At 41.9% G+C, this 144,179-nt stretch overlaps 2 protein-coding genes and 1 long non-coding RNA gene across 8 annotated transcripts in view; 2 read left to right on the top strand and 1 right to left on the bottom strand.

The window, feature by feature from the left end:
• LOC149466125 (uncharacterized) overlaps window positions 1-2,914 on the top strand; it is a 21,000-nt gene extending 18,086 nt beyond the window's left edge. For both annotated transcript variants that reach the window (XM_089672844.1, XM_089672843.1), the window contains exon 5: window positions 202-2,914. In XM_089672844.1, the coding sequence (XP_089528970.1) occupies window positions 202-1,220 (1,019 nt within the window). In that variant the 3' untranslated portion in view covers window positions 1,221-2,914. The remainder of the gene's footprint in view (window positions 1-201) is intronic.
• A 44,486-nt stretch (window positions 2,915-47,400) lies between these two features.
• On the top strand, window positions 47,401-141,254 carry LOC149466123 (pendrin-like). The gene is made up of 20 exons (XM_089672890.1): window positions 47,401-47,552; window positions 60,234-60,373; window positions 83,382-83,492; window positions 86,418-86,620; window positions 96,589-96,753; window positions 102,506-102,658; window positions 103,299-103,381; window positions 106,933-107,080; window positions 109,609-109,722; window positions 112,122-112,199; window positions 113,439-113,534; window positions 117,201-117,307; window positions 123,753-123,822; window positions 124,469-124,561; window positions 128,126-128,221; window positions 129,856-130,095; window positions 133,626-133,680; window positions 133,855-134,000; window positions 138,753-138,818; window positions 140,925-141,254. Exons 1-20 carry the CDS (start codon window positions 47,401-47,403, stop codon window positions 140,946-140,948), a joined length of 2,340 nt encoding a protein of 779 aa, XP_089529016.1. The 3' UTR covers window positions 140,949-141,254.
• LOC149466124 (uncharacterized) lies at window positions 109,474-114,915 on the bottom strand. Of its 5 annotated transcripts, none has more exons than XR_016312150.1 (4): window positions 114,852-114,915; window positions 113,281-113,507; window positions 110,021-110,254; window positions 109,474-109,930 (listed from the first exon to the last, which is right to left on the bottom strand). It is a non-coding gene; the product is annotated as an uncharacterized LOC149466124 (long non-coding RNA). The 5 variants fall into 5 exon arrangements; XR_016312149.1 differs by having other exon boundaries at window positions 110,021-110,656; window positions 113,433-113,507; window positions 114,852-114,900; XR_016312148.1 differs by lacking the exon at window positions 114,852-114,915 and adding an exon at window positions 114,411-114,482 and having other exon boundaries at window positions 110,021-110,656; window positions 113,433-113,507.
• Window positions 141,255-144,179: the final 2,925 nt, after the last annotated feature.

Genomic DNA, 144,179 nt, shown 5'->3' with positions numbered 1-144,179 from the left:
CATGCCCAGGGTGCAAGCCCAGAAAAAATCACCTGAAGGTAGCCACCTATAACCCAGTGTCTATGGATATTCAGCCTGTGCCCTGCTCTGTACTCCAAGTTATGGAAATTACAGGCAGGCCAAAATTCCTCCTTGTGCGAAGTATTATATTGATTGTGTTTTTACAATTTATATTTCATTTTCAGTCTGTGCTTTTAACAGGTCGAACAGTTATCCGAGAAACAGCCAATCAGCAGCCAAAACGCAGAAGAACTCAAAAAGTGAAAGGGCCGCGAAAAAAAAGGTACATCCGGAAGAAGGACAGGAAGCCTGCCACCCAGCAGGATGGCCATCCCTCAGAAAACGGTATGGAGTACAGAGCCGATGACAACGACGAACGCTTCGACCCCCGATTGATGGTGAAGTGCAAAGAGTGTGACAGAAAATTCCAGAACAAGGCAGCCTATTTATCTCATCTAAGGGCGCACACCCGGGTGTTTAAATGCAACCTTTGCGACCTTTTTTTGTCAAACAAGCAGCTCCTTATCCAGCATAAGAAGCAGCACGCTGAATCCAAGCCGTACGCTTGTCCCACCTGCGGCAAACATTTTCCCCGCCTCGTCAACCTTGAAATACACCAACGACTACACAGCGGCGAGCGTCCCTTCTCCTGCACCGAATGCAGCAAAGGTTTCTCCTGCCTGGCGAACCTGATTAAACACAGTCGGATTCACACCGGAGAGAAACCATTTACATGTACAGAGTGCGGCAAATCCTTTGTTAAGAGCTCGCACCTGTCACGGCACAAACGCATTCACACGGGCGAGAAGCCATATACCTGCGAGCATTGCGGCAAGCGGTTTACGAACAAAGAAAATTTGGTGACCCATCGGCGCTATCACACAGGGGAGAAGCCTTTCTCGTGCGGCGAGTGTGGCAAAAAGTTCTCGTTTAAATCGCACATGATCATCCACCAGCGCATGCACACGGGTGAGAAGCCGTTCAAGTGCACTGACTGTGGCCGGGGTTTTGCAGATCGTTCACACTTGCTGAAGCACATGCGTAGTCACACGGGTGAAAAGCCATTCCCTTGTAAACACTGTGGGAGATGCTTTGCCCGGCGCTCGCACTGCAGCAACCACGAAAAGACGCACATGCGTGAAAAAAAGTTCCAGTGTCCCGATTGTGGAAAGGGGTTTGGGCTGAAGAGCCAGCTGAAGAGGCATTGGAAGACCCACTAAGTAATGGAAATAAGACTCTTTTCTTCTCTTTGGATGAGTGGACATGAAGGACCGTGATATGCTGATCAGAGACCAGTGCTGTTCTGTAAACACTTCCACCCCAAAGAGTTCAGGGTCAAGTAGATGATCATTATAACCATGAAGACCACTTTCCTCAGTATCGGACGTTTTGTGGAAGAGTTTACTTGGGTGCAAAGGACAACACAAAAGCATGCCTTCAAAGTGTATCGAAAGCCCAAACTTAGTTTTGTATGGAGTGGGAAATGGTTGTCAACCTTGTTAGGTTTTTAAAGGATAAGTTCACCTTTTGGACAAAAATAATAAATGCACATTTTTTTGCAGGTAAAAATGTGCATTTATTATTTTTGTCCAAAGGAGCCTGGAAAGCATTGCACCATCGATCAGTAGATTGCTAATGCCCTGCAGATCTCCTGCAGACCTGTCAGAATATCTGCTTGCCGTATGGGATGTGCGGTCAAGCGGATATTCTTGACATTCTTGATGTATGGGATATATGGACAAGCAGATATTCTTGACATTCTTGATGTATGGGATGTACGGTCAAGCAGATATTCTTGATAGGGAGCTTCAATGATAGTTCAGAATATCTGCTTGACCGTACATCCCATACATCAAGAATATCTGCTTGACTGCACATCCCATACATCAAGAATATCTACTTGACCGTACATCCCATACATCAAGAATATCTGCTTGACCGTACATCCTATACATCAAGAATATCTGCTTGACTGTACATCCCATACATCAAGAATATCTACTTGACCGTACATCCCATACATCAAGAATATCTGCTTGACCGTACATCCCATACATCAAGAATATCTGCTTGACCGTACATCCCATACATCAAGAATATCTGCTTGACCGTACATCCCATACATCAAGAATATCTACTTGACCGTACATCCCATACATCAAGAATATCTGCTTGACCGTACATCCCATACATCCCATACGGCAAGCAGATATTCTGACAGGCCTGCAGGAGTCCATCATCATTGAAAACTACAAGCCGACAGCCGCTAAGGCTGTTGGGACTTGCAGTTCATTCATGGAAGTGAACCATTTAGGAGATATTCTCTCTTCTTTAGAGCTGGTGCATGCGCTCTGAAGGAACGGCATATCCGTGCCTTTCCTTCAGAGTACTGTGCCGTGGCCCGGCGTGATGTGACGTCATCTCTAAGGTAAGTCCTTCATAATGTGCTAGTATGTAATGCATACTAGCAAATTATGACATTACCTTGCAGGGGACTTTTTTTTTTGTCCTTCGGTTTACTACCTCTTTAAGCATTATTTTGGAGCAGAATTGCACATTTTTTCAGGTGTTTCCACTAGGCATTTTTATGTGGCCAATGGAAAGCTGAAAAAGGGGCGGAAAGCTGTCATTTGAGCTGAAAACGTGCAACAAAATGCACATGTCACGCTTTTCAGGTATTTCCATTGAAGTCCTGGGACAAAAAGGCTCAGTTCTGCCCAAAAAGTAGCTTGTGTACTTTTTTGAGCGACAGGCGTTTTGCTACAAGCGAAAGAACGCTCAGATGTGGACAAGGGCTATCGAAAATGATACATTTTTGCTTGTTGTGCGTTTTTGAGCTGCAAGCTACAAAATTATCAAGTGTGAACAATGTTAATGGTACAATGGTCAGTCAAAAATGAAGTCTTTAAAAGCATGTAACTTGCATGACTTACTTGCTAGGTACTCCTGTCCTTCATATGGCTTTACTGGATTGCCCCAGTCCATCTCATACTTTTGTCAGTAATTTGGTGATCTAGGAAACCTGGCTTGTGAAAACCTGCAGAAAGCTTGATGTAGTGGAGTGTAAACTGACAGCTGGGTAAAGCAACAGGATTACATAAAAAATATAATATAAAAATATTATAGATGTAATTTCTTTTCATTAATGTCCATCCAGTTCAGAGACTTCCACATCCTTACCTAGCAGGGCCGATACCAAGTCAATTCAGGTACATACACTGCTTGCATTAAAAATGCATTTAAATATGTTTTAATGATTACAGAGCTGCATTAACTCCTTCGCGCTGAGCGTACGCAAATATGTGGCCTCTCATGGTGGCTGTTGGGGGACTGTAGGCCTCCAAATGGCTGACGTGTTTTGAGGCAGAACCTCTTCCTCTGAAGAAGAGGTTCTGCCTCGAAACACGTCAGGAAGAACCTCTTCCTCTGAGGAAGAGGTTCTGCCTCGAAACACGTCAGCCATTTGTAGGCCTACAGTCCCCCAACAGCCACCATCTAGGGAGACTGGACCATGCTGTCTTTTTTTGTGATGTGCCTTTTGATTTTATTCTTTTGTGAGTGTACTACTTTTTATTCAATATTCCCATTTTAGGAGGTAATGCGCTAGGCCCGTGCGCCCTCTGTTTGTTTGTTTCTTTGCACACAGCTTCTTTGGATTTCCCTGGTTCGTTGAGGGCAGCAAGGCTTGCATTCCCAAAAAGTACTCCATGTGGGGTTACTGACATTGTGGAGCATTCATTTGCTCATGCCTTTTTTAGCTTTATTCATTACGACTGGGCTATAAGCAGCTACTTTCAAGTGATTGGACACTGGCAAAAAAGGCTGAAGGAACATTCCCCTATGTAACCCCTCCCACTCCCAGCTACCCTGCTTTGTTTGCTAGTGTCTTTAGGTGATGGACCTTTTCTCTTTGATAGAGGTGATGGACCTTTTCTCTTTGATAGAGGTGATGGACCTGTTCTCTTTGATACAGGTGATGGACCTGTTCTCTTTGATAGAGGTGATGGACCTGTTCTCTTTGATAGAGGTGATGGACCTGTTCTCTTTGATAGAGGTGATGGACCTGTTCTCTTTGATAGAGGTGATGGACCTGTTCTCTTTGATAGAGGTGATGGACCTGTTCTCTTTGATACAGGTGATGGACCTGTTCTCTTTGATACAGGTGATGGACCTGTTCTCTTTGATACAGGTGATGGACCTGTTCTCTTTGATACAGGTGATGGACCTGTTCTCTTTGATACAGGTGATGGACCTGTTCTCTTTGATAGAAGCATACCTTCCTACTATGTTGTTTTCCTTATCTCTCTTTTTAAATGATGATGTTCCACCAAGCTGATTCTTCTACCAAGATTCTTCCTACAACATAGCCACTGTGACTCCTAATGTATCTTCTGAATCTGTTGACTGCTCAGCAGAGCCTTGGGATGACCATACCTAGACCTTGCCACATGGAAGAAACAGGGCCACCCTGTAATGTTCAAATACATGAAAGTAGGTGCTACTACCTCCCAGTATTATAACGTGGCTTTATCATCGGTGCTCTGGCAGAGGAAGCTGACTCCTCATCCACATGATCCGAATAAGCAAAATAAAGCTCTGGTGTATACTCTGTAATCTTGAGTTTATTGGCAGGTAACAGATGACAGCCACAAATGTGAACGCATTTCAACTAGACTGGTCTTATTCATCTGTTGCCCACCAATAAACACAAGATTGCAGATTATACACCGGAGTGCCGGTTTTGCTTATACCAGCCTGTAATGCATTAAATGTTGCTGCAGGCGCTCCCCTTGGCATATAGGGTAACACGAACTTAGCTGCATGTCCAGGGACGTGGTAGGGGCAGTGCCCTAACCCTATAGACTCCTGCTGAGGTAGGCCCATTATGTAGGACAAAGTCAGGATGGGGTATTTCCCTTGTTAATCCCACCTACAGAAGTCTTAAGTGGTAAGTACAGGGCAGAAGACCTTTAAATATTCATGCCCCTTTTTGTTGCTCTGTATCCCCTCTGGGGTTGTGTGGTAGCCAATGACCACCCTTTCAGTGGTCACATCAGAGAGTCAGGAGCACTGCATAGCCTTTTAATTTGACACCATTTCTAATTGTTAATTTGCATTTGGAATGGCGATAGTGCACCTACATGCCTTCTTCTTATGGCCCGGGTGTCTTTTTTTTTTTTTTCTCTTGAACAACCCCACTTTTGATTGAGCTATTGCAGCTGCACACTCTGCCTCTTCTTTCATTGTGTGACTTTGGACCAGCATCATCTTTCAGTTCTCTTCTGTTGACACAATATAATTGTTACCACATTACTTGGGTTTACTTTGGATTACAAATGCTTGGCAATGAGGCATTCTCCCCTCTCTCCAGAGCTGTGGAGATCACAAGATTTCAGGGAAAAGGGTCATATGGAGTTGCTAGCTTAAGCTCAGCTCTTGGCTCTAATGGTAGCCTGTCCATTGAGGGCTCTAGTACTCTTTACTCAGATGGTCACCATCGATTTTACACCCAGCCTCCCCCTGGCTGTTCTGTGGACCCATCTGGCACACTATTATTATACAGGATTTATATAGCTTACAATCTAGGAGGAAGGGTTGAGTGATACAAAAGGTAATTGCTGTGGGGGGGGATAAGCTGATGGAGGAAATAAATGGCGGTTTACTAGGTAGAAGCAAGATAGGCTTCTTTAAAGAGAGAGGTTTTAAGGGATGGTCTAAAGGTGGATAGATTAGGAGACAGCCGGACAGATTGGGGTAGGGAGTTCCATAGGATGGGAGAAGCTCAGGAGAAGTCCTGGAGGCGAGCATGGCAGGAGTGAACAGGTGTACCTAATAAAGTGACCGGTATGTGTGTGTGTGTATATATATATATATATATATATATATATATATATATATATATATATATATATATAATTATTATTATACAGGATTTATATAGCGCCAACAGTTTGCGCAGCACTTTACAAAATGAAGGTAGACATTACAGTTACAATACGATTTGGTACAAGAGGAAACAGAGGGCCCGGCTCGTTAGAGCTTACACTAGCTTCCTCTTTTCCTTTCAGAGAGGGATTTTCTGCCACAGAATTGTTGGCTTTATCCAGGCCAGAGCTAGCATGGTTCACAGCCATGCCCCTTTTACCCCCCCTCCTAAATCGGTCTTTGATTTCGCCGTTTAGCCAGAGACATTGAAGGTGGCAATTGAGGATAATCCATCTCCTTCATAGGAATCTAATCAGGAGCAAAATTTCAGCCAGACGTAAGGATACCATAACTGGCCTTATTGACATGCTATGCAACTGCTTAGAATTAGAGCAGCCTGAGTCTGCTCACCTTAAAATATCCAGCATGGTGTCCCTTAAATTACTGTAAACCAGCTAGGAATTTCTGGTCCACTCTATGGTAGAACTGGTTCTGTATAGGGACTGGCCTCATCCAGAAAATACTTTTTTCCTCCAAATAGCTTTGCTAGTTTCCTAGGAAAGTGAGCTGTCCCAGTGGTAGATCCAGCCATTTCTTGTTTTATCAAGACCCTCACAACACCTTTAGAAAACCATTCCATATCTAAAGGCCCAGCGGACAAGAGGTTAGAGGCCTATCTAAAGCTCTTTTTCTCTTGGCTGGCTCCACCATGCAACCTGTAGTTGCTTGTTCTATGGCAGTCTGCCAGACTATTACTGTCTTGACTAAGCACATGGCCCAAAAGCCTAGATCCATCCTAAGAGATACCTCTGTCCATAGTCGAACTACAGCCTTACGCTATTGTGCAAATGACCTGGCTGCCAAACTTCATCAAATTTCGGGATTAGTCCTCTCTCTATCCAAATGCATAAGATCTACTTCTGAGGTTAGGAAAACTTCCTTTTTGTCCCTCTCAGTCTTTCTTGCCAACTCTAAAACAGAAATGATTTTGTAGGAAGCTATGGTCCTTTAAACCAGCAAAGATTGATTCTAAGGCCTCTTCTGAGTGATGGGCTGCTTCACTTACTGCTTTGGTGTCCCATCAGAAAGCAATACCTAGTGGAGTTTTTTTTTTTTTTTTTGATAGATTGGTAGAACACACCTAACTCTGGGTCCAATCAAACCTGCTAAAGAAATGGAGGACTTCATCCTCTTCCGTTTGGATGGACTGGATCAGAAGAAGCCAGGTGTAAATGGACAGTGGAGTCCATTTACTCCCGGCTGCCCATAGAGCACAGCAGGGTCCGTCCATGTCTGCTTTGCATAAATTGAGCAGACACGGACCTGTCATCAGCAAACGGATCCCATGCTGATCAGAACAGAACCCACCTGGTGTGAAAGGGCACCTGTGTAAGTTTTTGTACTAAGAAATAGGAGTTACACCATACAGCCAAAAGTTTGTCTACAACTGGCCATGTGGAGATCCCATTCTAAAACTCTAGTGGAGCTATACCTGTATATCCCTCTTCTGTGGCTTTAACTTTAACACTTTCTGAGATGATCCACAAAATGTGGACTGTTTGAGGGAATTGGTGGCTGTTGACCAAAGCACATTTGTGAGGTCAGGTACTGATGTTGGAGTTGGACTCAGTCGGTGTTCCAGTTCTTCCACAGATGTTGAGTAGGGTTAAGGCTGGGGAATGTTTTTGCAGGCCAGTTAAGTTCCTCCATGCAAAATTAATCAAACCATGTCTTTATGTAGCTGGCTTGATACACTGGTGCACAGTCATGCTGGAACAGAAAAGAGGTCTTCCCCAAATTGTTGCCACAAGCTTGGAAATTCACAAGTGTCTACATTATTGAAACTGTTCTCAACCCATCATTTGCTTGTTCTAGCACCTCCTGTTACATTCTCCTTTAAAAAAAAAAAGGAAAAATCACTATAGGCTGGAGTTCCACTTTAACCTTTTATGCAGAAAGGCCCGTGCAGCATTTACATTCAAACGTCCTCTTAGATACCAAAAATTAAATTTTCTTTATCGTGGGAAACTCCATTGCTTTTTATATTTCCCCGTCTTGTGTACAGGTTTTCTGCCAATTTAAAGGTCCTATTTGGATAGACACAACAATTGTGAATATGAATAATGCCGTTTAATTCTCTTTTGTATATATAATTGCTTTGTAGTATAGTATTTTTATGGACTGTTGTATGTAAATACATATTTCTATCTGTACTTTTGAAAAGCTAGAACCTAAAAAAAAAGATAAATTGACATTAGAGAAATTTAATTTTGTGACGTTCTTCATAATTATGTAAGTGAAAGCACCCGTATCTGTGAACCAACTGAAATATCTGACAATTAGGAATCTTTGTTGTACAGCATAGTACCAAGTTAGCTGTATATTAGGTGATGAGGAGGACCTGGAATAAAGGATGTATTATTTTGTTGAATTAAAGGACAGAAAATCTATTGTGTATTGGAAAATATCTTTTTTATTGTGCCCTTCTTCATTATAAATGTCTTTTTTCATTAAGCAGTAGTGATGGTCTGAACACCCCCCCTTGTTCGGTTCGTGGTCGAGCATCCGAACCTACAGAATGTTCGATCCGTGAACTTTGAACACAAACCGAACCACTGAGCGGTATCTAACTGCATCTGAGTATGAGGCAAGAAACTGCTCAGTTACTAAAATGGGGTTCCCCTCTGACAGCTGCATGTAAAAGGAATTATCAGCATTGCCCAACAATTACATTTTTTTTTTTTGGCAAGCGTCAGGTTTGTTTGTTTCTGCCCAAACGCTGCTGCCTAGAGGAGGAGCATTTTTAAAACTTCCTGTGTGCATGAAGCCCAACTGTGAGCTCTGTTGGGGAGCATCAGACATGTAGTCCTATACCTCTATACAGCTTGTACTTGAAGGGGAATTTGACAAGGGAGCTGCATGACTTTGAAAGCCTAAAAAATGATGTTTCAAAAATATTTTTTTGGGGGAAAAAAAGCAACAGATCCTTCTTCTCCTGTAGCACAGTTCGGATTTTTTTTTCTTTTTTCAGGGGGCTTAGTGGAGGATCCTGATTGGTTGTTCTGGATACTGCAGATAGTCCTCTTTTTTTTATTTTGCATTGTTTTATTAACCACTTCCAGTCCGGACACTTTCACCTCCTTCCAGTCCAGGCCAATTTTCAGCTTTCAGTGCTATCACACTTTGAATGACAATTGCGTGGTCATGCAACACTGTATCCATATGAATTTTTTAGCATTTGTTTGAGACAGATAAAACTTTATTTTGGTGGTATTTATTCACCACTAGGATTTTTTTTTTTTGCTATATAAATTAAAAAGTCCAAAAATTTGAAAAGTGTTTTTCTTATCAAATTTTGCAAATAAATAATCTTTCTTCATAAATCTTGGCCAAAATGCATTGTTATCTTTTTAGTAAAAAAAAAAAAATAACCCAAATTAGTTTATAACCAAAAATTATAATTTTTTTAATAATTTTATTTCAATGCTTTATATTATTATTATTTTTTAACATACTGTCACCCTAGCAATACAGTGTCACCATAGTGACACTGTACTACTTGTGGAGGGTGATGAAGATCTTTTTTTTTTTTTTTTTTTTACACTGATTGCTTTTACACCCATAAAGGCTGTAAAAGCAATCATTTCTCCTTCTCTCTGGCTGCATTCTTGCAGCCATTGAGAAATACTGAGAGCTGTGATTGGTCACAGCTTGTCACATGGTACAGGGCTGTTGTGAATAGCCTTGTACCATGTGATCTCTGTGATCATTCATAGATTTCACAAGTAGTAAGCAACAATGTCAGGAAGTGACCTCTTGCTTACACCTATTCATGTGATCACTGATTGGCCAATCAGTGATCACATGATCCGGACCTCACACAGAGGTCCCGTACAGCGATCGGTGTTCCGCTGTGTCCCTAGGAGTGACTGATCCCGCTAAGGTAGTTCTGGGAGCATCCCACTCTTGGCTATACCCCACCGAACTGCTGATAGAGAAATACAGAAGCTTTGCCATCAAACCCTGGACAGGCAAAGGAAACAAAACCTTTTTTACATATGAATTGTGCTATAAAAACTCATATACTTGTGTAAATATATTCAGTTCTGTAATTATGTTATAAGGACGTAATTTCATAATTAACGCATAATTCCAGCCAAAACTAACAAGGAAAAAATGAATAGCCCAGTAAAAGATAAAATAACAAAACAAGTGCTGCAATATTCACTTTCAGTACTTTTTTTTTCTGCCACTAGATGTCCTCAGTCGGATGACCTGAATCATTCAACCCACTTTTTCTGAGCCCAGATCTTCCTTGATCTACCGCCACCCAGTGACTGGACAGAGATAGGAGAAGCAGCATCTCTCTATCAGTCTTCTTTCTTGTCCTATCTGCTTCTTGTCAGCACATGAACTGATTGGCTCCTTGTGCTGCTTCTTCCTTTCACATCTGAGCAGTATAATTCAGGGACTTACACTGCTTGCATTCACAAAATAAATGTCATGATGTATTACAGAGTTGCATTAAATTGTGTCTATTATATCTGCCTGGAGTTCAGCTGCACTTCCCGACCGTAGGCTGTCATGTGATGTCCTCTGTTGCAGCGGTATTACAATTTTCAGCCCCCAATTCCCGTCTATGCAGAAGTCATTCAAGTGGCTGAACAGCCACTCAATCCTCCCTCTGTGACCCTGGAAAGCGATGAGTTTTTGTAATTTTCTGCTTCTCCGTTCCCACATGGAAGAAAAATATATTTTAAATATTTTTTAAAATACACATATATTGAATACGCACAAATTTGTGTGTGTATGTATACAGTGGGGATCGAAAGTTTGGGCACCCCAGCTAAAAATTTGTATTAATGTGCAAAAAGAAGCCAAGGAAAGATGGAAAAATCTCCAAAAGGCATCAAATTACAGATTAGACATTCTTATAATATGTCAACAAAAGTTAGATTTTATTTCCATCATTTACACTTTCAAAATAACAGAAAACAAAAAAATGGCGTCTGCAAAAGTTTGGGCACCCTGCAGAGTTAATATCTTGTACTGCCCCCTTTGGCAAGTATCACAGCTTGTAAACGTTTTTTGTAGCCAGCCAAGAGTCTTTCAAGTCTTGTTTGAGGTATCTTTGCCCATTCTTCCTTACAAAAGTCTTCCAGTTCTTTGAGATTTCTGGGCTGTCTGTCACGCACTGCTCTTTTAAGGTCTATCCATAGATTTTCAATTATGTTGAGGTCAGGAGATTGTGAAGGCCATGGCAAAACCTTCAGTTTACGCCTCTTGATGTAATCCCCCATGGATTTCGAGGTGTGTTTAGGATCATTATCCATTTGTAGAAGCCATCCTCTCTTTAACTTCAGCTTTTTCACAGATGGCATCAAGTTACCATCCAAAATTTGCTGAAATTTTATTGAATCCATTTTTCCTTCTACTCGTGAGATGTTCCCTGTGCCACTGGCTGCAACACAACCCCAAAGCATGATTGATCCAACCCCATGCTTAACAGTTGGACAGAGGTTCTTTTCATTAAATTCTGTGCCTCTTCTTCTCCAAACGTACCTTTGCTCATTCCGGCCAAAAAGTTCAATTTTAACCTCATCGGTCCACAGAACTTGTTTCCAAAATGCATCAGGCTTGTCTATATGTTCATTTGCAAAGTTCAAACGATGATTTTTGTGGGGAGGACGTAGAAGAGGTTTTCTTCTGATGACTCTTCCATGAAGACCATATTTGTACAAGTATCTCTTTATAGTGGAATAGTGTACCACAACTCCAGTGTCTGCCAGATCTTTCTGGAGGGATCGTGCAGTCAAACGTGGGTTTTGAATTGTTTTTCTCACAATCCTGCGAGCTGTTCTGTCTGATATTTTTCTTGGTCTTCCAGATGTTGCTTTAACTTCCACTGTTCCTGATGACTGCCATTTCTTAATTACATTCCGAACAGAGGATATTGACATCTGAAAACGCTTTGCTATCTTCTTATAGCCTTCTGCAGCTTTGTGAGCGTCAACTATTTTCAGTTTCAGTTTTCTAGACAACTGCTTAGAAGAACCCATGGTGCTGATTGTTGGGGCAAGGTCAGATGAGTCTGGGCATTTTAAACCCTTTGAGATTGACATCACCTGGTCTTCCCAGACGATGATTGAGAACAATCCATGACACTGGCAGGTCTCAGCTTGGCAAAGGGGGCAGTGCATGCTATAAATTCTGCAGGGTGCCCAAACTTTTGCAGATGCCATTTTTTTGTTTTCTGTTATTTTGAAAGTGTAAATGATGGAAATAAAATCTAACTTTTGTTGACATATTATAAGAATGTCTAATCTGTAATTTGATGCCTTTTGGAGATTTTTCCATCTTTCCTTGGCTTCTTTATGCACATTAATACAAATTTTTAGCTGGGGTGCCCAAACTTTTGATCTCCACTGTATATATATATATATATATATATATATATAAAAAATCATGGAATGTATTTTACAAATATATGTAAAAATATATTTTTTAAATATATTCTTCAGATTTTTTTTTTAACACAGTCATTTTACCATATATTTTTACATATTTATGTAAAATGCATTCCAAAAATGTAGATTAAATGTATTTATAAAAATAGTTTTCATATATTTTGTATTATATAAAAAAAAAGCATTTCAACATACAGTGTGTATGTGTATATATACATATATATATATATATATATATGTGTGTGTGTGTGTGTACAGTTGTGCTCAAAAGTTTGCATCTCCTGGCAGAAATTGTGATATTTTGGCATTGTTATTGAAAATTTGACTCATCATGCCAAAAAATGCTCTTTTATTGAAGGATGATGATCATATGAAGCCATTTATTATCAAATAATTATGTTTGGCTCCTTTTTAAATCATAACGATAACAGAAATCACCCGAGTGGTCCGGATCAAAAGTCTCCACCCCCTGGATCAGAAGTCTCCGCCCCCTGGAATGTTTGGCCTTGGTACAGACACACAAGGTGACACACACGGGTTAACATGCCAATTAGAGGTTAATGTCGCACATCTGTGGCTTTTTAAATTACAATTAGTGTCAGTGTATAAATAGTCAATGAGTTTGTCAGCTCTTACGTGGAAGCACTGACTAGGCTAGATACTGAGCCATGGAAATCCGAAAAGAACTGCGTAACAAGGTAATGGAACTTTATAAAGATGAAAAAGTACATAAAAAGATGTCCAAAGCCTTGAATATGCCAATCAGTACTGTTAAATCACTTATTAAGAAGTGGAAAGTTCAGGAATCTCTTGATACCAAGCCAAGGTCAGGTAGACCAAGAAAGATTGCAGCCATAACTGACAGAAGAATTGTCCGGGATTCAAAGAAAAACCCACAGACAACCTCAAAAGAAATACAGGCTGCTCTGGAAAAAGACGGTGTGGTTGTTTTGAAGGAGCACAATATGATGACACTTGAACAAAAATGAGCTGCATGGTGGAGGTGCCAGAAAGAAGCCTTTACTGAATCAATGACACAAGAAGGCCCGGTTAGGCTGTCAAGGTGTTGTCAGGCATATTGTAACCGGGCTTTTTTGTGGCATTGGTGCAGTAAAAAGCCACAGATGTGGGACATAAACCTCTAATTGGCATTGTAACCCGTGTGTCACCTTGTGTGTCTGTACCAAGGCCAAACATTCCAGGGGACCATTTTGGTGATTTCTGTTTTCATTATGATTTAAAAAGGAGCCAAACAATTATTTGATAATAAATGGCTTCATTTGATCATCATCCTTCAATAAAAGAGCATTTTTTGGCATGATCAGTCATATTTTCAATGTCAATGCCAAAATGTCACAATTTCTGCCAGGGTATGTAAACTTTTGAGCACAACTGTGTATATGTATATGTGTGTGTGTGTATATTTACAGTGGGGCAAAAAAGTATTTAGTCAGCCACCAATTGTGCAAGTTCTCCCACTTAAAAAGATGAGAGAGGCCTGTAATTGGCATCATAGGTAGACCTCAACTATGAGAGACAAAATGAGAAACAAAATCCAGACAATCACATTGGCTGATTTGGAAAGAATTTATTTGCAAATTATGGTGGAAAATAAGTATTTGGTCACCTACAAACAAGCAAGATTTCTGGCTCTCACAGACCTGTACCTTCTTCTTTAAGAAGCTCCTCTGTCCTGCATTCATTACCTGTATCAATGGCACCTGTTTGAACTTGTTATCAGTATAAAAGACACCTATCCACAACCTCAAACAGTCACACTCCAAACTCCACTATGGTGAAGACCAAAGAGCTGTCGAAGGACACCAGAAACAAAATTGTAGACCTGCACCAGGCTGGGAAGACTGAATCTGCAATAGGCAAGCAGCTTGGTGTGAGCAAATCAACTGTGAGAGCAATAATTAGAAAATGGAAGACATACAAGACCACTGATAATCTCCCTTGATCTGGGGCTCCACACAAGATCTCACCCCATGGGGTCAAAATGATCACAAGAACGGTGAGCAAAAATCCCAGGACCACACGGGGGGACCTAGTGAATGACCTGCAGAGAGCTGGGACCAACGTAACAAAGGCTACCATCAGTAACACACTACGCCACCAGGGACTCAGATCCTGCAGTGCCAGATGTGTCCCCCTGCTTAATCCAGTACATGTCTGAAGTTTGCTAGAGAGCATTTGGATGATCCAGAAGAGGATTGGGAGAATGTCATATGGTCAGATGAAACCAAAATAGAACTGTTTGGTAGAAACACAACTCATCGTGTTTGGAGGAGAGAGAATGTGTGTGTGTGTGTATAAATATATATATATATATATATATATATATATATATGTGTATATGTGTATGTATATACAGTCATGGCCGAAATTGTTGGCACCCTTGATATTTTTCCTGAAAATCAAGTATTTCACACAAAAAAGGTATTGCATTAACACATGTTTTGCTATACACATGTTTATTCCCTTTGTATGTATTGGAACAAATATAAAACAGAGGCAGAAAAGCAAATATGACATAATGTCACACAAAACCCCAAAAATGGGCTGGACAAAAGTATTGGCACCCTTAACTTAATATTTGGTTGCACACCCTTTGGAAAACATAACTGAAATCAGTCGCTTCCTATAACCATCAATAAGCTTCTGACACCTCTCACCCGGAATTTTGGACCACTCTTCCTTTGCAAACAGCTCCAGGTCTCTCTTATTGGAAGGACACCTTTTCCCAACAGCAATTTTAAGATCTCTCCACAGGTGTTCAATGGGATTTAGATCTGGGCCACTTCAGAACTCTCCAGCGCTTCTTTGCCATCCATTTCTGAGTGCTTTTTGACGTATGTTTGGGGTCATTGTCCTGCTGGAAGACCCAGGATCTTGGACGCAAACCCAGCTTTCTGACACTGGGCCCTACAGTGCGACCCAAAATCCTTTGGTAATCCTCAGATTTCATGATGCCTTGCACACAGTCAAGGCACCCAGTGCCAGAGGCAGCAAAACAACCCCAAAACATCATTGAACCTCCACCATATTTTACCGTAGGTACTGTGTTTTGTTCTTTGTAGGCCTCATTCCGTTTTCGGTAAACAGTAGAATGATGTGCTTTACCGAAAAGCTCTATCTTGGTCTCATCTGTCCACAAGACGTTTTCCCAGAAGGCTTTTGGCTTACTCAAGTACATTTTGGCAAACTGTAGTCTTGCTTTTTTATGTCTCTGTGTCAGCAGTGGGGTCCTCCTGGGTCTCCTGCCATAGCGTTTCATTTCATTTAAATGTCGACGGATAGTTCGCGCTGACACTGATGCTCCCTGAGCCTGCAGGACAGCTTGAATGTCTTTGGAACATGTTTGGGGCTGCTTATCCACCATCCGGACTATTCTGCGTTGCAATCTTTCATCAATTTTCCTCATCCGTCCACGACCAGGGAGATTAGCTACAGTGCCATGGGTTGCAAACTTCTTGATAATGTTGCGCACTGTGGACAAAGGCAAATCTAGTTCTCTGGAGATGGACTTGTAACCTTGAGATTGTTGATATTTTGCCACAATTTTGGTTCTCAGGTCCTCAGACAGTTCTCGTCTCCTCTTTCTGTTGTCCATGCTTAGTGTGGCACAGACAGACACACAATGCAAAGGTTAAGTGAACGTCTCTCCTTTTTATCTGCTTTCAGGTGTGATTTCTATATTGCCCACACCTGTTACTTGCCCCAGGTGAGTTTACAGGAGCATCACATGCTTGTAACATTCTTATTTATCCGCAGTTGTGAAAGGGTGCCAATACTTTTGTCCAGCCCATTTTTGGAGGTTTGTGTGACATTATGTCGAATTTGCTTTCTTTCCTCCCTTTTTTTGTTTTGTCCCAATACACACAAAGGGAATAAACATGTGTATAGCAAAACATGTGTTAATGCAATACGTTTCGTGAGAAATACATGATTTCCTGGAGAAATATCAAGGGTGCCAACAATTTCGGCCATGACTGTATATATATATATATATATATATATATATATGTGTATGTATGTATGTATGTATATATATATATATATATATATATATATATGTGTATATATATTTATATATATGTGTATATATATATATATATATATGTGTGTATATATACATATATATATGTGTATATATATATATATATATTTGTGTATATATATATGTGTATGTATATATATGTATATATATATGTGTGTGTGTGTATATATGTATATATATATATGTGTGTGTATATATATATGTGTGTGTGTGTGTGTATATATATATATATATGTGTGTGTATGTGTATATATTCCACGGGGGAAGAATGGGCAAAGAAGACTTTTGTAAGGAAGAATGGGCAAAGATACCTCAAACAAGAATTGAAAGACTGGCTACAAAAAGCGTTTACAAGCTGTGATACTTGACAAAGGGGGCAGTGCATGCTATAAATTCTGCAGGGTGCCCAAACTTTTGTAGACGCCATTTTTTTGTTTTCTGTTATTTTGAAAGTGTAAATGATGGAAATAAAATCTAACTTTTGTTGACATATTATAAGAATGTCTAATCTGTAATTTGATGCCTTTTGGAGATTTTTCCATCTTTCCTTGGCTTCTTTATGCACATTAATACAAATTTTTAGCTGGGGTGCCCAAACTTTTGATCCCCACTGTATACATACATATATATATATATATATATATATATATATATATATATATATATATAGGTATATGTGTGTGTGTGTATGTATATATATATATATATATTTATATATATATATATATAGTGTGTGTGTGTGTGTATATATGTATATATATGTGTATATGTAATGTATATACACTATACACTATATATATATGTGTGTGTGTGTATATATATATATATATATATATTTAAATATATTGAATACGGCCAAAATTGTAGTATTTCAAATATGTGTCAATATATTTGGGAAGAATATTTTTAACATATATGTAAAATATATTTTTCTTCCATGTGGGCTGTATTATAACTACAGTAAAGTGAAAACTGTTTGGCTGCTAGGAATCACTGTGTATTGTATATTATCTATTCTGTTGAATAATCCAAAGGTATTTTTATCTTAGGTTAGTTTCACAATTTGCCAGTTTGACCCTAGAACCTTAACTGAGCAGATTGCTTTCTTGTAAAATACGATCAACAAGGGTTTACGACATGAACTAGACTGAATAATGAGAACTCAAGATAAATAAAAGTGTCAAAGTGAAATGAAATGATTAAACAAATGTCATATTTTACCTCTCTTCTTATCTGGTGACTGTTCAATTTACTGTTAAATATCTGTGCCATGGGTTAGTATAAATCCTCTTCATATTCTCAGATTATAAACCTCGGTTTTGCCCAATTGGTGACTGTTGACCTGCAGGCAGATAACCAAGGCAAAGATGCAAAATACAGACAAAAATGTTGAGATCTGCGGGTAGGGTTCAGACAGAGTTGTAAGGCAGATTGAGACAGGTAATTGCGTAGGAAGGTGCAGTTAGCTAGCCTGCAACTAGGTGGCTCAGTTCCAGAATAATGTCTGGTTACAGTAGGTAGTGTCATGGGGTGCTAGGCCCCTTTTAGCTAGAGCACTTCTGAGTCAGGACCCAGATATAAGCCAGGTTAGGCGGAGCCCTTGTGCAGTTGGGGTATGGAAGACAGTTACCCCACACCAGTACAGATGTAGCCAGCACATAAAGATCCTGGACAGGGCTGGAGGCCAAGGAGAAGTAGACCTGCACCCAGGAGACCTCGCTGTAGAATTCCTGACCCTTATGTAAGTGGGGGATAGGGTGAGTTGCAAAAGGCCTTTTAGGCTAGGCCAAGAGTTCCCTGAGTGAGGCTTTTCCTCTGGCCTTTTGGGATCTGTGGCATGCCCAGAAGGCTGCAGGCAAAGGGGGGCATACTTCTTCTCTGATCCAAGTGGAAATGGGAGCAGGTACCTATCAAAACTAGGTAGACACTCCCCCCCCCAAAAAAAATATAACGTGCCTGTTGAAAGGGATTTGTGCTTCTAATGACCACTGGTAGGTTTCGGTTTCCCCGTTGAGCTCAAGAGACTGTGTTCTGGAAGGAAGAAATTAGCATGCACACACAGGTTTCCAGACGACAATCTGAATCTTTATTCGTAGGTTCTTCTTCTTATATTGTAACAAAGAAAACCATACAATAGGATTTCGCTGGATACTTGTCAAGGCTGTGAACGTGAGATTTCTCAGACCTTGAAATCAGTTACAAGTATCCAACAGTTATTTTCCGATGGGACAGAAGTATTTGACTTTTAACTATATCATAGCAGAAACAAATGCTGTTAATACAAAGAAATAATTGGATACTATCCCTGCCTCTACCAAGGCTAAGCTAAGGTAAGAAATAAAAGAATATTGTGAGTACAGTTCTATAATACATACACAGATTTTACATGCATGTCTTCATATTTTCATTAACTCATTCTGGGCATAATACAAAACAATTAATCAAAATGGAATACAAGAAACAAAATGTATGGGAACAAGGAACACACATTTCCCTTCACCTCATGTCTACTGACCATAGATCCTGGCATCTGAGGGAGCTCCATTCTTTGGGAGTTGTGTGCCTGAAGGGACTTTTGGAGTAGTTTTACTTCAGATTCAAGTCCATGTGGACTTTGGTCCCTGAAACACACAGACTCTGGGAACTGGAGGACCAGGATACAGATTTGGGGTCTCTGTTCCCAAAACAGCATTGGCTGCTTCAACCCTCTTCCTAGACTCAGAGACTCAGAGCAGAGGTTAATATAAGCAGCTCAAAACAACGTGATACTGAGGTCTCTTGCTGTAATCTGTTTATTAACCCCCTCACACCGGCGCCTCCTGGCCCTTTAAGAGTTTCAGAAGCCAGGAGGCGGGGTTTAGGGGGTCATGTGACCGCCGTGACACTCCGTCACGGCGGTCACATTATCGGGAAAGGTCCCGATCGAAAGAGGAGATCGGGACCTTTCCATGAGTACCGGACATGTGTGCTGGTAGCACGCAGGGCGCGCGCTCTCGAAACGTATGTCCTTTTTTAATAGTACGGAAATGTGCGGCCGCTCGGCATCTAGGCCCAGACACAGGGAGGCTGCACATTTGTGTTTGGCCAGCATGAAGAGGTTAAGATACTATGTGTTTACAGTGTATTTGTCGCATTGTTAATTGAGTTAATCATCTATGGTTTCTGTCTGTTGGCTAGTCCTCCTGGAGGTTCCTACATGATGGGATTAATCTTGTGTCAACTTCATCTCATTACCTAATCAGTGTGGAATGTTTATCCCAATATGTAATATTTGTGTGTATTGTTCACATGGGGACTGCCCCTGTTTATGAAGTGTATATAAACCTGTATTTCTGTTCAATAAGGAGCTCTAGTTGCACCAAAGCTAGTGTCATCTAGTTCTTAAGTGCAATGTCCAGCTATAATACCTTGATCCTGTGTCCCAGCGGTGAGAAAGCAGTTCTTTGACGGAAGCAACCAGGCAGGGTGCCAGGCGGTCTGTCACAGTGCCACATGTGGTAGAGGAGAGGGAAGGAGGACATAAAGCGGAACTTCCCCTTTACGGGAAGTTCCACTTTATAGAGAGTAGCAGCTGAGGACCACAGAAGAACAGACAGATTTGGTTCCAAAGATGAGAAGTTGCGAGCCACAGTGCCTTGAAAAAGTATTCATATGCCTGAAATTTTCCACATTTTGTCATGTTACAACCAAAAACGTAAATGTATTTTATTGGTATTTTATGTGATAGACCAGTTGGTCAGATCGAGTTGGTCAGACCGAGGGACAGATGTGGCCCTTTGCTTGCTTTTATCCAGCCCTTGGAGCACTATTTCATCCTCTGATAACAACAATGGGGCATAATTCTCCCTACTGACACCAATGATGGGGCACAATTCTTTCAAATGACACCAATGATGGGGCACAATTTCTCCCAATGACACCAACAATGGGTCACAATTCCTCCCACTGACATCAACAATGGGGCACAATTCCTCCCACTGACACCAAAGATTGGGGCATTGTTTTTTTCCCCCTTGACATCGGGACCTTTTCTACCGCCAATGGCCACAGTCCGGCTCACCCTACAGTCTGAAGGATAGGAAACTGGCCCTTTGTCCAGAGAGTTTGGAGACCCCTGTGATAGAGCAACACAAAGTGGCACCTAATTGTGAATTGGAAGGAAAATGATAAATGGTTTTCAACATTTTTTACGAATAAATATTTGAAAAGTGTGGCAGCATTTGAATTCAGCCCCCTTGAGTCAGTACTTTGTAGAACCACCTTTCACTACAATTCCAGCTGCAAGTCTTTTTGGGGATGTCTCTTTGCACATCTAGAAAGGGACATTTCTGCCCATTCTTTTTTGCAGAATCGCTCAAGCTCTGTCAGATTGGATGGAGAGTGTCTGGGAACAGCAATTTTCAAGTTTTGCCACAGATTCTCCACTGGATTTGGGTCTGGACTGTGACTGTGCCATTCTAACACATGAAGATGCTTTGATCTGAACCATTCCATTGTAGCTCTGGCTGGATGTTTCAGGTCGTTGTCCTGCTGGAAGGTGAACCTCCGCCCCGGTCTCAAGTCTTTTGCAGATTCTAACATGTTTTTTTCTACCATTGCCCTGTATTTGGCTCCATCCATCTTCCCATCAACTCTGACCAGCTTCCCTGTCCCTGCTGAAGAAAAGCATCTCCACATCATGATGCTGCCATCACCATGTTTCACGGTGGGGATGGTGTGTTCAGGGTGATGTGCGGTGTTAGTTTTCCCCCACACATAGCATTTTGCTTTTAGGCCAAAAAGTCTCATTTTGGTCTCCTCTGACCAGAGCCCCTTCTTCCACATGTTTGCTGTGTCCCCCACATGGCTTCTTACAAACTGCAAAAGGGACTTCTTATGGCTTTCCTCCAACAATGGCTTTCTTCTTGCCACTCTAACATAAAGGTCAGATTTGTGGAGTGCACGACTAATAGTTGTCCTGTGGACAGATTCTCCCCCCTGAGCTGTGGATCTCTGCAGCTCCTCCAGAGTTCCCATGGGCCTCTTGGCTGCTTCTCTGATGAATGCTCTCCTTACCCGGCCTGTCAGTTTAGGTGGATGGCCATGTGTTGGTAGGTTTGCAGTTGTGCCATACTCTTTCCATTTTTGGATGATGGATTGAACAGTGCTCCGTGAGATGGTCAAATGGGATTTTTTTAATAACCCAACCCTGCTTTAAACTTCTCCACAACTTTATCCCTGACCTGTTTGGTGTGTTCCTTGGCCTTCATGATGCTGTTTGTTCACTAATGTTCTCTAACAAACCTCTGGGGGCTTCACAGGACAGCTGTATTTACAGTATACTGAGATTAAATTACACACAGTTGGACTAATCAGGTGACTTCTGAAGGCAATTGGTTCCACTAGATTTTAGTTAGGAGTATCAGAGTAAAGGGGGCTGAATACAAATTCCCGCCACACTTTTCAAATATTTATTTGTAAAAAATTTTGAAGCCATGTATCATTTTCCTTCCACTTCACAATTATGTGCCACTTTGTGTTGGACTATCACATAAAATCCCAATAAAATACATTTACGTTTTTGGTTGTAACATGACAACATGTGGAAAATTTTAAGGGGTGTGAACACTTTTTCAAGGCACTGTATATAGGTTCTATTGTATACTGTATGTAAATGCCTAGAGAGGTCATAAACACCACTAAATGTACCTACGTTGCAATTTGCATTTTAAGCACAAGATGGTGTAGATATGTTCATAGTAATTAAAAAATGTCATTATGTAACTACTGTGAGAATATAATGATACAACTATGTGAAAACTCTACCACAATAAACACAAGTATGCAAGTTTTACTGCAAGATAACAAACCCTTCAAATGCTCACACATCCCAACACCCACTCAATTAAAAAAGGTTTAAAAAGAACTGTGTATCATAAATGATCATGTATAAAACATAATATACACAGCCACTCATTAAGTGGATCTCTGCTCCCTTCAAGTAAAAGATCTTTGGATTTTACACCCTAGATTACTTGAAAAATATAGGATACAGTATGTGCAGTAAATGAAATACAATATTAAAATCTGTCCCTGACATGATAAGTAAATCTTAGCACCTATCTGGTAATGTTTTTGTTCTCGGCTGTGTTTTTATATGTTATCAACCCCCATGTGACAAGCTTCAAAGTTACAGTGATGGACCGCCTGGCACCCTACCTGGGTGCCTCCGCCAAACAGTGGCTCCTGCCATCCAATCCCTTCCAACAGACTGATAGCTCATACCAGCCCTTTACCCCAAGCATCATACACAGACAAGATGTTGAGGTAAAATCCAAAGGAAGAACTTTATTGACGAGAAATACCGATTTTTATACACTTGAAAAATAGGGACAGTCCCTATGAACAATAAAAACAAATATTACACATTGGGCTAAACATCCCACAATGGTTGGGTAACAAGGTAAAGTTGACATCAGACAAATCACATCCTGTAGGAATCTCCAGGAGGATTAGCAAAAAGACAGAAACAAAAAGTTACTCAATTAACAATGGGAATTCACATCTAGGAGGTACACAATGGGGAAATTACACAATAGGAAAAAGACACTTCACACCTAGACAGGATAGGCAAACATGGGTACACGTAACACCTTAACCACTTCCATACCAGGCACTTTTACCCCCTTCCTGCCCAGGCCAATTTTCAGGTTTCAGCGCTCTCACACTTTGAATGACAATTACGCGGTCATGCAACACTGTACCCAAACTAAAATTGAATCATTTTGTTCACACAACTTCTTCATAAATTTAGGCCGAGATGTATTCTGCTACATTTCCTTGGTGAAAATAATCCAAATTAGTGTTTAATATTTAGTCTGTAGGAAAGTTATAGAGTTCACAAACTATGGGATATATCTGAAAATTGATCAATCCTGAAGTACTGACGGCCACTCATTTCTAATTTCTTGAGGTCCAAGAATGTCAGGGCGGTACAGATATCCCCCAAATGTCAGGACAGTACAGATATCCCCCAAATGTCAGAATGGTACAGATATCCCCCAAATGTCAGAACAGTACAGATATCCCTCAAATGTCAGAACAGGACAGATATCCCCCAAATGTCAGAACGGTACAGATATCCCCCAAATGTCAGGACAGTACAGATATCCCCCAAATGACCCTTTTTGCAAAGTAGACAGTCTGACGTATTTCATAAGAGGCATGGTGAGTTTTTTGAAGTTGTAATTTTTTTGTCATAATTTTTTGGAAAATGAAGAAATTAACAAAAATATTTTCACAATACTGTATTTTCTGGCGTATAAGATGACCCCCTACTTTTCCTGTTAAAATATAGGGTTTGGGCTATACTCGCCGTATAAGACTACCCCTCTTCCAACGCACACCAAATAAAAATTAAAAAACATCAGATTTGATTTCAATATGGTACGGTATTTCAGTATGGTATTCCAATGATGGGGTGCTATTCCTCCCACTGACACCAATGATGGGGCACAATTCCTTGCTCTGACACCAATGATGGGGCACAATTCCTTGCTCTGACACCAATGATGGGGCACTATTCCTCCCACTGATACCAATGATGGGTGCTATTCCTCCCACTGACACCAATGATGGGGCACGATTCCTTGCTCTGACACCAATAATGGGGCACTATTCCTCCCACTGACACCAATAATGGGACACTATTCCTCCCACTGACACCAATGATGGTGCCCCATCATTAGTGTCAGTGTGTGAGGAATAGTGTCCCATCATTAGTGTCAGTGGGAGGAATAGTACTCCATCAGTGTCAGGGGGAGAAATAGTGCCTCATCATTGGTGTCAGTGGGAAGAATCCTGCCCCATCATTGGTGTCAGTGGGAGGAATAGTGCCCCATCATTGGTATCAGTGGGAGGAATAGTGTCCCATCATTGGTGTCAGTGGAAGGAATGGTGTCCCATCATTGGTGTCAGTGGGAGGAATAGTGCCCCATCATTGGTGTCAGAGCGAGGAATCATGCCCCATCATTGGTGTCAGTGGGAGGAATAGCACCCCATCATTGGTGTCAGTGGGAGGAATCCTGCCCCATCATTGGTATCAGTGGCAGGAATAGCGCCCCATCATTGGTATCAGTTGGAGGAATAGTGCCCCATCATTGGTATCAGTGGGAGGAATAGTGCCCCATCTTTGGTGTCAGTGGGAGGAATAGTGCCCCATCATTGGTGTCAGAGTGAGGAATCGTGCCCCATCATTGATATCAGTGGGAGGAATAGTGCCCCATCTTTGGTGTCAGTGGGAGGAATCGTGCCCCGTCTTTGGTGTCAGTGGGAGGAATAGTGTCCCAACATTGTTGTCAGTGGGAGGAATAGTACCCCATCATTGGTGTCAGTGGGGGAGGGAATAGTGTTCCATCATTGGTGTCAATGGGGGGGTGGAATAGTGCCCCATCATTGGTGTCAGTGGGGGGGAGGAATAGTGCCCCATTGTTGGTGTCAGTGGGGGGGAGGAATAGTGCCCCATCGTTGGTTTCAGTGGGGGGAGGAATAGTGCCCCATCGTTGGTGTCAGTGGGAGGAATAATTCCCCATCATTAGTATCAGTGACACCAATGATGGGGCACTATTCCTCCCACTGACACCAATGTCACTTTCTGACCCCTGTTCCAGCATGGTGCTGCTGCAGCCAGCATACGTGGTTGCAGCAGTACCATCTGCACGGCACAGTTACCAGCTGCTCCCTCACTCGATGTTCGCGGGGCCGCTCGGCTCCGCTTCCTCGCAGGTGATTGGCCGCCTGTGTGCCTTTCCTGAGCTACAGTTCTGGCGCCCAATCACCGGTGAGGAGGCGGAGCCGAGCGGCCGTGCGAACATTGAGTGAGGGAGCGGCCGAACTGAATGAAGGAGCAGCCGCGCTTCCTGGACTGGATCGTCGTGGGACTGGGACCGGAGCCAGGTAAGAAACAGCAGCCCCCTTCCCGCCCCTGTACTTAGTGTCCCTTCCATTGAAGGGGCCTCCGCCTCCCTAAAAAGTGCCGCCCGACACCGTACACCGGCGTATAAGACGACCGCTGACTTTTGAGAAGATTTTCATGGGATAAAAAGTCGTCTTATACGCTGGAAAATACGGAACTTTTTTACGTACTGTCACCAGTACAGTACAGTGTCATCATATAAGTGGCGGTGATCAGGGACACTGACTGGTGACAGTACGAAAAAAAAAAATTGATCTTTTTTTTTTTAATTTTTTAAAATATTTTATTTTGTTTATTTTTTATTAATTTTTTTTCTCTTTTTTAAGATTTTTTTTTCATATTACACTATGACCAAAGTACCATAGTAACATTGTACTACTTTGGGGAAGTGATCATTATTTATTTAATTTTTTTTACATAATTTGATTGCATATAGCAAATAATTTCACTGAATGAAATCGATTCATTCAGGTTTTTTTGTAGTGATTAGCTGTGATTGGCCACGGCTAATTACATGACACAGATGGGCTGTGATTGGCCCAGCCTGTGCATGTGATCAATGTGACCATTCACAGCTAGACATATTTGGATACAATGGATGGCATGAAAGGAAGCCATCCATTGCATACAACTGTCATGTGACCTGCTGTGATTGGTCACAGCAGGTCACATGCTACTGGCAATGGAGCCGGTACACAGATCTGTCATTGGCCGTGTCTGAGGTACACAGCCAGTGACAGATATTGCCACAGAGCGGCCGGCCCTGCAGGCACGCACAAAGCAATCCGGGAAGAATGTCATATGACGTCCTCCCGAAGGGAAAGGGTGTTCGCCCGACCATCATTTGACAGTAGGCCAGGCAGCAACTGGTTAATAGAGATTACACATAACAGCGGGAGACCCCAGCATCAGGGGCAGTCCCCATGTGAACAATACACACAAATATTACACATTGGGATAAACATCCCATGCTGATTAGGTAATGAGATAAAGTTGAAACAAGATTAATCGCATCATGTAGGAACCTCCAGGAGGACTAGCCAACAGACAGAAACTATAAATGATTATTTAACTCAATTAATAATGGGACAAATACACCGTAAACACATAATATCTTAATAAACAGATTACAGCAAGAGACCCCGACATCAGGTTGTTTTGAGCTGATTATAATCTTCTGCTTTGAGTCTCTGAGTCTAGGAGGGGGTTGAAGCAGTCAATGCTGGTTTGGGCACAGAGGCCCCAAATTTGTATCCGGGTCTTCAAGTTCTCAGAGTCTGTGTGGACTTGAATCCAAAAGTAAACCTACTCCAAACTTCCTCAGGCACACAACTCCCAAAGAATAGAGCCCCCTCAAACGCCAGGGCCCATAGTCAGTAGGCAAGAGGCTAGTCTGCAGTCCCCTCCAAAAGCCCCTGTCCCGGTTGGGTCACAGTTACAGCATAATCATGGAGTGAGAAGAAACTGAGGAATTGCAGCAGTCTGATCACATCACTCTTCCAGACTAAGCTTGCCTGCCAAGGTCATCACTTGACTGGAGCTCAGTGACTGATTTTATGGGTGAAAGGTGCATTATTATTATTGTTACTAGCAACAGTTGGTGTGGGTCAGTAGTACTTTCCTGGTGTGGAGGGTTCCAAGGGGCCCAGTGCCTCCTGATTTGAGCAGTGCTGCCTTTTCTGGCCAGGGGCTGGGAAGACAGATAGCTTGTGGTGTTAAGCACCCCCTGGGAGTGGCGCCCTAGGGGTACCGTTAGTATCACTCTGGGTTTGGGATCCCATTGTAAGACTGAACATTAGACCACTGCACTACGCCTCATGGGCTAGGCCTTTTGGCTGAGATTGGGGCAATTTTTGTCACCAGACTGGCAAGGCCTTGCCAATGCATCTGCACTGATACTTTTCTTTGTTTTTTGTTTGCGTGTTTATTTGCTCTCCATGCCTGTGTCAATTTACACTTACAGTTGCAAGAAAAAGTATGTGAACCCCTTGGGATTACGTGGAGTTTTGCATGAATTGGGCATAAAATGTGCTCTGTACGTCATCTAAGTCACAACAATAGAAGAACACAGTCTGCTGAACATAATACTACACAAACATTAGATGTTGCCATGGTTTAATTGCACATAACATGTAAACATTCACAGTGCAGGGAGGAAAAAGTATGTGAGGCCCTAGCTTAATGACTTCTCCCAGAGCTAATTGGAGCCAGGAGTGAGCCAACCTTGACTCCAATCAGTGTGATGATATTGGATGTGTTGCTGACAGCTGTCCTGCCCTTAAAAAACACACACCTGTTTTGGGTTTACTGGTTTCAAGAAGCACTGTCTGATGTGAATCATGCCTCGTGGAAAAGAGCTCTCAGAAGACCTACGATCATGAATTGTTGACTTGCATGAAGCTGGAAAGGGTTACAAAAGTATCTCCAAAAGCCTTGATGTTCATGTGTCCACGGTAAGACAGACTGTCTACAAATGGAGAAAGTTTAGCACTGTTGCTACTCTCCCTAGGCGTGGTCGTCCTGTAAAAATGACTGCAAGAGCACAGCGCAGAATGCTGCATGAGGTAAAGAAGAATCCCCGAGTGTCAGCTAAAGACCTACAGAAATCTCTGGCACATGCTAACATTTATGTTGACACATCTACAATAAGGAAAACATTAAACAAGAATGGAGTACATGGGAGGACACCACGGAGGAAGCCATTGCTGTCCAGAAAGAATATTTCAGCACGTTTGAAGTTTGCAATAGAGCACCTGGATGTTCCACAGCACTACTGGCAAAATATACTGTGGACAGATGAAACCAAGATTGAGTTGCCTGGGAAGAACACACAACACTATGTGTGGAGAAAAAAAGGCACAGCACACCAACATCAAAACCTCATCCCCACTGTAAAACATGGCGGAGGGAGCATCATGGTTTGGGGCTGCTTTGCTGCCTCAGGGCCTGGACGGATTGTTGTCATTGACAAGAAAATGAATTCCAGAGTTTATCAAGACATTTTGCAGGAAAACGTACGACCATCTGTCCGGCAACTGAAGCTCCGCAGAGGATGGGTGATGCAAGAAGACAATGACCCAAAGCATACAAGTAATTCAACAAAACAATGGCTGCAACAGCACAGAATACACCTTCTGGAGTGGCCCAGTCAGAGTCCTGACCTCAACCCAATTGAAATGCTGTGGCATGACCTTAAGAGAGCGATTCACACCAGACATCCCAAGAATATTGCTACACTGAAACAGTTTTGTGAAGAGGAGTGGTCCAAAATTACTCCAGATCGTTGTGCAGGTCTGATCTGCAACTACAGGAAACGTTTGGTTGAGGTTATTGCTGCCAAAGGAGGGTCAACCAGTTATTAAGTCCAAAGGTTCACATACTTTTTCCTCCCTGCACTGTGAATGTTTACATGTTATGTGCAATTAAACCATGGCAACATCTAATGTTTGTGTAGTATTATGTTCAGCAAACTGTGTTCTTCTATTGTTGTGACTTAGACGACGTTCAGAGCACATTTTATGCCCAATTCATGCAAAACCCCACGTAATCCCAAGGGGTTCACATACTTTTTCTTGCAACTGTATATGTGTTCCCTTTTCACTCAGGATGGAGGGTGTGGATCCTCAGGCCTCTCCTGAGGTCTAGGGGGAGGATCTGTGGCCAGGTTCCTTCAGGGGGGGTCTCTGTTCAGGAGAGTTTCCCAACTAGTATTCAGTGTTTGGCTTTGGCTGATCATGAGGAGAGGGGTCAACCAGGCCTTTTGACTAGGTGGACCTGACTGTGCCTTAGCCCCGTCAGCAGCCTTGTGCCACAGGGGGTCAGGGAAGTGTCCTACTTCTTCGGGAGGTGGACCAGAGACATGCCCTGAGTGCATATTTTTGTGTGTTCACATGCACTTTTTTGTTCACTTACAGGTGCTTATTTTTTTGCGCACCCAAGACAGGCTTTAAAGAAGGAAAAGAAGAGTGTGGAGAGTATTAAAGGAGGGAGGGAGGTATGATATAAGACAGTATGTATATGAGAAGAGTGCAGAGGGTTTGGGAGCAGGTAACAGAGAGGATTGGGGAGGGTATTACAGCAGGTTGTAAATAAAGAAAAGGACTGTGGAGTGTAAGTACAGAAGAGGAACATGAAGAGTTTGGCATGAGACAGTGCAGGAGAGGAGTGTAGAAGGTCTGACATGGGGCAGTATATAGAGTGCAGAGGGTGTGACTGTTGCACACAGTATGTACAGAAGAGGAGTAATATGTATTTATCTATTATTGCTGAGAGATACTCTCTATGAAGATATTGAAGGTCTATTAGACCCCTGATGCCTCCACTATAACACCTGGACCCTGTGGACATTTCTTAGACTGACACCCTGCAATGGTAGAAGCCGTTGTCACAGTAAAGAGCTTTCTTTACTCCCATTGCTGAGCACAAAGCACTGTGCCGTGGAGCTCCTTGAGCCATCTTAGGGATACCAGGGAGCTCAGCAGCAGTCTGTGAGAGTGAAGCTTGCCAGTTTTTTTGGTGTAGGCTGCTTGAGGGATGGATTTCCAAAGACACAGCAGCAGCTCCTCTAGGCAGGTATAGGAAGCCACCAAGAGATTTCAGCACTTGCAGGACAGTGCTAGACAGGAATGTCAACTTGTGAATGTGTCAGGGTAGTAGACGGAAAGTGGGACACTTGAGAAAATGTCACAAGGGCTGGAGTGTGGGAATGTCAGGGCAGGATTGTGGTGTAAGACACTTACAGGACGGTAATGAAGGAAAGATTCATAGGGTTGGAGTGTGGAAGTGACAAATCCAGTGCTTGATTGGAGTCCAATTAAAATGATTGGACTTGATTTAGAAAGGCACACACTTCTCTGTAAAAGGCCTCACAACTGAGAATGCATACTGTATCAGAGCAAAATCCATGAGGTCAAAGAAACTGTCTGCAGAAGGCTACAGAAACATTTTGATGCACTGAAGGTTCCCAAAAGCACAGTGGCCTCCATAATTCTTGAATGGAAGAACCAGCACAACCAGGACTCTTCCAAGAGCTGGTCACGCAGCCAAACTGAGAAATCAGGGGAGAAGGGCCACAGTAAGAGAGGTGCCCAAGAGCCCAATGGTCACTGTGATTGAGCTCCAGAGATCTTGTGTGGTGATGGGACAAAGTTCCAGAAGAATAAACCATCACTGCAGCCCTCCACGGATCTTGGCTTTATGGCAGAGCAGCTAAACAGAAGCCTCTCCTCAGTACAAAACACATGAAAGCTTGCTTGGAGTTTGCAAAAAAGCACCTGAAAGACTCTCAGACTGAGGAAAAAAATTCTCTGGTCTGACCAAGATTGAACTGTTTGGCCACAATTTGAAATGTTGCGTCTGGAGGAAACCAGGCACCACTCATCACCTGCCCAATACCATCCCAACAGTGAAGCATGGTGGTGACAGCATCATGTTGGGGGGGGGGGGGTGTTTTTCAGAAGCAGGGACTAGGAATCTGGTCAGGGTGGAGGGAAAGCTGAATGGAGCAAATACAGAGATATCCTCAATAAAAACCTGTTCCACAGCATTCAGGACCTCAGACTAGGCCAAAGGTCCACCTTTCAACATGACAACAATCCTAAGCACACAGCCAAGACAACACAGGAGTGACTTAGGGACAACTCTGTGAATGTCCTAGAGTGGCCAAGCCAGAGTCCTGACTTGAACCCTAATGAACATCTCTGGAGAGACTTGAAAATGGCCATCAACCAAACGGTCCCCATCCAACCTGATTGAGCTTGAGAGGATTTTCAAAGAAGAATGGCAGAAAATCCCCCAATCCATGTGTGCAAAGCTTGTTGTGTCATACCCAAAAAAGAGCCAGGGCTATGATTGCTGCCAAAGGTTTAACAAAGTACTGAGTAAAGGCTCTGAATACTTAAGTACATGTGATATTTCAGGTTTTTATTTTTAATAAATTCCCAGACATTTCTAAAATTCTGTTTCCACTTGGCATTAAGGAGTACTGAGTGTAGATTAATGAGAAAAAAAATTAATTTAAACAGCTGTAGTATCAGGATACAACATAACAACACTGAAAAAAGCGAAGGGGGGTCTCAATACCTAATGAATGCAATGCACCAAGGTTTTACCTTTCATTTTCATTTATTTTTCACTGTATGGGTTGTTTTACAAGGTGAGGGTTTACATATACGTAAAGAGAAACATTCTAACAGGTCATATATGCAGAAAGAAGTTTGGAACGTTTGACTTGGTGCACTACATGGAGATGCGCACAGAAAGTATGATGATGGATGGTATGTACAGGAGAAGTGTGGAGGCTTCTCAATCTTTTGGCTAAGACCAGGAGTAGTATCTGTTCCTATCAGTGGCCAGAAGAGGCACTCCACAGTTCATCCAGTCCTTTTAGATAGGATTGCTGTTGGGTAGTGCTCCTGCTGGTATCAAGGGGGTCCTAAGTGTCCCTCCCTATAGACAAGGAATTCAAATTGAGCATGCACTTCCCTGGTGTGGAAGGTTTCGAACGGCCAGGGCCTGCTGATTTAAGCAGTGCTGCCTTTTCTGGCCAGGGGCTGGGAAGGTAAAGAGCCCATGGTGTCAAGCTCCCCTCTGGAGAGGTGCTCTTAACATCACTATGGGTTTGGGACCCCACTGTAAGAATGAGCACTAGGCCACTACATCCTTGATTTTTTCTGCATTACACCTAATAACATTGCACAGGGTATGAAACTCCTCAAAAGCTTTTGTGCTGCCTTAAATACTAGTGAGAAAAACCAAAGGGGTCACTACAGTATATTATTGAATATATATATATATATATATATACACAGTGCTCAGCATAAATGAGTACACCTCTTTTGAAAAGTAAGATTTGAATCCATATCTCAATGAACACAAGACGAATTTTCAACATTTTTACAAAACTGAGTTTTGTAGAACATTTGTTTAGCTCATTACATGAAAGTAAGCTAATAATATAACTTAGATTACAAAATCTTCAGTTATATTCAAATTAGTTGATGCAAAAATGAAAATATTCAAAATAAAAAATATCAAACAGCGCACATAAATTATACGATAAATAATAAAAGAAAGAAATAGTACAAAATACTTATAATAAATAAAATGAAAAAAATGAAAAATATATATATATAGAATAGTCCCACTCCAAATAATTATTAGGATGAGTATGGTGAGTAAAATAAAGTTGAAAAGTCCTTATTCAAAACACCCTTGACCCATGTTCACACCTGTTAGTGCTCAGATCACATACCACACTCACTAGATATTGGTGAAAAAAACACCTTATTTTTGGGTTTTAAGGAATCCTAGACCCGATCAGTACAGCCTCCAATCACCAGGTTTAAATGGAACTCCCCCAATGCAGGTAAGATATATGCCTCAGACCTCCAAACCGTAGTATAAACCAGCCTCCAACCTCCAGGATCAACAGAGATCACTCGCCATAAAGAGCTCTGAGGAAGACTCGGGGTGCTCACAGCTCAGCCACTACTGACACCAACAACTTCACTAATACCCCACAACAAAAACTACTCCATCTAGTATTTTTTATGATCTCCATGATTGGTAAGGACAGCACAAAGTCTTCTAGGCATGGAATGAACAAGCTGGTGATATATTCCAACATCGATCTTTTTCCATTCTTCAAGAACAACCTCGTTTAGAGCCTGGATGCTGAATGGAGCGTGATGCCCAACTTGTCTCTTCAGCCCAAGACCAAGGACCCTTTCCATTCTTCAAGAATGACCTCTTTTAGGGCCTGGATGCTGGATGGAGAGTGTTGCCCCGCTTGTCTCTTCAGCCCCAAGACCGGGGACCCTTTCCATTCTTCAAGAACGACCTCTTTTAGAGCCTGGATGCTGGATGGAGAGTGATGCCCAACTTGTCTCTTCAGCCCCAAGACCGGGGACCCTTTCAATTCTTCAAGAATGACCTCTTTTAGAGCCTGGAAGCTGGATGGAGAGTGATGCCCCGCTTGTCTCTTCAGCCCCAAGACTGGGTACCCTTTCCATTCTTCAAGAACGACCACTTTTAGAGCCAGGATGCTGGATGGAGAGTGATGCTCAACTTGCCTCTTCAGCCCCAAGACCGGGGACCCTTTCCATTCTTCAAGAATTACCTCTTTTAGAGCCTGGATGCTGGATGGAGAGTGATGCCCAACTTGTCTCTTTAGCCCCAAGACTGGGGACCCTTTCCTTGGAACGCCAGGGCTCGGTAGTTCCGCCACTAGTGTCAGCGACCATTGTGACCCCGGTAGTCACTGGTGTCAGTAGGTTTTCATTTTTATTTTATTTTTTACAATTTTTTTTTTTTTTTGTAGGAGCCCCATTGGGGGGATTTGGTGAGAGGGAAAGGAAGGAAGCAAGGAGAAAAAGAGAAAATAAGGAAGAAAAAAGGAGAGAACAAAAAAGAGAGCGAGAGGGAGATAGAGAAAGAAAAGGAAAGAAGGAAAGGGGGAGAGAAGACATAAGACTGCCGGGGAGTGTGGGCGGGGCCAGCTCAGTGGATTACTGTAGGAAAGTCCTGGATCGTTTCTTGGATACACAGAATATAACTGGATATAACATTTATAGGGAAAGTTGATCCAGGGAATATCCAATTGCCTCTCGGGGGATCAGGAAGGAATTTTTTTCCCCTGCAGGAGCAAATTGGATCATGCTTTGCTGTTTTTTTTTGCCTTCCTCTGGATCAACTGTGGATGCAGAATTATGTCCTCTTTTTTTTTTAATAGTTGAACTGGATGGATTTTTGTCTTTTTTCAGCCAGACTAACTATGTAACTCATCCAACAGCCCCCTCCTATGTAGATAAATGGACATCTGATCTCAGTGTTGCATTGGAACCTAAAGAATGATTTGAAATGTGGCCTGCAACTATCTATTTACTATCCCAATGGATTAATAAATGTTTAATAACTTAGAAATGGCAGCGAGACAGGGCAATGTTATTATCATGGGGGACTGCAAATATTTTGACATGGACTAGCCAAAAAGAAACTACCCACTCATCTAAGACTGGTCATCTCCTGAGGACTGTTTCATGTGCCAACTGGTAGTTGCCCCAACTAGAAATATCGCTCTGATGGACCTAATTACAAATAACCAAGAGCTTTTTGCAGATATGGAAGTAAGAGATAACATAGCAAACAGCAATCAGAGAGTGATTACATTCACCATAAATCATAGGAAAAGGAGATACAAGGCTAGGACAAGAACAGTACATTTCAAAAGAGACAACTTTAATAAACTGTGGTACATAAATAGAATAAAATTCTAGAAACAAAGATCACCGAGGAAAAATGGGAGTGCTTTAACCCCTTCACGTCCAAGGGTAAAACAAATCTTAAAGCCTAAGTAAAATTTTACAACTTTGACATGTGTTAGTAAAACCGTACATATCATCACAACTACCTTGTACATCCAGGTGGATTATACCTTGGTTTTTTTCAGGACAAATTGGGCTTTCATTTGGTGGTAAATGGTAATGGATATCTCTGGATTTTTTTTTTCTATTATCAAACGAAAACTGGCTCAAGATATTAAAAAACCTGATTTTTTTTTATTATCAAAGGAAAACTGGCCCAAAATAGTAAAAAAAAAATTTTTTTTTATTTAGCTGTGTGTTTCTTGTTACTACCATAACCTACCACCAAAGAACAACCCAAAATACATTTTCCAGCTCTTGATGATCTCAGCAATACCATATGTGTGTATGTTAGTTGTTGTTTGTACCCGTAGTACAGCCCAGAAACAATAGTGCGCATTTTGTTTTTTTTTACCTAAAACACACTGACACTGATACCAATTAAAAAATAAAAAATCCGGACCTTTGACCCTGACCTTGACTTTTGACCCTGACCTTAACCAAAACACTAACCCTGGCACTGAACTAGATCAAACTTTAATCTAGGTATTTTTTATTTTAATTTTTAATATATATATTTATTTGTTTTTTTGTTGTTTTTCCTCTACGCAAGGAGAAAGGGAGATACATTCAGAGAGAAAACAAAAACAAGGGGGGTGGACTTCACAGTGACTGATCGCTGTGACAGCCAATCAGGGGCTATTGCAGCGATCATGTGACCCGGAATCAGGAGTCGTTAGAGCAGGAGCCGGAGCTCTCAGTGACACTGCAGTCTTTGTGCTGGGAGCATGCTGTGCGGCGAGCTCCCAGCAGAAAGACAGGTACGCAAATGTGCTCCTTATCAGTGGCCATCAGTTATGCCTATCCTTGCCACCTTATCAGTGCCCATCAGTGCTGCCTATAAGTGCCCATCATCAGTGCTGCCTATCAGTGCCCATCAGTGCTACCTATCAGTGCCCATCATCAGTGCTGCCTATAAGTGTTGCCAGTGCTGCCTATCAGTGCCCATCAGTGATGCCTATAAGTGCCCATCATCAGTGCTGCCTATCAGTGCTGCCTATCAGTGCCCATCATCAGTGCTGCCTATCAGTGCTGCCAGTGCTGCCTATCAGTGCCCATCAGTGCTGCCTATCAGTACCCATCATCAGTGCTGCCTATAAGTGTTGCCTATCAGTGCTTCCTATAAGTGGCCATCATCAGTGCTGCCTATCAGTGCTGTCTATCTGTGCCCATCATCAGTGCTGTATATCAGTGCTGCCTATCCGTGCCCATCATCAGTGCTGCCTATCAGTGCCCATCATCAGCGCTGCCTATCAGGGCCCATCATCTGTGCTGCCTATCAGTGCCCATCAGTGCCACCTATCAGTGCCCATCAGTGCTGCCTATCAGTGCCGCCTCATCAACACACATCAATGAAGGAGAAAAATTACCTGTTTGCAAAATTTTATAACAGAAACAAAGAGAAACTTTAAAAAAAAAATGTTTTGCTCTTTTTTTGTTTATAGCACAAAAAATAAAACACCCAGCGGTGCATAAATACCACCAAAAGAAAGAAAATGATAACAATTTCATATGGGTACAGTGTTGCATGACCGCACAATTGTCATTCAATGTGCGACAGCGCTGAAAGCTGAAAATTGGCCTGGGCAGGAAGGTTGTAGAAGTGCCCGGTAAGCGAAGGGTTAATATATTTAAAAAAAAGTCGGGGGATTTTATACTCTTCTTTTACTCTCCTTTGCTATATATCTCTTGTGGTGTTAAAAACATTTTTATATTTTCTTTGTAATGTTGGACTTTTGTGACCCTCTGGACTTGTTTTACGTGTCTTTAACCCCTTGGCACCTCTGAAACGTAGGATGTTCCATGAAGGACCTGGAACAAACAAAGGTTGGCAGGAACACCTAAAACTGCCAGGTAGACAGGAGCAGATTTCAGAATCATGGAAGGGAGATCACTCTGTTGAAGTATCCAAGAACCAGGGGCTGACTGAGCCCAGTATATCCATTATCCATCCATAACTAAAATATCACCTTTGGATGGCCTGACCTTTAAAACATGGAGGAAAGCAGAGAAGTGAATTGTCCATCTCCAATGCCTTCCTTGCTTGCAGCACTAGGGTCTAAGCTCAATGACAGGTACACTTTAACATAGTATAGCTTACACAGATGATAAAACACCAGCCAAGAGATTCGGTAGCAAAAGTCAAAAGCCGCTATTTCATTTGGCAACATGCTGTAGGAGCCGTGACTTTACAGTGTGTGGTGTACCAATAATTACACAGAGGACTGAAATGTCTGTAAAATGCCGAGAATAGAATCGACCTGGCAGAGATCGGAGCAGACAAGGCCAGGTATAAAGTCATCACCTTTACATGCTGAGTAATCAGGTGACAGAGGCCCATGGAAATTCTTACAATGTCTGTATTAACATGCCTACCCACATTGTTTTGGTGGTTTTCTGCTCTCCAATATGGAAGAAAAATATATTTGAGATATACAGTTGTGTTCAAAATAATAGCAGTGTGTTGAAAAAAGTGAATAAAGCTCAAAATCCTTCTAATAGCTTTTATTTCCATACACACAAATGCATTGGGAACACTACACATTCTATTCCAAATCAAAACATGAAGAAAAATAGATCAAATTTGTGTTGTTCCTCTAAAAAAATTGAAGAAAAGTGAATATTAGACTGTTCAAAAAAATAGCAGTGTTTGTATTCTTCTTTACAAACTCAAACATTCACTATATAAACTGAAAAATGTTTGAAGATTTTGCTTTCCTTTGAATGACTTAATTAATATTTAGTTGTATAAGCACTGTTTCTGAGAACTGCTGTACATCTGTGTTGCATGGAGTCAACCAACGTCTGGCACCTGTGAACAGGTATTCCAGCCCAGGATGATTGGACTACATTCCACAGTTCTTCTCTATTTCTTGGTTTTGCCTCAGAAACTGCATTTTTGATGTCACCCCACAAGTTTTCTATTGGATTAAGATCCGGGGATTGGGCTGGCCACTCCATAACGTCAATCTTGTTGGTCTGGAACCAAGATGTTGCACGTTTACTGGTGTGTTTGGGGTCGTTGTCTTGTTGGCACACCTATTTCAAGGGCATTTTCTCTTCAGCCAAAGGCAGCATGACCTCTGCTAGTAAATTATTTGCCATGTAGAAATATCATTTCTACCAAAAACAGTGATTGATCAGGTTAGTGATGTCTGACTGTTATTATTTAGTAGAGTAATAGAAATCCAACAGACCCAACTACGGTGTTGGGCCTATTTATCGCATACCAGGGATCATGGATCAGTTTGAATACATCAGAATACTTGAAGAGGTCATGCTGCCTTATGCTGAAGAGGAAATGCTCTTGAAATGGGTCTTCCAACAAGACAACGACCCCAAACACACCAGTAAATGTGCAACATCTTGGTTCCAGACCAACAAGATTGACATTATGGAGTGGCCAGTCCAATTCTCGGATCTTAATCCAATAGAAAACTTGTGAGGTGACATCAAAAATACAGTTTCTGAGGCAAAACCAAGAAATAGAGAAGAACTGTGGAATGTAGTCCAATCATCCTGGGCTGGAATACCTGTTCATAGGTGCCAGACGTTGGTTGACTCCATGCAACACAGATGTACAGCAGTTCTCAGAAACAGTGCTTATACATCGAAATATTCATTAAGTGATTCAAAGGAAAGCAAAATCTTCAAACATTTTTCAGTTTATATAGTGAATGTTTGAGTTTGTAAAGAAGAATACAAACACTGCTATTTTTTTGAACAGTCTAATATTCACTTTTCTTAAATTTTTTTAGAGGAACAACACAAATTTGATATATTTTTCTTCATGTTTTGATTTGGAATAGAATGTGTAGTGTTTCCAATGCATTTGTGTGTATGGAAATAAAAGCTATTAGAAGGATTTTGAGCTTTTTTTACTTTTTTCAACACACTGCTATTATTTTGAACAACTGTATATATATATATATATATACAGTGGGGCAAAAAAAGTATTTAGTCAGCCACCAATTGTGCAAGTTCTCCCACTTAAAAAGATGAGAGAGGCCTGTAATTGGCATCATAGGTAGACCTCAACTATGGGAGACAAAATGAGAAAAATAATCCAGACAATCACATTGGCTGATTTGGAAAGAATTTATTTGCAAATTATGGTGGAAAATAAGTATTTGGTCACCTACAAACAAGCAAGATTTCTGGCTCTCACAGACCTGTACCTTCTTCTTTAAGAGACTCCTCTGTCCTGCACTCATTACCTGTATCAATGGCACCTGTTTGAACTTGTTATCAGTATAAAAGACACCTGTCCACAACCTCAAATAGTCACACTCCAAACTCCACTATGGTGAAGACCAAAGAGCTTTTTGAAGGACACCAGAAACAAAATTGTAGACCTGCACCAGGCTGGGAAGACTGAATCTGCAATAGGCAAGCAGCTTGGTGTGAACAAATCAACTGTGAGAGCAATAATTAGAAAATGGAAGACACACAAGACCACTGATAATCTCCCTCGATCTGGGGCTCCACGCAAGATCTCACCCCGTGGGGTCAAAATGATCACAAGAACGGTGAGCAAAAATCCCAGGACCACACAGGGGGACCTAGAGAATGACCTGCAGAGAGCTGGGACCAACGTAACAAAGGCTACCATCAGTAACACACTACGCCACCAGGGACTCAGATCCTGCAGTGCCAGACGTGTCCCCCTGCTTAAGCCAGTACATGTCCGGGCCCATCTGAAGTTTGCTAGAGAGCATTTGGATGCTCCAGAAGAGGATTGGGGAGAATGTCATATGGTCAGATGAAACCAAAATAGAACTGTTTGGTAGAAACACAGCTCATCATGTTTGGAGGAGAGAGAATGCTGAGTTGCATCCAAAGAACACCATACCTACTGTGAAGCATGGGGGTGGCAACATCATGCTTTGGGGCTGTTTCTCCGCAAAGGAACCAGGACGACTGATCCATGTACAGGACAGAATGAATGGGGCCATGTATTGTGAGATTTTGAGTGCAAACCTCCTTCCATCAGCAAGGGCATTGAAGGTGAAACGTGGCTGGGTCTTCCAACATGACAATGATCCCAAACATACCGCCTGGGCAATGAAGGAGTGGCTTCGTAAGAAGCATTTCAAGGTCCTGGAGTGGCCTAGCCAGTCTCCAGATCTCAACCCCATAGAAAACCTTTGGAGGGAGTTGAAAGTCTGTATTGCCCAGCGACAGCCCCAAAACATCACTGCTCTAGAGGAGATCTGCATGGAGGAATGGGCCAACATACCAGCAACAGTGTGTGCCAACCTTGTGAAGACTTACAGGAAACGTTTGACCTCTGTCATTGCCAACAAAGGATATATAACAAAGTATTGAGATGAAATTTTGATATTGACCAAATACTTATTTTCCACCATAATTTGCAAATAAATTCTTTCCAAATCAGCCAATGTGATTGTCTGGATTTTTTTTCTCATTTCTTCTCTCATAGTTGAGGTCTTCCTATGATGCCAATTACAGGCCTCTCTCATCTTTTTAAGTGGGAGAACTTGCACAATTGGTGGCTGACTAAATACTTTTTTGCCCCACTGCATATATATATGTGTATGTGTGTGTGTGTGTGTATATATATATATATACGGTACACTCACCTCAAACACTGTCGGAGTGCCGCAAAGTATGTTGCATGGCAAACTTAAAGTATATACCCAACCAGCATGCCCAAAAGATCTAACTTTGCCAATCATGCCTGTAATGTTATATATTATACTGATCAGTTCCTTCCTTGTCATGAGTTGTATAAATGTATAACTACAGCTATATAAAATCAGCCACTTACATGGGGTAACAGGAAATCTTTATAACGTACTCTTCTCAAATTTTATACGTAACTGGTTGTCATATTTTTTCTTGTTAAAATTGCAAACCTTGTAAAAGATCTTCCCTTGACTTAGTGGCACTATATAATGTGCCAAGTAAACATCTCATCATCTTCCAAGGTTTTCTGGGGCTGAAGAAGCTCAGGTAAGGATTAGAGATTGATAAGAGATGATCTGCGTTGCTTCATTTTTATCTTTATAATATATATGTATACTTAAAGAGACTTCCTATGCATGATTTTGAAAGATATTCTGATATTTTCTCTAACTTAAAAGACCGCTATCCCTCAAAATGATAATAACTGTAAGATATACTATAATTATTTATATAATTTTAATCACATAGTTATCAGGATACATTTTTTGTGATAGTGGTCTTTATAAATGCAGATCAATATTACCTCTTTCCAACATTGTATTTATTTATTTTTTAATAGCTCAAGGTTGTATTTTTGGGCACGTCGCATAGTAATCCTCAGTAAATGTCCACTTACTATTAACAATGGTATTGTTTTAAATGGTGATTTTTTTTGCTACTTGTTGCTTTTTTAGCCTACTTTAGAAGGCTGTCTTCTACTTCCATGGACAATTTCTATTGTATTTGATATTTTAGCCTCTTATTGATGAACGAATCTCAATGCCTGAATCAGGTTTTCAACTTAGACATGTGTTAGCAAAAGGGTGCATATCTTTGCAACTACTTCATGCATCTAGGTGAAATATACCTTGTTTTATTTTCCATGACAATTTTGGTCCGTCATTTGCTGGAGTCATTTTTTAATATCAAAGGAGTTTGATTTGAATTTTAGTTGTATTTTTCTTTCCATGACCCACCACCAAAGAACAACTCGAAATCAATTCTCCATTTCCTGCTATTCACAATGATACAATATATAGTATGTGTGTACCCATAGAAGGGTCCAGAAATAATAGTGAATATTTAGTGCTGACCCAAACGCTAACCTAGATCAAATATTGATCTAGCTCTTTTATTATTATTTTATTTTTATTTTTTTTATACAGACTTTTTTTGTTCACATTCTTCTCCTCTAGCACGTAGATAAGGATACACTGTATCTTCTTTTCTATTTATCAGGAGGTTGCAGGTTATACAGTTAGTGATCACTATGATAGCTAATCACAACTTATCATAGGGTTCATATGATCAGGAACCCACCCCAACTGTACTATGGAGCATGCTCCCAGCACAAACACAGATACACACATATGTGGCACCATGAAAGAAGGTCCACCTCCATGAGCCCTATATGTACATACAGTCAGGTCCATAAATATTGGGACATCGACACAAATCTAACATTTTTGGCTCTATACACCACCACAATGGATTTGAAATGAAACGAACAAGATGTGCTTTAACTGCAGACTGTCAGCTTTAATTTGAGGGTATTTACATCCAAATCAGGTGAACGGTGTAGGAATTACAACAGTTTGCATATGTGCCTCCCACTTGTTAAGGGGCCAAAAGTAATGGGACAGAATAATAATCATAAATCAAACTTTCACTTTTTAATACTTGGTTGCAAATCCTTTGCAGTCAATTACAGCCTGAAGTCTGGAACGCATAGACATCACCAGACGCTGGGTTTCATCCCTGGTGATGCTCTGCCAGGCCTCTACTGCAACTGTCTTCAGTTCCTGCTTGTTCTTGGGGCATTTTCCCTTCAGTTTTGTCTTCAGCAAGTGAAATGCATGCTCAATCAGATTCAGGTCAGGTGATTGACTTGGCCATTGCATAACATTCCACTTCTTTCCCTTAAAAAACTCTTTGGTTGCTTTTGCAGTATGCTTTGGGTCATTGTCCATCTGCACTGTGAAGCGGCATCCAATGAGTTCTGAAGCATTTGGCTGAATATGAGCAGATAATATTGCCCGAAACACTTCAGAATTCATCCTGCTGCTTTTGTCAGCAGTCACATCATCAATAAATACAAGAGAACCAGTTCCATTGGCAGCCATACATGCCCACGCCATGACACTACCACCACCATGCTTCACTGATGAGGTGGTATGCTTAGGATCATGAGCAGTTCCTTTCCTTCTCCATACTCTTCTCTTCCCATCACTCTGGTACAAGTTGATCTTGGTCTCATCTGTCCATAGGATGTTGTTCCAGAACTGTGAAGGCTTTTTTAGATGTCGTTTGGCAAACTCTAATCTGGCCTTCCTGTTTTTGAGGCTCACCAATGGTTTACATCTTGTGGTGAACCCTCTGTATTCACTCTGGTGAAGTCTTCTCTTGATTGTTGACTTTGACACACATACACCTACCTCCTGGAGAGTGTTTTTGATCTGGCCAACTGTTGTAGAGGGTGTTTTCTTCACCAGGGAAAGAATTCTTCGGTCATCCACCACAGTTGTTTTCTGTGGTCTTCTGGGTCTTTTGGTGTTGCTGAGCTCACCGGTGCGTTCCTTCTTTTTAAGAATGTTCCAAACAGCTGTTTTGGCCACGCCTAATGTTTTTGCTATCTCTCTGATGGGTTTGTTTTGTTTTTTCAGCCTAATGATGGCTTGCTTCACTGATAGTGACAGCTCTTTGGATCTCATCTTGAGAGTTGACAGAAACAGATTCCAAATGCAAATAGCACACTTGAAATGAACTCTGGACCTTTTATCTGCTCATTGTAATTGGGATAATGAGGGAATAACACACACCTGGCTATGGAACAGCTGAGAAGCTAATTGTCCCATTACTTTTGGTCCCTTAACAAGTGGGAGGCACATATGCAAACTGTTGTAATTGCCCCAAGAACAAGCAGGAACTGAAGACAGTTGCAGTAGAGGCCTGGCAGAGCATCACCAGGGATGAAACCCAGCGTCTGGTGATGTCTATGCGTTCCAGACTTCAGGCTGTAATTGACTGCAAAGGATTTGCAACCAAGTATTAAAAAGTGAAAGTTTGATTTATGATTATTATTCTGTCCCATTTCTTTTGGCCCCTTAACAAGTGGGAGGCACATATGCAAACTGTTGTAATTCCTACACCGTTCACCTGATTTAGATGTAAATACCCTCAAATTAAAGCTGACAGTCTGCCGTTTAAGCACATCTTGTTTGTTTCATTTCACATCTATTGTGGTGGTGTATAGAGCCAAAAATGTTAGAATTGTGTCAATGTCCCAATATTTATGGACCTGACTGTATGTTCATTGCCAAAAGGTTACCGTGTACGTAAAGTCTTTTTCAATTTTTTCACTGCCTGCCGCAAAGACACTGCAAAAAATAAAATGAGATCTCTTCAAAGGGAAACAATAACCTCAAAACAGGTTTACCCATTAACTCTTTTTCCTGCAACAACTGAAAAAAAGGATTTTATGATCCATTTTAGTAAAAAAATTCCATAAATGTAACTCTCATTGAGTGACAGGTTTAGAAACCTTAGCGGAAAAGTTCCCTCTGCAAAAGGTTACTTATTTAGCCTTTGAGGAACTTACCACGGTGCCATCAAGAATGATCTAATTATCATTTAATGTTTTGGCTTGGTGGATCCTACAAGTTTATATTTTTATATACATGCTCTACATGTTGCCAAAGCAGTATGAGAACACTTACACAATGCTTGAGTAAGTGCGTTGCTACGTGTTGTACCCTAAAGAACTGTCTACTTTATGAAGGGTGACCACCATATATATATATATATTCATCTACCTTATTCAGATTAGCAAAAGAAAGCAGAACAGAATGAAGCGTGAAGGAATATCAATGCATTTTTACACACATAGATTTATAAATGAACCTTAGGAAAATATGGACGGGTTAATTCACCCAAGTATAATTTTAGCTATAAGTAGATTTTATCAGCGTTTCAAATGCCAAACGCTTGTTACTTAGTTAGTCTGTCTGAAAAAAGACAAAAGCTCATCCAGTTCAACCATAGAAAAAAAAAAGTTATAATCCTACACCCACAGTTGATCCAGAGGAAGGCAAAAAAAACCCAGCAAAGCATGATCCAATTTGTTCCTGCAGGGAAAAAAATTCCTTCCTGATCCCCCGAAAGGCAATCAGATATTCCCTGGATCAACTTTACCTATAAATGTTAGTATCCAATTATATTCTGTGTATCCAAGAAAGAATCCAGGACTTTCCTACAGCAATCCACTGAGCTGGCCAGAACCAAATCTTGAGGGAGTCTATTTCACATTTTCACAGCTCTTACTGTGAAGAAACCTTTCCGTGTTTGGAGATTACATTTCTTTTCCTCCAGACGTAAAGAGTGCCCCCTATAGTAGAGTATAGTGAAGAGTCAGCCCCTGGCCACTTATATGTCTTGGATACTCCAGGAGTGAGAGCTCCCTGCCACAATTCCTTCCTATCTCTGGTCCTGTCAACATAGAAGTTTTGGGTGTCCCTGTCCACAGTTCCTCCTGTTACACTTTCCATATTTTAAAATAAATACAAATAGAAAAATAGATAGAAATAGATAGAAAAAAATGTTAAATGTTTCTATCTTTGCCTAAAAAAACACCTAAACCAGGATGTCCAACCTTTTGACTTTTCTGGGTCACATTGGAAGAAGAGGAATTTTCTTGGGCCACACATAAAATACACTAATAAAAAGGATAGCTGATGAGAAGAAAAGTCAAGCAGATCATAAGTTATGTACAACTATGAATAGAATATGTAGTCATGGACTTTGTGTGGACATATAGAAGAGAGATTGAGTACTATAAAAACAACTTTATTATGTACCATTAAAATTCTATTACACAACATTGATAATTACTCAACATGCAAATATTCCGATTACAGTTCACATGTGGACTTGTGTTTCGGAAATCCTTCTTCAGGAGCACATATGACGGAATCAGTACACTGGAACTCACTGGAAATCTTGAATAGGATAATATCAGACAGTAGAGTAGTCTAGCATTCATAGCATGTGTATATTGCCCATTGAGGTGCAAATAAGTAAGCCAAGGTAAAGCCATTGCCTCTTGGGTGGGAAATTTAGGTGCATTCAGTGAACAGCTAATGGTCTTATACACATGCCTTCCTCTGGACCAACTGTGGGTGTAGGATTATAACTTTGTTTTTCTTTATGGTAGAACTGGATGGATTTTTGTCTTTTTGCAGCCAGACTAACTATGTAACACATGATCCTAAAATAGAAGGACCAACTTTCTAATGGGGGATTATCCAGACCCCACGTAAGTAAGGCACCATAAAAACTGCAAAGTCAAAGTAGTCCAGGTACATATATTCCAAAAAGGGGTCTCTTAACCTCACTGATATAAATAATGTACCTACAGTATCTGAGCAATAAAACTTAATTTTTTTGGTAATATATTTTATTATAAAAGTAAAGGAGGTCAACATAAAACTAGTGCGATATTGGATAAACAAATGCATCAATATTGGGTTCGATGGATGGCGTAGCAATTCTGAATTCATTCTCAAGCTGCTCATCAGATATATGGGTTCTAATTTTCCCTTTCGTGTTCTTGATCCTTGAAAATAGTTGCTCACAAATATAGGTGCTGCCGAAACCTAATGACATGAATAAGGTACAATTGTGAAGAGTTGGTGCAACGGAACTGGACCCCGACTACACTTGGGTATTTCCGTTATACTCCGGCTTCCCTGTCCGAACACCGACCACGGACCCCACCGCTGACCATACGAGACTAGACAAGACCAGTCTTGAAGGAAACCAGGAAACAGACTGCTTTATTTTAACACAGACACAAGATATAAACATTCAAGGGAACAATTCTCCCCTCCCTGCATAAGGACACAGGGCGTGGCAAACCAAATCTAGCAACCAGAGACACATCAGCAGACACCCCCCACCAAGCCAATACACAAACACATACATCCCCTAATAGTTTTCTGCCAAGCAAGACCCACAATAGAACAATGGGATGCAATCACATAACACCCAGCAATCCACAACCCCCACCTATCTCCTAGACACGTCTACACAATATCAGCACATTTCACCCTGCACCCCTAACCGGCACAGGGTGACTTACACATAAGAGGGATATGGAGACCTGAGACAGGGGTCTCCCCACCCCTCCAAAGTGAGCTGTGTTCCATGAGCCCCCCCACCCAAAGTCACTCCCGTCACAATTGGATATTTTTCTTTTGTTCAAAAGTCCAGTAAAGAGATACTGTCATTTTTCTTCAGCCGCATGTGTTCACAAAGTGTAAACACATCCTTACAAAAAATTCCCCCCCCCCTCCAAAAAAAAAAAATCAACATTTTTAAGTAAGGTTACGATTTGGTGTTGGGCCCCATTCCTAGCTGTCATGGGCCACAGGCTAGATGCCCCTGACCTAAACTTCTCCATCCTTGGACTTAGAATTGTGTGTAGAGTGTGGCACTTATGCTCCATTGTGAATTTATTGTCTCCAGTAGGAAACAGAGGCATGTTTCACTATCAATATTGGTAAATGACAGATGCAGACAAAACCCCTTGCATTATAATATATTTTCCCCTGATAGTTAAAACTAACATTGTATACAGGGGCGGACTGACAACTCATGGGGCCCCCGGGCAATAGGGGATCATGGGGCCCCTGTGTCCTTGCCCAAACTCAAAAAAGCCTATGAAAAAGGTACCAAGGGCATCTCATGGGGCCCCCTACTGACCCTGGGCCCTCGGGCAGTGCCCGAGTTTCCAAATGGTCAGTCCGCCCCTGATTGTATATAAATGGACTGCATATAAGAACAAATCACGCTTGTGTTTAATTGCTGTTATTCACTCTTTTCCAGATGGTGTCAGCTAATATGGATATATCCAAAACTGGGTACAAGCAGTATTTGGTGAAAAGGGCGGTCTATACTGAGAAGAACTTTCAGGAGGAACATGAAAAGAAAGAAATTATCCAGAAAACATATCGTGAAAGACTGAAAAACAGCTGCAGGTATGCTTTTCTTTCTATGATTTAGTATGTAGATTAAACAGTAAGTGCGCTTAAAACTGAAATTTTTTTGAAAGCTGGAGAGCAAAAAAGGAGTTTCCAGTCCAAGCTCTAGCTCCACCACCGCCATCACCCTTTCCATGAAGCCTTTTTTTCTTTATCTAAACCTGATACATAATTGTTTTCTTTTTTTATACTTTAACCCCCCAACAGTCTCTTCTGTCTCTCAAGTACTCTATTGGTTAGATATCTACATTGAGTTCTTTGGCTATGTATACTATCTTTCCTATAAATTATAAGGGCTCCTGCCATTTTTGTTGGATATTTTATTTATTTTGTATTGTGGAGAATGTAAAAGGAGGCACTAGCATACAGAAAGGTAGGTGGCAGGGGCGGACTGACCATTTGGAAACGGGTCAGTAGGGGGCCCCATGAGATGCCCCTGGTACCTTTTTTATAGGCTTTTTTGTGTTTGGGCAAGGACACAGGGGCCCCATGATCCCCTATTGCCCGGGGGCCCCATGAGTTGTCAGTCCACCCCTGGTAGGTGGGAACATTCAAAACTACCATGAGAGAACATGAACACAGGGCCATGGATAAGGGGGCACCACCAGTCCTCCTGTGTGGGGCCCAGGCACCTGGGTGAATTGGATGTGGGCAGGGAGGGTGATTAGCAAAGTTGGGGGGAAATTACTGGATTCAATTCCCTGTATGGCTCTCTGAAAGCTGGCTTCTTCTCTTCTCCCACCCTCTGGCTTTCAGCTGCTGTAGAGAAAGTAGAGAAAGCCACACAGAGGATCGGTTCCAGTAATTTCCCCCCCCACCACACCAGGGTTGGACTGACCATTTGGGAACTCGGGCACTGCCCGAGGGCCCGGGGTCAGTAGGGGGCCCCATGAGATGCCCCTGGTACCTTTTCATAGGCTTTTTTGAGTTTGGGCAAGGACACAGGGGCCCCATGATCCCTTATTGCCCGGGGGCCCCATGAGTTGTCAGTCTGCCACTGCGCAGCACCCATCACCCTCCCTGTGCACCATACGTTTCCCCCTGCTGCCCAGTCCCCCTGTGTGCCACCACCTCCCTCCAGGCCTCCCTCCTCTTTTTTCCACCAGCAGCTACAAGCACACAATAGGATCCTTCAGGATGGAGAAGGGAGAAAAGGGTCCCGTAAATATGTCCCATTTACCAGCCCCTTTCTTTCCTGAATGAACACAATCAGCTATTGGTACTGATCGCTCAATGTGTTAATTCATAACTGAATCATAGTAAACTGTGTGTTTAGTCCTGCATGAACATATTTACTAAAATAGGTTGTGTAGGCAAAAAAAGCCAAAAAAAAAAATCTCATTTGTACCTAGCTAACCTCTTGGCGCCGGCTGAACGCAAATCTGGGCCTAAACACCGTGCGGCCGCACATTTGCATTCTATTTAAAAAAAACATATGTGCTGAGAGCGTGCACCCTGTGCGCTCCCAGCACACACGTTCAGTACTCACGGAAAAGTCCCGATCTCCTTTTTTGATCGGGACCTTTCCCAATCATGTGACCGCCGTGACAGCGAATCACAGCAGTTACATGATTCTAAAACCCGCCCGCCTTCTGGAACCCTTAAAGGGCCAGGAGGCGCCGGCGCCAAGGGGTTAACCTCCCTGGTGGTATTCCTGAGTGTAGCTCGGGGTAAAGTTTCTGTACCAAAAGCAGTAACCCCAAGCTACACTACATAGGGAGTCCCTGCAGAGCTTACCTTGTCCTTCGCTCCCGCGATGTGTCCCCTGCAGCGTCCCCAGCCATCTCCTCCGGCTGATGCCGGCATCCGGCTTCTGTGTTCCGGTCCCTGTGACGTAGGGACGTACGGGCGCTGGCGGCGGCGGGAAATTTGAAAATTTTAAAAAAATGTCACTTTTTTCAAAACGAATTTTACATAGTAAAACATTGCTGTTTCAAACCATTTCACGCACATTTTGTCCCTACTGCTTTGTCCTGTCCCCTGTCTGCATTTTGACTGTTCTTTCTGCCTGGAAACTTAGAAAAGTCCATGGCGTCCAAATAGCGTCCGTTTACGTCAAAAGCGGGTTTAGACCAGCTAGAGAACAGCATTAGTAAATCAGAACCACTTGCAGAATTGAGTGATAATGATTCGTGGAGAAATTCGTCATCAGACACTGAAAACAATTTTGCGACTTTGCTCAGTGATGTGCGAATTTGGTGCTATATTTCAAATTTCAGTGTTTTTGGTTTGATTATATTATTGAATTAAATGTATTATTATTATATTATTATTTTTTATGATTATTTATTAAATTATAATTTATGATTTTGTGTTTCAAATTTTATCATACCCGGGATGTTTAATAGACTCTTGTTCGGACAGATTTCAGTGAGTTATTCCTAAAAATTACAGCCTACAATAAAAAAACTACATATTTCCATGCAAAATAATGTACCGCTTTCAGCACCAAAAATCTGAAATAATCATACCTCCAGGGAGGTTAAAGTACAGTTCTCAGGGTAACAAAAGTAAAGCAAACACTTGTGTGGACACCAAAAGGTGCATCCATGCATTATCTTACTTATTGTAGTCTATTCCTTGCTGACTCGCTCCTCCAAAACTCTAGGCACCTTCCAAATGGAAGATTTAACACATTAGTAATAATGAAAACTGTCTCTTTGTGTTCTACATCCTACTGTCCAGTGGGGCCAACCATCATAGTCCCGAGGTGGTATGGTGCCAAATGGACTCAGCGCTGCTGGGAAATGTAGAAGCTTTACAAAGAAAGTGTATTTAGGGTTCCCAAGCACACCCATAAAGAGCTAAAGGTTCTAGGTTCATGTTAGTTTTTGACAAGTGTCATTCTAGGTTTTATTATCCTGAATATGTATATTACAAAATGCAGAATATGAAAGTGAGCAAAACATATTTTCTATTTATGTCATGCCCCTATATAAATAATATATTCACCCCGGCATTTCAGAGACACTTGTGAGATGTCTGTTAAAGCTGAAAGCTGGGCGAAATGCTAAATGGACAGATAAAGTACATACAGGATACAGTATTTCAGCTGTTTAGCTGCCGAAGGATTTGTACACATTTCTGCCACATAGCCCAGCCAAGCTGATGATGCCACTGTCTTAGAGTTACAGAATGTGGAAAGAATACAGTGGTGTCATATCTCCACCCCCTGCCTGCTGACTGGACAGTGAAGGAAAAGCAGAAATCTGATTAGGTCGAGTCACTATTCACTCTGCTCTCTCTCTTCCTATCAAGTCAAAATAAAAATGAATAAATTGATATATATATATATTACACTATATTGCCAAAAGTATTGGTCGGCCGGCCTTTCCACGCACATGAACTTTAATGGCATCCCGGTCTTAGTCCGTAGGGATAAATATTGAGTTGGCCCCGCCCTTTGCAGCTATAAAGCTTCAACTCTTCTGGGAAGGCCGTCCACAAGGTTTAGGAGGGTGTCTATGGGAAGGTTGGACCATTCTTCCAGAAGCACATTTGCGAGGTCAGGTACTGATGTCGGGGGAGGAGGCCTGGCTCGCAGTCTTCTCTCTAATTCATCCCAAAGGTGTTCTATGGGGTTGAGGTCAGGAGTCTGTGCAGGACAGTCAACTTCCTCCACCCCAAACTGTCTCCTCCATGTCTTTATGTACCTTGCTTTTTGCACTGGTGCGCACTCATGCTGGAACAGGAAGGGGCCATCCCCAAACTGTTCCCCAAAGTTTGGAGCATGAAATTGTCCAAAATGTCTTGGCATGCTGACGCTTTAAGAGTTCCCTTCACTGGAACTTGGGGGCCAAGCCCAACCCCTGAAAAACAACCCCACACCATAATCCCCCCTCCACCAAATTTAACACTTGGCACAATGCAGTCAGGCAAGTACTATTCTCCTGGCAACCGCCAAACCCAGACACGTCCATCAGATTGCCAGACAGAGAAGCGTGATTGGTCACTCCAAAGAACACGTCTCCATGTTCTAGAGTCCAGTGGACTGCATTGCACTTGGTGATGTAAGGCTTGGATGCAGCTGCTCGGCAATGGAAACCCATTCCATGAAGCTCTCTACGCACTGTTGTTGGGCTCATCTGAAGGCCACACCAAGTTTGGAGGTATTTAGCTATTGACTCTGCAGACAGTTGGTGACTTCTGCGCACTGTGCGCTTCAGCATGCGCTGACCCCGCTCTGTCATGTGACGTGGCCTACCACTTGGTGGCTGCGTTGCTGTTGTTCCCAGTTGCTTCCACTTTGTTATAATCCCACTAACAGTTGAGCGTGGAATATTTAGTAGCTAGGAAATGTCCTGGATGGACTTATTGCACAGGTCGCAACCTATCATGGGACCATGCTTGGAGTCACTGAGCTCCTGAGAGCGACCCATTCTTTCACAAATGTTTGTAGAAGCAGTCTGCATGCCTAGGGGCTTGAATTTCTACACCTGTGGCCATGGAAGTGATTGAAACACTGGAATCCAATGATTTGCAGGGGTGTCATGATACTTTTGGCTTGGAAATATAGTGTGTGTATATGTATATATATGAAAAAAATAAATATATATATAAATATATATTATATATATATATTATTTATATATATATATATATATACTGTATATATACACCATTGTGCAACAGTTACAGGCAGTTGTGAAAAAATGCTTTAAATTAAGAATGCTTTCAGAAATAGAAGTATTAATAGTTTATTTTTAAAAATGAACAAAATGGAAAGTGAAATGAACAAAAGTGAAATCCAAATCAAATCAGCATTTGGTGTGACTAGCCTTCAAACCAGCATCAATTCCTGTAGGTACACACAATGCCTGTAAACACAGTTTTTGAAGTAACTCAGCAGGTAGGCTATTCCAAATCCTACAATATAATACCCAATTTTTTGTAAAATATAAAAGATGATGTTACACCTGAGTAAACAGCTACCAAACATGTCACGCTTTAAATTGCGCATGCTTGTGGAATGGCGCCAAACTACAGTATTTAAAATTCTCCATAGGTGCCGATTTAGAAATCTTTGCAGCTTACCAATTTAGAGATAGAGAGGAGATCGGGTGCTAGAATTATTGCTCTCACTCCGACGCTCATGGCAATACCTCACATGTGTCGTGCGATAGCCGTTTACATATGCGCACGAGACCAACGAGAGTTCGCCTTTGCACGTGAGCACGGAGGGATGGGAGAACTTTTTCTTCTAATTTTATTATTTTTATTTATTAATTTTTTCTTTCTTTCTTTCTTTCTTTCTTTCTTTCTTTCTTTCTTTCTTTCTTTCTTTCTTTCTCTTTCTCTCTTTTTTTTCTTTCTTTCTTTCTTTCTTCCTTTCTTCATTTCTTCCTTTCTTTCTTTCTTTCTCTTTCTTTCTTTCTTTCTTTCTTCCTTTCTTTCTTCTTTTATTGCTGTCACAAGGAATATAAACATTTATTATTATTTTTTTTTTCTTTCTTTCTTTCTTTCTTTCTTTCTTTCTTTCTTTCTTTCTTTCTTTCTTTCTTTCTTTCTTTCTTTCCTTCTTTCTTTCTCTGGGGTCTATTAGACCTTAGACCTTTCCTCTGCCCTAAAAGCAGGTGACCATACCAAGACAGTTGTGGTCAGACACATTTTACAAATGGCCTTGTTAACATTTGAGAAACCGAAAGTGACAATAGTCAGATAAAATATTTGTGCAGCGCTAAAATATAGTCCTGATGCGTATAAATCATATATCTCATAAATATAATTCCAGTCCGTAATCAATGTATAAATGAATATAAAAGCTCAAAGTGACTCCAATATTCCCAGTTGCATAAATCGACAAAATTCGGTGAGAGGCAGGAAACAGATAAAATGCGCACTCACCTGATGCGCAAATGTATTGCGCAGTGTATAAATAAATGGAGGTCTGCCGGGAATCCCTCTTAGGATGGTATTAGAAGCAGCCCAGGATAGATGGATATCATCAGGGTTTGTAGGGTAGTAATTCAACTGGAGGTCCACTTTAAGGGCACGGGTGCAGCCTCTTCAGTGTACTGGGAAGGTCACCAGGGGGAGCTCAGCTGGTGTCTAGTAATGGCCGCCGGACCTCCTTGATCCGGCAGCGTGACGTCATGGGTTGCAGGCTCCTCCAATAAGTGGCAATAGTACTCACCTTTTCCTGAGTCATAGAGGTCATCGGAGACCTTTCCGGTTCTCAGATGGCCCTATGTTAAGCCGGCGAAAGTGACAGCTTCAGCAACAGGCTCTCCATTGGGACGGAGATCCTGGAGAGGCACCAGCAGGCATCTGTAAAAGACATCCAGCAGCTAATCAGCCGCTCAGATGGCTTTTTAAAAGTTGCAGGCATCATCCCGCTACAACCACTTGAAGCCCGTAACATATATATATATATATACAATACGTTAGCAGGTCTTCTAGTGGCTGTTTAGTATATCTAAGTATAGATCAATGTTTGTCCCAATCATGTATAAATTCCCATAGGGCACATTTATGCTTACACTGGTATCTCCATCTAAAGAGCGATTTGTGGTGGACCACTTTACAGAGGGCATTTTACAGGCGATGAGGAAGCTGTATGTTGCTTCCTTAAAAGGCTGAAATACTGCAAACACATACATTTCAGCTGACTGGTTCACTATTGGTAGGCGGTACTGCCCTAAAAGTGCGATGGGGGGATAATTTATGCAATGCATTGCAGTCATGTGTACACCTCTGTCTACTGCCTTTGCTGTCTAATGGGGATTGGTTTGGGCTCAACCATGTGTTTTTACTGCCCCCAACCTCTATTATAAATGAGCTTAGGCTTCACGTATACCGGGAGTTTAGCACCATTGCATGAGATCCTGGTGTTCTGGTGCAAGTCATTAGTCTATAAAACTCAATGAGAGACTGAAAGCTGATACAGTTGAACAGGGTGGTACTAATGTTTAGAACAGTATGCGCCCACAGACAAATGCACAGTTGACCCTAAGAGTTGACCCTTAGCAGTTGACCCCCAGAGGCCCTTTGTCTACGGAGCCATTGTGCGGCAGTGTATCCCTCCTGCTGTTTTAAACCTGTACTTCTGGACTGATGTCCCAGTTCCTCTCAGTACAGCGTTCAGCCCCTTCCAGCTACAAAAGAACACATGGAGGGTGCAAACACCTAGCACATTACCCAAGATTTATTGAGAAAAATATATCAAAAGCCAATTTCCTAGTCAAAAATGGTAGAAATGATAGTGCATGTATAAAAACAACCAATGGTCAACCAACGTGGGGGCAGTTCCCCAACTTTTGGTTGGTTTTGGTTTATTGTATTTTCTTTGAATTTGAGGGTATTACATCTGCTGTAGCATCTTTTTCACTGTAAGGGGCTTGTCATCATTTTACCTCTCTTCCTTTTTGTAATTTTTTTTTTGCTTATGTTTTATTGACTTCTGAGTGGGGGGAGGAGTCATGTGGTACCCACTACACACATATATTAGGACATGAGTGTTTGTTGGCTTCAGCTCTGAGGAAACGCGCCAGAATGCCGACATCACCAAAAGTTGGGGACCTGCCACCATGCTGGTTGTCCATTGGTTGTTTTCATTCATGCACAATAATTTCTTCCGTTTGTGAGTATGAAATTGGCTTTTGATATATTTTTCTAGATAAATCTTGGGTAATGCACTAGGTGTGTGCGCCCCCCTGTGTGTTCTTTTTCAGTCTATGGTTGGATTTCCCTGTCTGAGGAGGGTTGCACCGCCAAGAGGTACATTCATCTTACAACACACTTCCAGTTATTGACCATTCCACTTGAGCCCTAGAGAGGTGGCGTCTTTACTTCCTCTCCAGCCGCAGCCTGCCTTAGGCCTTGACAGGCTGCCAGCAGCAAGGCTGGACACTGCACCTGTGTCATCCGTTCCGTCCTGAAAAAACTGCTAAATATCAATTTAGGTTACATCACTTTACATTAGGTCAGTTAAGTTCAGTTTACATCAATTTGCAGACAGTTTGCAGAAGTTTCCAGACATCCTAAAGGTTATTTGGAGTCAGCAGTAGGTGTTATGCCAATGTTTCTATTGAAAAAGACAAGTATAGGAAGAATAATGATGGAAAATGTCTGTTTCTCGAATTAGGCGGTTTACATGCATTTGCTTGTTTTTTTACAATAAAGATGATATAGCAAACTCATTGAAGAGAAGAATGTTGGAAAGAAAGGAGAATATACAATAATCAGGTTAATGGATAACTGAAGTACTTATAACACTCTTTATTGGTGATCATATACCCATTGAAGAGTAACAAACAAGTATGGAAAATTATAGTTTGTTTTAAACCACCTGACCACATACCTATCTATGCATAGGGGTTAGATCATCACATAAAAAGACACTAAAGTTATTTATGACATAGAAACTTAGAATAACACCAGGGCCAGATTTTCTGGGCAATGTCTATAGACTAGACCAAACATTTTGGATTATTCCTTGTAACTCTAGGGTTCCTTCAGTGGTTGCTAGGGGTTCCTTGAGCAGTGGCTGGTTGACCTTACATTTGATGGTGCTTGCATAATCCGAAGACCAACAACACTTGTAAAAGCTGCAGAATGATACCAAATATCTTTTTTAGCTGTCTGTAAGGGTTTCACTATTCTTACTGACCATCAATGTAAGAGGTCACTGACTTCTGATTAATCGGTCTTAGTAAGGGTTTCTTCCAGACCTGAACATTGATTTAGGGGTTCCTCTGGGCTGAAAAGGTTGAGACTATTAGGGCCTGGCCCAGCAATTTTCAAAGCCATGACACTTTTTGGTGTAATTTAGTGCACTTTAGCCTACTTTGATCATTTGGGCCTCCAGGGATCCCAGATTCATACATGGGAGCTACCTTTATACATTATTGTCGTTTACTTTTGCAGCATGTTGTTGCGGTATGCTGCCCATGTATGAATCTAGATGGGTCTGGGCGTGGTCATTTTAGTCTGTTTGTCTGCCTAGTCTGTTTGATCTATTCATGTCTTTCATGTGTTGAACTTACAATGTAAACTGTTTGAACCCACGCTGGATTTTCCCTCAAAATTGAGTAATAAAAATTTGTGTTTTATGATACCTGTTATTTAGGTATATTTCTCATTGAGTCCAGCTTAGAAAATATCTGTCACCAATAGCTGGTTGGGTTGGTGGCTGCCTTCAGGCCTTCTGATGGGCTGGCTCCTTCTCTGGCTCCACAGGTGGTCCTCCCGCTGAGGACTGATAAGGCTGAGTGATCCTTCTTTCCAAGTCCTGGCCTGTATGTAGGCCCCTTCCCACTGTGCCCCCCCTCCCTGGCTCCTGCATCTCAGCCTCCCTCATGTCTTCCACCCAAACTCTCCTGCTGCTGAGCATGCTGAATCATACTTAAGGGCTGTCCTGACCCCATGCCATGTCTCTTTCCCAAGAATTGGTCAGAATCCCTTAAGTATGCAGATCAGCCCCTCCTCACCCCCACCCACTGCTTCTAGAATCTTCTCCAAGTTTCTAGAGCAGGGGGAGGTATCAAAGGAACTGATCTACAGAGCCTCTCAGCACTAACCTGAAATTGACCCGCTGACTCAGGCTGCTACTCAGCCTTTCTAGCTAAAACAAATGTAACTAGCTCCCCCAAGTTATCTAGAGGGGTGCTACATAGCAAACAGATGTGAACCTCAAAAGCAAGAATAGGGTAGAATGGTGGGGATGGGTCAGATAAGGTAGGGGTGGCAAAAGCTGGCAAACAGTGGAGATGGGGTAGAGAGTAGGCACAGAGGTGAAGAGGGGGGATCATGTGGTTAGAGAGGGGGCATAGCAGAGAAAAGGGTGTGTGAAAGGGGCAAAAACTTGGCACATCATTGAAGAGGAAACAGAGATATAGAGAGAGGGCACACTAATGGAGAGCGAACAAACGAAGAGAAGACACAGCAGTGTGGTTGGGATAGAAGAAGACAGTGGGCACAGCAGTGGAATAGGGACACAGAGATATAGAGAAGGTACAGCAGTGCAAAAGGGACAGTAAGGTATAAAGTGGGCAAGGGATTAAAGATGGGACAGAGTAGAGCATACAAGAGGGGACAGAGAGGTAGAGAGTGGTAGAGCAGTGGAGAGAAGAAAAAGAGGTAGAGGCATGGCACATCAGTAAAGATGGCATGAAAGGTAGAGAAGGGTCACGAATGGGGAGAGGGGGGTTCTGTCTGATGCATGGGGTAAATTTGCTATCTACAGACTTAACCTAATATACTGGTCCTGTCTGGTAATTAGGGAGGTTTGGGCTGAATTTGCTATATTCTGGTTCCAGAGTGGAGGAAGCTGTAGTTTGGCAGATATACCCAGTTGGGGTGGGTGGGGGTTGGGGGGTGGGGTTGGGGGGGTTTGGCTTTCCGTCACAATGCACTACATATGAAATGGAAACATATAGCAATTAATAAAGTAAGGTATAGAAGTGAAATATAAGATGATGTTTCCTATTTCCTAATTATTGTGTTTCGGTTGAATAGAGCTGGATCCATCAGAATATCTAAACCATAACATAACAAATAAATCCAAAATTTATTTTCTTTCATTCTTTCTCTCCGATATCGTCCAATTAGCTCATTCCATTTCTCTTTGTAATGAATGAACATACCAAACGAATCCAAAAATAATTTTGTTCCATTCGTTTTTGGATATTTTCCAATCATCTCATTCCATTTCTCTTTGTGGGTTGGACTAGCGAATCTGAATATAACAAACTAATCTGAATATATGAAACAACTATGATCTTTTAAACTGCAAGATGTTTTTTTCATGACTAAAGTACAAATGATTTTACGAATATGTGTTTGAAATTTCTGTGCCTCTAAAGTCCATTTGCAAGCATTCCGCCGGTTCCTTTCCTCCAATTTTTGACTATTAAAATTAGGACGTGGCACTAAAATACTATCATTTTTTTTGGAAGTGATCTGACACCCGGATACTCTCCATAATTCTTCTCTTCTGAATATATTAAACTAATTCCAAATATACAAAACAAACTCCGAAAAATAAGAAAAATCCAAAAATGAATCATTATATCAGAACGAATATGACGAAACAAAATTATTAACTTAAACAATCCAAAACTGAACTAATTTTTTCATTGTGCACATGTCTACCATTCTCTGTTGTATATTGTACTGTATTATATGCATATTTTTTCGCTACTCTGGCCCTGTTGACATTGTTAGTTTCTACGTTGCATCTATGCAGCAAACCTCAAGTTTAGGCCACCCCTGTGTCTGATCATTTGGCAGATCAGGAATTCTGCTACATTGAATTACCACCCACCACACCGCCATTGGTGCATTTAGGTTTTGTGGTGCCCTAGGCAACACAAAAATTGCACGTTCCCCCCCACCCCCAAGGAGAGAGCCTGACATTGACCAACAAGACCTCTGCCCACTTCCCACCTGAGAGAGCCTTCTCCCCCGGATCACCTTCACAACTCCAAACATCCCTTGGAACAAGACTTGGGCTCTCCATACATCATCAAGCAGCCCACAACCTCTCTCAGATCCCACCTGGTCCCAATGCCGCATGTGTCCCTTCCTCCGTCCCTTTTTCCGGGGGTGGTGCTACCCCCCTGAAAAATGCCGCCCTAGGCAATTGCCTTGTTTGCCTTGTGGTAAATAAGCCCCGCACACCGCTATGTTCCCTGCAATTAGGGCTCAACTTCTCCATAGGTTAAAATACCTTCATCTCTGATGCCAAAAAAGACATTTTTGCCAAAAAGGACACAAGCTTGGTCAGATGCAATGTTAGTGGATACTATCTAAGTTTGCAAGTGCTAATACGACTACTGTCCTTCAATAATAAATACATAATTAATAATGATTGTGATGGGGGATCAGTTGGTTCTTTTTTTGTTTTTCTTAAAGCCTAAGTGCACCAAAATCAGCACAATGGACATCATTTACAGTCAGTAGAATTTTTCCCCTGTGCTGATTCCTCTTCTGTTAGTGAAAATGTTCCTCTGTCATCAAGAAAGCCTGACTATGCCCTTAGAGGGCTTTAATAAAGAGGGTGCCCTCCATAAAGCTCTGTGTCAAATGGTGGGACCATTTCATATACACTCACCAGCCACTTTATTAGGTACATCTTGTTAGTACCGGGTTGGACCCCTTCTGCCTTCAGTACTGCCTTAATTCTTCGTGGCATAGATGCAAAAAGGTGTTGGAAACATTCCTCAGAATTTTTGGTCCATATTGTCATGCGTTCTTGTTGTCTTTTAATCATCTTGAACCAATCTGTCAATTCTCCTCTGACTTCTGACATCAACAAGGCATTTTCGTCCCCACAACTGCCACTCACTGAATATTTTCTTATTTTCGGACCATTCTCTGTAAACCCTAGAGATAGTTGTGTGTGAAAATCCCAGTAGATCAGCAGTTTGTGAAACACTCAGACCAGCCCGTCTGCCACCAACAACCATGCCACTTTTAAAGTCACTTAAATCCCCTTTCTTCCCCATTCTGATGCTCGGTTTGAACTTTAGCAAGTCATCTTCACCACGTCTAGATGCCTAAATGCTTTGAGTTTCTGCCATGTGATTGGCTGATTAGCAATTTGTGTTACCAAGCAATTGAACAGGTGTACCTAATAAAGTGCCTGATGAGTGTGTATAATAAATGTAACTGTAACTGTAGATATTTTCTCACTATTCTAAATTAAATGACTACTTTGTTCATATGTGTCTCTGGCAGCTGTTCAGCTAGAAGAGTGTTCCTGATCATCAAATCCATTTTCCCAATTCTGGATTGGCTGCCCAAATACCGATGGAAGGAATGGATCATTAATGACATCATCTCCGGGGTCAGCACAGGACTGGTGTCCACCTTGCAAGGTGAGTTATACTGCAACTGTTGACCCCAAAAGACTGACTCCACTCAGAATTGAACCTGAATCTTTATTAACTTTGTTAAAGTCCTGTACTGAGATAACCTTTGCTCAGCCATAGGCAGGCTTAAAGGCTATTCAGAGACAAAGTGAACACATTTATGGAGGAGAATATAGAACAAGTGGTGGCTGTTTAGTGAAAGTCACGACGTATTTCTTTTGATCAGAGGATATGTATTAGAGGTCTGAATTTAAGAAAGGGCAGGGACACTCCAAAGCCATTGTGCATTATATACTCATATGTAAAAAAAATATATTTGAAATATATTTAAAAGATATTCTTCCCAAATATATTGACATATATTTGAAATGCTACAAACACAGCTGGGACCTTGATGAACACTAGAACAGACCCCCCAGCTCTGGCTGAGCTGAGACCTAGATGAGCATTTGTGAAACTTCGGCTGTACTGCTCAAAAAGGGCACAAGCCCTTCAGGCTGGAAATTTCTCCTCCTAGACAAGAACTCTGCTGCTACAGGCCTCTGACTATTTATGCACTCCCCCAGCCATCTACTGGGCATCCTCCCCCCAGGGATTGGTCAAGACCACATATATATTCAGGCCGTGGGCCTGCCTCTTCCAGCCCACTAAATTATAGAATCCACTAGAAGGCAGGGGGAAGTAGTTGAGCCTGCAGCCAGTGAAACCTATAACAGCCCAAAGTAATCACCAACTGCTCCACTGACTGCTGAAGAGCCAAAAAACCTAACATTACTTGACCTTTCTAGCAACCTATCTAGGAGGGTGCTAAAACAAAATTCTGTGGACAGTTGAAGCTTCATAGGGGCAAATTTGTTATAAGTCCAAGAGAGACAAGCCTTTACCACTTCCCTTCTGGCCCATGTATATAAAATGGCCAGACGGGAGCAGTGTAGGAGCACACCGAAGGACACAGTGGAACATGGATCGCTGCATGGGACCTCTGTGTGAGGTCCTGATCATGTGATCACTGATTGGCCAATCAGTGTTCACATGAATAGTAGTAAGCAAGATGTCACTTCTGACATCATTGCTTACTATGTGTGAAATCTGTGAATGTTCACAGAGATCACATGGTACAGGGGCAATCACAACAGCCTTGTACCATGTGACAAGCTGTGACCAATCACAGCTCTCACAATATTTCTCAATGGCTGCAAAAATTCAGCCAGAGAGAAGGAGAAATTATTGCTTTTACAGCCTTTATGGGTGTAAAAGCAATCAGTGTAAGAAAAAAAAAAATTTCATCACTCCCCACAAGTAGTACAGCATCACTATGGTGACACTGTACTGCTACTAGGGAGACGGTATGTAAATCCCCCCCCCCAAAAAAAAAAATAATAATATAAAAAAATAAAATAAAAATGTAAACATTTTTTGAAAAACTATAATTTTTGGTGTCAAACTAATTTGGGTTATTATTTTTTTACTAAAAAGATAGATGAATACATTTTGGCCAAGATTTATGAAGAAAGATTATTTATTTGCAAAATTTGATAAGAAAAACACTTTTTTTCAAAATGTTTGGACTTTTTTATTTATATAGAAAAAAAATAAAAATCCCAGTGGTAAATAAATACCACCAAAATAAAGTTTTATCTGTCTCAAAAAAATGCTAAAAAATTCATATAGATACAGTTTTGCGTGACCGCGCAATTGTCATTCAAAGTGTGATAGCGCTGAAAGCTGAAATTTGGCCTGGACAGGACAGGGGTGAAAGTGTCCAGACTTGAAGTGGTTAAAGTGTGTGATGAAGTAGGTTGTACATTTTAGGGATAAAATACATTACATCCCAGCAATGTTGGCAAGTAAGCTATCTAATATTCAAGAGCGTTGTTTGGTTCTTCAGACAGAGAGATGCTATTGCTGCTAAATTCACAATTTATTCCCAGCCCATTTGAAACTTTCTTTTTACTAATGTAATACAGTCCAGGAGCATAAAAGATATATGAGTTTTTATATACTATTTTGCTGCAGTTTGGGTTAAAATGTCCTGTGCTGGGGGCATACTGGAGATCTGAATGGCCGGTGATCCATGCTTCCTCAGCTTTGTTGACTAGAGCACTGTTCAGGGTGATTGTTGGGCATCTGGAGATCTGGATGGCCGGTGATCCATGCTTCCTCAGCTTTGTTGACTAGAGCACTGATCAGGGTGATTGTTGGGCATCTGGAGATCTGGATGGCCGGTGATCCATGCTTCCTCAGCTTTGTTGACTAGAGCACTGTTCAGGGTGATTGTTGGGCATGTGGAGATCTGGATGGCCGGTGATCCATGCTTCCTCAGCTTTGTTGACTAGAGCACTGTTCAGGGTGATTGTTGGGCATCTGGAGATCTGGATGGCCGGTGATCCATGCTTCCTCAGCTTTGTTGACTAGAGCACTGATCAGGGTGATTGTTGGGCATCTGGAGATCTGGATGGCCGGTGATCCATGCTTCCTCAGCTTTGTTGACTAGAGCACTGTTCAGGGTGATTGTTGGGCATCTGGAGATCTGGACAACTGCATTTTGTAATAATTCAGCCAAGTCATAAATGACATTTGGTTACATTGACTTGGCAATGTTCTTGTTGAAGGCCAGGCACTTGGCGGCCAGCAATATCCTGAAAGAACTAGTTTCAACACCTTATACCAGCGTCAAATGTTTTGATAAGCCAATAAACAGACAACACAACCAGCTCAATCCAAGCTTGCAGGAGGTCACAATAATTTTATATCTTATAATTTGTACTATCCTATTAAAATATCTTACATTTTTGTCTTATCTTATGTTATCTTGATTGTACGGCCCATCTAAGCCAACAAGTGTCCCAGCATGTGAGTTTAAGCTTTCCATCCTAATGTTATAGGTGAAAAGTTCCTTGTCTGGATGTGTACACGTTCGATAGTTGTAGAACAGTGATTTTCCAGAGCTCAGCAGAACCTTCCAGTGATAGAGTAAGATATTCTAGTTTGGGGATTGAGTTGGCACAGGTTATATTACCCCCCTTCATGCTATTACTGTCTGTGTCCTTCTTGTGGAGATCTAACCTTAGGCAGGCCATACATGGGTCGAATTCTGAATGAAAATTGCTGTAGAAAATTGGAAATTTTGTGCATTTTGTAATCCAATGATGCCACCTTTGATTTAGAAATTTGACCAATTAAGCCTTCAATTTCACCTCATGTTACTACAAAAAAGAATTTTCGTGGTTGGAAATCTTTTTTTCTTTTCAGGTCACAGCTCATGCTCATTTCTTTTTTGAATATATTTCTCACACGATTCTCCTATCATTGATTAGCAATTTGTTTGTTTTTCAAAATTTCCAACACGCTTGATTACTTAGATTCGATGCCCACACGAAAATCACCAATTGTTGCGGCGCACTAATGGTGTGAAATTCGAACAAAAATTAATAATTACGATTTCGAAAGAAAATTCATTCAGAATCTGACCCATGTATGGCCTGCATTACAATCAATATATCTGTTCTGGTACCAGCCCTCATTTGGGGGATGAGGATTGGTATAGCTGGCACTCGTCTTCCCGAATAATAAACTTTATTGAGCAAGTAAAACGGCTTACGTGTTTCGGCAATAAGCCTTAGTCGTAGCCATAAAGTATGAGTCAGGACATTACGTTTATATATATACCAAATACATTTGCTCTAAGTCAGCGGTCACTAAATGGCAGACCGCGGTCTGAAAACGGCCCCAGCAGTGCTTCCGGGCACTCTGACAGGCACATTTTATGTTAAGGGGCACTCTGATGGGCACATTTTAAGTTAAGGGGCACTCTGATGGGCACATTTTATGTTAAGGGGCACTCTGATGAGCCCATTTTATGTTCCCTTTAGACGTATGCAATTTTATTAAGGGACAGGGTGTTAGAAAGGAGAGAAGCTGTTAACATTTAATGTTAAGGGGCACTCTGATGCCCCTTAACATTAAATGTGCCCATCCATCAGAGTGCCCCTTAATATAAATGTGCCCATCAGAGTGCTCCTTAATATAAATGTACCCATCAGAGTATCCTTTAGCATAACATGTGCCCATCAGAGTGCACCTTAATATAAATGTACCCATCAGAGTGGCCTTTAGCATAAAATGTGCCCATCAGAGTGCCCCTTAACATAAAATGTGCTCATCAGAGTGCCCCTTAACATTAAATGTGCCCATTAGAGTGCCCCTTAATATAAATGTGCCCATCAGAGTGCTGCTTATTTTTTGTTAAGGGGCACTCTGATGGGCACGTTATGTTAAGGGGGCACATATGGGCACATACTGTGGAAAGGGGCACTCTGATGGGGAATATGATGTAAAGGGCCACTCTGATGGGGAAATATGGTGGAAAGGGGTACTTTGAGTGTAAGGGGGAACTCTGATGTGAATACCCGATGTAAGGTGGCACTGTGATGGGGATACCTGATGTAAAGGGGCACTCTGATGGGGACAACTTATGGAAAGGGGCACTTTGATGGGGAATATGATGTAAAGGGTCACTCTGATGGGGAAATATGATGTCAAGGGGTACTTTGAGTGTAAGCGGGCACTCTGACGGCAATACCTGATGTAAAGTGGCACTGTGATGGGGTTACCTGTCATAAAGGAGCACTCTGGTGGGGACAACTGATGTAAAGGAGCACTCTGATGGGCACACCTGATGTGCTGGGAATACATGATGTAAAGTTGCACTCTGATGGTGACACCTAATACAAGGGGGCACGCTGATGGCACACCCTATTTGGACCTGGGCAAGAAGAAAATTTTAGTGACTGGACCTCTTTGAATTTGAATTCAATACCCCTGCTCTGAGTGGTTAGGATTATCCATGCGGGAGGAGGGCACAGCCATAATTCTATCTTTTAATTGGATCATTTCCTTCTCTATCACACTTTGAAATGCCTCCAATGCACTACTTCTTGACTGCACCGGGTAAAAGTACTTCTCCCCTGTATGTGTTCTATCCCAGCTATTTCAATCCTCATCATTCAGTTGTATCTGTGTTGGGAAGACACACAGAGCCAGAGCACTGACATTCCACCTTTGTGGGGATTATCTCTGGGCATAGCACCTGCTTCTTCATGTCTCATTTGGGGGAGTTTGTAATGTCCTATTGTGTCCTGGTGTGCATGAAGTGCATGAAAATTCCTGTGATGTGGATACAAACAGAAATTAGATCCCCAAAGAGGTTATACCCTACTGTATCCACAACTAAAAATTCCTACTGAGAGTAAGAAGTGATTTACCAGTCTAGAAGACATAGATACGTGTATGTAGAAGGTATTTTAGGAAATCTTTAAGGGTAACTGACATTAGGAGCTAAAAACGCCCATGTCTGAGGACAGTTGACCATCACGCCCATACAAGCTTGTTAGATGTCTGCTTCCAAAACCTATGATTTGGACCATCTTTCCATTTGAGTCTACAACAGCCTCTACATTTCACAAAAATGTGCAACGTGTTTGTAAGAATTTTTGCTCAGGTCCTGATGTTGGATGAGAAGGCCTTGCTCGCAATCAGCATTCCAATTCATCCATAAGGTGTTCAGTAGGGTTGCTTCATACCAAACTAATCAAACCATGTCTTTATGGAGCTGGCTTTGTGAACAGGGGCACAGTCACACTGGAACAGAAAAGGGTCTTCCTCAAACAGTTGGGACAAACTTGATAACCTACACAATTGTCTAAAATGTATTTTCATGTTGTACCATTAACAGAATCCTTTACCAGAAACACCCAAAAAAAAAGAGAGGAAGGCGCCTCTAAGTGCAGTATTGACAATTTATTTAGCAAACAAAGGATAAATTGCACTTACAAGATAAATGGTTAAAAAGACTCATCGTGTGGTATTTAGATCCAAGTGGGACATCCAGCCGTCCAGCAGAAAACTCTGTCTATAGGATCAGGAAGTAGAGTCCAGGATGTGCCTGTGCATCAAAATGAAGCTAGGAGAGCAGAGTCGGTCTGAAGAAGGTCTGAAGAAGAAGCCTATTGAGCATGCTCCGAAATGCATTACCGCCCCCTTCACCTCCTACATCCGACTCTGCTGTCCTTTTTTTTATAATTTAAAACAGAGTTCCACCCAAAAGGGGAAGTTCCGCTTTAAAGACTGGTACCCTGCTCCCCTGTAAGGATTGGCACCTTTGGGGAGTGGGGAGGGAGTGGGTACCCAAATCTGCCTAGGCGATCGGAAGAGGAAGTTGTCCCCCTCTATGCCCAGGGGTGCCCATGCATTAAGACAGCCCTGATAGCAGTAATTAATTTGTGGAATGCCTAATTTCATGTGGCAGCAATGGCTCAAGAATTAATGGGTCATTTCCTTACAATTAAAGTGGTTGTAAACCCTCACATATCCCCAGTGAAGTGACTGGCCTCAGGTGATACACAGAGATGAAACAAATCTTCCTACCTAAGTTGTATCTGTCTATCTGCAGTCTTCTCTGCTTTACATCTGTTCAAAGTCCAGAATGTATAAAGCTTGTCTGAGAGTTCAGAAAAAAGGGAATTTACAAACTGCAGAGATCAGTAAGGAGAGCTCCGAGAGCTGATTGGAGGGAAGAGACACACCCCCTTCACACAGAAACAGAGCTGAGGCTGTCAATCTGCTGGCTCTCCCTCCCCTGTCACCATTTTTCTCTTGTTGTCAGGAAAAACTTGTCAGAAGTGAGTCATAGTGACAACAGAGGAATGAAGCTGCAGGCAGAAATGACTCAGTGCTCTGGATAGAGACAAGTGAACACTATAGTGGGATATGGTCTGTTCATATTTTGTATGAGGTTTACATCCACTTTAATGATATCCAAGGGTACAATAGTTAAAGTACAACATAGCAATAGACTGGACAACGCTTGCACGTGTGTGTGTGTGGGGAGGGGATGGGGGTGGGGTGGGGTGGTATGGGGGGTGGACATTGGAGGGGGGGTGACAAAACTTGTCAAGGTTTCTCAGGATATCTACAACAGGAGAGAGACCCAGACTGTGTGTGCTATATGTCCACATCCCAAGAAATCATGGACAACTATTGGTTTCTCAGGAGGATTTTTTTGCCTTCCTCTGGAGAAAAACGGCTGCTGAAAGCTGGGAGAGTTTTTTTCCTTGCGCAACACTAAAGAATAAATAGAAAACACACCAACACAGTGTGATATCTTCAATAAAAAGTTATTGTATAATAAAATCTTGGCAACACAGCATACTGCAGAAAATCCAGGCAGGTCGAGACCTGCTCAACCATACGGATGTGGGAAATCCTCCACTGTTGATTCCGCTAGGTAGCACATATTGGCTATCTCAAGGGTGCTTCTTGGCTCAGGTATTTCAAGGGCGGATGCTCAGTATGTACACTATATTGACATAAGTATTGGGCCCGCCCTCAAAATCATTGGATTCAGATGTTCCAATCACCTCCATGGACACAGGTGTATACAATCAAGCCCCTAGGCATGCAGACTGCTTCTACAAACATTGGTGAAAGAATGGGTCATTCTCAGGAGCTCAGTGACTCCAAGCGTGGTCCCATGATAGGTGGTCACCTGTGCAATAAGTCCATTCGTGACATTTCCTGGCTACTAAATATTCCATGCTCAACTGTTAGTAGGATTATAACAAAGTGGAAGCAACTGGGAACAACAGCAACTCAGCCACCAAGTGGTAGGACACGTCACATGACAGAGCGGGGTCAGCGCATGCTGAAGCGCACAGTGCGCAGAAGTCGCCAACTGTCTGCAGAGACAATAGCTAAAGACCTCCAAACTTGGTGTGGCCTTCAGAGGAGCATAACAACAGTGCGTAGAGAGCTTCATAGAATGGGTTTCCATGGCCGAGCAGCTGCATCCAAGCCTTACATCACCAAGTGCAATGCAAAGTGTCGGATGCCAAGGTGTAAAGCATGCCACCACTGGACTCCAGAGCAGGGGAGACGTGTTCTCTGGAGTGACCAATCACACTTCCCTGGCAATCCAATGGACGTGTCTGGGTTTGGTTTTTGCTAGAACGGTACTTGCCTGACTGCATTGTGCCAAGTGTAAAGTTTAGTGGAGGGGGGATTATGGTGTATAGAACTCAGTCTATGAAAAGCCAGGGATCACACAAGAGCCATGGTGAAACTGCGTGCGATTTTAGTATTCCTGTTCAAATCACACGCTATTCTTTGCGCCTATTGTATTGATGCAAATAACACAGCAAAGTATCAGCAAGTACCTGACCAAAAGTATCAGTACCAGGGGCGGACTGACCATTTGGAAACTCGGGCACTGCCCGAGGGCCCGGGGTCAGTAGGGAGCCCCATGAGATGCCCCTGTTACCTTTTTTATAGGCTTTTTTGAGTTTGGGCAAGGACACAGGGGCCCCATGATCCCCTATTACCCAAAGGCCCCATGAGTTGTCAGTTCTCCCCTGACCAGTACTCATATTCGCCAATAAAAAAGGGTATCTGTGCATCCCTAGGTAAAACAAATGTTAACGCCTAAGCACAATTTTGCAATTTTGACATGTGTTAGTAAAACCATACATATCATCACAGCTACTTTGTGCATCCGTAAGGATTATACTTTGGTTTTGTCAGGATTAATTTTTTTATTATCAGAGCAAAACTTGCCAAAAATAGTAAAAAAAATCTTTTTTTAAAGTTAGCTGTATAATTCCTGCTACTACCATCACCAAAGAACAACCCAAAATAAATTTTCCTGCTGCTAACGATCGCAGCGATACCAAATATTTATTTATTTATTTATTACAGGTACTTCTATAGTGCCGTCAATTTACGCAGCGCTTTTACATATATATTGTACATTCACATCAGTCCCTAACCCTCAAGGGGTGTACAATCTAAGGTCCCTAACTCACATTCATACATACACATACTAGGGCCAATTTTAGACAGGAGCCAATGAACCTACCAGCATGTCTTTGGAATGTGGAAGGAAACCGGAGTACCCGGAGGAAACCCATGCAGGCACAGGGAGAACATGCAAACTCCAGGCAAATATGTGTATGTTAGTTTGTTCTCGTACTGCAGTCCAGAAACAATACTATGCATTTTGCTTTTTTTTAATCCTACCTAAAACACACTGACACTAACTGACATCACTGACACTGATCTGATACTAATTAAAAAAAAAAAATAATATTGACCCTGGACTTGACCTAGATCAAACCTTGAACTAGGTATTTTTTTTATTTAATTGTTTTTTTATTATTATTATTATTATTTTACACACAGTTGTTTTTTTTCTCTTTGCAAGGAGAAAGAGAAATACAATGGGGTTGATTTATTAAAGGCAAATAGACTATGCACCCTGCAAGCGCAGTTGACCTTTGTAAATGAGGTAAAGCTTCACTTTGCAAAGAGTACCCAATCACGTGCAAGGAAAATAAAAAAAAATGCATTTTTGCTTGCACATGATTGGATGATAGAAGTCAACAGAGCTTCTGCTCATTTTCTAAGTTCTAGAGCCGTGGTTTCCAAACTGCGACCCGGGGGGCCAGATTGAGCCCTTTGCTTGCCTTCATCCGGCCCTTGAGGCATTATTCCTGCCACTGACACCAACAAAGGGCATAATTCCTGACACCAACAATACAGCGCTATTCCTCCCACTGACAACAACAATACGGCACTATTCCTCCCACTGACACCAACAATACGGCTCTATTCCTCCCACTGACACCAACAATACGGCACTATTCCTCCCACTGACACCAACAATACGGCTCTATTCCTCCCACTGACACCAACAATAGGGCTCTATTCCTCCCACAGACACCAACAATACGCCTCTATTCCTCCCACTGACACCAGCAATACGGCTCTATTGCTCCCACTGACACCAACAATACGGCACTAATCCTCCCACTGACACCAACAATACGGCTCTATCCCTTCCACTTGTTGGGAATACAACAGCATGTACTATATAGTATTGTGTGTTAATATCACTTGACCAGTAGATGGCACTGTACACTAAGGTTACTAGTTGTGCATATGTGTAAAACATGTTGGTTCTCTCTCTTCTTCTCTTCCTCTCTTCAAAAATCAAGGTGTCTGCTGAAATGTGCTGTATGTTTGTAACTTAAGCCACACAAGTAAAACATTGTTCTGCCTCATCACAAGCTACTAGTGTCTTCTCTAACACATAACCAACACCACTGACACCAAGGATGGGACACTAGTCCTCCCTCTAATACCAAATACGAGGCATTATTTGCTTCCACTGTGCACCGTCCGGCCCTCCTAAAGTCTGAATGACAGTAAACTGGCTCTTCGACCCCTGCTCTAGAGCAACTGCACTTTGCAAAGTGCACAGTCTATTTGCCTTTAGTAAATCAACCCCAATGTATCTCTCCCCTCCATTCAGAGAGAATAAACACAGGGGAGGGCTTCACAGTGACTGATCACTGATGATAGCTCTCGGTGATATCCCAATCTCAGTGCGCTCCCAGCACAAAGACAGATATGCAAATATGTGGCCCTATGGTAAAAAGCCCAGTTCAGTGGGGCCCCATATTTGCATACACTCATCGCCAAGGGGTTAATAAAGCGTTGGACCCTTTTATGGAGTTCCCTGATGTGCTGGTGACATATTTCCTGCCTTGGGTCATTCCATTCTCCAGCTTATGGTCCCTACAGAACCCACTCACTCTTCAGGCATTTTCAGGGATGTGTGTGTTGGAAATATTCCTTTGGACCTTATCTATACCAGTCCCTTATCCTAGATGAAGGTCTGGTATAGATGTTAATGGAGGGCCCCACACTGAAAAGAAAAGTGCTGTGGGGATCCCTAGATTTTTATCATTGATGAGGGTCTGGTATGGATGTCAAAGGGAACCCTACATAGAAACAAAATACATTTTAGGTCACTGACTGTGACGTGAGTCACTTTGGGTGGGGGGCCCATGGAACCCAGCTCACTTTGGAGAGGTGGGGAGACCCCTGTCTCAGCTCCCCATATCCCTCTTATGTGTAAGTCACCCTTTGCCTGTTAGGGGTACAGGGTGATCTGTCCCAATATTGTGTAGACATGTTTAGGAGATAGGTGGGGTTGGGGTTGTGGATTGTTTGGTGTTATGTGGCTGCATCCCATTGTTCTGTTGTTTGTCTTGCTTGGGAGCAAACTATTATGGGATGTATGTGTTTATGTGTATTGGCTTGGTGGGGAGTGTCTCCAGCAGCCCTCCCTCCTGATCGGACTGTCTGCTGGTGTGAAGTTTGAATACTTGTGTGTCTCTTGTTACTAAATGTAGATTGCCCTGCCCTGTGTCATTATGCAGGGAGGGGGGATTTGTCCTTTGAATGTCTATATCTTGTATCTGTGTTCAAATAATCTAGTCTACTTTCTGGCTTACTTCAAATCTGTGGTGTCTGTGGTCAGTGTTTGGACGGGGAAGCGGTATTCTAACGGAAGTACTCAGCGCAGGCTGGGACGGTGCCTTTACAATGACATCACCCGCCCCTTTTTTCACACTCTATACCTTAACCACCTCCCGCCCAGCTGTTGTATATAAACGGCCAGACGGTGGCAGTGCAGGGTCGGGTGGCCGTTTATAAACGGCCTCCCTGCCCGCTGCTTGTGCGTGCTTCCTGGGAGTGTGCAGCACCGCGATCCAGTGCCCGCTGTGTCCTCTGGACACAGTGGAACACCGATCCTTGTACGGGACCTCTGTGTGAGGTCCCGATCATGTGATCACTGATTGGCCAATCATTGATCACATGCAGAGTAGTAAGCAAGATGTCACTTCTGACATCATTGCTTACTACCTGTGAAATCTGTGAATGATCAGAGAGATCACATGGTACAGGGCTATTCACAACAGCCTTGTACCATGTGACAAGCTGTGACCAATCACAGCTCACACAGTAGTTCTCAATGGCTGCAAGAATGCAGCCAGAGAGAAGGAGAAATGATTGCTTTTACAGCCTTTATGGGTGTAAAAGCAATCAGTGTAAAAAAAATAAAAAGAACCCACAAGTGGTGACACTGTAATGCTAGGGTGACAGTATGTAAAAACCCCCCATAAATAATATTATAAAAAAATAAAATAAAAATGTAAAAAAAAGTTTAAAAATTATAATTCTTGGTTATAAACTAATTTGGGTTATTTTTGTTTACTAAAAAGATAACGGAATAAATTTTGGCCAAGATTTATGATGAAATATTATTTATTTGCAAAATTTTACATAATCTCCTGCTTCAGTTGGAGGTTTGGCTCTGATGAACACCCTTTTAGTCAAGTCATTTGCTACATTTCTGAACAAGCAAACTTTGGTCAGAACGTGGGTTCAAACACATCCTTTAAATTTTGTTTGTGGGGTTAGATACAATTTAATGTCTTCTCACGGCCTTGAGAGTAAATCTCTACAGTCGGGAACAATACAATATAAATCTTTACCTTTTCCCCACCAGTAAAAGATAGAAAAACATGTTAGCATGGAACTGGGCTTGTAACTTGTATATTATTATGTAACTGGAATTTCTGTCTAATCAAGACGACTCTTGTTACTGATGGACTGATTGTATCTTTCAAAGTTCTATTGGGAACTGTGCATGCAGAAGGTGAAGTGTGACATTTATATGCGTTTATTGCTAGTTATAGACTTTTAAAACACACACATTGAAGGCGATGACTCTTATTAAATGTAAAATGGCTAACACTCCCAACTTGGAAAGAGGTGAGCCTGATATACTAAGTAAGTGATTTAATAAGTTTCTATTAACCCTTAAACTAAGTAGTGGTAATCGTGGTGGCGTTGGACCAAGTAAGGATAGGTGATGGTTTCATTCGATTTATTATAAGAGGTTTTAGGGCTTCACAAAATGCTGTTCACAAAGAGACACTGGCCAACTTGATGGAGGGCTTTGGCAGCTTTGCATAGGTAGAAGTGTAGGAGCACCAAACAACAGATCTGGAGATAGGATATTAAGGTGTTTCTTCCTCAAATTGCTTAAATCTTGATACTCAAAGTTAGGAAACGTGCTCCCTTGCAGTGGGGCTGCCCTGCACTGCAAAGGTTAAATGCTCATTTAGGTCCAAGGGGGTGCATAAAGCAGTTTTATTTATCCCATCCTCCTCTTCCTCAGGTTACCTTTAGTCTGTAAGATAGGTCCCCCTAAGTCTCTTTTTCTTTATTCTCTGGTAGTCACAAATCCAATGATATCATCAAGTCTAATGCATAGCCCATAGTAGAGTAGACCACCATCTGCCGGGGTAGTATATGAGTGGGTAAGTAGAATTGTTTTTTCATAGACCTAAGCAAGCATTTAATTCTACCAGGAAGAATTTTTCCATTCTTCAGAGATGGGCTTTTAGAAAAGCTTCCAACGTGTTTCAGGGATCTCAAAGTTATCTCTTCTTCAGGGCTAAATAAAAGGTCAGATATGAGGTCTACATAAGGCAAGTCACAGATGAATCAATTTTCTTTCCTTTCTTCCACACTGACTGTGTTGATGGGGAAATCACTCGCACAGCTCTATTATGTTCTGCCAACAGGGAGCCTCTTTCGCCAGCAGAACACAATGACTACTGCTGTTGGCTATAGCTGTCAGCAGTAAACAATAGATTGTTTGGGTACAATCAGCCTGCCCATAGATGGATCGAATTTTGTCCTTTCCCTACAGGACCGGCCGAGAGTCATTCCAGCTATGGTCGGTTTAGGACTTCATAAAGTAGATAAATCTTTGAAAACCTAGGTTTCTTGCCTGTACGTGGTGGTGGTGGTGGTGGTGGGGGGGATTTGTATCTGTTATGAAGAAAACAAATGTTGCTTTCTCAGATCTTAACAAGCTCTAGTTTGGGTCCAGCATCTCGGAGTATTTATAGAGTTTTTGGTGGGATATAGCCTCTAGTCCTAGGTCCACAGTATACCTTTTTGCAGACCTCACTAATTAGTTATCTGGACACATGCTTTCATATACTGTAATTGCCTAATTGAATCTCAATGGCTCTCTCCCTCCCTCGCTCTTTGCTATGTAAGAACCTGCTGTTGGGTGAAAGGCTGATTACTGACATAATGTTAAAAGGCATATATTCTATTTGCATCTTTTTGTCATGAATTTCAGGATTTAGAGTTAATAGTTACATAGTTAGTCTGCCTGAAAAAAGACAAAAGTCCATCCAGTTCAACCATAGAAAAAAAAAAAGTTATAATCCTACACCCACAGATGATCCAGAGGAAGGCAAAAAAACCCTAGCAAAGCATGATCCAATTTGCTCCTGCAGGGAAAAAAATTCCTTCCTGATCCCCCAAGAGGAAATCGGATATTCCCTGGATCAACTTTACCTATAAATGTTATATCCAGTTCTATTCTGTGTATCTAAGAAAGAATCCAGGACTTTCCTACAGCAATACACTGAGCTGGCCAGAACCAACTCTTGAGGGAGTCTATTCCACATTTTCACAGGGGAAAAAATTCCTTCCTGATCAACTTAACCAAAAAATGTTAGTAAATCTGTTAGTTTATGTCATGTCTCCTTGATAGATACCTCTCCCTATTGTGTTTCTTTTGCACCCAAGCAGATTGAGTATGGCTCCTCACAAATGGTGGCTTTTCCAAGACCCAGACCATGGGCAAGTGATAGTGTCCCTTTAAATACTGTGGGAGCTCTTAAAATGTTGATCTGAAACCAACCGACTCGCCATGATAAGCTTATGTTAAAAATAAACTTTATGGAGCAGTTAGATGGGGTAGATAATAATGAGTTAAGTGGAAATTTTTCATTTCTCTCTTTTTTCTGTGATAAAGTTTTTTAATAGATCACATACACATACTGTTATGGCTGTAAAAAGTAACTAAGAAGTGAAGGGCATGTAAGAGAGCTGAAATACATCAGATGTCAGATGCAAACACTTTCGACTTTGGTGGCCTACAGTTGCCTTTTCATAAGTAGAATGTTAGTGGAGACCAGGGGTGGACTGACAACTCATGGGGCCCCCCGGGCAATAGGAAATCATGGGACCCTGTGTCCTTGCCCACACTCAAACCACACCCAAAAAAGCCTATGAAAGGTACCTGGGGCATCTCATGGGGCCCCCTGACCCTGGGCCCTCGGGCAGTACCCGAGTGCCTAAATGGTCAGTCCACCCCTGGTGGAGACAGCAACACAACGCTTTATTTTTGTTACAGCTTTATTTATCTTATATAACTCCCCACTTATTTACTAATGCCTATCCATTCGGTAATGAACCTGCTTGGTTTCAATATGACTTGGTTTGGAACTAAAGCTGAACTCCAGCCATTTTTTTGTTTTGAATCGAATGTGGAAGAGTTACATTTTCTCTTGGGGTTTTATTTCTATATATGAACCCGTGGGGGAGATTTCTCATCCCTTTCAGTTTTGGCAAAGCATGTACAAGAAATGGCGGTATAATTGTCACAGGGACAGGAAAGCACAAACCATAACAGATACATGGGCAGCACAGTGGCTAAATGGTTAGCACTTGTACCTGGCAGTACTAGGGGTCGTTGGTTTGAATCTCAACCATGGCACCACCTGCCTGGAGTTTGCATGTTCTCCCTGTGCCTGCGTGGGTTTCCTCCGGGTACTCCGGTTTCCTCCCACACTCCAAAGACATGCTAATAGGTTAACTGGCTCCTGTCTAAATTGGCCCTAGTATGTGTATGTATGAATGTGAGTTAGGGACCTTAGATTGTACACCACTTGAGAGTTAGGGACTGATGTGAATGTACAATATATATGTAAAGCGCTGCGTAAATTGATGGCGCTATATAAGTACCTGAAATACACAGGACACACACACCTACCTCCTCCAAGGGCTGCTGATCTCCGGGCAGCAGGGGGTGGTAATCACACTGTGTGTGTGAAGTCCCATACAATCTATCAGTGTCTCATGCGCTGGACAGACAACAGGAGGGAGAGCCCAGAGAACACATAACAGCTCACCTCCTCCTGGCTCTTTCCTCTCTGCCACCTCTCCTCTCCCTGGTCCTGGCTCTGAGTGTGGGCAGGGGAAGGAGCTCAGCGGAGAGCGGCCACTCAGGAACACCAAGGCACCCCCTCCTTCTGGCCTGTCTTTCCCTCCAGCAGCAGAAAGCTGGCGGGAGGGAGAGGGGGAGAAATCTCAAACCGGCTTTCAGCTGCTGGAGGGAGAGATACACGAGCATTGTTCTGCAACTGCTCTTCCCACCACACCGATCCTCCTGTCCTGCTCTCCGGGCCACCTACAGGAGTACTGATGTGCACTGATAGGCGGCACTGATGGGTAATATTAGGCAGCATTAAAGGGCACTAATAGGCAGCACTAAAGGGAACTCATAGGCGGCACTGATAGGTGGTACTGACTGGCAGCACTGATGGACACTGTTTGGCAGCACTGCTGGGTACTGATTGGCAGCACTGATGGATCCTGATTGTCTTTATTAGGCAGTACTGATGGACACTGTTAGGCGGCAACAATAGGCACTGATGGGCAATATTAGGCAGCATTAAAGGGCACTAATAGGCAGCACTAAAGGGAACTCATAGGCGGCACTGATAGGTGTTACTGACTGGCAGCACTGATGGACACTGTTTGGCAGCACTGCTGGGTACTGATTGGCAGCACTGATGGATCCTGATTGTCTTTATTAGGCAGTACTGATGGGCACTGTTAGGCAGCAACAATAGGCACTGATGGGCAATATTAGGCAGCACTGAAGGGCACTCATAGGTGGCACTGATAGCACTGGTGGCACTCATAGGTGGTACTGACTGGCAGCTCTGATGGACACTGTTTGGCAGCACTGCTGGGTACTGATTGGCAGCACTGATGGATCCTGATTGTCTTTATTAGGCAGCACTGATGGGCACTGTTAGGGCTGCACTGATATTCAGGGCACTGATTATCACTGTAGATGTCTCCTTTCACACTTGCTGGTTATTGGCATGCTGTGACAGCGTGAGGAAAGTACTGTCGATAACCAGCAAGTCTATTTACATTGTGATCATCTGTGATTGGACACAGCTGATCATGTGGTAAAGGGCCACTGTGATTGGCCGTTTACCATGACACGTGATCAGCTGTGTCCAAAGGATACATAGAGTGCCAGGTTCCACAGCGGGAACGTGGGGGGTTCTGGGAGGATGTCAAATGACACCCTCCCAGAACTGGATGACCACACTGTAGACATCATTCAGCTATAGCGCGGTCAGCATGTGGTTACATTTTCCTCTACACCTCCCCTTTTCCCAATCCCAAGAGCAGCACTGGAAGTTTATCGCAGTATGGGGGGGGGGGGGGCAGAGGACAGAAGATCAAGGAAAATCACTGTATGAATGAAAGACAGGTTCACTTTCTACTACTGTAGGCTATATCACAGGGGAACTGAATGGGTGGGCACAGCTTGCACTCTTGACAGACCCTATGGTTGTATTAACCCCCGCAGCACCACAAGATTACCGCAGGAGGTGGTATGGAAGTGGTAAAGAATCTGCAGTCACCAACACAAGATTTACTTCTCATTGAATGTAAGTGCCATCCCTTGTGCTGTTTTAAAAAAAATAACTAAACTTAGGCTTTAACCCCTTGTCCTCCAGAGGATTTACCCCCCCTTTGCTGACCAGGCCATTTTTTGCGTTACGGTGCTGCATTAATTTAACTGACAATTGCGCAGTCGTGCAACGCTGCAACAAAATGAAATTTATGTCCCTTTTTTCCCACGAATTGAGCGTTCTTTCAGTGGTATTTGATCGCTTGTGTGGTTTTTATTTTTTGTGCTATAAGCAAAAAAATAGCAACAATTTTGAGAAAAAAACAATATTTTGGACTTTTTGCTATTAAACATGTCCAGTAAAAAAAATTAAAAAAATCCAATTTCGTCATAAATTTATGCCAAAATGTATTCTGCTCCATGTCTTCACTAAAAAAAAAATCCCAATACGTGTAGCTGAATTGGTTTACTTGAAAGTTATAGAGTCTACAAATGGCGGTATAGATAATGGGATTTTATTTTTCAAATTAGTAATGGCTGCGATCAGCGGACATTCTGACACTGGGGGGGGGGGAACTAACTTGGTGTCACTGACATCCACAGTGACGCTAGTACAATGATCAGTGCTAAAAAAAAGCACTGACACTGTACTAATGGCACTGGGCAGGAAGAGGTTAACATCTGGGGCGATTAAAGGGTTAACTGTGTGCTGTTTTACTAACTGTGCTGTGTGTGTTGTACTGTGTAAGCACATTGCTTTGTATTACTATGCTATGCAGAGCCATACAAAGCAGTGTGCTAGAGCTGCCCATATGGAAGAAAAATATATTTGAAATATATTTAAAAAAATATTCTTCCCAAATACAATTACATTGAGGGGCAATCAAAGAGTTAACTGTGTGCTGGGAGTGTTTTACTAGGGGGCGGGGGGGGGGGGTGTTCTTCACTGTAAGCACACTGATCAGGATGGCTGTACTGTGCACAGCCATCCCGAGCAGTGTGCTGGAGCTGACAGGGAGGAAGACTGTTTGTAAACAAAACAATCTTCCTCCCCATTGGAGATGCTTGGTAATCACCAGGTGCCGGCGGGTAAATACTGTCCCCGGTGACTGACATCCGTGGGTGCGAATAGTGGCGTGGGTAGGGAGTGCACGCGCCCCCCTACCTGGAAATACGAAATGACGTATATATACGTGATTCTCCGCACAGCTGCCGCCCTATAGCAGTATATCTGCTATAGGGCGGTCCTTAACCTCTTCACACCGGCCGCACACAAATGTGTGGCCTCCCGGCGTCTGGGCCTAGACACCGAGTGGCTGCACATTTGCGTGCAATTAACAAAGAATATATGTGCTGAGAGTGCGCGCCCTACGCGCTCCCAGCACACATGTCCGGTATTCACGGAAAGGTCCCAATCTCCTCTTTCCATTGGGACCTTTCCCGATCATGTGACCACCGTGACAGCGCGTCACGGCGGTCACATGACCCTAAACTCCGCCCCGCACCCCAGCTCCTGGAACCCTTAAAGGGCCGGGAGGCGCCGGATTGAAGGGGTTAAGCGATTAAGCATAAAAAAAAATCATGCTCAGTGATCTAAGCAGTGTATCTTGAACCCGGAACAGTTGATACATGCATTTGCAGGGGATGGGGTACACGTTATCACCAAGTTTTTTATTTTCTGACTGCCTTTCACTTTACTAAGCCAAGGCCTGTTCTGTAATAAAAAATGAGTCCAGCATACACATAAAAGACATAATGAGATTGCTTTGCTTTGTTTAATTTTGCACGGTTTTTGACCTTGCTAACAACATTTTGCAGATATTGACAAACTCCCAAAGCTTCAATTCTAGTCATTAGCAACTGCGCCTTAGAAACTCGTAAAACATTCAGGTTGCTTTTTCTTTTAACGAATTTCCTGCGTAAAAAACATAAATCTGTTTAACAAGGTGTTCATAAATGTTCTCTGTCTTATTGAGAAGAGAAGCTGACTGTGGATGGTGGCAAGTCAGCAGGTGACCATGCTGTCCAGACAAGCTGCGTTTAAGGAGGTATGTCAAGGCATAAAGCAGCCTTTGAAACAGAACAACTTCAATAAAATAGTCAAGGATTTTGTAGCAATCAGCAACTGTGAGACAATAAAGACTTTGGTCAAAAGAATGTAATGTACACATGGCAGAAGACATAATTGTGTAAAGTACAGTGCAGTGTACAGGATGTACAGAGGTAAGGTTCAATGTTTCTAAAGTTCAGTGTTTCTAAATGGAAGATAATGCTCCTAGGGAAACAAAAATCAGCAGTACAGCATTGGGGGTGCAGTGTTGACCAGCACTTCAGAGGAAAAGCACTTGGGGGTACTTATTTCAGATAATTGCAAAATGAGCAAACAGTGTGGCCAGGCAGTGGGGAAAGAGAATAGAATTCTAGGATGCATCTCTAGAGGGGTCACCGGCAAGAGGAAGGAGGTCCTGATTCCCCTATATAGATCTTTATATCACTAGTGGGGTCTCCGGCGGGAGGAAGGAGGTCCTGATTCCTCTGTATAGATCTTTATATCACTAGAGGGGTCACCGGCGGGAGGAAGGAGGTCCTGATTCCTCTATATAAATCTTTATATCACTAGTGGGGTCTCCGGCGGGAGGAAGGAGGTCCTGATTCCTCTGTATAGATCTTTATTTCACTAGAGGGGTCACCGGCGGGAGGAAGGAGGTCCTGATTCTTCTATATGGATCTTTATATCACTAGAGGGGTCACCAGCAGGAGGAAGGAGGTCCTGATTCTTCTATATGGACCTTTATATCACTAGAGGGGTCACCAGCAGGAGGAAGGAGGTCCCGATTCCTCTATATAGATCTTTATATCACTAGAGGGGTCACTGGCGGGAGGAAGGAGGTCCCGATTCCTCTATATAGATCTTTATAGCACTAGAGGGGTCACCTGCGGGAGGAAGGAGATCCTGATTCCTCTATATAGATCTTTATATCACTAGAGGGGTCACCGGCAGGAGGAAGGAGGTCCTGATTCTTCTATATGGATTTTTATATCACTAGAGGGGTCACCAGCAGGAGGAAGGAGGTCCTGATTCTTCTATATGGACCTTTATATCACTAGAGGGGTCACCAGCAGGAGGAAAGAGGTCCTGATTCTTCTATATGGATCTTTATATCACTAGAGGGGTCACCGACAGGAGGAAGGAGGTCCCAATTCCTCTATATAGATCTTTATATCACTAGAGGGGTCTCCGGCAGAAGGAAGGAGGTTCTGATTCCCCTATATAGATCTTTATATCACTAGAAGGGTCACCGGCGGGAGGAAGGAGGTCCTGATTCCTCTATATGGATCTTTATATCACTAGAGGGGTCACCGGCGGGAGGAAGGAGGTCCCGATTCCTCTATATAGATCTTTATATCACTAGAGGGGTCTCCGGCGGGAGGAAGGAGGTCCCGATTCCTCTATATAGATCTTTATATCACTAGAGGGGTCTCCGGTGGGAGGAAGGAGGTCCCGATTCCTCTATATAGATCTTTATATCACTAGAGGGGTCACCGACGGGAGGAAGGAGGTCCCGATTCCTCTATATAGATCTTTATATCACTAAAGGGGTCACCAGCTGGGGAAGGAGGTCCCGATTACTCTATATGGATCTATATATCACCAGAGGGGTCACCGGCAGGAGGAAGAAGGTCCTGATTTCTCTATATAGATCTTTATATGACTAGAGGGTTCACCGGCGGGGGAAGGAGGTCCCGATTCCTCTATATAGATCTTTATAGCACTAGAGGGGTCACCAGCGGGAGGAAGGAGGTCCCGATTCCCCTATATAGATCTTTATATCACTAGAGGGGTCTCCGGCGGGAGGAAGGAGGTCCCGATTCCTCTATATAGATCTTTATATCACTAGAGGGGTCTCCGGCGGGAGGAAGGAGGTCCTGATTCTTCTGTATAGATCTTTATATCACTAGAGGGGTCACCGGCGGGAGGAAGGAGGTCCCGATTCATCTATATAGATCTTTATATCACTTGAGGGATCACCGGCGGGAGGAAGGAGGTCCCGATTCCCCTATATAGATCTTTATATCACTAGAGGGGTCACCGGCGGGAGGAAAGAGGTCCCGATTCCCCTATATAGATCTTTATATCACTAGAGGGGTCACCGGCGGGAGGAAGGAGGTCCCGATTCCTCTATATAGATCTTTATATCACTAGAGGGGTCTCCAGCGGGAGGAAGGAGGTCCCGATTCCCCTATATAGATCTTTATATCACTAGAGGGGTCACCGGCGGGAGGAAGGAGGTCCTGATTCCTCTATATAGATCTTTATACCACTAGAGGGATCAACAGCGGAAGGAAGGAGGTCCTGATCTATACTCAGACAAAAAAAAAATAAAACACATAAAAACAAAATTTAAAAAAAACACATAAAACTGCCATTTTATGAATTGACATAGATCTCGATCTGTTCAGACAGTATGAGCACTTGCTGATTCAGCAGACTCCACATACAGCTTTACTCTCCAATAAGATGGTAAATCCAACACTGCATTTAACATGGTACCAGATGAGGAATACAATCCTGTGATTCACTGCTCTCATTTATTCAGAGATCCTGTTACATGCACTGTACACAATGAAGCAACTTTTCCCAATAGAGGAGGAAGGGGCGGGTAAGGAGATTATTCACTGTAGCTTCACAGAAAATTCTGAGCTATTACCTTCCTCAGTTCAGCAACAGGAAAAGAACCTGTCATCACTGCACAGATCGATTGTTATTATTGGCAGCACAGTGGTTAAGTTGTTAGTGCTTCTGCCTGGCAACACTAGCGTCATTGGTTCAAATCCCAACCACAGCACTACCTGTCTGGATTTTGCATGTTCTTCCTGTGGCTGTGTGGGTTTTCCTCCCCTGAGTACTCTGGTTTCCTCCCACACTCTGAAGACATGTTGGTAGGGTAAGTGGCCCTAGTATAATCATTAATGTGAGCTAGGGACCTTAGATTGTACGCTCCTTGAGGGCAGGGACTGATGTGAATGTACAATATATAGGTAAAGTGCTGTGTAAATCGACGATGCTATATAAGTACCTGAAATAAATAATTACAGATTTATTCAGCTTTAACAGTACAATGCAATAGAGCGGCAACAGCATAACCACATAATAGGCGGGCACAGGGGCGGACTGACCATTCGGGCAATTGGTCACTGCCCCAGGGTCCAGGGTCAGCAGGGGGCCCCATGAGATGCCCCTGGTACCTTTCATAGGCTTTTTTGGGTGTGGTTTGAGTGTGGGCAAGGACACAGGGGCCCCATGATCCCCTATTGCCTGGGGGCCTCATGAGTTGTCAGTCCTCCCCTGGGCGGGCACAACAAAAAACAGCTTTTACTGCACTCTCACTTAAGAAAACCCATAATGTTCTAGGAACATGTTCTGGGTGTGATGGACACACCCTGTATTACATTAAATGTTTACTGGAAAATCAAAGATTATCCCAACTGATCACCAATGAAACTGAAAAATATCGATTAAATGGCACAGATGCTGCCTTAATTATAATCTCAAAGAGACCATTTCATTTTTTATTCCAGGTTTGTCTTTTGCATTGCTGGCGGCAGTTCCTGTAGGATACGGTCTGTACTCTTCCTTCTTTCCTGTAATAATATATTTGTTCCTGGGGACATCCAAACATCTTTCCATTGGTGAGTAAATCAGCTTGGTAAATGTAAAACCTGCTAATTGTATTTAGCGCTCCCCGCAGGGGCAGCTTGGTAATGCCTGTCACCAGTAATTGCCCTGAATTTGCAAGCCTCCAAACAACCTCTGACAGTCTGGGTTCAGACATATTACAACAATATAGAATAATAATGCAGAAGACACAATTCTTTAGTAACACCTATATATTAGACTTCTAAAAGAGTAGGCTACAGGTTTAGGATACACAACCCCAATAATGCATGAAAGTAGAACACTGGTAAAACAGGAATTATACAGTCATGAGTATTCAACTATTTATTTGCAATGCCAGCAGCAAGAGGGGTAAGAAAAGGCCTGTTGACTTATCAGCTCCCCCTGTGCCACTGATGCCACAACAGGGCATGCAGAGAATTATATAAATGTATACTCTGGCATAAACAGATATAAGTAGCCTAAGTTGAATAACAATGGCCTAAAAATGAGGAAAGGTCCCTTTACTAGAGAATGCAACTTGAGTCCTGCAATGTTTAAAGTTCCTGATATAGTGTATCCGCTGTCTTCTGCTAGCCATGGTGGGGCCCATAAGCATTAGTGATTTCTGGTAATACAATGAAGTTAAACAGAAAAGCCGTGATACTGTTTAAAGCAAAGGTCTCCTGGTAACTAAGGTATAAAGGTATCTGCATGCAGTGTCTCTAGAGTGATGACAGAAACAGGATGGGCATCCCCCCACTCACCAATCCAATGGATAGCATGGCTTCTTGTCCAGTCTCCTGGCTGTTTATAGGGAAGTGCAGAGATACCACCTAAAGGCCTGTCAGCGCGATGAGCAGAGATGTCTATGTGAAGATCAGACAGTGACAGTCCTGATGCAGAGAAGCTGATTTGATCTCGATGTGGCGACCGGCATCCTCGCTGTGCTAAACTGATGTGCAGAGCCTCGAAGCAGTAGGCCCACAATCTGTCTCTGGAAGAGAACGGCAATCCCTCTATGTTCAGCTCTGAATCCCGCACCAAGAGAGTGAGCCAGTCCCTTTCTGTAGAATATATCTGCTTTCCTAGCATCCCTCTTATTCAACAGCTCTCTGGTGGTTGTAGTTCAAAACTGAGCACTTGGGGGAAAAGGATTAATCATAGTCACACTGGGACTGTCAAATTCAGTTGCCTTCTCTCCCCACCCCCCAAAGGTGCCAATCCTTAATAGGGAGCGGGGGACCAGTCTTTAACCCCTTCACGCCAGCGCCTCCCGGGCCTTTAAGAGTTTCAGAAGTCGGGAGGCAGGGTTTAGGGTCACATGATCAGGAAAGGTCTCGATCGAAAGAGGAGATCGTGGCCTTTCTGTGAGTAGCTGACGTGTGTGCTGGGAGCGCGCAGGGCGCGCGCTCTCAGCACATATGTCCTATTTTAATAGAATGTAAATGTGCGGCCGCTCAGCATCTAGGCCAAGACACCAGGAGGCCGCACATTTGCGTTCGGCCGGCGTGAAGAGGTTAAAGCGGAACTTCCCCTTGTGGAGATCCACTTTAAATAGGAAGTTCATGGGAAGAGCAAAGGATTCAAGGTACACGAGAAGCAAGAAACAAGACAAGGTTGTCTTAAGAGATCAGAGAGGGAGCTGTCCAGTATTTCAGGTTGCTCAGCAAGAAGAGTTACTGCCAGACACAGACGTGGTCCCAGGTTCAGATCCAGGTCCTGACAGTGACTCTGCAAAGGGTTCTCCCATCCTCCATATACTCACCCCACCATTGGTCCTACCACACCTCTTCTCTGCCAAAGCTGGAACTAAAATCACCAGTGTCTGCTAACTGGGGGATCAATAACCTCACTTCCTGGGTCATTTAACCATCCTCAGCTCTAGCAATTGACTACTAGGCCTGAGCACTATCACAGGGGTATGCAGCCACTTTCTCCTCCCTACTCAGATATTGTTACTGGAGGTAGGAGCTGCGGGAGAGAGCTGGTAAGGTTAGTATAAGGCAGTGTTTCTCAACTCCAGTCCTCATGGACCCCCAACAGGTCATGTTTTCAGGATTTCCCTCAGATGAAACAGCTGTGGTAATTACTAAGGCAGTGAAACTGATCAAATCACCTGTGCAAAATAATGGAAATCCTGAAAACATGACCTGTTGGGGGTCCATGAGGACTGGAATTGAGAAACACTGGTATAAGGAAAGCAGAGACCCCTATACAGAGATATGATCCCTGTACCCTACATGAATAAGGTGTCTGTGTAAGCATCCTTGTAATGGAACAGGACCCTGACTGCACTAGGGTATTCCGTTAGATTCCCGCTTCCCTGTCCGAACACAGATCCACGGACACCACCGCTGACCAAACAAGACTAGACACCAGTCTGTCTGAACATGGAACTCTTTATTTTAAACTCAAACAGGCTTTTTATACAATACACACTGAGACTGATCACAGGATCATATGCAAACGCAGCTATATACAGAAATAGACTTAACACTCTAAACAGTAAGTTAATTATGTTAGCTAACTGGGTGACCTAAACAAAAGGTGAATGGGAATTCACACCTAGACAATGGTTGGATGAATTAGGATCTCACTACAGAGCAGACAGTCCGGCTCCTTCAATCCACCTGTCTAGTTCAGAATCAACAACCAGGAATAGTCTTCATATAGCTGATAAATATTACTGTCACATCTGAAGTCATTCCAACCACATTATCAGTGTCCATTAGTCACCCTGTGCCCCTAAGAGACACAGGGTGACTTACACATAAGAGGGATATGGGGAGCTAAGACCTCTCCAAAGTGAACTGTGTTCCATGGGCCCCCCACCCAAAGTGACTCCCGTCACAATCCTTATGTATTATTAAAAAGATTGTACAATACAGATGATCTCTTTTTTAACTGTGATAATGCAAATATATTAAACCTTTATTTTTGTTTTATTACTTCAATAGGACCGTTCCCAGTGGTCAGTTTGATGGTTGGTGTGGTGGTTCTTCAGATGGCCCCAGATTCTGATTTTAAACGGAGCAATGTCACGTCAGTGGAACTAAACATCACAAACAGCTCAGGAAATGCAGATATAGACATTGAAAGAAGGGATCAGTACAGGGTGTTAATATCTGGAACACTCTGCTTCCTTATCGGAATTATACAGGTAAAGTGTCTGATGTACTAAGAGAAAAAAATTCAAACTAGTCCCAGCCACACTCACAGCCATTATTGTGATCTGGCCAAAACATTCCAGTGATTCACTTTGCAGCATGCATTATACAGTTTGCATCTCCACCAATAATGGATTAGTCTTGTTGGGATAATTTTTTTTATTAATGTGGGACAATGAAGTCAGGACTAGTTACTAGTATTTGAGGGCCAGTGCCTAAATTTTCAAGTTCTGAATATTTTTTTTTATAGTGCAAAAAATAAAAAACACAGAGGCAATCAAATACCACTGAAGGAAAGCTTAATTCGTGTGAAAAAAGGACATAAATTTGATTTGGGTGCAATGTCGCATGACCACGCATTTGTCAGTTAAAGTAATGCAGTGCCATATTGCACAAAATGGCCTGGTTGGGGGGGGGGATCCTTTGGAGGGCAAGTGGTTAAAGAGCCTTTTTTTTCCAACTTCTGGCCTTCAAGAGAAGAAGGGGGTTCAGGGTATACTGAAAAGAGCCACAAGGCTCTTTAACCCTTCGCCCTCCAGAGCATTCCCCCCCCCCTTCCTGACCAGGCCATTTTTTGCGATACGGCAGTGCATTACTTTAACTGACAATTATGTGGTCATGCAACGCTGCACACAAATGAAATTTATGTCCTTTTTTCACACAAATGGAGCTTTCTTTCGGTGGTATTTGGTTGCCTGTGCGTTTTTATTTTTTGCGCTATAAAGAAAAAAGACCGACAATTTTGAGAAAAAAAAACAATATTTTTGACTTTTTGCTATTAAATGTCAAGTAAAAAAATTTAAAAAATCACATTTCTTCATAAATTTAGGCCAAAATGTATTCTGCTCCATGTCTTTGCTAAAAAAAATAAAATAATTGGTTTACATGAAATTAAAGCGTCTACAATTGGCGGTATAGATACTGGAATTTTTTTTTTTTACTAGTAATGGCGGCAATCGGGCGGCACAGTGGCTTAGTGGTTAGCACTTCTGCATTGCAGTAATTGGGTCATGGGTTCGATTCCCAACCATGGCGCCTCCTGCATAGAGTTTGCAATTTCTCCCTGTGTTCGTGTGGGTTTCCTCCAGGTACTCCAGTTTCCTCCCACACTCCAAAGACATGCTGGTAGGTTAATTGGCTCCTGTCTAAATTGTCCTAGTTTCATCCCTGGCCATGTGGGATCTCCTGCATGGTAGGGTTGGGGAAAGACCTGGCAACCTACCTTGTAAAATAATTGCTAAGAGAATTCATGGAAGAAGTCGCTTGCGAGTGACGGTCCATGCAATCACCAAGGGTCGGATACAACTGAATGGATAGATAGATAGAATGGTGGTGATCAGCGACTTATAGCGGGACTGCGGCATGCATTCTGACACTGGGGGGGGGACTAACTAACTACCACTGACATCCCCAGTGACACCAATACAGTGATCAGTGCTAATAAAAAGCACTGACACTGTACTAATGACTCTGGGCAGGAAGGGGTTAACATCTGGGGTGATCAAAGGGTTAACTGTGTGCTGTGCTTTACCGTTTACGCACACTGCTTTGTATGGCTGTGCTATGCAGAGCTATACAAATCAGTGTGCAGGAGCTGTCAGGGTAGAGATCTGTATTGTTTACATACAGGTGTCTCCCCCATCAGTGCTACAAGGCGATCGCCGGATGCTGGTGGGGAATAACTGGCCGGGACTTGGTGATCGACAGGTGAGGCCACCAATGGCGGCACGGGTAGGGCGCTGTGATTTTGCACAGCCGTGCCGCCCTGTAGCAGGATTTCTGCTATAGGGCGACGGGAAAGCGGTTAAAATTCAAGAAACATGAAACTATCTTCTTATCCTGGCTGACCTGCGCATCTGAAAATCTACATATAAAGCAGACAACACGCTGCCTCCAATATTGCATTTTGAACATAGATTTTAATAAAATAATCACATGACACTAGGGGTGGAGCTAAATAAAAGAATCATGCATGTCTAGGGCAGCATGATGTCTACACACAGCTCCTCATAAGATCCCTCCACCTCAGGAACTGTTCATATCACCTGATTAAGATGACAGGAGTGAAGGATTTAAGTAGAACTAAAGGCAAAACTTTAGGGTTTTAACCCGTCACATTGTTTGTGTCCCATTGCAGAGATTTCCCATCACTTCGTGTTCTATCTCCAATACAAGATGTTAGAGGAAATCCCTCCAAATTGACTAATCTTTTATTGTCAAAAGAGTCACCAGAACTAGTGTCCCCATTGGAAGATTTGTATTCTATTACTGTTCTGGGGACAACCTAATAGTGTCCCCATTGGGAGATTTGCATTCTATTACTGTTCTAGGGGCAACCCAAAATACAGGATTTTCATTTACTTTCAATATAATGGGGGCAGAGACAGCAATAAAAAACTGACAGGTGTTCTAATCCATCTCCACTCCATCCAAAACTAAAAGAAAAGTTTTGCCTTTAGGTATACCTTAACATTGCACAATGACCATATACAATTCTCCTATTATGATCCATTAATGAGGAAGAGTAGAATTATATTGTATGTAATATTCTGGGGGTTCGGATCGCTAGCCAGTCATGCTTTTGTTAAAAAAAAAAGTTTTTCTTTCTCCAAGAGGCAAAAAACCAGCTTTGGCTCACCGCCAGCATAAATCCTACAACAGGGTTTTAAAGTTCCCACTTGCTCCAGGAGTCCAAGAAAGGTCACAACAGTTCAGCAGCGTCTAAGCCATCAAAGAGCTTTGTAAACCTGTGTTCTGTTCCACACAGCCCCTCATGGAGATCTGCTAGCTGTTTCTTCCCTTTTAGACTCTTCTTGCAGGTGAGTTAATCATTTCAGATCCCCTTCATAGGGACCACAACCCAAATGATGGTGATGCATATCTACCATGCAGGACCCATCCCTGGCGTTCTGTACTTGTATCACAAATCTCTTAAAGGGTCAATCCACCCAAAAATTGTACAATTTCCAACTCTGTTCCTGTCTGCCTGGGAGTTATGGGCCTTCTCATCTACCATTGTGTGTTCAAGCTCCACGTTATATTCTCTATGCTATAACCCATATGGAACAAAAATATATTTGCAATATATTTTTAAAATATTATTCCCAAATATATTGCCATATATTTGAAATGCTACAATTTTGGCCATATGCAATATATATAAAAATGCGTTTTTGCGTTGAAATGTGTTTTTATTACAAAATATATGAAAAATATTTTTAAAACTGCATTTCAAATATACTGTATGTCTTTAAAAATACACAAATGTTAAAATTACTTTTTTATATGTTAAAAAAATCTGAAGAATATATTGAGAAAACATATATTTTTTAACTTATAAAAAAGTAATTTTAACATATATTTTTACATATATATGTAAATGCATTCCAAAAAGTGTAGATTTGTATTTTTAAAGACATACAGTATATTTTAAAATGTATTTTTAAAAATGTTTTGCACATATTTTGTAATAAAACGCATTTCAACATGCAGTGTATATATATATATATATATATATATATATATATATATATATATATTTTTTTTTTAAATATATTGAATATGGCCAAAATTGTGGCATTTCAAATATATGGCAATATATTTGGGAAGAATATTTTTAAAATATATTTCAAATATATTTTTCTTCCATGTGGGAATCAACGCAAAAAAGTCTTTAGGAATAGTGGGAACCCCTCATTGTGATCACAGGAGGTATGCAGACCCAGATTACTGAGGGAAGATCTGCCATAAATTTTGCTATAAAAATTTGCAATTTTCAGATTTTTTTTTTACCCTCTATAAAGGTGGACATGCACTGTACAGTAATTCTCATTAATAGACTTTAAATGGTACTATTCCTATAGTGCAGTATACAGACTACATAAAAAGTAATAAATATAGGCTTCTTCTTTTATTTGTTAGCACTGTTTTTTGGAACAATAAGGGTACTAGCAGCACATTATCAAGTAGAATCTCTGCTAAACAAGAAGCACAGTGGTCCGGTTCTACAGCGGTCTTTTAGCCCCCTGTGCAGTGCTTCAATCAACAACACTGCTCAGCGAATGACAGCTGAATAGACTCCCTCAAGAGTTGGTTCTGGCCAGCTCAGTGGATTGCTGTAGGAAAGTCCTGGATTCTTTCTTGGATACACAGAATATAACTGGATATAACATTTATAGGGAAAGTTGATCCAGGGAATATCCGATTGCCTCTCGGGGGATCCGGAAGGAATTTTTTTCTCTCCAGGAGCAAATTGCATCATGCTTTGATGGTTTTTTTGCCTTCTTCTGGATCAACTATAGGTATAGGATTATGACTTCTTTTTTTTTTTTATGGTTGAACTGAATGGACTTTTGTCTTTTTTCAACCAGACTAACTATGTAACTATGTTGTTGACTGGAGCACTGTACAAGGGATGTGTCTGAATATTAGAGACTTAGCCCACTGCACTCTGTGCTCAGCAGAGGTCCGGCTCTTTAGTATGCTGCTAGCACAGAGTATTTGCAACCCTGTAGAAGCAAAAAGTTGTGTTAAAAAGAAAAAAAAATAAGCCCATACTTATTATTGATTATGCAGTCTGTAAACTGCATTATACAGTGAAGGAAATGCGTATTTGCTCCCCTGCTGATGTTGAATGTTTGCCCACTCACAGAGAAATGATCGGTCTAAAAATCGAATGTTCGGTGTATTGTAACACTGAGAGACAGAATAGCAACAAAAAATGCAGCAGAAATGCATGTCTAACAAATGATGACTGATTTGCATGTTCATGAAGGAAATAAGTATTTGATCCCCTTCACAAAACATGACTTAGTACTCGGTGGCAAATCCCTTGTTGGCAATCACAGAGGTCAGATGTTTCCTGGAGTTGGCCACCAGGTTTGCACACATCTCAGGAGGGATTTTGGCCCACTCCTCTTGGCAGATCCTCTCCAAGTCATTAAGGTTTGGTGGCTGACGTTTGGTAACTCGAACTTTCAGCTCCCTCCACAGATTTTCAATCGGATTAAGGTCTGGAGACTGGCTAGGCAACTCCAGGACCTTAATGTGCTTCTTCTTGAACCACTCCTTTGTTGCCTTGGCCTTGTGTTTTGGGTCATTGTCATGCTAGAACACCCATCCACGACCCTGACTGAGGGAAGAAGATTCTCACCCAAGATTAGATTGATCATTCCTTTGTGAGTGGGCAAACATTAAAAATCAGCAGGGGATCAAATACTTATTTCCTTCACTGTAGTAATAATCAGGGAAGCTTAATTTGGGCTTCAAAAACATAAGAAACCACTTTCCTCTACTTTCCCCTAATGTAATTTGAGGGCTGTACCGAACCGAAAGTAATGCAAAATTGGGCATAACTTTTTTTTATGAATTTACATAGGTCATTGAAATTTCACATGTTGGTAGAGTAACTCTTTTGCTGCAGTAACTCTTTTTCTTAAATAATGGATTCCAAGCAGAAGTAATGCACGATCATTGAGTTCTTGACACAAGAGAGGTGCAGGCCGTCTAAAATCCGCAGAAGGCTACAGACTGTTTACGTAGATGACACCATTGACAAGAGTCAATGATGACAAGACATTGCTCTAGTCAATGGTGTCATCTCCATAAATATTCTGTAATATTCTGTGGATCTCAGATAGCCTGCATCTTACCTTTGTCAAGAACTCAATGATGGCGTGTTGCTTCTGCTTGCAATCTATTATTTAGTTGCAATAAAAAAAGAACATTCACTGTAGAGGAAGAGTTACTTTACCAACATGTGAAATCTGAACAACCTATGTAAATTAGTAAAAAAGCTTTTTTTGTGGGAGGTCCTGTGGGCATTTAAGACTGCTACTTCGTAAAAGAGATCAGTTTTAGCGATCTCTACAGCGGCTATACCTCACAACCTCAGTGCCTTCAGCCACTTTCCTGGAGCCTGCCCACTGCAAGCTGCCCACTCACCTGATTGTGCCCAAATGGGGTAACGCACGTTCGGTGCCACAAAAGCTCTTGGACAGATAGAGCCAAGATGGTGCTGACCCGCCTGTGTGGTTTTTGTTGTTCTTTTGGTACTTTCTGCACAATCATTGTAAAGATCCTAGGATATATCACCAGCCATAGTCTCTCTGGTACCCTGCCGTTCATAGTCATGCTGCCTATGTGGATGAAACCCAACTCATCTACCAATTCTCTTCCTTCTTGATTTTTTTTCACTCAGAGACTTTACACAGCTCATTTACTGCCCACATGCCTATTAAGCTGAAAGTAAGGGGGCTCAATAGCCCATTTAAATGCTCAGTCCTTCTTAAAGAAGCTTGATCACTCATAGGCGATGTGCTGTTTCTACAGGAGATGCATTTTGCATAACACAAAACCTTGAACTTCTCCTTTAAGAACTTTCTATTTAGCAACTTCTGACAAGAAAAAAGCTGGGGTAATGACTGCGATTAACTCCAAGGTTGCATTTTCTCATGTTTATACTATAGCTGATCCTCAGAAAAGATTCTTGATCTTAATCTGTATTATTAATAATGTGTCTTTTACCCTAGTCCAGCAATGGGCAAACTACGGCCCGCGGGCCGTATACGGCCCGGCGGACCTTTTAATCCGGCCAGCGGAGCTATGCTCCCGCTAGGCTCCTCTCACAGTCCGCCCTGAAGACCGGTGTAGCATGAAAATCTGTCTCTATGAGGATCTGTCCCCCTCGACGTATCTGCGCATGTGCCGGAGATCGCCAATCGGCTGCTAATGCCGGAAACTGGCACATGCGCAGATACGTCGAGGTGGACAGATCCTCATAGGAGACAGATTTTCATGCTACACCGGAATGGCGCGAGAACACAGCGAGAGGAACGCGCGGAGCAAAGGTAAGTGAATTGACACAGGGGGGACTTGGGGACTTAATATGGGGGATGAATTAATATGGGGGACTTACTATAGGGGGGATGAATTAATATGGGGAATGAATTACTATATGGGGGATGAATTACTATGGGGGATGAATTACTATATGGGGGATGAATTACTATATGGGGGATGAATTACTATGGGGGATGAATTACTATATGGGGGATGAATTACTATATGGGGGATGAATTACTATGGGGGATGAATTACTATATGGGGGATGAATTACTATGGGGGATGAATTACTATATGGGGATGAATTACTAAATGGGGGATGAATTACTATATGGGGGATGAATTACTATATGGGGGATGAATTACTATGGGGGATGAATTACTATGGGGGATGAATTACTATGGGGGATGAATTACTATATGGGGGATGAATTACTATATGGGGGATGAATTACTATGGGGGATGAATGGGGGATGAATTACTATGGGGGATGAATTACTATATGGGGGATGAATTACTATGGGGGATGAATTACTATATGGGGGATGAATTAGTATGGGGGATGAATTACTATGGGGGATGAATTACTATATGGGGGATGAATTACTATATGGGGGATGAATTACTATGGGGGATGAATTACTATATGGGGGATGAATTACTATAGGGGGGATGAATTACTATATGGGGGATGAATTACTATATGGGGGATGAATTACTATGGGGGATGAATTACTATATGGGGGATGAATTACTATATGGGGGATGAATTACTATGGGGGATGAATTACTATATGGGGGATGAATTACTATATGGGGGATGAATTACTATAGGGGGGATGAATTACTATATGGGGGATGAATTACTATGGGGGATGAATTACTATAGGGGGGATGAATTACTATGGGGGATGAATTACTATATGGGGGATGAATTACTATGGGGGATGAATTACTTTATGGGGGATGAATTACTATGGGGGATGAATTACTATGGGGGATGAATTACTATATGGGGGATGAATTACTATGGGGGATGAATTACTATATGGGGGATGAATTACTATATGGGGGATGAATTACTATGGAGGATGAATTACTATGGGGGATGAATTACTATATGGGGGATGAATTACTATGGGGGATGAATTACTATGGGGGATGAATTACTATATGGGGGATGAATTACTATGGGGGATGAATTACTATATGGGGGATTAATTACTATGCTTACTATGGGGGAATATTACTATACTTACTATGGATGACACATACACATCATTCATCTACTCTTGGTCCGGCCCCCGGGTCCAATATATGAACCCATTGCGGCCCTCAAGTCAAAAAGTTTGCCCACCCCTGCCCTAGTCAATATACAGTATATGCACTCAACATCAAACAAATCAGTTTTCTGGCTAAACTCAACTAAACCCAATTGGACACAGACAGAAAAAAATTAGTCTCTTTGCAGATGATGTAATTCTAATGACAACTAACCCTTTACTATCCTTGACTGCAATTTAAGAGATAATATCTAGTTTCGTTGCAGTGTCATATTACAAAATCAATGAGATGAAATCTCAGATATTGGGCCTTCATATACCGCGGTCCCTCATAAACCTTATCCAACACAAATTTCCATTCCCTTGAGCGATCTCGTCAATTAAATACTTGGGCATAAATATAATAGTCCTTCCTAAGATACTATGTATTTCGAACAATAGCCATCCCACAGCCCGCCTCTTTCGTCTCCAAACTAAGTTCCATTTTAGGCAACTTTGTCAGGCAGGGGAAAAAAAATGCAGATGCTCCTATGCTGTTATGACAAAACATGAAAAAGCAGGTGGCCTCTCATTGGCTGACTTACATCATTATTACCTAGCTACACTATTGGACCAAGATTGGTGGGTCCCCCATCCAGACAAACCCTGCGTTGTCATAAAACAATATCTGACCCTGACTACCGATCAGGAGTAGGAGTGCTGGTTGGTGGTCCACTCAGAAGCACAGCTGGTGCACGGAGATAGGTCTGCAGACAGGAGGCGCCTGTGCGTGGTATGCAAGCCCTTCTGGGATTTGGATGTTTACTGGGTAGTCGGTTCAAGCCAAGGTCAGGTACCAGGAGGGAATCAGAGCGGTCGTAGTCAGATGGGATAGCCAAGGTCATTCACAGAGGAGAGAGAGAGTATCCATAAGCCAAGTCGAGGTCAGATCAGGGGTAAATCAAAGTAGACAAGTCTAGGAGCAAGCCGAGTCGGTAACAGGAAATCACAAGTCAGAACCACAGGAAACAGGAACAGGGCACGGGGAGCTAGAGATCATCCAGCAACCAGAGGAAGTGATGAGCTTCCTTATAAAGGCCGTCTGGCACCAGACTGAGACTGATGTGTACTTCTGCGGCCATGTAGAGTATTGGCAGAAATGCCAGATCTTCCAGAACTCCTGCCGTGGACAGGACCCTGACACTTACGACCAAATCTCATATAACTCGTAATTGGCGCTCACCTAACTCTCCTATTCCCACAGAGGTAATTAGAGATGTTAATTTGCAATGTAACGATGAATGCATTTTTGCGCACAGATGTGACACATTCCCCGTGTCTCTCTACTACTGGTAGCAATGACTAACCTACCCACTATATATATTATAGTACTATGCCCACATTTTTGGTCTATTTGGTGTACGGGTTAGGTCTTCTTGTAAGATCTTTATTCCACAGGACCCCTTAGTTAGACTCTACTGAGCTACCTTTACCGTATATTTGTTGTCTCCACTTAAATATACCATTTCTTAAGGGCAACTAGTTTGCACTTAGGATTCATCCTGCAAGATGTAAGGTTGTTTCCTGCAATGTAAGCTTTGTTATTTATATTCTGTGTTATAGAATCTGACTATGGTCCTATTCTATATTGAATATTGTACTATGTATGTTTGGTACTTTTTCCCTTCACTCTTTTTTCATTGAAATCAATAAAGAAATATTGAACATAAAAAAAATTTGCCCACTTTTGCATTACTTTTGGTAAAGCCCTCATATAAATTGCTTTTTCCCACCTTTTCAATGAAAACATTTTAAACAAGAATAGATTTTATTTCTTTATTTCTTCTTTTTACAGCTTTTACTAGGCGTGTTTCAGATTGGGTTCATTGTACGATATCTCGGAGAACCTTTGGTTGGTGGCTTCACAACTGCTGCAGCTTTTCAGGTCTTTGTATCCCAAATAAAACAACTTCTGAATGTCCCAACAGAGAATTATAATGGAGTGTTGTCAATTATACTGGCAAGTATTGTACCTCTAAAGGGTTATACCACCTTAAAATCTTTCTACAAATTTACAGTGAAGGAAATGCGTATTTGGTCCCCTGCTGATTTTGAATGTTTGCCCACTCACAAAGAAATGATCAGTCTAAAAATCGAATGGTAGGTGTATTGTAACACTGAGAGAAACAATAGCAACAAAAAATTCAAAAGAAATACATGTCTAACAAATTATGCTCTGATTTGAGGGAAATAAGTATTTGATCCCCTAATCAGCAGGATTTCTGGCTACCAGGTGTCTTTTATACAGGTATGAAATGCATGTCTAACAAATGATGCACTGATTTGCATGTTCAGGAGGGAAATAATTTTTTGATCCCCTTCACAAAACATGACTTAGTAATTGGTGGCAAATCCCTTGTTGGCAATCACAGAGGTCAGACGTTTCCTGTAGTTGGCCACCAGGTTTGCACACATCTCAGGAGGGATTTTGGCCCACTCCTCTTGGCAGATCCTCTTCAAGTCATTAAGGTCTGGTGGCTGACATTTAGCAACTCGAACTTTCAGCTCCCTCCACAGATTTTCAATCGGATTAAGGTCTGGAGACTGGCCACTCCTTTGTTTCCTTGGCCGTGTGTTTTGGGTCATTGTCATGCTGGAACACCCATGCACGACCCATTTTCAATGCCCTGGCTGAAGGAAGAAGGTTCTCACCCAAGATTTGACGGTACATTGTCCCGTCCATTGTCCCTTTGATACGGTGCAGTTGTCCTGTCCCCTTAGCAGAAAAACACCCCAAAGCAGAACATTTCCACCCCCATGTTTGACAGTTGGGATGGTGTTCTTGGGGTCATAGGCAGCATTCCTCCTCCTCCAAACATTCAGATGTTCAGTGGCAAACTTCAGTCAGGCCTGGACATGTGCTTTCTTGAGCAGACGGACCTTGCGGGCACTGCAGGATTTCAATCCTTGTCGGCATAGTGTGTTACCAATTGTTTTCTTGGTGACTGTGGTCCCAGCTGCCTGGAGATCATTGACAAGATCCTCACCTGTAGTTCTGGGATGATTCCTCACTGTTCTCAGGATTATTGACACTCCACAAGGTGAGATCTTGCATGGTGCACCAGACCTTGGGAGACAGACAGTTGTTTTGTGTTTCTTCCATTTGCGAATGATTGCACCAACTGTTGTCACCTTCTCACCAAGCTGCTTAGCGATAGTTTGGTAGCCCTGTCCAGCCTTGTGTAGGTCTACAATCTTGTCCCTGACATCCTTGGACAGCTCTTTGGTCTTTGCCATGGTGGAGAGTTTGGAATCCGATTGTTTGATTGCTCCTGTGGACAGGTGTCTTTTATACAAGTAACAAAATGAGATTAGCAGCACTGCCTTTAAGAGACTGCTTCTAATCTCAGCTTGTTACCTGTATGGAAGACACCTAGTAGCCAGAAATCCTGCTGAGTAGGGGATCAAATACTTATTTCCCTCAAATCAGTGCATAATTTGTTAGACATGTATTTCTTTTGAATGTTTTGTTGCTATTCTGCCTCTCAGTGTTACAATACACCTACCATTCGATTTTTAGACTGATCATTTCTTTGTGAGTGGGCAAACATTCAAAATTAACAGGGGATCAAATAGTTATTTCCTTCACTGTATAAGACAGATGCACTTTTAAAACCCCTATAGTACCTTTAATGTATCCAAGATATATTTGTGTTCAAAATAATAGCAGTCAGACATCACTAACCTGATCAATCACTGTTTTTGGTAGAAATGATATTTCTACATGGCAAATAATTTACTAGCAGGTGTAGTAGAGTAATAGAAATCCAACACACCCAACAGTCATGACATGCATGCTGCTGATTCTGTGTAATTGAATCACTAATTGAAAGGGACATGTTCAAAATAATAGCACTGTGGAGTTCTATTAGTGAGGTCAGTCATTCTTTGAAAAACAGGTGGCAATTATTGCCCTTATTTAGGGAAGGAAGGCAGCAAATGTTGTACATGTTGGTTACAGTGCATTTCTCTCTGAAATTCTGAGGAAAATGGGTCGTTCCAGACATTGTTCAGAAGAACAGCGTACCTTGATTAAAAAGTTGATTGGAGAGGGGAAAACATATAAAGAAGTGCAGAAAATGATAGGCTGCTCAGCTAAAATGATCGCAAATGCTTTAAAATGGCAACCAAAACCTGAAAGATGTGGAAGAAAGCGAAAAACTACCATTCGAATGGATAGAAGAATAGCCAAAATGGCAAGGACTCGGCCAACAATCAGCTCCAGGAAGATGAAAGAAGGTCTAAAGTTACCTGTGAGTACTGTTACAATTAGAAGACACCTATGTGAAGCCAAGCTATCTGCAAGAAGCCCCGCAAAGTCACACTGTTGAAAAAAAGACGTGCTGAAGAGGTTACAATTTGCCAAAGAGCACATTGACTGGCCTAAAGAGAAATGGCACAACATTTTGTGGACTGATGAAAGTAAGATTGTTCTTTTTGGGTCTAGTGGCCGGAGACAGTTTGTCAGACGACCCCCAAACACTGAATTCAAGCCACAGTACACTGTGAAGACAGTGAAGCATAGTTGTGCAAGCATCATGATATGGGGATATTTCTCATACTACGGTGTTGGGCCTATTTATCGCATACCAGGGATCATGGATCAGTTTGAATACATCAGAATACTTGAAGAGGTCATGCTGCCTTATGCTGAAGAGGAAATGCCCTTGAAATGGGTGTTCCAACAAGACAACGACCGCAAACACACCAGTGAACGTGCAACATCTTGGTTCCAGACCAACAAGATTGACGTTATGGAGTGGCCAGCCCAATCCCCGGATCTTAATTCAATAGAAAACTTGTGGGGTGACATCAAAAATGCAGTTTCTGAGGCAAAACCAAGAAATAGAGAAGAACTGTGGAATGTAGTCCAATCATCCTGGGCTGGAATACCTGTTCACAGGTGCCAGAAGTTGGTTGACTCCATGCAACATAGATGTACAGCAGTTCTCAGAAACAGTGCTTATACAACTAAATATTAATTAAGTGATTCAAAGGAAAGCAAAATCTTCAAACATTTTTCAGTTTATACAGTCAGGTCCATAAATATTGGGACATCGACACAATTCTAACATTTTTGGCTCTATACACCACCACAATGGATTTGAAATGAAACGAACAAGATGTGCTTTAACTGCAGACTGTCAGCTTTAATTTGAGGGTATTTACATCCAAATCAGGTGAACGGTGTAGGAATTACAACAGTTTGCATATGTGCCTCCCACTTGTTAAGGGACCAAAAGTAATGGGACAATTGGCTTCTCAGCTGTTCCATGGCCAGGTGTGTGTTATTCCCTCATTATCCCAATTACAATGAACAGATAAAAGGTCCAGAGTTCATTTCAAGTGTGCTATTCGCATTTGGAATCTGTTGCTGTCAACTCTCAAGATGAGATCCAAAGAGCTGTCACTATCAGTGAAGCAAGCCATCATTAGGCTGAAAAAAACAAAACAAACCCATCAGAGAGATAGCAAAAACATTAGGCGTGGCCATAACAACTGTTTGGAACATTCTTAAAAGGAAGGAACGCACTGGTGAGCTCTACAACACCAAAAGACCCGGAAGACCACGGAAAACAACTGTGGTGGATGACCAAAGAATTCTTTCCCTGGTGAAGAAAACACCCTTCACAACAGTTGGCCAGATCAAGAACACTCTCCAGGAGGTAGGTGTATGTGTGTCAAAGTCAACAATCAGGAGAAGACTTCACCAGAGTGAATACAGTGGGTTCACCACAAGATGTAAACCATTGGTGAGCCTCAAAAACAGGAAGGCCATATTGGAGTTTGCCAAACGACATCTAAAAAAGCCTTCCCAGTTCTGGAACAACATCCTATGGACAGATGAGACCAAGATCAACTTGTACCAGAGTGATGGGAAGAGAAGAGTATGGAGAAGGAAAGGAACTGCTCATGATCCTAAGCATACCACCTCATCAGTGAAGCATGGTGGTGGTAGTGTCATGGTGTGGGCATGCATGGCTGCCAATGGAACTGGTTCTCTTGTATTTATTGATGATGTGACTGCTGACAAAAGCAGCAGGATGAATTCTGAAGTTTTTCGGGCAATATTATCTGCTCATATTCAGCCAAATGCTTCAGAACTCACTGGACGCCGCTTCACAGTGCAGATGGACAATGACCCAAAGCATACTGCAAAAGCAACCAAAGAGTTTAAGGGAAAGAAGTGGAATGTTATGCAATGGCCAAGTCAGTCACCTGACCTGAATCCGATTGAGCATGCATTTCACTTGCTGAAGACAAAACTGAAGGGAAAATGCACCAAGAACAAGCAGGAACTGAAGACAGTTGCAGTAGAGGCCTGGCAGAGCATCACCAGGGATGAAACCCAGCGTCTGGTGATGTCTATGCGTTCCAGACTTCAGGCTGTAATTGACTGCAAAGGATTTGCAACCAAGTATTAAAAAGTGAAAGTTTGATTTATGATTATTATTCTGTCCCATTACTTTTGGTCCTTTAACAAGTGGGAGGCACATATGCAAACTGTTGCAATTCCTACACTGTTCACCTGATTTGGATGTAAATCCCCCAAATTAAAGCTGACAGTCTGCAGTTAAAGCACATCTTGTTCGTTTCATTTCAAATCCATTGTGGTGGTGTATAGAGCCAAAAATGTTAGAATTGTGTCGATGTCCCAATATTTATGGACCTGACTGTATAATGAATGTTTGAGTTTGTAAAGAAGAATACAAACACTGCTATATTTTTAAACAGTCTAATATTCACTTTTCTTCAATTTTTTTAGAGGAACAACACAATTTTGATTTTTTTCATGTTTTGATTTGGAATAGAATGTGTAGTATTCCCAATGCATTTGTGTGTATGGAAATAAAAGCTATTAGAAGGATTTTGAGCTTTATTCATGGTTTCTGACAGGATGCCTACTTCCTGGGATCGACTGGGGCATGATAAATATTCAACTGATCATTTGAATCTCCCTATGCTCTGGAAACTTCTTCAAGAGGCAGTTGAGAGTAATCAAACTCTCAGCTCAGGAAACCCTGAACAGACCAACACAATAAATCACTGCTCCACTCACTACAGTGAAACCAAAATCTAAATTTAATTCCAACGGCCTAACTAGATGAAGATGCTACACACTCTATTAACCCATAAGAGTCCAACACACCCGCAGTTTAAGCCCCGATGAAGTGGTAAACCTTTACACCCTAAAAACACTTCTGTGACAAAATAAATAAACTTTGGACTTCTAGATTTGGACTTTGGTGCTTTTTTTTCACCTTCTAAATTTACATTGTTGTCTATGTGTCCCCGCTAGGGAGATTCAACTCCTCTATTTGTGCTGATGAAAACTCTAACTGGGACAGAGAGTGATGGGAAATCTTAAATTTTACAGATGGGAAATTTGGCGACACCTGTTTTTGGTGTCAACTGTCTAGAAGGGTATAGGATTCCCCAATCTATCCTAAAAGGAAAACAATGGTCTGCCTTTAGATATACTTTTATAAATGAGAATTATTAATACATGCATTAGACCTTGGCGCAGTAGGAGGCATTGCAGAAGATGATCAAGTTCAGCAGAGAGATATCTTTGATAAACCTAAATTTTTTCCAGCTGGCATGTTTTTGCAAGTTAGCACATACAGTAAATAGAAAATTGGTTTTAATGTTACGAGAACTAACAGCTCCATAAGATCCATTATCATTTTGTCTTGTTCTTTACTTTTTAGACCATTATAGACATCTTTAAGAACATTGCAAAAACCAATATCTGTGATTTCATTGCTGGACTTTTGGCCTTCTTGGTATGTGTGGTGGTGAAGGAGATAAATGAACGGTTCAAGCATAAACTCCGAGTTCCGATTCCGATAGAGATCATTGTGGTGAGTAAACCAATGAACCTGCATTTCATTCCAGCAGTTTGGATTTGACCGAAACAATAATATGTGGTGGCTTTTTAGTTATTTCTAGGGGCATCTGAGCAATTAAAGTGGAACCCCAGCATTAGAAAATAATAAAAATATCCCAGCCTGTTGATATCTGATAACTCATTGGTTGTTAAGGACGCGACAGCTGCCCATTCCTTAACAACCATTGCAGTTACTGGTTGTTAAGGATGCCAGTGGCCGCCTGCTCCTTAACAATGCAGTAATTTCTAATGTTAATAAATATGCTAGCTACTGCCGGTGTTAAATTGCCACTTTTTTTAGTGAATGCCAAAAAATGATTTGAAAAGTGCTATAAGGGAATTCACAAATACCGTTTTGTGAATGGAGCCCATTGTCAGAAGTCCATCTCTTCCACAGTCTTCCTAAAATGTGTTTTTGTCCCTGTGCCTGTTGGAGATGTTTCCTATCACTTTCCGTCCTAACACCTAAATGAAATGTGCAAAGGAAGTCTTTTCATTTGGTTTATGAAGGCATTCTATGATGACTTGTAACTGACCATTCGATTGTTGAATTCAGCCTAGCATATACTGTTGGAATGTATATACTTGACTGTCTTCCGTTTCCTTTTCATAAGACGGTGGTGGCGACCGGGGTGTCGTATGGAGCAAATTTTGAAAAGAATTACGGAGCTGGCATTGTCAAGAAAATTCCTAGTGGGTAGGTGAGCTTATTTGTCTTTTTGTTGGTTAATATTCCTATACATAAAAGTTATACTCCCGACAAACAGCTAAATACACATATGAATGACATACACTTGAGCTGATTTAAGGATTTTTATTTCTATCCATGCAGTTCTGAAATTTATAGAGCTCTGCCAGCACAGCCTTTTTACTTCAAGGCTGGAGACCTGATTTTCTTTGCTGCAGTTAAGTAATACTTACAGGTCTTGTCCCTCCCCTAGCCAGTCAAAGGAGCAGGCTGAGGCAGGGGCGTCCTTAGGATTGGTGTCACCTGGTTCCGGAACACTTGGTGACACCCTCTTCGACGATCCCCGCAGGATGGATCGGATCTGCGGATTGAGCATAATGGATCGGAGTCCGATCTATTATCCTCCCCAATCCGCAGATCTGATCCATCCTGTGGGGATCGTCGGCTTGCAACCTATACGGGGTTAACTGATCTCTCCACAAGCTCTACGAAAAGGTAAGTTTTAAAGCAAGCCGACCGTCTTCCCCCCCCCTCTCTCCCCCCACCCTCTCTCTCTGCCCTCTTTCTTCACACCCCCTCTCTCTCTGCCCTCTTTCTCTCCCCCCTCTGTCTGCCCTCTTTCTCCCCCCCCCTCTCTCTGCCCTCTTTCTCCCCCCCTCTCTCTCTGCCCTCTTTCTCCCCCCTCTCTCTCTCTGCCCTCTTTCTCCCCCTTATGTATGTTATGTATTATACATGGTGATCATATCCCCCCTTATGTATTATACATGGAGATCATATCCCCCCTTATGTATAATACATGGTGATCATATCCCCCCTTATGTATTATACATGGTGATCATATCCCCCCTTATGTATTATACATGGAGATCATATCCCCCTTATGTATTATACATGGAGATCATATCCCCCTTATGTATTATACATGGAGATCATATCCCCCCTTATGTATTATACATGGAGATCATATCCCCCTTATGTATTATACATGTTGATCATATCCCCTCTTATGTATTTATACATGGTGATCATATCCCCCCTTTTGTATTATACATGGTAATCATATCCCCCCCTTATGTATTATACATAGAGATCACATCCCCCCTTATATATTATACATGCTGATCATATCCCCCCTTATGTATTATACATGGAGATCATATCCCCCCTTATGTATTATACATGGAGATCATATCCCCCCTTATATATTATACATGGAGATCATATCCCCCCCCTTATGTATTATACACGGTGATCATATCCCCCCCCCCTTATGTATTATACACGGTGATCATATCCCCCTAATGTATTATACATGTTGATCATATCCCTCCTTATATATTATACATGGTGACCATATCCCACCTTGTGTATTATACATGATGATCATATCCCCCCCCCCCCCCCTTATGTATTATATATGGTGATCATATCCCCCCCTTATGTATTATACATGGTGCTCATATCCCCCCCCGCCTTATGTATTATACATGGTGATCATATCCCTCCTTATGTATAATACATGGTGATCATATCCACCCTTATGTATTATACATGGAGATCATATCCCCCCCCCTTATGTATTATACATGGTGATCATATCCCCCCCCCTTATGTATTATACATGGTGATCATATCCCCCCCCTTATGTATTATACATGGTGATCATATCACCCCTTATGTATTATACACGGTGATCATATCCCTCCTTATATATTATACATGGAGATCATATCCCCCCCTTATGTATCATACATGGAGATCATATCCCCCTTATGTATCATACATGGAGATCATATCCCCCCCTTATGTATTATACATGGAGATCATACCCCCCTTATGTATTATACATGGAGATCATATCCCCCTTATGTTTTATACATGGAGGTCATATCCCCCCTTATGTATTATACATGGAGATCATATCCCCCCCTTATGTATTATACATGGAGATCATATCCCCCTTATGTATTATACATGGAGATCATATCCCCCCTTATGCATTATACATGGAGATCATATCCCCCTTATGTATTATACATGGAGATCATATCCCCCTTATGTATTATACATGGAGATCATATCCCCCCTTATGTATTATACATGGAGATCATATCCCCCCTTATGCATTATACATGGAGATCATATCCCCCTTATGTATTATACATGGAGATCATATCCCCCTTATGTATTATACATGGAGATCATATCCCCCTTATGTATTATACATGGAGATCATATCCCCCTTATGTATTATACATGGAGATCATATCCCCCTTATGTATTATACATGGAGATCATATCCCCCTTATGTATTATACATGAAGATCATATCTCCCTTATGTATTATACATGGAGATCATATCCCCCCTTATGTATTATACATGGAGATCATATCCCCTCTTATGTATTATACATGGAGATCATATCCCCCCTTATGTATTATACATGGAGATCATATCCCCCCTTATGTATTATACATGGAGATCATATCCCCCTTATGTATTATACATGGAGATCATATCCCCCCCCTTATGTATTATACATGGAGATCATATCCCCTTTATGTATTATACATGGAGATTATATCCCCTCTTATGTATTATACATGGAGATCATATCCCCCCTTATGTATTATACATGGAGATCATATCCCCCTTATGTATTATACATGGAGATCATATCCCCCCTTAATCTCCTCTTCTCAAGAGAAGCAAGTAAGCAATTAAAACTCTTTAGTGTATTAATACTGCTTTACTAAACAGAAAAGGCAGCACATGCAACTGCAGGAAAAAGCTATTCATAACATGCAAAGTATAATAAAATATACCCACAATATGCACAAGTTGACTATCTTCCTAACAAATAAGCATGTATAATCTATGCAGTAAGTATACAGTACTAAACATTGGCCTTCCATTGATAGAATCTTCCTTCACAGAGTCCTGCAAGACAACTGTTTCTTCTTCTCTGTCTCCAGAACAACTATTGTTCCTTTGTCTCCAGAGAACATGGTTTATTCAAAGTCCTTTCCCCTCCCCTCACTTTCTGCCACCTCGTTTCCTGTAAGGAGCTTCACAAACTAGTCCAACAGGTTCATTAGCATTTTAATGGGGGAGGCCTAGCTTGCAAAAACAACACATGTAACTAAAATGTTACTCCATATTAGTGTTAATAAAATCACTTCATACCGACACAAAAATGTATAAACTGTGTGTAGTGCTACCCCCTGAGTTTGAGACTATCTCTGCATGGAGCGGCACAGAGTGGGGAAGGAAAGGGTTAAGATTATCCTACTAAACATGTGAAAAGGAGCCTAGAGCTCCTGCTGACTGGAAAAGGGGATATGAAATATCTGTAAGCAATAGTTTATATGTACCTAATTAAAAAAAAATAAGTACCTGCATAACTCTGAAAGCTCTAATACATGAAATGATAAAGTTAATGAAATGTTTAGATTTTGTTGCTTTTCCTTATAGTACAAACCATTGTTATTACTATTACCAAAGTATGGAATTTTCGCTTTCATCATTTTAATATGCGATTCCTTTTTTTTGTTTCAGGTTCTTAAGTCCCATCGCTCCCGATGTTTCTATGTTTCAGTCCATGATTGGGTCAGCTTTTTCCATTGGCATAGTTTCATACGCTGTGGCTGTGTCTGTGGCCAAAGTCTACGGCACTAAGCATAACTATCCAGTGGACGGCAATCAGGTAACTGTCGTTTTTCCAAGCTGACTTTGAAAGAAATACTGTTGAATATGGTTTTCTTACATTTCTCAGGGCTAATTAGACTTTTCACATAGTTAGTCTTTGAGATGAGGTCTACATAATCCATTGAAGCCATTTTTAAGCAGGCTTTTAGCCTCTGTAGTCCTCTCCACCCTGACAGAATTACAGAAGGCAGTGCTAACAGCTGTGGCCATACAGTCAGCAATCCAAGAGTTCAATCTCAGTTTCAGTTCGATTTCTCCCAATTTCAAATGGCAATTGCAGTGGAGGAACCTAAAAAATGCCAAAATGTGACCACTTTCTATTAGATGGTTTGTATGAATTTCTGGTTTTGACCAATTCTATTAAATCTAATTCAATAAGCAAAGCTGATCAAAATTTGCCAATTAATTGAGATTATCAGTGGTAGGTTGATTTTGTTATTTCAGTCTTATTGGCGATCAAATGCTGGTGGCAAGGCTAAGGCAGCCCATTCCCATGTACACCTTGAAGTGACCCGAAGCAACTCAAATGCGGGTGTTGGTGTGTTGTGATGCCAATCATATTCAAGGGCACTCCAGTGCACTATGGGAATGCACTTGTGTTGCCGCGATTGCAATGCAGGGTAACATACTACCGTGCCTTGCGGTGGGCTATGTTGCCAAAAATGGCGCATGTATAATTTTTGGTGTATTGCATTGGCAGCCCATTCCAAAGAATGTAATTCCTTTATGCAAAGCATATTGTCACTTGACATGTTAACTTACATGTATTAATGCACTGCAAGAGACAGAACACATGTAAATGGGCCCAGATCTCTTTGCCACAGATATATTCATCTACCTGTTGAACGTCATCTAATTGTCAGCACTCTGAAATTGGGTTTTCCTTAGTCACTTTATATCGTAGCTCACAGCTGTCCCTCATTTAGAATGATTATCCTTCTTGGAACCAAGTCCCTCTGTTTCTAAATAACTAGTGTTGTAGTACACTAAATCTTGAGCCTCATTTATTATGTTCAAATGCAAGTATAATAAAAGAAGAGTCTTGGTGAAGAAAATCATCATTGGGTTTAACCAATCATTTTTGCACGTAGTTTGTTCATGTTTTGTGGGAGCATGGTTGACGTGGGGGGGAGGCTGTCTTTTGCCTGGACACTTTGCTCTAAAAAATATCCCTCTTTCCCATTTAGGAAAACTGGTTAGCATGTTTAATAAATAATGTGTTTTTTCTGTTTCAATATTTTTATTAGGAAAGTTTTGTTTTAAGAATACAACAAGCTTAAAATACGCCCATGCAGGGGCAGAGCAGAACAATAACACATAAACAGAGACATCCTGCTGACTTGTATTAGTCAAATAACGAAATGTCCAATGACAACCAAATAGCAGCAGTGATCCAACATAATATCGTAAAAAGAAGAGAAAAGAAAAAGGTTAGAAGAAAGGAAAAAGAAAATAAAACAAAAAAGGGAATCAGAAAGAAAACATTAAAGAAGGGAAACTAGAAGGATCACATCCAGGGCTAGCACAGGCAGCGACTATAGGAGGCCATAACTAGTAGGAGGCAGGGAATAACGTATCCAAAGTTCCCAAACCTCAAGGAATCTCAGATGAGAATCATGAAGAATGTTAGACATCTGTTCATTGAACAACATAGCATTCATGCGGGTCTTCACCCCCTGGAAGACAACTGAAGAGGTTCTCCAAGCTTGAGCTATAGCACGTTTGGCCGAAATAAATAGGTAGGATGCCAATTTAGGCTGAGACCTAGACAGACCCAAATTTGGGCAATGCAGGAGGGCCACCTTTGCATCCCTACGGACCGTAATATGAAATAGCGTTTGTAGCAAACCAAAAACCATAGACCAGAAGCCAATCAATCGTGGGCACGACCACCAAATGTGCAAGACCATGGGTCCCAATGGTGGACATGGAGGAGCACAGTTTTCCCAGAGGATCAAAGGATGGGGTAAGTATATCTTTTCCACTAAACCCCTGAACAAAACGAGCAGCCTCCCCATTTTTAAAAATAAAAATTTTACATGGAGTTCTGCTTTAAGAAAAAAAAAGAATTCCCCAGTACTGCATACCCTCTCCGGACTCCAGAAAGCATCTTCCTCCACTGCCAGTCTTTGTCCCTTTTCTGGTTTGAATGATGTCACCCAAACCACTTCCTGTAATCCCAGGCTGTGATAGACACTCCCCCTAGGGGCAGGTCATCGTTTCAGGCTGGGACCATAATACTGGCCCCAGCCATAATACAAAACAGTGCTCACACAGCACCAAGATGCTCAGTAAGGGAGTGCCGTTCTATGCAGAACTAAGGACTGCCCACCACAAAAAAAAGATGACGCTGCTCCCCTTGTGACTAGAACAAAGACACCAGTGGAAAAATTGTGTATCAAAATATTTATTAAAACAGAAGTCAAGTTATCACTTCGGATTTTGCTACTACATATAAGCAACATGCTACTTAAAGGAGCCCCAATGGGCTGAATAAACTCATATTCTTTATATTTCTTTTAACAGGAATTTATTGCATATGGGGCCAGCAATTTATTTGGGGGAATCTTCTCCTGCTTTTGTGCCAGTACTGCTCTGTCACGGACTGCCATACAGGAGGGCACCGGGGGAAAAACACAGGTAAATAGTTCCACGATCTATACATCTAAAAATGTGTATCACACAGGGACCAAACAGAGTTTAATAATCTAATATTCATTGGGAATATGATAGCCTAAATTTAAATGGTTGCTGTAGAACACACCTCCATTCTTTTCAAATGGGTTGATATGAATGAAGCCAGATCTTTGTAGCTTGTACAGGTGGGTCATTCCAAGCCTTCGACTACCTGAATAGAAAAGACCAGGAGATAAATTTGCATGCATACAGATCAGAATCATAAAGAGCTGCCTACGCAAAGAATGCCCTTGTCACGTACCTGGTTGGAGGCTAAAGTGATGAGAGTGCCTCCTTTGTGGCTATGGTCTAAGCACCGCTGAATGACAGGGAGTGCAAAGCTCAGAGGAACACAGGTGAGACAAGCTCACTGGTGGCTGCTCCAGGAGATTCCAAGCTGGTTAATATTCTGGTAGGTGGGTGAGGACCTTAGCAGAAACACAAAGCACACTATGGGTGAGCAGGTCAGGCCCAGCAGCTGGAGGAAGGCCAACACCTGAAAGTAGATGAAGGTGATGCAGGATGTGACCAGCAGGGTAGGAACTGGAGTGAAGTAGTAGTATGGTTGGGATCCAAGGCAAACTCATACACAGATGGTCAGAAGAATGGCATACATCAGCATGGTCAGGAGCCAGAGCCAAGGCGGATCAGAAGGATGAAGGCAGTGGAGTCATCAGGAGCCAGAGTCATGTACAGTTGATAAGGAGAAGCAGAGTCCTTAAACGAGTCAAGCTCAAAAGCAGAAGTCAGGCAGAGGGGAAGCCCAGGGGCAAACAGGAAATCAGGATATACACAAGGATACAAGGAAGCTAGGTTCATGGACAAGCTGAAGATGATCATCCATCAACATTGTTGCTATCATTGCTTCTTCCTTAATATAGTGGGTTTGGCACCAGTTCTGGAATTGGGGACAAGCAACGCACCTGCGTCAGTGCTGTATATTAGTTTCATGCTGCCCTAGGCAAGAGTAAAATTTGGCGTCCACCCCCCCCATTCAAATAGGAGCCAGTGATAGCATAGTGATGGATGTGGGAGGGGAGAGTGAGAGAGTGTTGTTCCAGCACTCACTGGCACAGCTCACAGAATGACATCCGCCACGTGCACAGCTCACAGAATGACATCCGCCACAGGCACAACTCACAGAATGACATCCGCCACCAGCACAACTTACAGAATGACATCCCCCACCAGCACAACTCACAGAATGACATCCCCCACCAGCACAACTCACAGAATGACATCCGCCAACGGCAAAGCTCACAGAATGACATCTGCTGGGCACCACTGAAGCCAAGAGCAGGACCAGGAGATAGAGTCTGACACCATCCAGCAGCCTGTGGCCTCTCGTGGATCCCAGTGGAGACTGCTGCAAACATAACGGCTCCTATGTGAGGAGGTGTCTCCGCCGCGCCACCTGAAAAATGCCTCTCAAGGCAATCGCCTTGTTTGCCTTGTGGTAAATATGCCCCTGGCCTGCGCATATCTCCGCAAACAAGCAAGATTTTTTTTTCTTTTTTTCGCTGTCAGACTGTATCATAAACCCGGGCTGTACACAACCAACCACCAGTTCATGTTCCTTGCATCATACTAGCGAAAGAAGTATCAAAAAACACACAATTAACATATTATACATTACATCCAAACCCCCCCCCTTCCTTCCACCCGTCCACGTCCCACAACCTATCAGCCTCCTCCTTACCCAACCTCCTTCTTTCCAACGCTAACATATACCACAACTTTGCACCGCACCACCTCACACAGTCCTCCTCCGTCAACACCACCTTCTTCCTATACAGAATGCACCTCGCATCCCACACCACTTCTTTTACAACTGCCGAGATGACATGCATTTTCCTCCTCACATCCTTATTCCCCTCCGCCAACCACAATACTCCAGACTCAAAAGACATTCTCTCAATGCCCACGACTCTCCGCACGAATCCTTCCAAGCGCCTCCACACATCCTTGGCAAAGCCACATTCCGCAAACAAGCAAGATACTGTCAGAAGTGCCCAGCCTGTGTATTGGTACATGTACACCTCTGTTCTGGGTAGCATCCTGACAGCCCTATTACCAAACCACATTAAAAGAAAGGGAGAGACCCCTAACCCTAAAAACCCTAAAAAAAAAAAGGTGGGGACCCACATATTACAACTTACATTTAGAGTTATGATTTACTCTCCTACCATAACTCCATTGAGAAGATCCCATCATTGCAGTCTCCAAAAAGGTGTAAGAAGGCATTTTATAATCAGTCTCCACCTATAACTAAAACAATTTAAAGCTGACTCACCCCTAAATGCTCTTATTAATGGAAAAAAACTACTTAATAGCAATGGCTTTTGCTTTGTCTCTTCTTTCAGCTGGCCAGCTTGATTTCAGCCGGAGTCGTGCTAATCGCAATAGTGGCACTTGGCCGGCTGCTGGAACCTCTACAAAAGGTAAGACTATCTCTACATGAGCAAAAAATAAAAAAATTAATTAGAAAAAAAATATGGAGTTCAAAAATGTATTAGTCAAATCTGGAATAAAACGTAAAGCAAAACTAGAAGCAAATAAAACAGCCCAACTTGAAGTTCACAACCAAGATGGTTGGCAACTCCCAACTCTTAGTAAGAACACATTGATACAGGTGGCCTCATGTATTTTGCAACCTTGGTGATGTAATGATCAAAACTTAGTTTTCTATTAATTTCAATAATCCCTTGTGTATGTGTAGGCAGTGGGCACTGATACTCAGGTAACAAAGTAGTGGTTGTTCATACAGCTTCCAATATAAAGGTCAGTAATGGCACAGTGTTGCAAGGTAGCAGCATTACCAGGCTTGCCTGCTTTACTGGAAGTCCGTTTCCTCTGGAGACATGGTGAACTGCTGGGTACTGAAACAACACTTTGCTCCCCTGTGCACAAGCGATATCCCAGCACTGACCCTGCTCGAACAGGGACCTTTCCCCTGCACTGTTTACTCTCCCCAACAAGCAGGGTCTCTGTCTCTCAGCTATCATATGCACCATGCATGTCCAAATGGTGCAGGCACTCTAATTTATAGCGTCCCACACAAAGATGGCTACCAGAGGTGATCAGACGTTGCAGCGTCCATTCAGACAGCTGCAACCTCTGTGATAACTATGGAGTTCTGGAAGGAACAATTTCCCTCTGAAGACTCCATTCCATCTGTATTTTGGTACTATTGGCACCTACTGGATGGAAGGAAAAGCTGCACCTACCTACACGCAACTCCCCATTATCGTGTGCCAGAGACCTTTGCTCTGAATAGCACCATGGAACTAAGCAGCTCGCACGCTGGTTGGATGGAGATGACCACCACTACTTTACACTACACGTACTCAGGTTGCTTCAAAATGTTTTACAAACTGAAAGCCAATAGAAGATGAGATTTTAAGAGACAAACTGTAATGTGAACCCCTCCAAATCAAACTGAAATATCTTGGGATCACGATCCCAAGATATTTCAGTTCGATTTGGAGGGAATAGAATTTAGATGGAATTTAGGCAACTTACGGGAAGTAATTGAATGGGGTGATTGGACAAGGGGAGGCTGTCACCCACTGGCTATCGGTACAGACAAGAATTTAACTTTTGTAATATACAAGCACTAAACACCTGACTTCATACTTATATTCTAACTAGGTTTATCATTTTTTCCATTTTACTTTCAGTCTGTCCTGGCAGCCATTTGCATAGCCAACCTCAAAGGCATGTTCTGGCAAGTCAGAGATGTACCAAGGCTGTGGAGAGAAAACAAATGGGATTCTGTAAGTATCACAAATTGCTTCATTTACATTGTATAAAACATAGCCTTTCTTCGAGTTGTTGAAAAACAGGTAAGGGTTTCAAATTGTAAAGCCCATCTGAGCTTTCCAATTAAATTGGCTTGATATAGTACAGGTGCATCTAAACAAAAGTAAAATTGTACAGTTTTTTTTCTTTTGCTGCAGAGAAGGTCCCTTCCTCTCTGTGTCGGAAGCTGTGGTCTCTCTGCAGAGTTCTGATACCCTCCTAAGTCAGAAGAAGGAGCTCTTCAATTAGCAGGGAGCTTTACTGATTGCAGAGCTATAGGTCTGACTCAGTAGTGGCTGTGTCTGACCTCTGTAGAGGGACCACTGCTTATACACAGAGAGCAAGAATCCTTTTCTGCAGTATGTTGGCAGTGTGCATGCTTTTCTACTCAGCTGGTGACTATCTCTTTTTTTTTTCTTTTTCTCTTGGTGAAGACAAAAAAAAATCACCCCTCTCCCATTGTATGTACTCATCTTCCCTTAAAGGGTACTACCATCATTTTCTGTCTTCTTTATCCCCATCACTTTCCATAAAAGGTAGGTTGAATCTGCCAAGCAGGGGTACAGACAACAATAAAAACATGACAGGGGTTCTAATAATTCCCTACTCTATCCAAAACGTTAAAACAGCCTGTGGTTTACATGCACTTCAAGGCATGTTCAGGAGACCCAGCTGTGGATGTCTGAACACATTTTGCAGGGAGATGTTCTCCTCTGTACTACACCAGAGCTGAACCAACCATCTGTGATCCATTCTCTCATTTGCGGATCCTGGGGACATTCTAAAATTTATTAAACATAATTCTGAGTTTCAAAGTCAGTTCTGAGATTCAAAGTCAGTGTTGCACATACGGTAAATAATTCAACTGTGCGAAGGATGGGTCGGGTGAAACCAGAAGTGCTTTATTAGGAATGGCTGTAACAAACACAGAAAACCCTTAATTACATGTGACTGGATATGTTCACTGTAATCACTGTCTTCTATACATTACTAAATATTTCCATATACATTAATAAGTAGTTTCATATACATTAATAAACATCTTTAATTGCAATACTGAATATCTAGACCTCTGCAGATATGTTAGTGACCTATTCTGCATAACAACAGAGTATTACAATAGAGAAATCACATTCCCTGTATCTTAGCGCCAAATCACATAGCTGCCATATATATTCACATTTATGCTACAAGTAATCTGATTGCATAATAGTAACAGCGACATTTACTGACCACCAGGGCATGTTAAGTCATTTTGTCCTATTTATCATGTTAAACAGCCTCCTGCTTACCTGTAACAAACACAGAAAACCCTTAATTACATGTGACTGGATATGTTCACTGTAATCACTGTCCTGTAGGAAACAAAGTGTTAGCTTTTTTGTTCCTACTTCTGTGTCTTCCTATTATCACAGGAAGTAGTTCTGCCCTCTTGTGATGGTACAATAAAAATGCAATCACTAGTATCTTCTATTGACAAAGATAGATTACTGTTATATTAGGTATTAGGCTTTGGATTTAAATTTTATGGGACTGCCTATTTTCTACACCTCTTACATCAGCATTCTCAGATTCAAGTCAGAAATCTTAGTTTCAAAGTAAGGACTCTTCCATAATATAGAAGAGCACTGGGGCTATCAATATTATTTGTAAAGCACAATTCTGAGTTTCAAAATCAGAATTCTGAGATTTAAAGTCAGCATTCTGACATTCAAGTCAGAAATCTTAGTTTCAAAGTAAGGGCTTTTCCATAATATAGAAGGGCACTGGGGCCATCAATATTATTTTTAAAGCACAATTCTGAGTTTCAAAGTCAGAATTCTGAGATTGAAAGTCAAAATTCAGAATTTCAAAGTCAGAGTTCTGACTTTGATTAAAAATGTTGTTTAATATCAGAATTCTTCCTTTGAAACTCAGAATTCTGATTTTTATCTCCAAATTCTGACTTTTAGAATGGCTCCAGGGCTCTTCTGTACTTTCGTACTTATTGATCCCCAACTAAAAGGCTGTATCTTGTACTCAGCATAAACACCCACAGAGCTGGCAGATTCCCACCCTGCACAATCTAGTGCGGCACTGATACCACTAGGTAGCCCCAACATACAACCAATAAACACCCCATAAAATTATATTGCAATTAAAGTAACAGCAGAAGCCTATAGGAAATAAAAAAAATGAACCCTCATGCAACATAGAGGGTCATTCAGACCAAAAGTAACATTTTAATTTTGGGTGGATGCTAGTGGTATCATATAGAACTGGGCCTGCAGTGTTCTGTTCCATATTTTCAATTTCCCTAAAGACTATTTACAGCTGCTAGTCACTTTAAAGTATGTGGATTCTGGACAGCTAGGGCATGAGGAGACCTTGGAACTCTGGTATGAAGCCCTTATGAATGCCCTGAAGCCCTGGCATGAGGCCCTTAGGCAATGCTACGTGCAAAAGACCATTCAATGTCTGTGTTACTAGAGCAGTGTTCCACCCAAAGCCAGATTATCAAAGATAAGAGTTGGCACTGGCACTCAAGACAAAGTGGGCACTGGCCTATGGGCCTCACGCTGTTTAAGGGCCCAGCGACAACGGATCAAATTATATGGATGTAATCTTGGAAAAAAAAATTATCAATAAAGCGAAAGACAGGAAAAATGACTCAACTCAAAGAAATGAAAACTTTACATTAAAGACTCTTTAGAGACTCTCTTTATTACTCTATTCATGTAATGTACCCAATAACAACTTAAAGTACATAAACCATAGATATTGGGTTCACATTACAGTTTGTCTCTTAAAAGCTCATCTTTTTTTGGCTTTCAGTTTGTAAAACACTTTGCTGCAACCTAAGTATGGGAAGTGTAAAGTGGTGGTGATCATCTCCATCCAGCCGGCATGCACTTCTCCATCCAACGAGCATGCACTTCTCCACCCAACGGGCATGCACTTCTCCACCCAACCAGCATGCACTTCTCCACTCAACTGGAGTGCACTTCTCCACCCAACCGGCGTGCACTTCTCCACCCAACCAGCATGCACTTCTCCACCGAACCGGCGTGCACTTCCCCACCCAACCAGCATGCACTTCTCCACCCAACCGGCGTACACTTCTCCACCCAACTGGCATGCACGCTACTTAGTTCAAAGTTTTCCCACTAGAGCACACACATGAGAATTCTCCAAAAATCTGTAAGGGGGTGGGGGCAAAGTTCTGACTACCAAGGGGTCTCCACAAAGTTTCATCTGGTACTGGTTCCACCACCGCTACCAGTGGGTACCTCTCAATGAACTGTCAATGAACTCTACCCAAAGACTTTATTGGTGTAGAACACTCTGACAACAAACCAGCATTAACATTGTCGTACCTTGTAAAATTGTAACTTGTGAAATTGTTGTAACTTGTAAATTGTAACCATGTGACTGCTCCCATAAACCTAAAGTTGTAACACAATGTAGTACTCTGATATCTTTGTAACTTGCTCCCAGCTCTGCCTGTTTACAAAATGCTTTATAGCAAGGTCTACTTTCCCTAGATAGTTTTTAATACATTAGACTGATTTTATGATGATCAATCTATGTAATCCCTGCATCAGTCAATGTTGTCCCTGCACATATAGTATATCATATCTTACCCATGTGTTGTATTTCAGCTCATCTGGGTGTTCACCTGTATCGCAGCCATCATCCTAGGTTTGGATTTGGGGTTATTGGCTGGTTTGGTGTTTGGATTGCTCACCGTCGTTCTGCGAGTGCAGTTGTGAGTACACTCTCTTGGATTTAATGTGGTAACATGTCTTCATTAATATTACGTTCACTTAATAGATATCTATTGCTCTAAAATAATAGTTGACAAATTTCTATGTGCACATCTAATTGGAGTTTAGAGATTATGGTAGCAATCATAGAAAAGGTTACATAGTTACATAGTCTGGCTGAAAAAAGACAAAAGTCCATCCAGTTCAACCATTGAGGTTGTATCCAGGGGCGGACTGACCATTTGGAAACTCGGCCACTGCCCGAGGGTCCGGGGTCAGTAGGGGGCCCCATGAGATGCCCCTGGTACCTTTTTCATAGGCTTTTTTTAGTTTGGACAAGGACACAGGGGCCCCATGAGTTGTCAGTCTGCCTCTGGTTGTATCTCAATAGCTCATCAATTTGATTAAAAGGTTAGCTTTTTAGTTGAACAAACCTTTAAATGAAATTGATGACCTATTGAGATACCTCCTTTGTATACAACCGGTGAGCCTCAACTACCTGATTTTTTTTTTTTTTTTTACCCCCTTGCCTACCGTGGAACTTTTACCTCCTTCCTGCCCAGGCCAATTTTCACCTTTCAGTGCTGTCGCACTTTGAATGACAATTGCGCAGTCACGCAACACTGCACTCATATGAAATTTTTAGAATTTTTTTACACACAAATAGAGTTTTCTTTTGGTGGCATTTAAACACCACTGGGTTTTTTCTGTTGCACTATAAATGAAAAAAAGAGCAAAAATGTTGACGAAAATGCATTTTTTTTGTTTCTGTTATACAATTTTGCAAATTGTGACGGGTGTCACTTTGGGTGGGGGGCCCATGGAGCACAGCCCACTTTGGAGAGGTGGGGAGACCCCTGTCTCAGCTCCCCATATCCCTCTTATGTGTAAGTCACCTGTAAGTCACCCTATGTCTTTTAGGGGCACAGGGTGACTAATGAATGCTGACAAATGCGGTTGGAATGACTTCAGATGTGACAGTAATATTTATCAGCTATATGAAGACTATTCCTGGTTGTTGATTCTGAACTAGACATGTGGATTGAAGGAGCCGGACCGTCTGCTCTGTAGTGAGATCCTAATTCATCCAACCATTGTCTAGGTGTGAATTCCCATTCACCTTTTGTTTGGATCACCCAGCTAGCTAACCTAATTAACTTATGGTTTAGAGTGTGAAGTCTATTTTTGTATATAGCTGCGTTTGCATATGATCATGTGATCAGTCTCAGTGTGTATTGTATAAAAAGCCTGCTTGAGGTTAAAATAAAGGAGTCTAATTCCATGTTTATACAGACTGGAGTCCTCTAGTCTTGTTTGGTCAGCGGTGGTGTCCGTGGATCTGTGTTCGGACAGGAAAGCGGGAGTCTAACAGAAATACCCTAGTGCAGTCGGGGTCTGGTTCAGTCACACAAATATTTTTTCTACACAAATTTAGGCCAAAATATATGCTGCTACATTTCTGTGGTGAAAATAACCCAAAACAGTGTCCACAAACTATGACATAGATCCTGATGTACTGAAGGCCTATCTTATTTCTTGAGGCCCAAAAATGCCAGGATGGTACAAATACCCCTTAAAAGACCACTTTTCGGAAAGTAGACAGACTGAGGTATTTAGTAAGAGGCATGTCAAGTTTTTTGAAGTTGTCATTTTATTGTCAACATTTTCACAGGACATGATATAGCAGTCTTAGTGCTGGGCACTAGAGGGAAAAAAGAATTAACCATTGACACCATTCTAGCCTTGAAAGGTTTTCATGTGAATTCTGCAGGGAAAGTGATACTTCCAGGAGTATCAATCCTGTGCTCTTCACAACTTGTACTGGTTACAGCTGACCTTCACCTCCTTACTGGGTCCAACAGTGATGTGGAAGCAAGTAGGAGGAATCAGTGAGAGCTGCAGGGGACCACAGAGAATGTCATTGCTAGGAGTGTCAGTTTCCTTGCGGAATTCACAAGATTTCTGCTGAAAGGAGGTGTTCAGTGGCTCCAGCACCAGGACCACTATTAGAGAAAAGCGAACTGATTGCTGTGACCTAGGACTTGCAGCAGATACTGCAGCTCTGAATTGCTTGAAACCTACGTTTGCATATACCGGTTTACTCACTGGACAGCTGTAGTGGTCAAAAAAATCACTTACTACCTCAGCCGTACCACAGCCCCCCAAATCAGGAACTTGCTTCTTACCACCCTGTTCTCCGTAACATGCACAGTACCTTGACTCAATGCTGCCCTACTTCTTCCCTGGCCGAGTTGGGTACCAGTTCTAGGAATAGGCCACCAATAACAATAAGAGGCAACCAGCCTTTCCCAACCAGGGTTCCATAGAACCCTAGGGTTTCTCCAGAGGTTTCTAGGGGTTCCTTGAACTGTGGCTGATTGACCTGATGGTGCTTGTATAGTCCCAGGGCCATTCCATTTTGGCAAAGCCAGCAGCATGACCCAATTATCTTTTTAGCTATCTGCAAGGGTTGCACTCTTCCTGCTGACCACCAATGTAAGAGACATTTTTGCCACTGACCCCCAGTCAGTTGGTTTTAATAAGGGTTCCCTGAGTCCTGAAAATTATTTTAGGGGTTCCTCTGGAATAATACATTTGTGAAAGGCTGCAATACACTACCAAAGGGAGACAAGTTTGGTCATTTTTCAAAATAACGTCACGGCACACAGCAATTCTGGTAGTGGCTGTCAGCACTCTCCCCATGCATCTTGTCCCTAGTACTAGTCCTAGCAAGGGTATCAGCACCTCTCCAGGTATCCCTCAGCTAGGGAATACCACTTGCTGGAAACGCTACATCTCTACAAGAAGGGCCCCACCTAGTCCCACCAGGGCCAGCTTCAAAGTCCAAGGCCTCATGCACACTGGGCATTTGCCAAGCAACACTGATTACCTTTGCTTCTGGCAGGAAAAAAAGCAGCTTAAATGCGCGTAAAGCTGCATTTTGCAAACATGCTTAGATGTGTTTTGACGCATTTTGGCACATCAGGCATTTGGATGTTCCTTTCATTTCCCAGAATAGTAATCTATTCTGGCCACTGAAATTAACAAATGCTTAAGCACTATAAATGTGCCTAGCTTTTAGGTGCGTTTACACATGTTTAGGCTCTTCAATCATTTTTTCTAGCCAAAAGGTCCTTCCTTGAACCCGCAAGTAATGCTTTTGTTCAGTCTCTAAATGCTCCTCTTCTAAGGCTGTTTTCGGCATTCGGCATCTGTTTTTTTCTACAGCCAGTAAACTCCCCAACACATTATCCTATGTGTTCATGCACACATAGGCTTTTATTTGCATTTTTTTTTTTGCAGGCTGGAAACAAATTCCAGAACTACTGCATTTGAAGAGCTTTTCAGCTGTATAAACGCTCTAACGCTGTAAAATGCTGCAAAATGCAGCTATCTTGAGTTTTTGAGTCTCACGCTTTTGTGGGAATATAGTTTTGCAAAAAAAAATGCTAAAAATGTTGAAAACCACAAAAAAATACTAATGCAAAAACACTAAAAAAATTAGATATATGGTAACTTGCATTTTTAATATGGCATTCTACAGCTAACGCTACTGGCATGTTTAGAGCGTCCAATGTGCATGAGGCCTGAGTGTCCATGGTTACATAAGCTAACATAGAGGTGCATTCACAGCCCTCTTTAATATTGATTGAACCCTGGGCAAACATTTTCTTGCCCCCCCCCCCCCATGCAATTTCATTCTTCACCTGTTCTGAGACAAACCAGCTAGACTCAAAATCAGTTAACTGCAGCAGATCAGGCAGTGACTGGTTGCCAGAGGTTACAGCATATCATTACTGTTCACTGACTGGTTCCTAAAGGTTAAAGCACACACTACTGCTCACTTTTTAGTTGCTGGAGGTTATTGCACTTCATTACCGCTCACTGATTGGTTGCTAGAGTTTACTGCACATTCTTACCACTCATTGATTGGCTGCTATAGGTTACTGTGCATCATTAGCACCTACTTATTGGTTGCTAAAGGTTATATCACATCACTACGACTCACTTATTGATAACCACTGCACCCCAAACCTCTCCACTCCAACTCCCCCCACCTTAACTCTACATGTCTGCCCTGCTCATCTATGCACCCACCTTCCTTACCTCTGTATACTCCCTCCATGCTCACCTGTGCACCCCAAACTGTAATTGCTTCTCTGCCTACCTTTGCACACCCCACCCACACCACTTTGCTTACGTTTGCAGAACATACTGATGGTAGGCTCAGTGACCACAGTTGCAGGCAGGACTTTCAAGCATGCCCATTTACTTCCCCAGTTGGCAGAATTCAGCAGAGGTGATGGTGAATGGAACTTCAGGGGGGCATGATATACATATGAATGCTGTCACTATTTACATGTGAATACCACCGCTATTTATATATCAATGCCGGTTATTTACATGTGAATGCTGATATGATCTGGGTCATCTGTACACTGCAATAGGGCAGAGCTGGGCAGTATAAGTGACAGCACTTCACTCTGAGATATTGGGACACACGCAGCAGGAAGACTTCAAGGGACAAAGGTATATAAACAGGGACAATTGGCATATATATGGTAGCTGCTTTGGGCCTCATAAAAATGACTGGGCCCAGGGCAGCTGCCCTTTTGCCCTGCCTTAAAGACGGCCCTGGTGCCTTTAGAAGCTGAAAAAAATGCTGTACGCCTGTAAAAGTAGTGTTTTTTTACGCCCGGTGTCCATGAGCCCTATCTCCTATCTTCTCAGGCTCTCTGTCCACACACGCTCTGTAACCTAACCCACCGTTTATATCCTAGGGGAGGGCACCACCTAGTGGCCAAACTGCAAACTATCCTAACACTCTACTTCTGTGCAGTTTAGATGGGAATCTTGCTTTTAATGCAAAAAAATGCAGGGGTTTAAAGGAAGACAATCATGCACACTGGACGTTACACAGCACAGCCTATCTGGCAGGGTAGAGGACCTGATTTTGTGTCTGCTGTTATAACCCAACTCCAGGAAAAATTAAGTGTAGATAGAGCAATGTGCATCAATTAACTTACTCCTCAGTCTTGATCCCAACACCTCTTCTGTCACTTTAGTGCAATGGGTCAAAGTCATAGTTTCTTCTAGGAGCAAAGCTAATATACTGTCCCGGGGACCAAACATCTTTCCCTGCTTGTTATTTTCTGGGACAATGGTCTCCTCACTGCCCCCATGAGTTCTCCTGCCTTTGGAGCCTATGAGAGAGGACCTGACCACTGGAAGTGTGCCTCCACCAATAGGGGGCAGTGATTTGTACACCAGTAGAAGGACCCCAGGAAAGAGAAGAAGAGAGAAGGATAATCACTTTATTTATTTATTTTGTTTAAATTGAAGCACTTACACTGCTAGCAATTAACAAAAACCAAAGCAAAACCTTGAATACTTAAGTTATTTATTAAATTGACCACTTTACATCCACCCTTTAGCAGTTTTACTGCTACAGGGTGACTCCCCTTTGCAAAATCACACACACACACATATATATATATACGCTGCTGGTGGATCTCTTCTGCTGAGCTGCTGAGAACTGTCACAGCAGAAGCCGATCTGGAAGTCCCAGCGAACGGACCCGCAGATTGTTGGGCAGGGGGGAAGAACAGAGCTGTGCCTCACAGCTATGTTGTGACACGGGAAAGTGATGGATCGTGTGTCCCTGCAGAGCTGGGAACACGATCTATCACTTGCTCTTGTACCAGCACCACCTAGTATACACCAAGCACATAGCTAGGCACACACCGAAGCCTTTGATCACCCTAGATGTTAACCCCTTCCCAACCAGTGTCATTAGTACAGCAATCAGTGTATATTTTTAGCACCGATCACCATATTAGTGTCCCTTGTTCCCACAAAGTATCAGTTGGTGTAAAAATGTCCGCCGCAATGTCGCAGTCCCACTATAAGTCATTGATCGCCCCATTACTAGTATTAAAAAAAAACAAACACGTATATGTCCCATAGTTTGGGACATTTTTAATCAAGATACACTTATTGGGATTTTTTTTACCAAAAATATGTAGCAGAATACATTTTGGCCTAAATTTATGAAGAATTTTGATTTTAAAATTTTTTTTATTTGATATGCTTTATAGTAGAAAATAAAAAATATTAGTTTTTTTTCAAAATTGTCAGTCTTTTTTTATTTATAACACAAAAAAGTAAAAACCGCAGAGTGGATCAAATACCCCTGAAAGAAAGTGCTATTTGTGAGGAGTAAAGGAAAATTTTTATTTTGGGTACAGTGTTGCATGAACGTGCAATTGTCAGTTTAAGTAACACAGCGCCATAATGCAAAAAATGGCTTGGTCGGGAAAGGGGGGGGGGGGGGGTAAATCTTCTGGAGCTGAAGTGGTTAATGAATTTATGCATTCATTTATGTATTTTGTATCTGTCTAGGCTTCAGCTTTCAGTTATCTAATTTTTTATTATTCTTTTTTTTAGCCCTTCCTGCAGTGCTCTAGCAAACGTTCCTGACACCGAACTTTACAAAAATGTAAAGCTGTACAAAAACGTACGTATGCTCCAACATATATGTGACGGGAGTGCCTTTTGGGGGTGGGGGGACCCCTGTCTCATCTCCCCATATCCCTATTATGTGTAAGTCACCCTATGCCTGTTAGGGGTACAGGGTGGAATGTTCTAATATTGGGGTGGGGGGGTGTTCTTTGTTCATTGCCATGCGGCTACATCCCATTGTTCTATTGTGTGTCTTGCTTGGGAGCAAACTGTTATGGGATGTATGGGTTGTGTATTGTCTACTGCCACATTGTGTGTCTGGCTTGGGAGCAAACTATTATGGGATATATGTGTTTGTACTGGCTTGGTGGGGGGTGTTTCCGACAGCCCTTCCTCCTGATGGGACGGCCTGCTGATGTGTTTCCTGTTACTGGGTATATTTCCCTGCCCTGTGTATATATCTTGTATCTATGTTAAAATAAAGCAGTCCATTTCCTGTTTTAATACGAGTCTGGTGCTGTCTCGTCTTGTATGGTCAGCGGTGGTGTCCGTGCATCTGTGTTCAGACAGGGAAGCGGGGGTCTAACGGAAATACCCTAGTGCAGTCAGGGTCCGGTTCCGTTACAATATATTTTATGGTCTAAATCCAATAAGACATAGAAAACACTACGATTCAAATCCATAACTTGTTTCTTTTCCAGCTTGTAGAGCCAGATGGAGTGAAAATCATCCGGTTTTCCAGTGGTATCTTTTATGGTAACATTGAAGGGCTGAGAAGCGGCATTAAACGAATCGTAAGTTAGACGATCGTACATGTTTCTATCAAAAATAAATGTAAAATTCAACTCTGAATTTTCAACTCTGAAGTGAATTCTCCCCTACACTGAAAAATCCAAAAATATTTTTTCTCCTGCACTTGTCGGTCCTTACTGCAATATTCTAGATGGCTGCATGGCGTTTTCAGGGCGAGTTTCCTGAAAATGCCATGGGATAGCCCTGGAATGCACTCAGATATGAAGTGGCTGTAAAGATGATGCAGGCGATCAGCAGCACTAAAATGCATCAAAAGAATGGAAAAGGGTGAAAACAAATATTTTAAAAATGGCAGTTGTTTATGATGTCATTTATGTAGGGTGTACATTTCTTTTACATTTAAACATTTGCCATGTTTTTTTTTTCCATTAAAGTAGGAACTATAGGAAAAACGTTTTTTTGTTCATTTCAGATCTCGGATTTGCCATCTGTGCCCCATTGCGTAGATTTTCCTTCACTTCCAGTACCACAGCAAAAACAGGAAGTGAGAGGAAATCTCTGCAAATTAGGGAAATTCTTTGGGGACCCCTCCTGGTCACCAGAACTAGTGTCTCCATTGGAAGATTTCTGCTCTATTACTTTTCTGGGGACAACTCACAATTTGGGTTTTTCTTTTACTTTCACTTTCAATGGTAATGGTGAACAAATAGAGAGGGCCAAACCTCCCCAACAGAGGCACAGACAGCAATAGCAGGTTTCTAGTCCCTCTCCAGTCTTTCCAAAACTTAAATAAAGGTTTTGCCTTTTAGTTATACTTTAACCACTTCCTGTCCGGACACTTTTACCCACTTCCTGTCCAGGCCAATTTTCAGCTTTCAGCGCTATCACATTTTGAATGACAATTGCGCGGTCATGCAACACTGTACCCATATGAATTTTTTAGCATTTTTTTGAGACAGATAAAGCTTTATTTTGGTGGTATTTATTCACCACTGGGATTTTTATTTTGTTTGCTATATAAATGAAAAAGTCCAAAAATTTTGAAAAAAAGTGTATTTCTTATGTGAATCACTGATTGGCCAATCAGTGATCACATGATCGGGACCTCGCACAGAGGTCCCGTCTGACGATCGGTGTTCCACTGTGTCCGGAGGACACAGTGGGCACTGAATCGCGGTGCTGCGCGCTCCCAGGGAGTGAGCACAAGCAGGGGGCAGGGGGGCCGTTTATAAACAGCCACCCGACCCTGCACTGCCACCGTCTGGCCGTTTATATACAACAGCCGGACGGAAGGTGGTTAAGTACTTGTCTTAGTATTTTCATCCTTTCCTGCATCTAAGGGCTCATGTACACAGCAGCTGATAAACTCACGTTTAGGAGCTGTTCAGGGGTTTTTTAAGCAGCCCCTCAACTCTCCCTAATGTTTTCCTATATGTCTGTGTCCACGTCTTCGTTTACAGTTGTTTACAGGCATTTAAGTTTACAGTTGTTTTTTTGAACGCAGAAAACTTGCGTTCAGCAGTTGATTTTATCAGCATTCAAAACGCAAAGCGCTTGTAAACGCGGATGAATGCATCTAAACACGGCAAATCGCATTTAGAAGCATTTGCGTCTGAAAATGTTTTCTTAACTCTTCCAGTTTCCGATGCTGTCCAGAGCCTTTTTTCATAATGAAAAATGCATGCAAAGCATTTTCAAGGTGCTCAGATGAACAAAACACTGAACACAGGATGTCCCTACCAAGCTTGTCACACATTGTAATGACCAATTCAAACCTCAGACCTCTCCCATCATTGGAAATAAAAGATATGTTAATGACCAATTCACACCTCAGACCTCTCCCGCCCTTGGTAACAAAAGATATGTTAATGACCATTCACACCTCAGACCTCTCCCATCCTTGGAAACAAAAGATATGTTAACCTATGGCCAAATGGCGGGCGGCAAATGTCATCAGCGTTTCGGGTGGATGCCATATGGCGTCCTCCCGCACATCCGCTGATTGCGCTCCTGCAGATTGGCGCAGCGGCGCGATCTGTCACCAGCCGTGTACCTCGGACACGGCCGATGACAGATCTGAGTATCGGCCCCGTTGCCGGTACCATGTGACCTGCTGTGACCAATCACAGCAGGTCACATGACAGTTGTATACAATGGATGGCTTCATTCATGCCATCCATTGTATACTACTGCCTAGCTGTGAATGGTCACAGCTAATCACATGCACATGTCATGTGATTAGCTGTGGCCAAATCACAGCTAAGCACAAAAAAAAAACCCTGAATGAATCGATGTCATTCAGGTAAATGCTTGCTTATAGCAAAGTAATTCTTTGCTATAAGCAAATTGTGTAAAAAAACAAAAAAAAAAATACTGATCACTTCCCCAAAGTAGTACAATGTTACTATGGTAACATTGTACTACTTTGGTCATAGTGAAATATGAAAAAAAAATCTTGAAAAAAAGAAAAAACATTTAATAAAAAATAAAAAAAAATAAAAAAATATATATAATTTTTATTTTTTCATACTGTCACCAGTCAGTGTCCCTGATCACCGCCATGCCAGTTATATGATGACGCTGTACTGCATTGGTGACAATATGTCACCAAAGACGTAGCAGAATACATCTCGGCCTAAATTTATGAAGAACAATTATTTATTTGCAAACTTTTATAACAGAAACAAAGAAAAACTTTTTTTTTTTTCAATATTTTTGGTCTTTTTTTGTTAATTTAGCAAAAAAAAAAAACCCCAGTGGTGATTAAATACCACCAAAAGAAAGCTATAGTTGTGTGAAGAAAATGATAAAATTTTAGTTTGGGTACAATGTTGTATGACCGCGCAATTGTCATTCAAAGTGTGAGAGCGCTGAAACCTGAAAACTGGCCTGGGCAGGAAGGTGTAAAAATGCCCGGTATTGAATTGGTTAATGACCATTCAGACCTCTCCCACCCTTGGAAACAAAAGATATGTTAATGACCATGCACACCTCATACCTCTCCCACCCTTGGAAACAAAAGATATGTTAATGACCATTCCCACCTTAGACTTCTCCCACCCTTGGAAACAAAAGATATGTTAATGACCAATTCACACCTTAGACCTCTCCCACCCTTGGAAACAAAAGATATGTTAATGACCATTCACACCTCAAATCCCTCATAAAGATCCCCTGCCAGGTGGCCTTAATGACTCCCACCAGACACCTTTCCTACCCTTGGAAACAAAAGATATGTTACTGAGCAACTCGCACCTAATTATCTTAACACATACCGCTGTCTCTGCTTCTGTTCTCTGTATTTCTCTGAAACAGTCTGAAATAGTTCATAATTTACCACTTTTAAGTGCATTCTGGGCATTTGGGAGGTTCTGCTGTGCTTATCTTTAAAAAACGCTTCTAAACGCAAACGCGCATAAACGAATTATGTAAACGCGGCTAAACAGACATTTTTAACCTACGTTGCTTGAGGTACTGAGCTCTATAGACAGTGGGCTTGAAAGGGAGACTAGAGCTCCACCTATTGGGTTGAAAGGAAAGTTTTCAAGATTATATTTAATATAGAAATGTCACCGGTGTTCATTAATAATGCTTGCATTTGGCAGGTTGGATTTGATTGCGTTCGAGTTTTCACAAAAAGGACAAAAGCCCTTCGGAAGATTCATAAACTTATCAAGAAAGGAGAGCTGACAACCACAAGGGTGAGATAACATTCTTCATGTCTAATTATATGAGTTTGTAATGAATTTCGTGGTTAGGCCAATCATGGTTCAATCCTGCATGTGTCGGCGTGATGACATAGAAAAATTGATTTGTTAACCTGTTTCCACCCAGGTAATGATATGCTTTCATGGACGGCTAAGGTTTCTGTGCTGAGAGCACACTTACTGCATACTCCCAGAAACAGTGACCGAGCTGTCAAAGATAGCTCCTGGTCCCTAGTTATGATCTGGAGCTAGCAGGATTTGTGACCATTTTTGGTTGATAACCATTCACAGATGTCAAATGATTGGGCAGACGTTCCCACCCCCCCAGGCAAATTGGCCCAGTTAAAGGGACAGTGGGGTTGGGCAGGAAGGTATTAAAGTAAAAACTAGACAACAAAGAATTTTTGTGCAGTTTGAAGCTAGAATCACTGTTTTTCAAATGTTTTTATTTTACAGGTCAATAAAGGCGCTTAATGCTTAGAATGAACTGCCATTAACATGAACTAAACATATATATATATATATATATATATATATATATATATATATATTTTTTATTTTTAATATATTGAATACGGCTAAAATTGTAGTATTTCAAATATATGTCAATACATTTTGAATGTTTTTAAAATATATTTTTCTTCCATGTGGGAAGACTAGAAGTAAAATTAAATCTCCCCAATAGGGGTGAACAAAATAAAAATCTAAAATATTAATAAAAATAATATTATAAACTAAAAAACAATAATAATAAAAAATAACAAAAAAAATAAAATAATAATAATAACAATAGCAACAATAACATAAAGCCTGATAAAGGTTTCAACTCTTCCCTGCAATATCTAAAAAAAATTGTGGCATGGCTGGATTTCACTGGAGGCGGTAATAACACAGGTATCGGCTCCCTCAATAACATTCCTCTCTTACGCAGGACATTTTCCTATTTTTCTGTTCCTAATTTGGCTTACAATAGTGTGATAATAGATGTGATAATAGATAGATGTGTAAATGTAAATAAGATTGCTATTCCTACTGACAATGAAAAAAAACACATGGTTAGTATTTATCAAAGGAAAGGCCTCTGGCACCTATAGAACCATGGCTTCTGAGCCTAATTGTAAACCGGGACCTACCTAGACGTGAGACCCCCCTCCAGCGCTGCAACATTTGCAGTTTCCTTCATTGCTCCATCCATGGTGCTTCCATAATCTCCCAAATCTTCTTCTGGGATCAGGAGGCTTCATCTGCCTTGATTAGCTGGGCTGGGGTGATATAGCTCCCGTTCATGGGAGTTAATTAATCCCCACTTCCAGCCCGTGCTTCCCTGGCTCTCTTCTGTCATTTCTCCTTTGCAGGCTTCACTGCTCCAGGCTGCTCCCCCCTTGTCCCTGCAGTGAGTGCGGGGATGGGGGAAGGCACTTAGTAGCCCGGCACAGCATCCATGGAAAGACTGGCCTGGGGGAGAACAACTGAAGTCGGGGGGGGGCATAGCCCTCTCTAACACCCCCCTAGATCAGGCTGTGGCTGCACTCTAGGTGGCAGTGTGCCCTAGGCGGCTGCCTAGTTTGCCTAGTGGTAGCGCTGGCCCTGATTGAAGGTATTAAATATCATCTCATATATCTCTTCAGAATGGAGTTGTCAGTCCAGCTGGCATTGACAATCTGGGCTACGAGTCAGCTGATGATCCAGAAGACCCTGAAACTGAGAATGATGATGGAATTCAAACAAAGGAAGTGGAGATCCAAGTAGATTGGAATGCTGACCTACCTGTCAAAGTCTCCGTGCCCAAGGTGTCCATCCACAGCATCATATTTGACTTCAGCCAAATAACATTCCTGGATGTGGTGGCCGTCAAAATCCTAAAGCTGGTAAATATTCTATCTATCTATCTATCTATCTATCTATCTATCTATCTATCTATCTATCTATCTATCTATCTATCTATCTATCTATCTATCTATCTATCTATCTATCTATCTATCCATCTATCTATCCATCTTTCTATCTATCTATCTATCTATCTATCTATCTATCTATCTATCTATCTATCTATCTGTTATGACTCTGGCCTCGCTTCCCTCATTATTTGCTGAGAGTTGATGTTAGGGGAAACATTATGGCATATAGCTTTCGGTGTTGAAGAATTAGTAGCTATTTTTTTTAGGTGTGGGGCTTTATATTTTTTTGGCCTCCACTTCTATGCACGATAATGTAACTATATACAACAGTGTGGTTACTTTGATTTTATATACTGTGTATATATATATATATATATATATATATATATATATATATTTACAGTATCTCCTAGAAGTGAGTCCACCCCTCACATTTGTGTCAATATTTGATTCTCTCTTTTTATGTGAAGAAATTACACTTTGCTACAATGTGACATAGTGTACAGCTTGTATAACATGTAAATTTGCTGTCCCCTCAAAATACCTCAACACACAGTCATTAATGTCTAAACTGCTGGCAACAAAAGTGACTCCACCCCTAAGTGACAAGGTCCAAATTGGGCCCAAAGTGTTAATATTTTGTGTGGCCGCCATTATTTTCCAGCACTGCCTTAACCCTCTTGGGCATGGAGGTCACCAGAGCTTCACAGGTTGCCACTGGAGTCCTCTTCCACTCCTCTATGACGACATCACGGAGCTGGTGGATGTTAGAGACCTTGCGCTTCTCCACCTTCCATCTTCCACTCCTCCATGAGGACATCACGGAGCTTGTGCATGTTAGAGATCTTGCGCTCCTCCACCTTCCATCTTCCACTCCTCCATGATGACATCACGGAGCTGTTGGATGTTAGAGACCTTGCGCTCCTCCACCTTCCGTTTGAGGATGCCCCACAGATGCTCAATAGGGTTTAGGTCTGGAGACATGCTTGGCCAGTCCATCACCTTTACCCTCAGCTTCTTTAGCAAGGCAGTGGTGGTCTTGGAGGTGTGTTTGGGGTCGTTATCATGTTGGAATACTGCCCTGCGGTACAGGTTAAAGTGGTTGTAAACCTTTACACATAGTGAAGTGACTGGCCTCAGGTGATACACAGATATGAAACAAATCCTCCTACATATGTTGTATCTGTCTATCTGTCGCCTTCTCTTCTCTACAGCTGTTCAAAGTGCCGAATTTATAAAGCCGAAACCTCTCACTACAGAGCTCAGTGAGGAAAGCTCTGAGTTGATTGGGGAGAAGAGACACACCCCTCCCCACACAGCACACAGGAATAGAGCTAAGGCTGTCAATCTGCTGAAGGTCCCTCCCCTGTCACTATTATGTTCTTGGTGTCAAGAAAATTTGTCAGAAGTGACTCATGCTGATAACAGAGGAATGGGGCAGCATTCAGAAATGACACCTAGTGCTCCGGATTGATGCACGGACACACTATATGATTTGTTCATTTTTCATGTCTGGGGTTTACAACCACTTTAACAGCTTAAGGACCGCCCTATAGCAGATATACTGCTACAGGGTGGTACTGTGCGCAAAATCATGTATATATACGTAATTTTGCATTTTCAGGTAGGGGGGCAAATGGCCGCACACGCTGCTACACACCATTCGCTGCTGCGGATATCAATCACCGGGTCCTGGGCGGTAATTATCTACTGGTGCCCGGTGATTACCGACAATCACCGATGGGGAGAAAGACTGTTTTGTTTACAGTCTTCTTCCCTGTCAGCCCGAGCACACTGCTCGGGATGGCTGTGCTCGGCATAGCCATCCCGATCAGTGTGCTTACAGTAAAGCACACCCCCGCCCCCTAGTAAAACACTCCCAGCACATAGTTAACCCTTTGATTGCCCCTCAGATTAACCCCTTCCTGCCCAGTGTCATTAGTACAGTGTCAGTGCTTTTCTTTAGCACTGATCACTGTATTGGTGTCACTGGGGATGTCAGTGACACCAAGTTAGTTCCCCCCCAGTGTCAGAATGCCCGCTGCAGTCCCGCTAAAAGTTGATCGCCGTCATTACTAGTAGAAAAAAAAAACCCAGTATCTATACCACCATTTGTAGATGCTATAACTTTCACGTAAACCAATTAATTTACACGTATTTTTTTTTTTTTAGCAAAGACACGGAGCAGAATACATTTTGGCCTAAATTTATGACAAGATTTGATTTGTAAAATTATTTTACTGGACATGTTTAATAGCAAAAAGCCCAAAATATTGTTTTTTTTATTGCTAAAGCTTAATTGAACAAGCCGAGGTTAGAATCTGATTGGTTACCATGCACAGCTGCACCTGATTCTGAGTGAACCTGTTTTAGTAAATCTCCCCCATTGTGTATTACCAGTTCTCCAAGGGGAAGCAAACTTTTGAGCACAACTATATATCTCCTTAAAAACTGAAAATGATTTTTGTTGCATCTTTCTCCATGTCGTACTTTGTGTCCGATCATGCGCGATCTTGCTCATTTGATTTTTCAAGGACAAATACTGCACTAATTAAATGGAAATTGCTTGTTCTGGTAACATTTTCCATCATGTCCCTTTGGAAACTTTTGTCTGAGCATTTGACATTTGCTCTCGAAAACGGTATACTACGACCAGGGGCGGACTGACCATTTAGCCACTCGGGCACTGCCCGAGGGCCCGGGGTCAGTATGAGGCCCCATGAGATGCCCCTGGTACCTTTCATAGGCTTTTTAGGGTGTGGTTTGAGTGTGGGCAAGGACACAGGGGCCCATGATTTCCTATTGCCCGGGGGCCCCATGAGTTGTCAGTCCGCCCCTGACTAACACAGAACAGAAAAATGAGCAATCAGTCTGAACACAGATATTTTACTATGATTTTCTAATAATGAGCATAGTTACATAATTAGTCTGGCTGAAAAAAAGACAAAAGTCCATCCAGTTCAACCATAAAATAAAATAAAAAAAGTTATAATCTTACACCCACAGTTGATCCAGAGGAAGACAAAAACAAACCCAGCAAAGCATGATCCAAGGAAAAAAAATCCTTCCTGATCCCCCGAGAGGCAATCGGATATTCCCTGGATTAACTTTACCTATAAATGTTATATCCAGTTATATTCTGTGTATCCAAGAAAGAATCCAGGACTTTCCTACAGCAATCCACTGAGCTGGCCACAACCAACTCTTGAGGGAGTCTTTGGTTTAGGAATGGTTTTAAACTCTTTCTGGTTTATCTTCCTATGTAAATTCAACCAAACAAAACGTCAGAGTCTGTTGCTTATTTCTTTGGAAGTGTCATGTGGTAGCACATGTGGTAGGACATGACAAATAGAGTCAGGGGAATAGACCTCTCATGAAGAGGACCTGTGCATAAAAATCCCACCGCTAAATTTTTCTTACTAGTTTCATATATACTGTCTATATTTCAATATCCTGCATGGAACAAAAAAGATGTATGTTATGTGTGATGTCTTTTCCAGATATATAAAGAATTCAAGAGAATTGATGTAGATGTTCACATCGCAGCTTGTGAAGGTAGGTATTACCGCCAGTCTAATCAGTCAATCATAGAGAGATGTCAAAGTTTATTCACACACACAATCCAGTAAAAAAAAAAATCAATCTTTCGTTATTTAACCTGCTAAATTAATCAATGCTGATATTGAACTGCTTGCTTTGGGTTATTGTGTACTTCTTCACCTTTTACAGATGCCGTACTCAGAAAAATGGAAATGTGTTCCTTCTTTGACGATGTAATCAAGTATGATATCTTCTTCCTTACGGTCCATGATGCTGTCCTACATATAGAAAATGAAAAGAAGTATAAACCTGGGCACGATCCCCTACTAGAAAAGGTATACAGATCTCCAAAATGTTATATTTCATTGACAAGGCGTCCTACCGAAAAAACATGTTAGCATAATACTATGGGATACAGAAAAGCCATGGCTGAAATCATGGAATGAGGAAAACATCAGAGAGTGCGATCTAAGTGCGGCAAAACTGATATTTATTGGTAAAAAAAATAAAAATGGCAACTCACATGTAGTAAAAACATATGCACGTACCATGTGGACTAAAGCTGTCATCTGTATGATGGTGTGCAGTGGGAATCCAGTCCAAGAGTTAAGCACCTCCACCGGCCCGAGCCTGGTAGGCCAATCTGAAAACAGTCAATTGTGACATCAGATGCCCAGGAGCATCAAGGGGGCAAGGCTGCATGGTTCAAGGTTGCTCTGCCTCTTCCTCAAGCCTCTCAAAGGCTGTCAGGGGTTCTAACCTTTCCACACTCTATCCACAAAATTTATTATAGATACAGTTTAATGCTCCTCAAATCGGATGCTCCTATAATATACAGCATACATTACCTACATCTGACTGTCAACTTTGTCATACAGTTAAATCCCTACTCTGCCCCAAAGGCTCTTCCCCCTCATTTTCCAAACAGACAAATTAAACACAAATACCACTGCCATTTTATCACATACCTGGTGATGGAGGCCAATGGAGAGAGGGCTTCCCCTGCCGCTAAGTTCCGGACTCCCCTGAGAGTGGGACAGCGGGAAACAGGCCCAAAGTTGCACAGGTCACCTCTAGGAGTGCTGGTTGGTGGTCCACTCAGAAGCAAAGCTGGTGCACAGAGATAGTTCTGCAGACAGGAGGCACCTGTGTGTAATATGCAAGCCCTTCCGGGATTTAGATGTTCACTGTGTAGTCAGTTCAAACCAAGGTCAGGTACCAGGTGGGAATCAGAGCAGACGTAGTCAGATGAGGTAGCCGAGGTCATAGACAGAGGAGCAAGAGAGAGAGTATCCGTAAGCCAAGCCGAGGTCAGATCAGGGGTAAAGCAGAGTAGACAGGTCCAGGTGCAAGCCCAGTCAGTAACAAAAACTCAGGTCAGAATCACAGGAAACAGGAACCAGGCACAGGGCACGGGGAGCTAGAGACCATCCAGCAACTTGAGGAAGTGATGAGCCTCCTTACAAAGGCCGTCTGGCACCAGACTGAGGCTGATGTGTACTTCTGCGGCCATGCAGAGTACTGGCAGAAACGCCAGATCTTCCAGAACGTCTGCCGTGGACAGGACCCTGACACATTTAGTTAGAAATTACACAGATGATACAAATACCAGTCTTTAGAGGAGATTAAAGGAAGACAAAGGGAGCAATGGACAGAGGCAATGTCCGTAGCTCCAATTCTCTTCTAAATATATTAGCTGTGTATTTCATATCTGGCTCCTCTTCATTTGAAATTCTTTAAACTTCCCCGGTAACAGGCAAACTGGATTCTTGGTGAGACAAACACAGTACCCTTAAATGATGTGTTTTCTATTGTACCTGTAGACTTATCTCAAACCTCTTGATAAGATAAAGTTCTGACATTCCATTGTTGTATCCCCACTTTTGCCCATTCTCATTTCGGTGTTCTTGCATATGAGTTGGTAGGTAGCTCACCCCAAGCATAGTCTTTTGCACCTTCCAGCTGAGAGATTAGATCAGGGGTCTCCAAACGTTTTCAGTGAAGGGCAAATCTACTGTCCTTCAGATTTTAGGGGAGAAGATTGTGGCCAATTGGAAAAGAAAATGACCCATATTCAGTGGGAATTAACAAAGCCTCAGGTTTGGGGCTCAGTGGAAGTAAATAAACTACATAGCGCCTGAGGTCAGTAGGAGTGCTCCATTATTTATGTCAGTGGGAAGAATAGTGTCCCATCATTGGTATCAGTGGGAAGAATAATGTCCTATCATTGGTATCAGTGGGATGAATAGTGCCATATTGTTGGTATCAGTGGGAAGAACAGTGCTCTATCAACAGCGTAAAGGATAAGAGAAGTGCCCTATCATTGGTGTCAGTTGGAGAAATAGTGCCCCAATGTTGGTGTCAGTGGGAAGAATACTGCCCCATTGTTGTTGTCAGTGGAAGGAATAGTGCCCTATTGTGAGTGTCAGTGGGAGGACTAGTGCCCCATTGTTGGTGCCAGTGGGAAGAATAGTGCTCCATCATTTGTATCCTTGGGAGAAATAGTGCCCCATTATTAGTATCAGTGGGAGGAATAGTGCCCAATTGTTGGTGTCAGTGGGAAGAATAGTGCTCCATCATTGGTATCACTGGGAGGAATAGTGTCCCATTGTTGGTTTCAGTGGGAGGAATACTGCTTCAACGTTGTTGTTAGTGGAAGGAATACTTCCCCAGCATTGGTGTCAGTGGAGGTCATAGTGCTCCATTGTTTGTGTCAGTGGGAGGAACAGTGCTCCATCGTTGATGTCAGTGGGAAGAATAGTGCCCCATTGTTGGTGTCAGTGGGAAGAATAGTGCTCCATCATTTGTATCAGTGAGAGAAATAGTGCCCCATTGTTGGTTTCAGTGGGAGGAATACTGCTTCAGAGTTGTTGTCAGTGGGAGGAATACTGCCCCAGCATTGGTGTCAGTGGAGGTCATAGTGCTTCATTGTTTGTGTCAGTGGGAGGAACAGTGCTCCATCATTGGTGTCAGTGGCAGGAGTTATGCCCCATGGTGTAAGTGGGAGGAATAGTGCTCCATCGTTGGTGTCATTGGCAAGAGTTATGCTCCTTTGTTGGTGTCAGTGGGGGGAATAGTGCCTCATATTAGTGGGAGGCATAATGCCCCAAGAGCCAGATAAAGGTTAGCAAAGGGCCAGAGTTTGGAGACCACTGGTTTAGATCTCTAAACATCTCATTAATCATCACATAATATCTTTCAAAAAGCAAAGAGTCAGTCTGTCTGTTTTGTTGAAGGAGTTTTATTGACTAAGGATAAACAAGTCGGTGGTCGTAGAGGGAATAAAGATAATAAAGCTGTAAATGTCAACCTAATGAAAATTTTAAAATACTATGGTGAATTATCAAACTTGAAAATGAATCCCTCAAAATCATAGATATTAAATATTACAGTTTCAAAGTCAGAAAAACAGTGCTTACAGAAAGCCTTCCCCTTTGTATGGAAAGAGAGAGAATTAAGTTATTTAGGAGTAAAGCTTACCCCTTCCTTGAAAAAACTCTATCAAATAAATTATATTCCATTAATAAACAAACTAAAGGAAGAAATAAGGAGAATAGCTATAGTATCACTATCATGGATGGGTCCTATAAATATCATAAAGATGGTGATAGTTCTGAAGATCCTGTATATGTTCCACATGCTTCCACTATATTTGCTGGAGTCTTTTTTTAAGATCATAAGGAAGATGATAAGTAAATATATTTGGGCAAACAAAAAAACAAGGGTAAGTTACGAAATATTATGTAGAGAAGAGATAGAGTTAATGGAGGTTTAGGCGTGCCAGATTTTAGGAGATACTACCATTCTGTGTTGATCTCACGAATAGTAGAGAGGATGTATAATACACAAGGGAAAATGTGGGTAAAAATTAAAAATACATTAAGTGGGTCACAGTTAGATAAAATAATATGGCTTCCACAACAATACCGAATTTGTTTGGAAAATATAAGCACATTAACAGGGAATGTTATAAGAGAATGGGATGGAATTCATAGGCAAATGGGATGGGAGTGTAGCACACAGGCAACGACCACAGAGTTCACCTTTATGTTGAAGGGGGTGGGGGATTGAGGGAACTATCACACATACAGTATATGATGGGAATGCCCAAAAATCCAAGAGTTTTGGCAAGGAATAATACAACAAGTTCAGGAGAGAACGGGAACTGTCATACCAAACAACCCTTGGGCCTGTATATTTCATAATGTGGATTTTACAGTAAAGCAATACAAGAACATGGTAATATTTAATTTAATAAATGCAGCCAAACGTCTGATTCCGAGATTTCGGCAGAGTAAAGAAATCCCCAAAATAAAAGATTGGATTAACTGAGTGGAATACATATACAGGATGGAGGAACTTTACCATATTGGAGAGGATAAAATTTAAAAATTCAGAAAAACCTGGGAGAGTTGGACAAGCTATAAAACAACTAAGAGTTATGAAGAATTGAAAGGAATATGATATGGAAGAGTGAAGTTTCCCATTTGGTTTATTGAATACACTTGAGAGGAGGGGTAGGAAGTGGTGGATGGAAAATAGAGGTTACTAGAAGACCTGGGTGACCTAGGGGGGGAGTTGGGTGGAGGGTGGAAGAGAAAGGTTTTTGTAAAAAAAAATATTTTGATATAGGAAATGTATTATTTTAATATCTGAAATAATGTTGTTTTAAAATTAATAAAAGATATAATATAAAAAAAATAAAAAATCATCAGATAATATCTTACCAAAAGCAAAGAGTCAGTCTGTCTGTTTTGTTGAAGGAGTTGTATTGTCTAAGGATAAAAAAGATGGTGGTCGTAGAGGGAATGAAGATAATAAAGTTGTAAAATTCAGAAAATGTGTCTGTGCTGTGCAGTTCATCCTATAAATCATCTTGCATCTTTTTACTGCTCTTTTTAACCAAATACATCTTACAAACTAGCATGGATTCTATAGATTGTGACAGGTGCTCTTTAGCAAGTTGCAGCTCTCATCAAGCTATGAGCTGATGTAGAAGCACAAATGATATGGAAAATATAGAGCTAGTAACATAAAAGGTGAATGTGAAAAAACATAAGTATTTTATTAAATCTTTTTTTCTTTAGATCTCACTTATGAAGGAATCTGATGCGTATCTGCCAGACTACCAGGAGCTACAGGAACCAGACGAGGTTAGTGCCATTGCCATATCTCCTGTTGATGGAACATGTTGTCCTTACTGCTTGAAGGGACACTATCATGAGAGGTTAATGGAGGCTATCTTTATTGATCTCATAGAGAATGCTAGTTCCCTGGCTGTCATTCTGATGCTTTGACTTCAGTGCTATTTGAATGGTTGACCTGGAACATGTTTAGAGATAAAAAAGTTTTGATATTTTTCTGACACTCATTTGCAGCATGCTTTTTCCAGGACTGAAACATACTGAAATTAGGCACACCTAGGCAATATTTTCACAAGGAGGCCTGCAGTGGCATGACTAGGGTACAACAGATGTACACCACCAAAGTGCCGATGGCATATTCCACAACTTCTTTTACTCAAATAAGGAGCCCGACACCAACATGGAGAAAATCAGCCATATTGGCCATTTATGAACAAACATACCAAAATAACATTCCTTAAAAATAATAATCAACTAACCACAACGTAAAAAGTTTGCTGATCTTAGGAGGCATCAAATAACCAGAATCAGATTGTATCTGTGTTGCTACTTAACTTGCTACTTAACTATCCCCAGCCGCATTACACTGGCTCGGGGACCAATCCACCACTCCGCAGATAAGTCCATGTTACCACCTCCCAGATAACACACAACGAACTGGGATCCAACAGAGGACGCCATACCTTAGAAGGGTGCTTACTATGAACTGTTACTGAAAGTTCTTAATGACTCAGAAGACCCCAACCAGAAATAACTTAAACCAGCACAAAACATATCCAAACAGGGCGGGAGGGTGGGAAGAATCCTTCTTGTCTGATGGCTCCAATTGCTTTGCCGCCTTCTAAATCCCACCCCCATCTACTACAGCTTTTGGCCTACCCACCCACTACAATTAAGCCCATCAGGTACCCATCCTTCCTATGATAACACTAACTTTTAACATATCATGTTCCCTCCTGTCCCTCTAGTCATGTAGCCCTATGCTCATTTTTGTTTTTTGTGCTTTGGGCCTATTTTCCCCAATACACCTATGATTGGACTGTGTCACTTTAAAGGCCACATACATTAACCCTAATCCCTACCTGTGGTATCTATGAGCCTTTAACTGCCAGGCATGTGTGCATAAACTGGAATCTTATCCAATACATGCTTCTTGTCAGCATGTCATACCCGAAGAGGCCTGAGATGGTAAATAACTTACCAACTTACCATGCCTTGTTCTGCACTGTGTCTATGTTTGGAGGTAGCCATCTTGGTTCACTGATGACTGGTGGTCTTATAACTAGAAATGGGGAAATGATCAAGAAGCAGCAGGAGAGGTGCAGGAAGATCAGATCCACAAAAGGGATGAAGCAAAAACAGGGATATCTCTGCACTGTGGTTCCTCAGGTAGAGCTTTCTCAGAAGTGACACCGCCAAATCTCACTTCATATCTGGAAAAAATAGCAGTTAGAGAGAGCAGTGCCTTAGATGATCTCACGCTGCAGATACACAGTGTATATACTGTATGTATATATATATATACTGTATATATATATATATATTGGAAGTGCACTGTTATTTTTCAGGAGGAATTCAAAAAGGTGGATTTTTCAGGCTACTACTTTGAAACAATTAACATTTTTAGATGTACCCTATAACATAGCAAATCAGAATCTTCATTTGCCAGTATGAGTGTGGAAATATGATGGACCAAATAATACTACTCACCTTTTCCGCTTTCCAGTGCTGTATGCTGCTTTCTTTTCCATCCTGAATCTCTAGTCTCTTTGAAGTTGAATGATGACCAGCATTATTCAACCCACTTCCTGAAAGTCTAGGTTGGGTGGCGTGTCTATGGCAGCCTGGGTTCACAGGAAGTGGATCCAATGATGCTGGTTGTCACTCACTGTACCCTGAACTGTGTGGTGCTTAGGAGGAATGACCACTCACCTCCACCGCTGAGAAGGAAGGACTCCTCCTGTCACTGAACCATTCTGAAGAAAAAGAAAAACTTAGTGGGGTTTTAGGATGTTTCTGCACGAAAGAATATCAATTAGAGCTGAACTTTATAATATATAGTACAATAATGTATTTTTTTTTGTGTAGACCCTAACTAAGGTATTTCTGTTACAGGCCATGAGAGCATTGGCATTCTGAAGAAAAACAAGAATTTACTGGTGGATATTGCCCAGTATGGACTCTATCATTATTCTCTTTGTTGTCTCATGTATAATTAAAATATTTCTACCAAAATGTATGTAATCAGTTACTTGTGGGTTTAAATACTTCTCTGGGGTATTTAAAAAAACAAAACAAAATGGGCCTCTGTATTAATCTGACTCTCTACTACTAAATTGTTATAATAGTGCAACCATCATTAATTTATTTGATTTACTAGCAAAAGTGTTAGGTTTGGGATATTACAAACATTAAAGTGCTTTGTTACAGAAATGTCAATAAGAAGTAATAACTGTGTGTATAGTTTTGTAGGGAAGTAAGAAATGAATGTTTTGTGTGTGCAAGAGGAAAGAGATGGAGGATAGTATATGAGGGAGATTAGTACAAAAGGTATAACAGTGAGCAGCATGTGCAGGAGAGGAGTGTAGAAGGTATAATGGTGAGTGGTATGTGTAGTAGAGTAGTGTTGAGGATATAATGGTGGATGGTATTTGTAGTAGAAGAGTGTTGAGGGTATAAGAATGGGTGGTATATGTAGTAGAGGAGTGTTGAGGTTATAAAGATGGGAAGTATGTGCAGTAGAGGAGTGCTTAGGGTATAAAGATGGATGGTATGTGTAGTAGAGGAGTGTTGAGAGTATAATGATTGGTGGTATGTGTAGAAGAGGAGTGTTGGGAGTATAATGATGGTGGTATGTGTAGCGGAGAACTGTTGAGGTTATAACAAAGGCTGGTATGTTTAGTAAAGGAGTGTTGGGATTATAATAATGGGTGGTATGTGTAGCAGAGAAGTGTTGAAGGTATAATGAAGGGAGGTATGTGTAGTAGAGGAGTGTTGGGGGTATAACAATGAGTGGTATGTGTAGCAGAGAACTGTTGAGGGTATAACAAAGGCTGGTATGTGTAGTAAAGGAGTGTTGGGGGTATAAAGAAGGGTGGTATGTGTAGTAGAGGTGTGTTGGAGGTATCACGAAGGGTGGTATGTTTAGCAGAGAAGTGTTGAGAGTATACTGAAGGGTGGTATGTGTAGTAGAGGAGTGTTGGAGGTATAACAATGGGTGGTATGTGTAGTAGAGGAGTGTTGGGGGTATAACGATGGGTGGTATGTGTAGTAGAGGAGTGTTGGGGGTATAATGATGGGTGGTATGTGTAGTAGAAGAGTGTTGGGGGTATAATGATGGGTGGTATGTGTAGTAGAAGAGTGTTGGGGGTATAATGATGGGTAGTATGTTTAGCAGAGAAGTGTTGAAGGTATACTGAAGGGTGGTATGTGTATTAGAGGAGTGTTGGAGGTATAACGATGGGTGATATTTTTGGCAGGGAAGTGTTCAGAGTATACCGAAGGGTGGTATGTGTAGTAGAGGAGTGTTGGAGGTATAACGATGGGTGGTATGTGTAGTAGAGGAGTGTTGGAGGTATAACGATGGGTGGTATGTGTAGTAGAGCAGTGTTGGAGGTATAACGATGGGTGGTATGTGTAGTAGAGCAATGTTGGAGGTATAACGATGGGTGGTATGTGTAGTAGAGGAGTGTTGGAGGTATAAATATGGGTGGTATGTGTAGTAGAGCAGTGTTGGAGGTATAACGATGGGTGGTATGTGTAGTAGAGGAGTGTTGGGGGTATAACGATGGGTGGTATGTTTAGCAGAGAAGTGTTGAGAGTATACCGAAGGGTGGTATGTGTAGTAGAGGAGTGTTGGAGGTATAACGATGGGTGGTATGTGTAGTAGAAGAGTGTTGGAGGTATAACGATGGGTGGTATGTGTAGTAGAGGAGTGTTGGGGGTATAACGATGGGTGGTATGTTTAGCAGAGAAGTGTTGAGAGTATACCGAAGGGTGGTATGTGTAGTAGAAGAGTGTTGGAGGTATAACGATGGGTGGTATGTGTAGTAGAGGAGTGTTGGAGGTATAACGATGGGTGGTATGTGTAGTAGAAGAGTGTTGGGGGTATAACGATGGGTGGTATCTGTAGCAGAGAAGTGTTGAGGGTATAACGAAGGGTGGTATGTGTAGTAGAGGAGTGTTGAGGGTATAACGGTAAGTGGTATATGTAGAAGAGAAGTGCAGATTATATGGCAGGGAAGGAGCTGTCACAGAACACATGGAAAGTTGGGAAGAGTGTGGAAGGAGCTTCAGTATAAACTAGTGCAGACACCGGGGTACCTGTATAACATGGGTGCAATCAGTGTGGTTCTGGTTCATCTTTCTTGGTTTACTACCTCTTACCATCAATTTAAACTCTTTGAGGAGTTTCTTTGCTGCCTGTACTTTTTTCTATAATTTCTTTTTTGGTGAAAGATGTCCCCTTTAGCTCAACCGTTATCCACACCCTTATACATATTCTATTTTTACCCGAAGGCTGGTATACTACCCTACATTCTCCCCCTGAAATTCACCAAAGACCCCTCTGGGCTCTGGAGATGCCCATTTTTGGCTTGCTGTCAGTGCCATTTCACAGGATCCCTTGAGTAGGAGCAACACACCTTTGCCATGTAGTATGTCTTCCTGATGAAACTCCTCATGAAACTCGTTGAAGAACTACTTACCATCCATACCTAATGTTTAATGTTATCATCAAAAGGTTATGTGTAACCCTTTGTTGTAATGAGATGTGTACACTGTATATAGTAGTTCCATAGTTAGTCTTGCTGAAAAACGACACAAGTCCACCTAGTCCAACCAATAAAACGGAAAAAAAAAATTATATCCTAAATAAACAATCCTATACCCACAGATGATCCAGGGGAAGGCAAAAAACCCAGTAAAGCATGATCCAATTTGCTTCAGCAGGGGAAAACTTCTTTCCTGGTCCCCCAAGATTAATCAGTTGTTGCCTGGATCAACTTTACCTATAAATATTAGTATCCAGTTAAATTGTGTACATTTAGGAAAGAATCCAGGACTTTTTTTAAAACAATCTACTGAGCTGGCCCAGCTCTTGCGGGAGGCTATTCCACATTTGCACTGCTCTTTCTGTGAAGAAATCTTTCCATATTTGGAGATTAAATCTCTTTTCAGACGTAAAGAGTGCCCCCTTGTCCTCTGTGATGACCTTAAAGTGAATAACTACACCGAGTTCACTATATAGACCACTTATGTATTATACATGGAGATCATATCTCCCCTTATGAATTATACATGGAGATCATATCTCCCCTTATGTATTATACATGGGGATCATATCCCCCCTTACGTATTATACATGGAGAT

This window comes from Staurois parvus, unplaced genomic scaffold, assembly GCF_062004578.1.
Source record: "Staurois parvus isolate SC_StPar_1 unplaced genomic scaffold, SC_StPar_1.0 ptg000132l, whole genome shotgun sequence".
Lineage (NCBI taxonomy): Eukaryota > Metazoa > Chordata > Amphibia > Anura > Ranidae > Staurois > Staurois parvus.
The sequence above is the reverse complement of the archived record's forward strand: the minus strand, read 5'-3'. Positions and strand labels throughout refer to the sequence as shown.

Bases quoted from the DNA above. Each gene is read 5' to 3' on its own strand.
- LOC149466123 (XM_089672890.1), top strand. From the start codon at position 47,401: ATGGTGTCAGCTAATATGGATATATCCAAAACTGGGTACAAGCAGTAT. The intron at 96,754-102,505 runs GCAAGTATTGTA...TTTACTTTTTAG, and splicing joins GAGTGTTGTCAATTATACTG to ACCATTATAGACATCTTTAA. The intron at 130,096-133,625 runs GTAAATATTCTA...TGTCTTTTCCAG, and splicing joins CCGTCAAAATCCTAAAGCTG to ATATATAAAGAATTCAAGAG.